The sequence below is a fragment of the Alosa pseudoharengus genome, unplaced genomic scaffold, assembly GCF_046254945.1.
Source record: "Alosa pseudoharengus isolate Yale_2024_CS ecotype anadromous, Long Island Sound unplaced genomic scaffold, YU_APseudo_1.1 YU_APseudo_1.1_scf_11, whole genome shotgun sequence".
Classification (NCBI taxonomy): domain Eukaryota; kingdom Metazoa; phylum Chordata; class Actinopteri; order Clupeiformes; family Clupeidae; genus Alosa; species Alosa pseudoharengus.
The window spans coordinates 27,628,135-27,770,957 of NW_027468576.1; the positions used below are offsets into that span (position 1 = coordinate 27,628,135).

General features: G+C 41.9%; 9 protein-coding genes and 2 non-coding genes across 15 annotated transcripts; 9 read left to right on the forward strand and 2 right to left on the reverse strand.

Annotated features, from left to right (window-relative positions):
- The first annotated feature begins 13,404 nt into the window (after window positions 1-13,404).
- On the forward strand, window positions 13,405-14,933 carry cfap144 (cilia and flagella associated protein 144). Its single transcript, XM_076277612.1, has 4 exons — window positions 13,405-13,540; window positions 13,653-13,712; window positions 13,879-13,982; window positions 14,708-14,933. The coding sequence occupies exons 1-4, from the start codon at window positions 13,405-13,407 to the stop codon at window positions 14,819-14,821; spliced, it is 414 nt and encodes a 137-aa protein (XP_076133727.1). The 3' UTR covers window positions 14,822-14,933.
- Window positions 14,934-16,727: 1,794 nt separating this feature from the next.
- Window positions 16,728-36,361, forward strand: LOC143113348 (cilia- and flagella-associated protein 57-like). Its single transcript, XM_076275418.1, has 22 exons — window positions 16,728-16,884; window positions 17,340-17,653; window positions 18,450-18,712; window positions 19,304-19,457; window positions 19,805-19,957; window positions 20,343-20,482; window positions 20,698-20,863; window positions 20,977-21,090; window positions 23,084-23,296; window positions 24,084-24,257; window positions 24,815-24,976; window positions 25,670-25,825; window positions 26,085-26,178; window positions 26,615-26,805; window positions 28,440-28,613; window positions 29,764-29,922; window positions 31,550-31,693; window positions 32,307-32,423; window positions 34,683-34,817; window positions 35,050-35,193; window positions 35,534-35,669; window positions 36,171-36,361. The coding sequence occupies exons 1-22, from the start codon at window positions 16,728-16,730 to the stop codon at window positions 36,359-36,361; spliced, it is 3,651 nt and encodes a 1,216-aa protein (XP_076131533.1).
- A 3,839-nt stretch (window positions 36,362-40,200) lies between these two features.
- On the forward strand, window positions 40,201-47,263 carry tmem125a (transmembrane protein 125a). Its single transcript, XM_076278649.1, has 2 exons — window positions 40,201-41,239; window positions 44,574-47,263. Exon 2 carries the CDS (start codon window positions 44,685-44,687, stop codon window positions 45,372-45,374), a length of 690 nt encoding a protein of 229 aa, XP_076134764.1. The 5' UTR covers window positions 40,201-41,239; window positions 44,574-44,684; the 3' UTR covers window positions 45,375-47,263.
- A 459-nt stretch (window positions 47,264-47,722) lies between these two features.
- Window positions 47,723-61,526, reverse strand: ap1m3 (adaptor related protein complex 1 subunit mu 3). Its single transcript, XM_076278648.1, has 12 exons — window positions 61,356-61,526; window positions 58,127-58,283; window positions 57,872-57,939; window positions 57,552-57,682; window positions 55,395-55,542; window positions 54,437-54,563; window positions 51,726-51,868; window positions 51,235-51,306; window positions 50,434-50,592; window positions 49,200-49,325; window positions 48,927-49,002; window positions 47,723-48,465 (listed from the first exon to the last, which is right to left on the reverse strand). The coding sequence occupies exons 1-12, from the start codon at window positions 61,395-61,397 to the stop codon at window positions 48,443-48,445; spliced, it is 1,272 nt and encodes a 423-aa protein (XP_076134763.1). The 5' UTR covers window positions 61,398-61,526; the 3' UTR covers window positions 47,723-48,442.
- A 1,485-nt stretch (window positions 61,527-63,011) lies between these two features.
- polr2h (RNA polymerase II, I and III subunit H) lies at window positions 63,012-64,565 on the forward strand. Its single transcript, XM_076277613.1, has 6 exons — window positions 63,012-63,183; window positions 63,496-63,588; window positions 63,696-63,779; window positions 63,866-63,959; window positions 64,042-64,125; window positions 64,245-64,565. The coding sequence occupies exons 2-6, from the start codon at window positions 63,516-63,518 to the stop codon at window positions 64,360-64,362; spliced, it is 453 nt and encodes a 150-aa protein (XP_076133728.1). The 5' UTR covers window positions 63,012-63,183; window positions 63,496-63,515; the 3' UTR covers window positions 64,363-64,565.
- Window positions 64,566-65,102: 537 nt separating this feature from the next.
- Window positions 65,103-100,621, forward strand: armc9 (armadillo repeat containing 9). 4 transcript variants are annotated; one of them, XM_076278653.1, is made up of 26 exons: window positions 65,103-65,266; window positions 65,921-66,004; window positions 66,213-66,338; window positions 66,445-66,615; window positions 67,774-67,929; window positions 68,012-68,104; window positions 68,987-69,011; window positions 69,730-69,887; window positions 70,069-70,167; window positions 70,760-70,795; window positions 72,833-72,867; window positions 73,561-73,672; window positions 75,240-75,347; window positions 77,228-77,318; window positions 77,550-77,673; window positions 78,184-78,323; window positions 78,714-78,790; window positions 79,211-79,285; window positions 79,841-79,931; window positions 80,594-80,652; window positions 81,369-81,467; window positions 82,001-82,110; window positions 84,474-84,601; window positions 87,338-87,446; window positions 93,513-93,682; window positions 99,189-100,621. In XM_076278653.1, exons 2-26 carry the CDS (start codon window positions 65,954-65,956, stop codon window positions 99,209-99,211), a joined length of 2,466 nt encoding a protein of 821 aa, XP_076134768.1. In that variant the 5' UTR covers window positions 65,103-65,266; window positions 65,921-65,953; the 3' UTR covers window positions 99,212-100,621. The 4 variants fall into 4 exon arrangements, with proteins under 4 accessions (XP_076134768.1, XP_076134766.1, XP_076134765.1 ...); XM_076278651.1 differs by lacking the exon at window positions 99,189-100,621 and adding an exon at window positions 94,902-94,983; XM_076278650.1 differs by lacking the exon at window positions 99,189-100,621 and having other exon boundaries at window positions 93,513-93,847.
- Window positions 100,622-106,748: 6,127 nt separating this feature from the next.
- b3gnt7 (UDP-GlcNAc:betaGal beta-1,3-N-acetylglucosaminyltransferase 7) lies at window positions 106,749-110,743 on the forward strand. The gene is made up of 2 exons (XM_076278655.1): window positions 106,749-106,963; window positions 108,052-110,743. Coding segments are annotated over exons 1-2 (1,245 nt in total). The 5' UTR covers window positions 106,749-106,961; the 3' UTR covers window positions 109,295-110,743.
- A 7,105-nt stretch (window positions 110,744-117,848) lies between these two features.
- ncl (nucleolin) lies at window positions 117,849-125,406 on the forward strand. 2 transcript variants are annotated; one of them, XM_076278656.1, is made up of 18 exons: window positions 117,849-117,990; window positions 119,177-119,272; window positions 119,402-119,501; window positions 119,824-119,931; window positions 120,268-120,384; window positions 120,550-120,642; window positions 120,730-120,846; window positions 121,334-121,483; window positions 121,576-121,656; window positions 121,841-121,964; window positions 122,075-122,211; window positions 122,304-122,430; window positions 122,530-122,669; window positions 122,856-122,988; window positions 123,101-123,246; window positions 123,427-123,553; window positions 124,024-124,295; window positions 124,788-125,406. In XM_076278656.1, the coding sequence occupies exons 1-18, from the start codon at window positions 117,973-117,975 to the stop codon at window positions 124,853-124,855; spliced, it is 2,154 nt and encodes a 717-aa protein (XP_076134771.1). In that variant the 5' UTR covers window positions 117,849-117,972; the 3' UTR covers window positions 124,856-125,406. The 2 variants fall into 2 exon arrangements, with proteins under 2 accessions (XP_076134771.1, XP_076134772.1); XM_076278657.1 differs by having other exon boundaries at window positions 120,268-120,369.
- Window positions 119,619-119,686, forward strand: LOC143117539 (small nucleolar RNA SNORD82). The gene has a single exon (XR_012985991.1). It is a non-coding gene; the product is annotated as a small nucleolar RNA SNORD82 (small nucleolar RNA).
- On the forward strand, window positions 123,608-123,741 carry LOC143117536 (small nucleolar RNA SNORA75). Its single transcript, XR_012985988.1, has one exon. It is a non-coding gene; the product is annotated as a small nucleolar RNA SNORA75 (small nucleolar RNA).
- Window positions 125,407-128,624: 3,218 nt separating the features above from the next.
- nppc (natriuretic peptide C) lies at window positions 128,625-131,485 on the reverse strand. Its single transcript, XM_076277614.1, has 3 exons — window positions 131,293-131,485; window positions 129,897-130,190; window positions 128,625-129,075 (listed from the first exon to the last, which is right to left on the reverse strand). The coding sequence occupies exons 1-2, from the start codon at window positions 131,383-131,385 to the stop codon at window positions 129,921-129,923; spliced, it is 363 nt and encodes a 120-aa protein (XP_076133729.1). The 5' UTR covers window positions 131,386-131,485; the 3' UTR covers window positions 128,625-129,075; window positions 129,897-129,920.
- Between the last annotated feature and the right edge of the window lie 11,338 nt (window positions 131,486-142,823).

The following is a 142,823-nucleotide window of genomic DNA, read 5'->3' on the forward strand; positions in this document are numbered from 1 at the left end:
CAAGGGTCAAGCGCAGGGATTCCTGCGAGGTTGGTGTGTTGGGGATAGTGCTGAGTATGAGTGAGGATATCTTGCACGGACTGGAACAGATGTTTGGAGATTCGGTTCACCTGAATAAGATTGTCAAGTCTTGTGTTTCATATCCTAATGCTTTACAGGGTAGTTAAAAAAATGCTTCATAAAATGATAATGTCATGTAAGAATACCACATTATGATTTCTAGTGGAAGTAAAATTGCTCATTTACATACAATTCTCATTAGATGCTTTTAATCCCGACTTCAAAGCGCTGAGTTGAACCTATTTAATAAGCCCGCTCAAATCATTTTGTTTCGGTTGTTTACCAAAGTGGCACAAATAGGGTTTGAGGACAAAAGGACACAAATCAGTGTCTTTGAAAGAGATATTTGTGTCTGCCGTACAGGGGAGGTGTACCCTGGAGCGGAAGCAGTGGAACATTTCCATATATGCTGGCCATGCAAGCGGCAGTGAGATCTGCAGGGGGCTTTTGTTGTAGTTTATTTTCGAAAGCTTCACACTCCGCTGTAGCCCCGCTGGCCGTTGAAATGGTGTCATTTAAGTTGAGCGGGCCTCCACCCGCCTCCCCCACCCTCTTCTCCCTTTCGTCCGCGAGGCCTGGTAATTATTTTGATTTCCTGAGGCGGCTCGTTTTGCATGTCTCTCCGGCACCTCAGTGTTTGCTTTGGGCCCAACTTTGAGCTCGGAGAACAGCTCGGCTTTATTTTTGGTTTCTTTTTACCACGGATCTGACCGGTTTGGGTCTCTGGAGTTGGATTATATCATCAGATGTGCAGCATAATTTTGACAGAGCCCTGAATGAAAGTAACTAAAAAAGTATCTTATAAAGGGTATCTTTTGGTCTTTGGGTTTTTTTTTTTTTTTGTCTTTTATGGTGAAAAACAAATCACTCTAAACCATTCAACTAAAACAATATCAAGTCATTCTGAAAAACAGATTCTGAGAATTCAGATTTGATCCTAAATGCCGCTTCAATGGCTTTAAGAAAAACCAATGAAGTGATGATATCCAGCAGAGCTAACAGCCCTAGTGTTCAACTACCTTGTGTCTGTAACACACATAAAAACAGACATGTGGATGCAGTGTTGCACACTGCCTTCTCTTCACAACATATAAGGAATGCACTGAAATGTGCACAAGAGATGCAAGGAAAACTATACCTCTCCTTCATGGCATCCCAAACAAACAAGTCTTGTCAACAGCCTAAGAGCCACTTCCTCTCAGGTGTTGAGGACTGAAGCTCTGTAATTTGGCTGTCATTACTTTATTTAACCACCGAGTTTTCACAAGAGCCAAAATCACAGCCACAGCTATTTGCAAATATGCAGGCAAATCACTTAAGCCCTCTCATTTAGCCCTTGCCTGTTCTATTTGGTAAGTATGTTTTCACTACCATTTAAAAATGCAAGTGTGACTTTCTCCGAAAATATTTTCCCCAAATGTATCCAATTAACACAATGGTCTTTGGAAGGTGGTTGGTATTTTGTCAGGCTCATTTTCATTCAGTGGAATATTCTACTCTACCGGGTAGGTGTAAGGTTAGAGTGAAACATGAACACTTTAAAGATGAATGTCCTGACCCTTCCATTTGTCTTTTTGGATTGTTGTGACTACATTCTGGTAGACATTGTTGGTTTTCTGTCAAAAGAATTGGATTTTATATAATCAAACCATCTTTTCTCTTGTACAGAGCGGTGCACTGGAGAACACTGGAGCCTCTGGAGTTGATCAAGGCTTGATTGTCAGCATGCGTGTCAGCAGAGACGCCTACTGTCACATCCCACAACACACAAACACACAGAGAGACATACACAAAGAGATACAGAGAAAGAGATGCACACAGTTAGAAACAAAGATATACACACAAACACCCTACAATATCTTGACCGCATCACTGCTCTGACGTGGCCCATGCCAATCTTTGTGTTTTGTTTGTATGTTCACAACTTTACCCTCCTTGATGTGTGCCACTGATGTTATCCCACTCCACTCCTCTTCACTGTACATACAAGTCTCACTGTCTCCACAGCAGAACCCAGATGTGCTACACTGGCTCATGTACATGGTGGGATGGTTCACTGATATGTTAGCAAGAGGTTGAACGTGTGAAAAGGTCCATGTGACCCTATCAAAATGTTTAAGATTCTCTTAACTGCTCAAAACTGAACAAAGCTGGCTCAGTAGCAATGTATATATCCTCTCAACGTTTAGACTTTTCATACTCAAATGTTTGTGATTTTACCAAGTGGATGTCATGTAAACTGTGGACTATTTTTCATTGAATATCACAGGGAGCGGATTGAGTGCCCTACAGACACAGCGTTTTCTCAGACTGGTACAGAAAGATGGATCGCTGCCCACCTTCCTGTCTAAAACTAAACAAGTGCTTCACTCCTGCAGTTTGCTTTTCACGCTCTTGCCAAAGCCAGTCAACACTTCCTGTTCTATAAAAGACATACATATGTCGACAGATCGCACAGGAATGCAAGCTTTCCCACGCTTTGGCAGTAAAGGCTATTTTCCATTTCAGCAAATCATGTTAAAATCATTACAGACTAATATACTAATCCAGCTGACAGTTTAATGTGCTGCTTATGTTAAGATGTACAGTCACATCTTTCAGTTTTGATTGTTTCATCAAAGCTAGGATCTTTGCTTCTATATCTATGTGTGTGTGTGTGTGCCTTTTTAGTCTTCAAAAAGTTCTTCAGAAAATGTCACTTAAATGAACATGTCCTTCAGTGCTAGAGAAAGCTCGAGACACCTTTGTTTCAACACGTATCCATTACTGTCGGAGTGACTGTCAGGCTGAATTAGCCCTCTCACCATGGGATCAAGCAATTAATGGGGAGCTAACGAGCTGCTGTTTGTCTTTGTGTTGAACCTGCAGCTGTTCAGGAGGGACCTGGCAGTGCCGCCGCAGACTGGCAGCTCAAGGAGGGGGCAAGGGGGCCCACCTCCGGAAGCCTGGCGAATTGGCCCCTGGACACCTCGGGTTTCACATCAAGGGCATTTCAATTTGCTCCCAGCTCTCGTTTAGAAAGAATAGGAGACAAGTAATGGAGGAGCTCGTGCCTAGAGCAGAGCAGAGCAAAGGGGAACTCCTGCTGCTGAAAGGTCTGTCAGAGACCAAGGGGATGTAAGAATGAGAGAGAGAGAGAGAGAGAGAGAGGAGGGAGAAGAGTGTGTATATAAGAAGCAAGTGAAGAGTGACTATGTGAACAGAGAAAGTGTGATGACTAAATGTGGGTGACAGATTGAAGGGGGGTGGGGGTGTGCAAAGAGAACGTGTGCGCAGCAGGGAAGAGAAAGAATGAGAGGGTGAAAGACGCAGAAGGACAAGAGTCGATCTGAATTGAGAACGCTGGGATAGTGCACTGATTACAAAAAAGCCCAAAGACTAATAAAAAGCCCAAGATTAGACAGCTCATGAAATCACAATGAGCCTAATGTGAAGTGTGATCAGTGCACAGGTTTCCCCTGGGGGTCTCTGGCGGTCAGCTAAATGAGACGCAGCGGGCCTCTAGCCGGTGATTTCCCATTACGCACTTCCCACTCACTCAGGGAAACTCATCAGCTGGAAACACCTGCATCACTCCGTAATTAGCGACCTTTGGAGCGCACGCTCGTCTGCACCACACGTCATTACCGAGGCACACTGTTCATCAACGGCCATCTTCAGGACTCGCTAATGCTTCACCTTGAGGTGAAGTACACGGCTGACTGTCTCAGGGGAGCATGTGTCAGTAAAGAACGCTGGGAAAAGGTTGTCTCATCATGGCGTGGATACCTAAGGAATGGACAGAGGGGAGCTTAACATTTGCAACATTTATGCATGGTATATTTTTGAAACTCCTAAAATAATACACAACAAAATCTAAAATGTTTATAAGAAAGGTTAGTGACACCTTATATTGCAGGGTTGCTGTTACCAGATTGAGTAAAAAGGAAAACGCGAGATGCTAACACTTACATGTGCACATGTTAAGATTGTTTGATTACAGATGTAATAACTGACAATTACTGTCCCGTTGCACAATGCCAATTAGTGTGTCACACTGTAACAAGGGTACCATGATGTGAATAAAACAGCACACTTGCACATTTTCTGAACAATATTAGACCCATTTACTTTTTATTATACTGCATATGGGGGCCTTTTAAAGACGGAATATAGCAATTAGATATCTCTGTAATACCATATCCCCAATGGATTGCATCATCTTTATGTCTGTATGCATTGTAAATTTGCATGGTAAATTTCACATTAAATTCAATCTCATGTTCTTTGCTCGGTTCCATGAGGAGCGTGCCCAGTCGGATGTGAAAGACACGCACTTGAGGTTTTAAGAGGCAAAGCCAGGCGGAGAACATGCCGGAGCACAAGAGGGCCACTTGAGCCGAGTGTTTCACAAAGCCGGGCCCCTGAGTCAGTGTAACCCGATCGGCCAGCGAGTCGGACGGGAATGACAGGGGATGCCGCAGACGCTCTTAAAGCCGGGGAATATGGCATGAGAAAAGGGGCGGCTCAGGCCTTTGTTGGTCTTATCTGTGGGTTGGCACTGTCGCCACCTCAGTTTGGGATCTGTCTAGCTGTCTCTCAGCTCTCAGTAAAAGTCCAGACACAGACACACGCATCATCCTGACGAATCCTGAAAGATAGAGATTCGGTGTTTCACAGGCCAAGGCATGCAAGTCAGCCATCAACGGGATCTGCCTTTGTGTGCGATTTAAAAATAACACACTACACCTAAAAAAGGTATTCCATTTTCATAAACTCTGACCATAGCAATTCAATGAGAAATACCAATGAAGAGGTCAAGCTGCTTCACGTCCAGTTAAATTGACAAAACTATCCATGAAAATCACCTCGGATTGATTTTAACATTTCAAGTACGTTTTAATCAATGGACCGGAAAGCGAAGCTTAAGCCGATTTACGTGCCAGGCGGCCGGGGTTTGCCTCTGTGCCCGCTGGCATTGTTCGGCACGACCACCGCACAGCACACATAAATCCAGCTCGACTTGCCGTCATGCCGCACGGCGAAATATCGCAGCTTACCCTGCACCGTGTTAACTGCCAGCTCGCAGGGCTGTTTTTACTAACACTTTAAACAGACAGTTTGTCAGAGGATGCTCTGCTAATGTTATTGCCAGGTGTGAAGTGTGATGATTGCGTGTTGGCAGCCGTCACAGGCGCCCTGGAACTGGCCTGTGACCAGAGATCTATGTCGGTGAGAAAGTGAGAGAGAGAGAGAGAGAGAGAGAGAGGCAGAAGAAGAAGGAGGGAGGAAGAGAGAGAGAGAGTGACGTGCTTTGATGAGAGTTAAGTGCATTAGCGTGGTGGTCTGGAAAATGGCGGTCAGCATTTCTCGCACTCGGCCGGCCAAAGCCCAGCAGCGGCACGGCCACAGGTCCTGGGAGAAGCATGCGAGGACTGCTCAGCTCTGCTGGTGAATGGCTGGCTTTCATTTTCAGACTTCTCTCCAAGTTGAACCCCCCCCCCTCCAAAAAAAAGACAAGAAATCACACCTTTCATCGACTCTTGTGCTTATGAAAATATAAAAATTGAGGTTCGAGTTGGGTTACAGCTTGAACTGTAAATGTAAATGTGACATACAATGACAGACTGGAGGTCATTCATCCCTAAACGATCCTCTTCTGCAGAGTAGCAGCTCATTGGCTTGCGTTCACCAGCTCTCATGCGTTGGACAGGGTGGCGATGAGAAAGTCAAAAGCATTGAGCTTGGGCCGGGACTCTGTAGCAGTACATCAGACATGCAAATATTGTCCATCTGTGCAATCTGGCAGAAACACTTGAATCTTCATGTAATCCAATCAGCAGCCACCTCAGCCTCTCAGTCTCCAGCTTTGACCCACACGCTGATCCATCACAAAAGAAGGCGGCGGTACTTTGCTGTGAGTTCATTTTTGGAATGCCTGCCAAATTAGCACTGATTACTCCCCCAATTCAACACAAGCTTTTTTTTTTTGTTCTTCTGTTCTGTCACAGATGAGAAACCAAAATGTGCTTTAAACTCTTCAGTGGCTGCAATCATCGAGAGAGGCAAAGCACAGCATGTCTCTCTGAATAGATTTACGCCCTGGAAGCTCAAAAGGGACACGAGATGACAAGAAAACTTGGGGGTCTGGCACTCGGGTTAAGCTGGGATCCCCATCAATCATGACATGACTGGTTTTGAAGGGCGCGCGTTAACAGATAAGCATCCCAAAAATGTGCGATCTTTTAGATAAAATATATAGACCAATAGTCTGTTAACCTCCTCAGACTTCAGAACAATCATGATGAAAAGAAACACACACGTATTGTATGATTTATTCAACAAACACGGCGGGCAGATTGGCTTTGGCAGGTTGCTTTTGGTCTCAGAGGTGAAGCTGCTCGTGCTCAGGATCTAATGAGCTATCTCGGAGTCTCTTTCATCTTAATGGGTACATCAGTCTCAATTTGAACAGCTCCATAAGAATCCAACAGCAGGTGACGCGGCCATCTTTCTTTAGATTAGAGGAGGTTTGACTTATTGGTACTTGAAAAGCATGGTCTTACAGCTTGTGATTCGTGCCATTTAGGCTACTTGTTGTTTGCAGTCCAGAGATGAGATAGGGAAACACATAGTAGGCTACGCTGCTTCAAAGTCAAGCATCAAGCAGGTCATTGAATGTGAAGATAGACATAAAAGTAACAGCTGGAGAGATTGAATGAAAAGCCATCAAAGTTTGATTTGGTTGGTCAGATTTTAAGATGGGATTTGCCGGGATTTTCCAACATTGTGGACAAAGGTCTTGTTGACTGTTATTTACCTGTTCTGTGAAACAATTCAATTTCTGTGTCCTTTCTCATCTCCTTCTCCATCTGTCCATCTCTCCCTCCCTCTCTCTCCCTCTCTCTCTCTCCTACTCTCCCCTTCACACACACACACACACACACACACACACACACACACACACACACACACACAAATACAGACATACCTGGAAGGAGGCCGAGTCACGGCCATGTCCTAACTAATACTCTGCAAACACAGGGCCCGGCTCTCGGAGGAAACCCGACCCCTGCTTTGTCGCTTGGCGTAAGTGGTAGCTGTAGACAGACTTGACATTTAGCTGGCCTGTCACTCAGAGAGAGAGGGCCCTGGAGTTCTGATTTCTCCCAGATTTTAAATAAATGAGGCTGTTTACTTAACACGGCCAGGTTTTAATCATATCCGATGGAGCTTTTAAAAGATTAAACACTTGGCTCTTTTGCACACCAAGTCCTGTCTACAAAACGGGACCCAGAGGTTCTTCGTGCTGGGGAGTGGAGGGGTTAATGACTTTATGCACGCAGCACCTGTTAAATCCTGGGTGATTCACATCACCTAAGCCGAGGTGATTCACCTCTGATTCGTCTGTGAATATTAAGCACTGAAAGCTGTGACTGCATTGCAAAACAAAGACATGCTTCTAAGTGTGTTGACTCCAAAGAGCAAAACTCAGAGTCCATCAAAGCCAGTGACAAATGTATATTATTGCACTGCATGTGTTCCCATGTCACATCACTTCACATTCAACTTGAGCTCACATTTCAGGCTAGCGTCTGTTCAGAGGGCATACATTTTTCTTCCATTTCACGCAGGATGGCGAGGTTTCAGACGTCATTTCTGAGTGAGTGACGACAACAAAGCTACGAGTAGCATTCATGTCTACCGCATTCCTCCGCCAGAGCATTTAAATAGCAGAGACAAAAGACACGGCGATGAGTTGTCCACAGTGAGTAAATGCTTGAAAACCCACCCAAGCGGAGGATGGCTCTTAGGCCGGGTGATTAAGTGCTCTTTAGACTTTCGGTGACTCATGGCCCTCAGGTCACTCTCACCTGTCAAGACACCCCTCACAGCACCCACTCCCCCCCCGCACACAGACCCACTCACCAGGGTATCTGCACATTTTCCAAGTGCAAATTTAAAGACTTTTAAGACCTTTTCAAGACATCTAAATGGAAAAATTAAGACTATACCACGGCAAAAAGATACATGCGACAACTTAAAACTGTTTTATGCAATAGTTTTTTTTCTACTAATTTTAACCCCCACCCCATTTTGAATGTCTACAGAAGTTACCAAATATATTTTGGCGAAAGAAAAATAATTCTGTGTGAATTACCTTCACAGCTATGAATGCCCAATTTTAGGGTCTGGGCTGCTTGCTTTTGAAGCCGGCTGTACATATTTGGTTGTGCTTACTGGCTGAGGCTGACTGTTCTTCACCTGTGTCTGTAGTAGCCTAGGCTACTTGCCTAAGACATGTGCACTGGACTGGATTCCCTTCAATATTTTTTTCAAAGTTAGACTAAGCTATTTAAATATTTTAATAGGCCTACTTTATATAATTTACTATCATCTATTGTCCCATATGCAGCACAGCAAATTAAAGTTAATCCACTGCTTTACATTTTGCATACCAGTTGTATCTAAACCAACCAAAGCTTGACTGAAACATTGTAAAACCATTGACTTGTTTTAAATTAATTAAGAGACAGATCCTCTTGAAAACTGCTGGTTTCATCTCAAGCACGCACATATTATGACATAAAAAAAAATGCGGTTATATTTCACAACTTTTGCGAAGTAGGCCTACTGGGAAACGCTGCCATCAAGCTGCTGGCAGATATTACAGGTATTATAACTTAGACAGATATTTTCTTCCCTAGGCTAGGCCAGCAACACACACTGGAAAGATGCAAACAGATCAAATTAACATGTACAGTATTTCCTCCTGATTGCGAAAACGTTTGATTTCTTTTTCTGTCAGTCCGTGGTTCCTTCATAAATTGCGCAGCAAATTATCAGACGAGTGACAGAAGCACTGCGCATAATTTTACCAGCAGTCTTCGTGTCCATAGTTTGTGAAACGATGCCGTGTCCAAGCAAAGATTCTAGATGCCCAGTGCAACTCTGCGCCGGACAGGACTTTTAAAATCCATGTCCGGCCAAAATTCGAACGTATGCCCACTCTATCGCTAACTTGCTTACCAACTCTTTCTCACGTAGGCTACCTGCGTATGTCTCAGGCCTCGGCTACACCACGAAAACGTCAGGCATATTTGTACATACTGTATTATTACCGTTTTCACACCTTTAACCACACCCGTGAAAAAACATCTTCACTCTGCAACCACTACACTTCCTCCCGCAGACTTATAGTCACTACAATACACAAAACCGATGGAAACATTTGACTCGCTCTCTTGCCCTCGCGCACCCGCTGGCGGTCCCATACGCAAATTTAATACCTCCCTTTTGAAAATTCAAAACATCCCAGCCAATTTAAGACTTTTTTAGGCCTTAAAAACCGAAAGTTGTATTTAAGACTTTTTAAGACTTTTTAAGGATCCGCGGGAACCCTGACTCACACCCCAACCCGTACATTACAGGGTGTGTCAGGGCGGAGAGCCTTCCCTTCCCCCAAACACAGGCCTCTCACAAGAACATGAGAGGAAGCGTCCATGACATGTTACCTCAGTATTACACATGACGATGCGGAGCCAACGTGACAGCCAAGCATGCACTAGCAATGTGTGGAGTGATGGGCTTATTCAGGGGCGATTATTTATTAACCTGTAATAATGCATTTTAACTGCAAATACATTAAATATGACTATGACTGAAAAACAGCCATCTCACAAATCCCTTCACTGCCACAGTAGTTCCGGTCTCAAGAAATATTGATGTCACAACTATGACAAAAGAATAAAAAAAAATTATTAAACTCTGGGATGAGTCCAAACATCAAGGGGAGAGTATACCAAATATTTCTTGCAAACAATAACAGATTATAATTGGAATGTTAATATTGATATAGACTATATTGTTCATTTAAATGCATTAAAGCTCAGTTGTCAGTAGCTTCGGCCCATCATGCGGCACCTTGCCTTTTGGCATGGAGAGCCAAACCCACGCCCAGACACAAGGGGAGACGGTTTTCCTTTAATGTCAGACAGGGGCTTTTCTGGATGCACAGGTAGACTAAAGGTGCTATGATCAGAATCAGGATAAAAGTGATACGAAACCATAAAAGTGAGATTGCCTCATGTTGCATCAACACACATTTGCATTCCGAAGAGACTTGAGAAATAAGAAACCACCAGCGCCGGCTAAAGGTAAGCCCCACCACATTTTTTTATATCTCGATAATGCCCCCAAACTATTAAAAAAGGGCCATTAAGAAAACGAAATAAATAAAAAGTTAGACAAAACTGGAAAATAACCAGTCAATGCGCTCTAGATGACTCCCGCTAACTAGGATGTCAGTGACAGAAAAGCTTTGTGCTGCTGACAACTTCACTAATCTCACATGAATTGCAAAAGGCAGGTGAAGTGGCACATTGTTATGAGAGCATGGAGCATCTACATCCTAGGTTTTAACAACCACTCACCCATGCCACTATCGCTGATACTCCCAGGGACGTGAACCAGGCCTGATGGGAAGCGCGGATGTCGGGGCTGTTGTAGCTGCTTTGTCTGTGTTAAGCGAATCGATGGGGTGTTCAGTAGCTGGGGCCAAGGGCCTGCAGACACTAAAACAGCTCCAGCTCACTGTCCTTCTGCCTGCGTGGATGCTGGACTAATCACATCAGTTAACACACCACCAAGCTCATCAGTCCAGCCGTGCCTGGGCAGTGAGGGAGAGAGAGAGAGAGAGAGAGAGAGAGAGAGAGAGAGAGAGAGAGTAATTAATGAAGATGAGCTATTGCAGTCAGGAAGGTATGTGAAAGGACAAATTAGATTATGATGCTGTCATGGTTAGGCAGTAGGTGGTCGAGCTCTAATACCTTCACTGCTCACTACTGCTCTCCAGTGGTGCAATTACAGAATTACAGACCTGAGACACTGATACTATTAGGTTCTCCACTCTTCTTTATGAATTAAATATTCATATGAGTGACTACTGTGTTATGACTGTTAATTGGAATATCATTATTATCTATTCTGTTATGTAAACAATATGGCATTAAAGAATATTAATGTAAACATTTACAATTAATTTATCTTCTTTTATCTCCAATATTACCCAGTGCTTGTTGGCATAGAAAACCAAAGCATCATTTCAACAACATTTGAAAAAAGACCAATGTGAACACCACATCTCAGTTTCGCCAAGCAAGACTAAACAGTGTGAGATTAGGAGAGGACATGCTAGCGGTGGAAACCCCAATCTGATCTCAGTTCCCATGACGTGTGGTGGCGTCTCGGCCAGGCGGCAGCGGCGGCGGTGCTAGCGCGTGGGAGTGGAGGAGGTTTATCAAAGATAACGATTTGGCAGTCTCCCCTTATTCACCTGTGTTTGGGGGAGAGGGCCACCTCCACCCGCACATTAGGAGACAGGTGGTGATAGCATGGGGCACTTATCACTACCCCACCTCGCCACAGGCAACACACACACACACATAGACACACGATTCTTGCCTTTCACCCCCTGACTGGTGGGCTGCCACATAAGTGATGTATATGAGATACACCATTATCTGGCTTTGTGTGGAGACAATGGGGCGGGCGACGGCATGTTTATATTTCTGACAAGATGGCTGTTCTGGATGACTGCTTGTCACAGACACAGAGGGGGGTAGATGTCACAGGAACAGGGAACTTTCTCACACTGTGCCGCCGGATAACACACAGAAACACAGCCATGTGCAGTTCTCCAACACGTATTTGGATTTCTAACAACAGAGCAGACATTGTGTTGAATTAAATACTTCTGTGAAAGACTGCAGAATAAAAAGAAGTATATTTGTTCATTGCACATCAATAAAATGGTTGAACGGTTGAACGGTTTTACTACTGTAAATAAACAAAAGACTTAGTGAAGAGGCAATTAAGTGTCTACATGGAAAGTTATACTTTCATCACATTCACATCACTACTCATACATTTTTACCTGCACCTGTTAGACTAATACATAATATTTGTCCTGTGATTACCCCAAAAGCTCCTCTATGATTATCCATGAGTGGGTGAGATGGCATATCAAAGTATCAGTGCCTGACTGTTTGTTCTGGGTGGGACTAATGAAAAGGAAAACAGCTGAATTAAACATGACACAATGTTTAATTAGCACGCTAGGCAAGGTGCTTTGCAATTATAATGTGACCTCGTTAGGAAAGGTTAAAAGATGTTGCCCTGGCATGGATTCTGCCTGTTTACACAGAGATAATAATCCATATTTTTTTCTTCGGGTTTGTTTGAGAGACAGTGATTCAGAGTGAGGTTATAGTGTGTAAAAAGAAACAAATGTAGAGGCAGAAATACAGAAATAAAGCCCATCTTCCCTCGGGGTGAAGAAGGGAATCTTCCCTCGTTTGTGCAGTGCACTGGAAAGCACCCCACAAATGCATTCCAGAAAAAGAAACAAAATAGAAAAGCAGGACTTCATCATGACAAAATGGCTTCTGTGATGTTAACTTGGTTGGACACTGTGACAGGACTCTGTGTAAACGAGGTAACTTGACATGATGTGAACCGCACACCCGCACAATTCGCCCCATAGAGCAAACAGCCCTGGGATGAAAAATAAGAGTGTCATAGTGTTCTTTCTTAAAGGGGGGGGGGGTGCAGTATCATTCATGTCCATGAAGGAGCAGACACTTTTCTCTGCAGTAAACCTGTCAACGGCATGCAATTGCATGCTATGACCAAACAATGCACTAACTGAAAAAAAAGAAGATTGAAATGAGTGACTAGGCCTAATGTTTCTAAGGAGAAAAGCTGTGACATGTGAATGCCTACATTTGCTGACTAATCCAAACCAGATCACTAATTATGGCAAAATGTAGCCCGGGATCCGGTTCGCCCTATCAGGACGTATTTTTCCCGATAACCCCCCCCCCCATGTTTGTGCTTTAGACTTCCACATTGATTTATTTAAAAATGGCAATGTGATGCATTTGCATCACAACATTTTCTTAATTTTGTTTAGGCCTAACCAAAGATCCTTAATATCAACCGTCTCTGGCCTAACTGTTAAATTGTCATTTGTTGCCTAGGCTAGAAGAAGAATTGGATTTTTATTCACTCCCCTCATGCTTCGTTGCGAATAGATTTCAAGGAAGGGTATTTCACCATTATAGGCTACATTTTGGACAGACATAAGAGAGCTATGCATGGAAGAAAACAAAGACACCAACACAAAACAGTCTCTAATTATAAATCAGAAGTGTTAGTGCGACCTCTTGTGGTAAAAGATAGCTTGGCCATTTAGAATCTGTTTACCGCTGCTTGGCAACAGGAATCGGAAATCAGATGAGGACAGCTGCTGTGTGATTTCAGCGATTCCGGACTGTTCTGGCGAAAGAGCAATCTTGATTTAACATGGCAGACAAAAAAGCGAAGGAAAAGGATCCCATTGACATCGTTCACCAGAATGCCATCCACGTCGAGACGATTTTGAAAGAAAAAAGATGTCAGAAGCTGTATACAAAGTTCAGCATCAACCCATACAAGAAACGTATGCAAATTACGAGGTTCTTCATTTCCTGAAATTTCTATCAAATGTTTAAATCATGTTAATATTACTTAAATGTAAACATTAACGTCAAATGCTCTGTCTTTTACTTTAGTTCACGTTTTGACGGATAAGCCCATGTCGACGAACACTGACGAGCAGATGGAGGCGGATCGTAAGTAGGCTAGCCTAGCCTAGGCCTTGTTAATGTGATATGAGGCTCAGGAGGCATTTTGCTGAATGAGCCACTCTGAGACTATTATTTGCCACAAACTTTACTTTAACTTTTGTATGATTGCACGACCACATATGTAACACTGACAACAGTTATCTGACTACAGCTACATTCCTAAGGATAATTCATGGAGCGCACCTAGAACCAACGAAGAAGTACACTTACCCAATGACGGAAAGCCAAGAGATTGGCTGGATATCTACTCCTCTGGTAACGTAGGGCTAAAATCAGCATGGTATTATTGTAACCGTATTTTCATGGAGATTAAGATTCTACCATTAGGACATGGTGAGAATGAGTTATTTTCCTGTAATGGTACAGGCCAAAATGTTTCAGCTGTGTACTTGGTTCACCAATAGGACTATGCGATCATGGTGCATCAAAGTATGGAAGGTGGGACATGTCTCAATTCATGTCACATCTTGTCAGTAGCCTTTATAGTGATTAGGTTTCATGAACATCCTTCAACCTGCTTGGGAGATGCCATAAAAAAAACGGTAGGAGTCTGCGTGACGCCTTACAACCTTGACCTTTGACCCCTATGGTCCTGAGTAGCCTACCAAATCAGTCCATCAAGTCCTTATAATGATTAATCAAGGCTCAAGGTATGTTATGTTTGATGAAAATCCTTTACCGGCTCAGGAGATATTGATGAGACATCATGATGTGAACCAATATTGAAGTTGTGGTTCATTGAAAGCTCAATTATTGTACATAATACAAGTATTATACAGTTGTAGGCTCCTGATATTGTTAATCTCCATAAAAATACTGTTCCAATGATACTAAATAGGCCTTTGCTATAACTTCCACCAACCATTTTTCAGACTAATTTGCTTAGACTTGTTGCACACGACACTGATACATTTATAGATTTTATTGAAATGCCTCACAACAAACTAGGTCTCATTTATGCTCTTTGTTCCTCCTCTCAGATCGTGTCTGACCGCAGTGACCGGAGACTCAACTTCCCCCGGCAGAACTCCGAAATCACCAAGTATATGGATGCTGCGTGGCGCCTCAAAGAACAGACCCAAAACCTGCGCTAAAAGTCACACTGCCGACACAAGGAACAGCTACTCTATAAATCAAAGACTGTTGACAGACAACCATGTATTCATGTTATTTCTATTTGCTTACCCTTTAGGTTGAATGTCTCATAATGATAGACAGCCCAAGATAACTTTTTTTTCTTGTTTATGCAAAATAAAATCACAAAGTATAAACCTCTGTCTCACCGAAAGATAACTGTCAGTAAATCGTCTAGTATTAGCAATATTGACTGATCAAAAGGCTACATAAATAATGATCCATATTTTAAAATGTCGTGCCATGACATATGATCAATCACAAGGACCTGAATTATGTGTATGAATTTGTGTCCCAAAATTCAATAACAATCTGCCATCCGCACGCTCAGTATTTATGCGTTTAGTCATGATTTTAGAAGGTTTTAGAGTCCAGTTCAAGGTACTTCTGATTGTTTTTAAAGCTCTTAATGGGCTGGTGCCTAGTTACATCACTGACCCCATACATCTGCACCAAGTCCCCAGATCTCTCAGATCTGCTGACAAAGCTCTTCCCCCGGTCAAGGCTCAAACAAAAAGGTGACAGAGCCTTTGCAGTTGCAGTGCCACGGCTGTGGAACCAACTGCCCCTGGACATTAATGCTCCCTCCATCTTTGTTTAGTCTAGTCTAAGTCTAGGCTCAAAACCCACCTTTTTACCTTATCCTTCCCAGCTTCCTAACCCTCTGTCTGTTGCCCTATCTGTAACTCTGTAGGTCTCCTGTTGTCATTGCTGTTGAGTCATTGTTGCTATTGATCTGTGTCTGTCTGCTGTTGCTGGTCTCATGCTGTAATTAATTGTTTACTTATTTTTACTTTTTTTTTTTGTTTTTTACATTTGTCTGTTTCATTATTTTATTTTGTACAGCACTTTGTGTTTAAATGTGCTATATAAATAAATACATTTTACTTACCTACTATGATACTGGAGGATTACTTTTACTTGTCTTAGTCCATCCATAAAGCCTGGACCACTAGAAAGAAAAGACAATTTCTTAAGATAATGTAATAAAACAGTCCAACCATTCATGTGCTAATCCAATCTCTGTAAATGGACATGTTGGTTACATACAATAGCAATGCCTTCTCATGGGGAAAAAATATTGTAGATATTTTTATATAAGATATTTTGAGTTAAAATAATTATATTTTGCACTCAAGAGGCAGGCAATATAGATTAAGACTAAAAAAATCTTCAACGGGTAAGGTATTCTTTTATTTGTTCTGGTTTGTGATTTTTTTTAGGAACAGAATAGCCTTATGTTGATATGCACTAATGTAACTAGGCTATACATGAAGACAAACCTTGGGCAGCCTACTGTCTAATACAACTCAATCCAGGTTAACCGCTGGAGCCACAATGGTTCCAGGCAGCATAGTTGGTTTGATATCAGTGATTGATTCACACCACTCTATGGATAAAGATTTCCAAAGTTGCCTCAATACATACAAAAGATTGTTTCAATAGTTAAAGTTAATGTTAACTTATTGCCACTGAGTGAGAAGGACATCATACATGAGTTTTATGCCTACTCCTACGTAGTCAGATTTTCCTTTATGTCATTGCATACTGTCATTTTCATTGTGATGAATATAATGATGTGTATTCCATGGCAACAAAACCAACAATGCTGATCCATTCTAATACAACTTCTGTGAACATTCTTGTTCCAGCATTTTCATTCACTTACATAAGGTGAGTTTCTATGTTGGTCCTCCAAAACTGTAAGTAAACCATCAGAAAGAAAATAATGTCTTACAAAATAATCAATACAGTCTTGGAGATATTAATCAGACTTAAAGGCTGACTAATGATCACAAGTCATTTTAAATTGGTTTTCTCCACTTGGCAGTGAAGTCACTAGCTTTGACGTGACAAAATTTAGCAATGGCTGCCTTGGTGGCCCAGTGTCACCACGTCTTTGGGCTGAGGACTGGAGTGGCCAACAACGTGTGCTGCGTTGATGAGCAAACGGTCATCTTCCCCTCTGGAAACAACTGTGTGCGCTACAACATTGACCAAAAATGTCAGAGATTCATACCAGGTAGCCTACATTAGGTTTAAAATGTGTGAATTTCAGTTTTGTTAATCATTCACCAGGGTCATATATTCCCCTCTTACTATTCTCATTGAAAATGTCTTAAAACAGTTAGAAACAGTTTAACAAACACATAATGGCATGCTAATATATTATGTAGTAGTCTAACTAAAGTACCTAATGCAAACCTCATGTGCTCTTCAGTAGGCCTGTGGCCTATTAAATATTGAACACAAAATCACTGGAATTGGAATTTAGTTCATTTAGTTTGAAAAAGTTAAGATAGACTTTATTTTAACCAACTCTGAATAGACCTAGCCTGCATTACACATAACAGACGGAGGCTTAGACCTACTGTTAAGACTCACTGAAACAACAGGTAATTGAACTACCTAGAATAAATCAAAGGAGCAAACCTTTTCTAGTGCCACATAAACGCCGTACCATGTCTCCCTTTGCAGGTCTGGAGAAAAGCCAAGGCATGTATGCACTGGCTATCAGCCCAAACAAGCGTTACCTGGCCGTGTCAGAGCGCGGGGAGAGGGCGATGATCACGGTCTACGACCTGCAGCATGAACAGTGCCGCAAGAGAAAAGTGCTTACGGGCGGCGACCTGGCTGTCTTTGAGTTTGTGTCCATGTGCTTCTCCCCGGACTCTAAATACTTCATCGCACAGTCAGGTGGCCCGGACTGGATGCTCTTGTACTGGATGTGGGAGAGGCAAAAGGTCATAGCCACAGTCAAGACCACTATCGTTACTAATCCCATCTCTCAGGTAGGCTGTTTAAGAGAAGGGTAGCTTGAGCTTCAAGTTCAAGAGATTGCAGAAGGCTTGGCCAGGCATGGAATTTGCATTCATCTTCTTCTCCAGAAACGTTTCTTAGCGCGACCTGCTATTGTGTATGAGGCTACGTACCACTATGTGATAGTTATATATCTATCTAGTTCCAACAGTTAGGCCTAGGCCTACCTGTCGTCTTGGTGCGCATTCTGCACAATAATGGCGCCTCAGTCTTTCCCGCTCAATGCGTAAACCTATTCTGCACAGATTTAAAATGTATTGATGAATGGCAAAATGGCTGATTTTAGCCTAATCCTCTTTATGGACGTTTTTCACAGTAGCAATTTTAACATTAAATATATGCCAGCCTCTGGTGCTACTAATGACATTAATTAAATGTTTTGATTCTTAAATGGAACATAGACTTCAGGTATTTAGTAACTCCATGCTTGCCCTACTCTTTTATGTCAAAATGACTGCTGTGAAAAAAGTCTATTCCTGTACCCTTAGTAGGCCTAGGCTAGGCTATAGTGGTGACCAAATTAAATGTTTCCTTCCCACTTGTTTAGTATATTCAAACACACCACCCCTGTGTTTACATGAGAAGAAGTTATTTATATTGGCAGGTTTATTCCAGGCTGTGAAAAGTGAGGTATTATTGAACTGCAATGATTTTATGAATGTAGGCTAGGGAAAACACATTCAAATTAGTTGTAGTGAATTGTTTAAACATCATATTGATTTGATACACTAAAGACATAAACTTTCAGCAAGCAACGTTTTCCTTCAGGTCAGCTTCAGCCCTTATGACAACACACAGATCTGTGTAACTGGCTATGGAGTCCTGAAGGTCTTCCGCTTCACAGAGGGCATCCTTAAACAGACCGCCTTTCAGAAACTGGAAACCCAGAATATTCTGTGCCATGCCTGGGTCTCAGAGGAGCGCATTATCGCAGGCACAGAGAAAGGCAGGCTGATGGTGTTTGAGTCGGGAGACCTGCACTGGGACATGAGTGTGGTCTCCAAAGCCTCCGAGGGGCCAACAGACAACAAGTCCGGCTGGAGCAGGTATGTCTCCTAATGATGTGCTACATATTTCTACTGTTACACCCCTACCATCTCGGGCATTTGCACTAGGCCTACATCATCTCTGGCAGTCCAAGCAGACATCACCTGTAAAAGATGTATTTCATCTGGTGTAGAGTCAAATTTACTAAGCCTCTTTGAGGTAATCAAGTTTTGATTATTAACATAAAATTAAGGGGGAGATTCTACGCCATTGGAGGGAACTATTGTGGGGAAATTTCCAGTAATTAGACAACACTGTAGCTGTTATGTCTCCTGGGGTGGTTGTTGTCCAATTGGCTACACTTTAAATAAATGTATACATTACAAGGATGATCTCAGTCATTTTGGTTTTCTCTTAGCTGTGTTCTCCAAGGTCAACCTCCCTTTGGAGTCTGGAGTGATTCTCTTGTCCATGACCTCTGAGGTCAACCACCTTAATACCATCTTTTCTTTTAATTAGCTTTCTTTATGATGATAGCTCTTTTCTTTTTTACTACGTAATCTATCAAGATAAAGTCATATAAATAATGGTAAGACTAGTGTGTTTTACCATTGTTCTTGATGTAGGTCTGCCAGTCTGAAAAAACAGGAGATCCAGACGGAGATGCCACGTGTTACAGTCATCACAGCATATTCCAAAGGGTTTGCCTGCGCTGCTGGTCCCGGGAAAGTCCTGATGTATGAGAAAACTGAAGAAAAGGACCACTACAGGAAAACCAGAGAAATCCGGGTAACACTTGTTTGTTGGTTGGATAGTTTGGCGCGTTCCTGTTTGTGTGGCTTTGTATGTAGGTTTGCTAGTTTTATTTTTGTGTGTTGCTGCATCAGTGTGATTGTGCAGAAGTTTATGGCACCCTTTGCTGGTATGTTTTCTTATGTCATGCATGTATGTTTCGTATGCACATGTCTGTTCCTGTTCAGTAGTGTGTGTGTGTGTGTGTGTGTGTGTGTGTGTGTGTGTGTGTCTGTGTGTCTGTGTGTGTGTGTGTACATGCATGGTGTCAGTGTGTCATTTTCTGTGTTTGTTTATCTTGTATGTGTGTGACACCACCATGTGTGTGTGTATTCCTCACTCAGATTCCCCAGGACCCCTGCAGGAGCGACCCAGGCCGTGCTGAGCAGCAGCAGATCATGTCTTTGGTCATCACCCCAACAGAGGAGACTGTGGTGACCAGCACAGACTTCAACCAGCTCTACAGCTTTACCCTGTCCACTGCGGAGATAAGCAAGGTCAGTGCAGGACTCTGTTTGATCCCTTTCAGCCATCATACATCCCTTCGGCTTAAGATCCACTTCTTAATGATGCTCTAGCATTTCGACCCATCTTCTACAGTGGCCTCAAATGCCCTTTGTTTTGAAGTTTCTGATCCAGTTCTGTTTGTGTGCTATAGGCCACTACCTGCTTACTGTTTTCTTGTGTTTGTCAACACACAGAACAAACTATTTGTGAAGTTTTGTTTCCCCCACTCACATTTTTACAGTTCACACAACCACATCAGAAATGCACATCTGTGTATGCAGAATTAGTTTTTAGTTAGAGCCGAGAGTATTTTAACTAATGAATCAATGATGCTTCAGAATATGTTAGTGCATGCTGGGTATGTCACCTTGACAGGGTGAGCTGGCCCACTTTGAGCACCTGCCCCACTCCTTCCACTCCGGAAGCATCACCGGCCTGTCTGTCTGCATACGCAAGCCCATCATCGCCACCTGCTCACTGGACCAGTCGGTGCGCATATGGAACTTTGAGACAAAGTACGGAGATTGTCACTCATGGTTGTTTGGCAGAGACATCTGTACTGGTTATTCGTATTATTTAATTTTCATTGCATCCCATCTGTATTTAGGGAAAACCTTGTCCAAAATGTTATTATGAAAATACACATAATGGACTGTAATTAGATTTAAGCCATTTTAGTTTCCAAACTGTAGAGTGTTTTCATGTTCAATTTTGTTATACTCACCCTTAGCACCCTTGAGCTTTACAAGGAGTTCCAGGAGGAAGCCTTCTGTATTGCTCTGCACCCCTCCGGCCTCTACGTGTTGGTGGGTTTCTCCAGTAAGCTATGCCTGATGAACCTGCTCATTGACGATATCAGGCTCTTCAAGGAGTTCACCGTGCGAGGCTGCAGAGAGGTTAGCAATGTTACATCCAGTTAGTGGTACAAATGGGTAGAAGTGTCCCATGTCATTTCTCTATAAAATTAGTTTTTTTGTCTCTTACACATTTTTTTCCCTTCTCACTGCAGTGTGCCTTTAGTAATGGTGGACACATGTTTGCTGCTGTCAATGGCAACATCATACACATTTTCTCCACTACCACCTTTGAGAACATCCTCAACCTGAAGGGGCATAATGCCAAGGTTAGACACGCGGTGTGGTAGATTGTTGTGCTTCACAATGCACTGATACTAGAAAGTTGTTGCAACAGATAGAATGTTTTTTTAATGCGGTTTTAATTCAAACCACTTTGTTAAGTTCTGTCATCTAGGCCTATTCTGTTGCTTTTAGTATAGTATAGAGTCTTTATTGTCCTATAAGGATATTCTTTTTCACACATATCATTCTTATTATATTCCATGCAGTGTATCCACAGCCTCATACATATAACATATAACATATAACATAACACACCCCATGACATATAACATATAACATATAACACACCCCATACCCCCCTCTCCCAAGTTTCCCTCCCTCCTCAACACCAAATAAGCAAAAAGGTGGACAATACAGACAACATAAAACACAAAAGAATAGGGGGGATGGATGATTGTCACAGGAGTTTGTGAAGTGCAGTGATTGCTGAGGGTACAAAACTTTTCTTAAAGTGCGCTTTTTTCCAGTCCAGGGCTCTGTATCTGCGGCCAGATGGGAGTAGGGTGAAGAAACGGTTCAGGGGATGGTCAGGGCTGCTTGCTATGGTGTGTGCAAGGCGTGTGGTGGCTGCGTCATTTGCATCAGTGAGGCTGGGGGTGGGTAGCTGTATTATCTTGGATGCTAAGTGTGAGATTTTAATGAGTTTGTTCTTGCTGGTGACATTTAGTATGGTGAAGAAACAGGGGGAGCAATAGAGTAGAAGCGGTTGGATGATGCTTTTGTAGAGTAGCAGAAGGTGATGGGGGGCAACATACAATGATCTTAGTTTGCGTAAGGCGTTTATAGTGATGTTTAATGTTTTGCCATGGTATCGTTTCAGTATTGGTATTAAGATGCTTAGGTATGGTATCATATCGAAGTCATCATTTTGGTATCAGGACATCACTAGTGAATGGATACATACTTTAGTGGATGTGGACTGATGTGGATTTGTCATATCATAAGTAGGGGAAAAAAACAGAAATGCTCCCACTATTGTTTGTGTGAGCTCTGAGTAGGTTTCAGACAGGGCTGTCTGGCTGGCTAGCCTCAGGTTTCCATCCCATCGGGAGCACACTTGATTGAACTCAATCAACAGTTTTCAGACCTCAAAGAAGCATGGACTGATTGGAGATGAAAACAGCTGAAGATGAAACCTGACAGCTGTGTCAACAACACACTTGTTTATGCGGAGTGAAAAACCCTGGTTTAAAGCAAAAAAAAAAGACTATTTAAAAGTTTGTTTGGTGGCTGGGGGGATTAATGTTTGTAAAGTGCTTGCAAAGAAATATCTGTCCTAAGCTTTCCTGGCTTTAGACACCCTTGTTGGGAAATAGAAAAAACATTGACAATACAATTGATTTGGTCTCTGAAGCCCAAAGAAGAATGTGCTTTTGGATTAGTCTCACAAGCTAACTAAATTGCTTGATTGATTTGCTCTGTAAAACTAGATTTTCCCCCCATGGCTGACACAACCCCATAATGAATGCACACTTAGTTTTAACTACATCGCAGCTTTTGACATTTTTATGCTCTCAGAAGCACCGAATGGTAAAAAGAGAGAGAAGAATGTCTTTGTGATTGGTCAGATAATACAAAATACCCCAAAGGTGTTCCTTGAAACTGAAAAGAAACAGACAATCATAATAAAGTAGAACAAGAGATGGATAGAGAAGAGGTACAGTATATTAAAAGACTGACTGTGCTACAAAAGAATTACCTCCTCTCCTCTATCTGCCCTTACAATAGTGAGAATAAAGCATGTTAAGATTATTATAGGTTATGTATTTGAAGATAAAAAAAATATGTCTAATCGAGTATCTTCTGTTGAACTCTCAGAACTTGATGCACAAGATATGCCAAGATAATTGTGTGATTTCTATGAATTTATTGGCACTGATTATATAAATAGAAACCGCAATACCAGCGAGTCCACTAAAATGACACAGGTGATGAGGGTCTCATGACCTCCGCTACCTCTCCTATCCACGTCCGCAGGTGCTCTCCATCATCTGGAGTGGCGACGACAGCCGTCTGGTGTCCTGTGGCATGGACGGAGCTGTGTACGAGTGGAACACGCTGACAGGCAAGCGTGAGACCGAGAGCGTCCTCAAGTCCTGCAGCTACACAGGGATCAGCCTGTCACCCGACAACAAGTCCATATTCGTCGTGGGCACCGACTACACCCTCAAAGAAATCCAGGACTGCCAGGTGAGATACACCTGTCATAGGTAGCCTAATTACTCTCTTGCACCTCATTCTTTGGTTTGTGTGAAATGTAAAATAATTGCAAAAGACTGCTGTCATGGCATGGTCAAAAAGTCACAAACAAAATATTTCTGTTTTCTATCATTTTCCGATGTGTACCAAGGTGAAGTTAAATAAATATATCAGAGTGATATATCAAAATATGAGGCAAGTTACCTCATAAATCAGTGTGTGCTCAGGCACGCATATATATCTATCATCCTCACTCAAGTCAGACAGCCCATAAAAATGTTCGTGGAGCTATCAGTGCTGGGTCTTGTCAATCTGACAGTTCTTAAAAAGTAACGCTGCTCTCGGTCTCCCAGGACGTGTTTTCAATAAGTTTGCCTGACAGGGCTTGACGGAACCCTCCAAATTGTCTCTGTCTGGGCATTCGTGGAATATAAAATATTAGACATCTATGAAACTTTGTGGCAAAGACCTTTGTTAGATATATATATATAAAGTTTGGAGAGGCTCATAATATGACTGAAGATATTTTTTTTGGTACATACTTAAGTCGATAGATTTAGTGGATACTTTAGCAGATAGATTTTTATGAGGCAAGCGCCCTCCAGGTGTTTGAGCTGTTATGATACTGTGGTACTTTGTAACACTGCCATCAGTATTCTGCCTGCATATGGTCCAGAGTGTTCAAAAGCCCTGTGCAGTGGCTGGCAGATGGGGTGTGTGAACAAGGGCCACACACATCACATCCTAGCATTGCTGTGCCATGTGTGTGTCCTGACAGATCTTGCGGGAGGTGAGCTCCGAGGACGTGACATACACCAGCGTTGTCATGTCCCGTTCCGGCCGAACTCTCTTCACCGGCACGTCCATTGGGACGGTCCGAGTCATTAGATACCCGCTGTCTCTCCAGAGGGAGTGGATCGAGTACCAGGCGCATGCTTCCGCTGTCACCAAGGTTTGTCACTAAAAAAACAATGGTATGGAGGGAACGTAATGGGCCAGTGTCCCGGACATGGATTAAGCCTAGTCCTAAACTAGAAGCTCACTGAAGGGGATCATTGAAGTTGTCTTTTATTCTCATTTTAGATCAGGCTTAATCCATGTCTGGGAAACTGGCCCAATATGTTTAATTAAACTACATCTGTTTATGGAATTGTGCTTAAGATAACCACTTGTTACAAATATAGAACAATAGTAATTACACCTGATTTTAAAGACATTATATTTTGTACATACATATCTGATTATGGCTTCCGGTTTTTTGATCATGGTAAGAGTATTTATGATAGTTCCATAAGTGGCCATACCACATTACTGAAAATTACAAATGTATTGCAGGGTAAAGCTAAAAAACAGTACATTGCTTGCAGTCAGGCTGCATGGTTTCTTCAAGGGAAGCCTTAGCAAGTCACAAGTTGTTCCTTATAGCATCGCACAAATTCTGCTGTTACAATGTAATTTAAAAAAGTATATAACTGTTAAACCTATTTCTATCCATGGTGGTCTGCACAGATGGTGATAACGTTTGATGACCAGTACCTGTTGAGCGTGTCCAAGGACGGCTGTCTGATCATCTGGAAGCTGATTGATAAGGAGGGCCGGGGCCTGAAGAGAGATAAGGAGCTCTGCTACGCCGAGGAGATCCTCATCACCAAGACTGACCTGGAGGAGAAGGTAAGGACTGCATCATCACTCAAAGACAGAAGTCAGACAGAATTACAGCCCAGAGGAGCGGGGTGTTATTGTAGCTGTGCTCTTATCGGGTCTGTTTAGAGATTCAGACAGTGCAGTAGCTGTCTAACAGGTATAGGTCCTTGTAAGCTATTTTGCACCAGATCCTACAGTGTTTGTATTTGCTGTCTTTTTAAGACCCATTAAAATATACAGCGAGTAGGAACGAGTAAACAACAAGCGTCCATGTAACGTAAATCTGTTTGGGCGATGTCGAGGCGACAACAAGTGATATGACAGCAAGTGATGCAAAGTGGGCAGGTACCGAGTTAAAATAACTCTAACTCTAAGCAATTACCAATGGGAATGATGCATACGCTGACTGACAGATAATGACAATAGCTAGTCCCCCAGAGGTTTCGCTGGCTATCTGAAAGCCACTTTATTCACATTCGTTTTTTTTTTTTTTCTTGGACAATGCAACATGAGTCCAAATTTCATGACTTTCAATTCAAGAGTGTTGGAGTTCTTTTGTATGGAATTGAAATTAGTGTCTGTTTACTGACAATAGTTGTGTTAGTTTGAAGTATGTGGTGAACAAAAAAAAAAAATGACACTGTGCATTTGAATTCATCAACAAGAGCCAGCATCGCCATTCATCATCATCACGCCTATTGGTCTGAAATGTCATTCCAGAACCAGATCATACTGGAGCTGAGGATGCGGATGGAGGAGCTGAAGATGGAGAACGACTACCAGCTCCGTCTGAAAGACATGAACTACAATGACAAGATGAAAGACCTGACAGAGAACTTCAATCACCAGATGGAGTCCCTGAACACCAAAATCCAGGTGACACTTCCTGATTAAAATCAAAGCAGATACACTGCCATGTATTGATGAAGATGTATGGTCTTTTTGACCCCTACCGTCCATCGACTTCAAGGACCATCAAGCATTAATGAAAGACAACACACGACAGAAATGTGCACGAACACCCCATCAGACATATTCTGATGTCATACATGTTATTTGGATGTTTATGATGATATGAAAGTCTTTGAGTACAGCAGTGAGTTCTTTAGGATTTTGATAGCTGATTGTTGTGTAGATCCTGAAAACAGAGAAGGGGCAGCTGGAAGCCAAACATCAGGAAGTGATGACTGATTCTCAGAAAAAGCACAGTAAAGAGGTGCAGGATTTAGGTGAGTCTTCTCTCTTCTTCTTTATCTTCTCTTCTCTTCTCTTATCATTCATTCAGTCTTTCTTTTTTCTCACTATTTCTGTCTGTCTTCCACACAGCCATTACCACCACACACACACACACACACACACACACACACACACACACACACACACACACACTTCTGTTGCCAGAGCACTGTAAATGATTAATGTCACATTAATGATATCTGATTAATTCCTCAAAAGTGCAGTAATTAGCCCGTGGCACTATCAGACAGATGTGATTGTAAGGGGAACAGTGTGATTACACCTGTAATATTTCACCACTGGGCCCGAGCTCCATCCTGCTCACCGTCTGCATGGACTGTCTGAGACGGAGGCCCACCCAGACTGGTCATCCTCTCCTCTTTAAGCACCTCTTGTGCCCCCCCCCCCCCCCCTCGATGGTCTCCTCAGAGTCCACCAGCAGCAAGAAGCTCCTTCTGGAGTATGAGAAGTACAAGGAGCTGCAGGTGAAGTCGCAGATCATGCAGGCCAACTACGAGCTCCAACTGCAGACCATGGTGCAAGAGAAGGAGGCGGCGCTGCAGGGCCTCACGCTCTACTACGAGGGCACCATGAAGGAGAAGGAGCTGCTGCTGGAGCAGGTGGGTGGAGGGAGGGGGGTAAGGTAGGTGGGTGGAGAAGTGTGGAGTGGAGTAGAGTACTGTGAAGTCATGCAGTGTCCTCTCCTGTAAACGTTTTTGTCGCCAGAACTTTATGGCAACTGTCAGGATGTATCCGCTTTTAAGCAATTATGGAAGCAGAAGGCAAAGCGAGATCTGCTGGCGGGGTGCCGGGGTGTAGCAAAAACAAGTCTGGAAAATCACTCCTCAGACCTGATGGTTGTCATGGTGGAACAGTGTGAAATTACCCCAGTCGAGACTTAAGCCCTTGGCACGTTGTTTCAGAATAGCATTGTCGATGAGGAATATTAGCCCCCTCAGCTGATATGCCGATGTCTGAGTGAGGTGATATGAGTCGTTTTATAGTACTACTACACTGTTTATCCCCGCTACATTAAACTCTCCATATCATCATTTGTGTATATCCTTTACATTATTCAGAGCTGAATGATGCTGATGACAGAGATCAGTTTACGGTTTTATAAGGGTTGTTCATTTTATTAACATGAAACATGCACGTTCCATCTGTCATGATTATAGACTTCTTGTGCATGTCCCTTTGAATAGATTGATAGAGCTTTTCCTTATGCTGTGAGTCCCTATTTCACTGCGCTGTTCTATGCATAAATTGCATTTTGATTTGAGATATCTCAGTATGTTTTAGATAAGTAGGTGTTTGAGGTGTTTGTTCATATTTGTGTCAAGCAGCCTGAATTTCTTTGATTGTGCATTCATGACTGGTGGCTTGTCTCTGACTGTTAAGCTGAATATGAGTATTTGTGTGTGTATTCTTATATGTGCATAATGTCTGTGCACTTATCGGCCCATGAATGTTTGTGTGTGTGTGTGTCTTGTGCACATATTTTTGCGTGGGCCTATGTCCCGTGTGTATGTATTCCGTTCACACACACACACACACACACACACACACACACACACACACACACACACACACACACACACACACATACACACACACACACTCTCTCACACACACACACACTCTCTCACAGACACACACCTCCCACTGTGACACTGATTGGAATTGAGAAGACAAATGAACGGGTGTGAGGGGTGCGTTCCGCCGGGGCCATCCACGGAATCTTAAAGGAAACGCCGCGTCAAGTGCCATCAATCCTCAGCTGGCACGGAGCAGCGGGAGAATGGCCGAGCCGGGGGCCCGGCATAATCACCATATTATGTTCCTCCAAAAGGAATGTTAAGTGAGTCGTATTAGGTCACACCGATGATAGTGTGGCTCCGCGTACTGACAGGCACTGAGAAGAGTGTGTGTGTATGTGGGGTGGGGGTGGGGGGGGTGGTAGCATGGAAGAAGAGTGAGAGGAGGGGTGTTTAATTGTTTAATTCACCTGTTTAAATGGATGGGATGGACTGACCCACCTCACGTATTTCATACAGTATACTGTCTTGAGAACTCATTGGCAAATCCCTCCTACGGTTTCAAAATGTTTTTTATAGACATGTTTACATGTTTCTGATTTACTTATACTGTATACTTACTTACACACACACACACACAGAGACAGACAGACAGACATCTCTGACACCTCTGCCTGCCCCCCCCCCACACACACACCCCCATCTACCCCCTGCAGTGCCAGGAGGAGGCGCGCATGCAGCTCCGAGAGTTTGAGGAGTCCAAGAGGCAGATGGAGGAGGACAGCGACCATGAGATCCAGGACTTGCGTCTCCGCTACGAGCGCTTGCTCACCGAGGAGAGGGAGACCAGCCTCAAGATGAAGGGAGACACGGGCATCATTAAGAAAAAGGTATAGGGAGAAAAAGATGATGAAGCCCTATTAGCTACACTGACAATTACTTACAATCTCGCTTATTACTGTTCCACTGGCTTTATTGAGTTAAACATTGCACATGCCTAGGGGGACTTTCCGACAGCTTTAAGCAAAGTCCAACACAACTCGATATTGGGAAGTACCACGAGTCCTCCACACACAAAGCCACAGACACTCGGGGGAATTTTACAATTCATCGAAAGGGAAAGTGCTTCAACTATCACTCTGACCGGTCATCCCTTGACACCACATATCCTACATCAAATGCTTCACATAATGTTAAACTTATATTTGTGTTCATCGCCTGTAATTTGAGTCATCAGTATAGACAAGCTATAATTTTTGTACTATAGGTCTATGCCATGAAAAAGCAATGCATCATAGGATTTTAATATTATGAGATTCAGAACTTGTTTCGTTCTTGACTCCTACTAGAATTGTATAGTCAGCATTTGGTCACATGTGACATTGTTGTGTTTGGCCCCTCTCACTGCGGCCCCCTATCAGTGCCTGTGCTCCTGTGCTTGCTTAGAATAAATCTCTGTTCCGGTGCGGGCCACTTACACCAACACCAATTTAACCAACTAGCTGTCACTCAGCCGACACCACTCCCTTACTCCCTCCCCACCTTCCCTCTCCTCCACCTCCACCCCCTTCCCCTCCTCCCTCCGCCACCGAGGTAGGTTATAATTATGACCAATAACGGTGCCATACGGCCCACTCGCTGCGCGCACGCATGTCCATCTGTCCACATTTGCGCGCAGCGCGCCATCAGCCACAGTCAGTAATGTGGAACAAATCCCCCCGTAATAGTAAAGGATGATGTTGACTTGGATCGCACAGGCTGCCGTGTGTTTTCAGCGGGCAAATATTTGTTGAATAAGCACAAGCACTGTCAAGTAAGCCGTGCAGGCTATTGGTTTACTGTAACAGCCAGGGAAGACACACAAGCTTGCCAGTGTTTAATAGGCTTCACAAATAATAAAACTTTTAATTGTAACTTATTTGTTCAAGGCCTCTTCTTCCCTATCCGTATTTGAGTGTTAGTCAGTGTTAGTGACCCATCGATGTTCTGTGTGTGTGTGTGTGTATGTGTGTGTGCGCGCATGTGTGTTGTGCGGTGCAGTTCAGCAGCCTCCAGAAAGAGATCGATGATAAGAACATGCAATTCGAACGGATGAAGGGGGAGCAGAACAGGCTGCAGGCGGTGATCAAGTCCATGGAGAAAGACACGCAGACCCTGAAGAAGGAGATCCTTGAGAGAGATGAAACCATCCAGGACAAGGTGTGTGGGTTGTGTTGATTTGTGTGTGTGTGTCTGTAATGTTTACATTTCTTTGTTTATTTGGCAACTGTGTGTGTTAGTGTGTGCATGTATGCCATGTGTGTGTGTGTGTGTGTGTGTGTGTGTGTGTGTGTGTAGTCAATAAATTTTTTTTTTATTTTCTATTTCCCCTTTAGTTTTTAAATAAGTATGATAGGAAGTATGAAGTAAGATGACTATAGGGAATTATTTACAGAACCTTTGTTTACCAAACAAAATGTTTGCCCACAAGTCTTGAAGTGATTTCAATGCAGTTTTTCTCTGGCTGGGTGCAAGGCCATTGAGAAAGCTCAGTCAAGGTGACTGGGGAAGTTGGCCAGTCTGTAAGTGAGAAATAATCAGGGACCAACAGCATGTGGGCACCAGTTCAGATAGATGTTTCATATCACACACACACACACACACACACACACACACACAATCGTTCATAAGTACCCCACCCCTCATACACATATATACCTACACTCACACACATACATATATACACATACAGTCTACACACACATACATTTCACATGTTCACAAACCAAATTTGCTTAAAGAGCAGGAAGCAAAGCCTGTTGACAGGATCTTTAACCAGGGTCCTGAAGTGCTTTACAGGGATCATGCAGGAATAGTATCTCTGCATCACCCCATTGTATTCTTAGCCAAAAGTGACTGGAGGCATAGGGGGTCATGGTGTCGCTGCTTGAGCTGGTACACTGGGAATAAATTACCTGACAGGGTGACACTGGAGGCATGGCAAATTTCATCACACTCCTCCTAAACTTTTGCTCAGAACAACCTAATTCTAACATCCATTCTCTTACTTAAGTCTCCAACATCAGAAGCATAATCGCTACACACACACAAAATGGAAAGTCAGCTGTTGTAATGCCATGGATCGGTGAGGCTGTTTTGGCATTTCATCTCGCGTTTGAAAGAGCATATTTTATCATTAATATGGGTCCATAACAGGTGATGGACTCCTCCATGTTTTCCTGCTCTCCCCCAGTGAGATGGAGGGAGTTTAATTGATAACTCGGCTCAGTCTTTTAAATGTCACAGATGCTGTCTATGAGGCAGATTAGGTCCTGCACTGCATGGCTTCTGCAGCCTAAATTGGATTTGAGATAAATGATACAAAATGTTTGGGACTAGCGAGTTCAAACACAGATCTGTGCCGTAATGAATATTAATGGTACTCCTGCTTTGTGTGTGTTTTTTCTGGAGTTTTCTTTCGCTTTGGGGGGGGGGGGGGGGCGGGGTGTGTTGGTGGAGCTCAACATAGAGACATAGAGAGAAGTTGAATGTGGCTTTAGTCTCTGTTATTGCTTCTTTGTGTTGTTGAACTACTTTTGAGTGTGTTAATAGGGTTTCATGTCATAAATGGGATGAAAATATTATAATGAACAGAATAGAGTCCACCCAATTAAATGGTGCTAATTTTAAAAAGCCCAACGAATAGAGGGGATTACCCTCTGAATTTCTACTGGTCCGAAAAACACAGCATGTAATCTTTTTAATCTGTGAAATGGTTTTCATTCGGTGTGAAATTCCACTTAAAAATGACTTGCCATTCCTATCTGACTATCTATCCATCTATCAGGAGAGGAGAATGTATGACCTAAAAAAGAAAAACCAGGAGCTGGAAAAGTTCAAGTTTGTGCTGGACTACAAGATCAAAGAGCTGAGGAAGCAGATTGAGCCGCGTGAAGATGACATAAAAGAGATGCGGGATCAGATCCAGGAGGTGAGTCACACAGGAACAAAAATAGAGAACAGGTAAACTAAGCAGTGACCTTCTGGATGGAGGGTTCCTCAGTGGCCTGTAGGCTAAACAATGGTTCAAAACAAATGCGGCATAGTGCTTCATCCAACAACTGAATTAAGCAACGATTGAAAGTCAGACTTTTAGTGTTTTTGCAAGCCCATAAAGAAACTTAATGTTGCCACTGGGATACTGCATTCACAATATGTGGAATGCATTCTAATTAGACTGTCCAGGATTTACTTCATCTGCACCTTAAAGCATCTCAACAGGCCATAGATTAGTTTAGTAATTTTGTTAGAGCCAACATCCCTGCAGTTATTTCCCAACTTTCCCGTCACCATCTGGGGGGATTTGTTTCAGCGGCGTCTCTGCCACACACTGATTGGGAACAGAGGGTTTCATAGAAAGCATCTACTTGCCACGTGTTCTGCGCCACATTAGGGCCCTTAATTTGAAAACAAATGAGGCTGGGAGGCCAGATGATTGGGGGTTAGGTCAGCACTAATGGGGGAGAAAGCAGAGAGGAAGGCCAGGCGGATCAATAGGCTGTGCTGTGATGTGCTTTGGTACCCCCCCCCCCCCCCCCCCGCAGATGGAGAAGGAGCTGGACTCCTTCCACACACAGAACATCAAGCAGCAGCTGAACATCAGCAAGCTCAGCGTCAAGCTCGCCGCCACTGAGAATGAGCTGCACAAGGAGATTCAGAGGGTGGGCTATCTGTGTGTGTGTTTGTGTGTGTATTTGTGTGGTGTGTGTCTGTGTCTGTGTGTGTGTTTGTGTGTGTGTGTGTGTGTGTGTGTGTGTGTGTGTGTGGTTGTGTGTATGTGTAGAAAAATTAAATGAGAAATAGAAATGAGAATATAAAGACAGTTCAATTGCACTAATGGAAATCATAGAAAATTACAATTATACTGAATAGATGGCCTTGATGGTTTTAATACTGGATAGAAGGCCTTGATGGTTTTATTTTCCATAAAACTTTTATTTCTCCATTTTATATTCTAGCACTGAACTGTCTTCATTGTCTTGTTTTGACTCTGATCTCTCTCTTATAGTCATATCTTAGGCCTGACCCTTCCATTTACATCATGGGTCAGATTCACTAAGCAGTCAACCCAACTTATGTCACCTTATGTCCATGTAAAACTGTCTTTCAATGTATAGATGATAGATATTTATTGATCCTTTCGGAAATTCATCTTGCACCATACAGCTTGTCAGATAAACAGACAACAGACAACAACAGGACCACTAAACCCTCCCATAAACCCACACAAAAACAATACACGATGCCAAGTACACTACCGGTCAAAAGTTTGAGGTCACTTAGAAATTTCCATTCAGGCAGCAGTTTTCAGATTACATTACTGTATGTGCTTACATACCGGTAATTGCAAAAGGGTTCTCCAATGTTTTCTCAGTTAGCCTTTCATCTATCAGATTAGTAAACAGAATGTGCCTTTGGAACATTGGATGAATAGTTGCTGATAATGGCCAATGTAGATATTGCATTAAAGATCAGCCATTTCTTTCTACAACAGTTGAGAACCCTTTTGCAATTATGTAAGCATATAATGTGATCTGAAAACTTCTGCCCTGATTAAAAAAAACAGTGCAACTGATCTCAGCTGGAATTCTTTCTATAATGGAGTACAAGGCACACATTCTAAGAATTTTGTTCTTTTTTATATGAATGTAAATATAAATTAAGATGCAACAATAAAGAAATCTGAATCTGAATCGAAATTTCTAAGTGACCTCAAACTATTGACCGGTAGTGTATTTCTACATTTTAAAACAGTAAAGTGCAGTACCATTAGAGCCAGTGTCAGTAGTAAAGTGCAATATCATCAGTGCCATTTTAATATAATACCAGAGTGCGGTATTATCACACAGAGGATCAAATTGTTTTCTCTTCTTAACTTATTCAACAGTGTAACACTGGTAGGGGTAAATGACCTGCGAGCCAGGTTGGTTTGGAAGGACAGCAGTTAACCACAGTATGTTAACTGGCTTTGTTACAATGGACACTTGACATGCCATGTGACTGCCAAGTGACTGCTAGTTTGTCATAAACTGTTTCCCTTCACTGGACTGTCACATGCACACATACACACACATTAGTCCGGCAGCCATAGGGTCAAACCTGGTTTTGTCGGTTAAAGATTCTTTTTTTTTGCAGAATCTTGTAGACCAGGGGTATCTCTTTAAGATTTAGGAGGGTGCCCAGTGATATCCCTTGGGCAATTTAAAATAAACCCTTTCTTGTTCAATGTATTGAATACAAGGTGAGACACTACAGGTGAATAGGGTAAAAAAATTTACACCTCTCTACAGTAATTTGAAAGTGATTGCAGTACCAGTTTTGGCCACAATCTTACATATGGTTCCTTTAAAAATGAATATTCTCTTTTTGAATGACGAGTTTAGGCTCTGAGCATAGACTACTACTGCAATAAAGAATAAAAATAAATGAAGGCTATATTTTATACATATTAGAACAGTAGAACAGACACCCTGTAGAAATCAGCTAAAAGAGGGCAGTTTAGGCTAACAGTAGTCATTTACATAGCTGTGCAGTAAGTAAACCCAAAGTCCTTTTAGGCAAGTCCTTCCACTCAGCAGCCATGCAGTGGTTCATCACAATATAGTCAGTTAAAGATATCTTCAATATGATGCATAGAACAAGTGCAGCCACATTATAGAACATTCAATTAAACATTATCAATTATTTATTTCCTTACTCTCATGATTATTTAATTTAATTTCACTCTTTTTCTCTCTTTCTCTCTCTCTCTCCCTCTCTCTCAATGTGCCTTTCTTCGACTCCATCCCAGTCGCTTCTTCCTGAACCTGCTTAACCTCAACTTCAATTCTTGTTCCACACTCGTGTTTTGCACGTTTTCTTCGCTCTTTCACATTCTATTTCACCCATCCAATCTCATAATTCTCTCTCTCTATCCGCAGGTGTTGGATGGCCAGGCTTTGATGAAGAGGTTTAAGACAGACCTCCATAACTGTGTGGCTTTCATCCAGGAGCCTCAGAGATTAAAGCTCGCCATCAAGGACTTACACGACCGCTACATACATAAATCTGATATGGTGAGATAGAGCCGGAGGCACAAAGTCACAATGAGTTAGAAAAAGAATGAATTGCAAATGGAAAAATTGAAAACGGGGAAAAAAGAGCAGAACATCACACCAGTAAAAGCAAATGTTGTTCTAGAGATAAATGGCATATTATGGCTGTTTGTAAATCTCTCTCTCTCTCTCTCGTTCGCTCACTCTTTCTGTGTGCACATCGATGTATTTCTATGTGCGTTTCCACATGAAGATGGACATAGCAGGGCTTGACAATGCCATTCAGATGGAGTATGCCCGACACCAGGAACATCTAGAGAGAAGCCTGGCCTCAATGAAGAAGAAACTAGCCAGAACCAGCATGGACCACAGCAAAGAAAATGTGAAAATCATGCAGGTATTCTGCACCTTAAGAGTTTGAGTAAGCATATGAAATATATGATAATCTGTGACGTGTGCAAAAGCATATGATATCTTGCTGATCATTTTACACAGAACAATCTTACTCATTTCTTTTTATTTTGTAACACATACAATCTCATCTAAAATGAATAATACTGTAGCAGTTACTGTGTTCAGTGTTCCATTACCATGTTTGAAGTAATGAAACAACAACACTGCAACGAAAACCCCTTGCGTTGCCAGAAAAACACACAGTAGCGTATTGCGACATGTGCAGCAGACTGTTCTCCATTGATTTCTCTGGGGGCTTTGTCTGTGGCTTGTTGGACACGCAGGAGAACGTGAACCTAATCAAAGAAATTAACAACCTGCGAGGAGAGCTGCGGCTTCTGCGGTCGCAGGTCCACAACTACGAGACTCAGCTGGGGCTGAACAACAAGGGCCAGAAACAGCAAGCCGCCGAGGCCAAAGGTGAGGGGATGGAGATCGAACGGCGTCCGGTCGAGGGTCTAAAGATGGGTCTGTCTAAAGGTTGCAGGGTAAAGAATGCTTTTGGCCTGCGAATTACCACCTCAGCAGTTGTTTGGATGGGTTTATTGAGTTTGCGACGCAGTACAAAGATTGAACAGGGGATGGTGAGGTAATTTTCTGTTTCTTGTCAGACATGTCCCATTCCACTGAGTAGTACCACTCTCCACTAAACTAGCAGTGCTCTTTGTAATGCTGTGTGAGACATTTTGAATGCAGCAGCAGCAGCATCCATACAACAACATCTGTATAAATGGATGGTTATCAAACCAACTTATATCTTAACAATTCAAAAGGCATTTGTCATTTCCTTTCCAAAGTATCAGTTTTTAAGTAAAATAATGAATTTCCCTGTTTGGGAAAAAAATGCTCAACACCTGTGTATAGGTCGGAGGTTAGATTGTCGTGAATGCTCTCCTTAATGTTTACCTTCCTGCCCACCAGATAACCTAGCACCCAGGTCCAGCATACATGATGTAGTTCACCGTCTGAACCTCCATGATGAGAAAGAGATGGTCATTCAGCTCCAAAAGGTTGAAATCAGACAGCTGAGACAGGAGATTCGGGACATGTCAGTAAAACACCCACACAGGCCACCATCCAGCCCCAAGCTACCTTCCCTCGCCCAGTTGTAGTTCATGTTTCCACATAGGCCTATCCATATTGCTTTATGGGACCACAGAGATGCAAAATTATTAAAGTATGTCATGTGAAAATATCAACTTTGTTTTATTTAGTGTTTAGCCTAATGCTTTTTAGCTGTCACATTAAGATATTGTCCGAACTACATTGGTTTGCCTGCTAGTGTGGGGATATTATATTTAGCTATGGACTCTTAGATCAGAACGGAAAAGAGCTGAGGCAAACAGAATAAAGGGCTGAGACGTTTTTAGGTAAACAGGATGGGACCTTGTGTTTTTTGTCATATCGTCTTGGCTACATACGGACTTCGCAGTGTTGTTTGTTCTCACCACCGGAGTCCCCGCGGAGAACAGGCGAGAGGTTACAGAGGAACTGAGTCCTGTATACAGTGCAGCTTCTGAACCACACCTCCTACGGGGCAAAAGTCCATGCGAAATTGCCTGTAGCCTACACCTGACACGCTGTAAACAAGAGAGAGTAGTTTTGTTAACATTATTTTCAGAGATAATCTGTCTTCAAAATCCTATTACGGCGTTGAGTTACAGAGCACCCGTAAGCAGGGACCAGAGAGAGAGAAAGCACATGCCTTCGAGAAATGATAAGAGCGAACGGTAGCTGAGTGCTCAGTTACAAGCGCATTTCGTTGCACAGGTAAGAATTCACATTCAATGTCTTTACTACTTATGCAGTTAATGTAAATTATTGTGTCTACACGGTCGGTCACCTGGATATCACGCCAAGCCTTCAAATAACGATAAGTTTGCCTTTACTTCTCGGCTCGTTATGTTTCTATATGGCGAAGCGATGTATGTTTGAAGCGATGTATGTTTGATGGTAAGTCTGTGTTGAGAAATGTCACTTAACAGTCGGGGTTTCCATCGACTTAGATTCTGATCTTTGTTCATAATGCAGAAAATAGGAAATGTGGATCATATTATTATTGTTCTAGTGATGATGCAAGCCGCGCATAGACTTTTACCAAGACACATTTATCCATAAACTTGTTTGTAATTGCTTATTCTGAACCAGGAACTTCCAAGTTGTCAATGCCAGGCATGCCCACAGTCTTAACCTTTGCACCATGGGATTGACTTTTAGCTTGTAAAAATAGACAAAATATTGTAGAAGCGATGGATGTGTAATGCCATGCAAAATCTCTCCACATTTCTCATTCTAATTTCACACCAACCTCATCATAGCCTACATTTTCTCTCATCTTCACAGTAGCCTATTTTGGTATTTGTTACTATCGTGCATGTTTTAGTATATTCAGCTATGTCCTGTATAAGCATCAACACAGTTGTGTTTCAGGACAGTGTAGTGTGTATGGGCTTATCGTCCTGTTTTGTCCCCCTGCCCTCCACCTCTCAGCGTCTCTTGCTCCCTTTTGTTTCTTGTTGTCCTCCTCCCTCCCTCTTCTTGCTCCCTTCTTTCCTCTGCTGCTTTCTCCACCTCTTGTTTCCGATACCATTCTCCTGGGCTGTCCTCTAGGAAATGCAACAACCTTTTGAACCATGTACTGCTGTGGTCTAGGTTTCCTTTTAACTCAAAGGGGAAAAATGTCCTTGCCATTATACATTTGGCCTGGGACTTTTACTAAAGGCATGGCAAATGCTTCATTATTTCAGGAAATACTTGGTCCTTCAGGGGAAGTAAATTTCCAGAAACTGTATAAAGCAGTATATATGATTTCATTTTCTGAAAGAAAATGACCTAGAATATTACAATAGTTTCTTTTAAATCTAGCTTATTTTAGGAGTGTGTAAGTGTGGGTGGGGGGTTGGTAAGCAAAGGTAACTTTCTAGAAGTTTCTTTTTGGAGTCTACCTAAAAAAATGATTTTGACAAATGTCTGTGCCTCAGTCTCAGAACAGGAACAGGGGCTGCCGTACAGTAACTGAAAGATTAGGGCCAGGTGTGTAGCTCTGGTGGTAGCGGCAGCCATGACGACACAGAATGAGGTCAGAGTGAAGGGCTGCGCAGCCGGTAGCTGGAAGCCTGCCCTATCAGGTTATGTGTCCGTCAGCCTCAGATGGCCGGCTCATGCTGCTGAGAATGATGAAGATCGGCATGCATGGCCGTGTGTGTGTGCGTGCACGTGTGTATGTGTAGGTGTTCATTTGGGTGGAGGGGGTGGGTGGAGGAGAGAGAGAGAGAGAAGGTGAGCGAGTTTTCTTCCGTCAGCAGCGCAGAGCTGGAGGGACATGCATGCTAATTGGTGATTTAATTAGCAGTTATAAATTGCAGCTGTTCCTTCCTAGCGCCCCACCAGGGCAGGACAGCAATGTGGAGCCAGTGAATTTGTTGTGAAGGCTTCTTCGCTTCACTAGGTGGAAGAATTGTGCTAAAGGACACGGCCCAAAATATAAGAATCCAGTAGAGCGACACATGCATAGTTTTGTAAGCATGCATAATATGAAAGGCATCTGAACAAATATGCATCAGTTAAAACACAGACACACACACACACATACACATGTCTGGATATGAGTAGGTTGTAGTGATGTATGTACTTGTGCCCTGTCTCCTGTTTCAGGGTGCTTGGCACGTAGAGACGAGTTGTTGGAATGATCCGGTGCTCAGGATGGGCGTGAATGTAAGGGGAGAGGGGCGGAGAAGTCACCCACCACTCGACCGTGTGGTGGCTGGGGTGGTGTGTGGGTGAGGGGGTGAGCACCAGTATGTCCAGGTAGTTGAAGTGGGGAGGGTCCCTCGGCCAGCATGTGTGTGTGGAGAGCCAGTAGAGAGAGGGAGGGACCGTGCAGTGCACTGCTGAGGCAGGTTATCACGCTTGGCCCCCGTAAGATTAGTGGCACTGCAGAGAGGATGAGTGTGAAAGAAACAAGCCCGAGAGAGAGAGAGAGACTGAGGAAGAGGTGAACATCACACAGAGAGAGTGAGGGACAGGGAGAAAGACTCGTTACCAGGGAGAGAAATAGAGGTGCTGTGCCGTAGGGGGGCAGTTTACGCCTGCTCTGCTCCTGAGGTTATGCCTGCCAGTAACCTGAGACGGGTGCTGCCACTGATAAAGGAGGATCACACACAGGGAAGGTAAAGGGAAGAGGGAGAGTGCTTTGCGGGCATGACAAAAAAAAAACTGTTTTTTTCCAACCATTACATTGTGCAGTGCAGTCTTATCACGGTGAGGCAAAGGCTGAGTGAATTTGGTTTGGTGAGATGTATATTAATGTGACATAATGGCTACTCAGTGATGGATGGTGGTTCTCAGATCTGTGAAGTGGATACTAATAATTTGGTTTTGCGTATGTGTTTTTTCAAAGAGAACTAAGTCCATTCAAAGCATACATTCATAGCAGCTATATAAGTGGAGCTGGGTGGGTTGAAATCAATTGGTGTCATTTGCATTAATGTCATTTGGATGATTTGGAAGAGTTTTTGTTGTTCATGATTTTTTTTTTTACATTTGGGAAAATAGTTATAACGTAATCTATAACAAAGTTGAGGTAAAATATGTTTTTTTTTTTAAAGAAATTACTTTAGAGGAAGAACTTTTTAAAATTTTATTGAAGTATTTAAGACATTTAGTTTTTTCATTGAATGTAGCTCATGTCTTTTCATGGCTCATGGCTTTGCTCCTGATTTTGGGAACACGATGCACCCACTGACACATTCTATTGTCCTTTAGCCTCTGCTCAGGTTTTGTGAAACGCGGAGGAGGGAGGTGAAGGGCAGCCGCTGCCGTTGTGTGTGGTGACGGTGTCCGGATGGCTCTCTGAATGATCCTCATTCACCCGCCCCCCCCCCCCCCCCTCTCTCCAGCCGCTCCTCGTGCAGACACACACACCAGTGGACTCGTGCCACCCCATCTGTCCCTCTGCCTGACCGTCCCCACGGCGGCACCCAATGCTTGGTTCCGGTGCCCGTTTGAAGCAGTGGCAGCAGGGTCGGCAGTGGTGCCGGATCAGGCGCCTCTCGTCTTCAGTGGGGAGGCTGTTGCACTGAAGTGGGAGGAGGGAGAGCTGGAGCGTATGTCTCCGTGAGCATCCACATCAGAGCAGTGGAGTGGCCAGACCAAAAGGCCGAAGCCTCCTGGAGACGCCTCGACACGCTGGACTCTCGGCTTTCATCTGCTTCTCACATACCAGCCTGTGAGGTGTCTACTGTACCAGATGGACGGAGCATGGGGTGCTGCTCAATGCACTAAAAGGCAGTGGACACTACACTAGACCTGTCCACCATTTACTATTATTTTCTTTCACGTTTTTTTTTGTGGCCTTACAGGTCATCATGAATTATTGAATGGGAATGGGAGCTGTTTGCTGATGGGGACGCTAAGCGTTTGGTTTGAAATTCAGATGGAAGCCATTCTGCTGTGGGGGATTAGGAACGGCTAGACAGACACACTCTCCACTATCACGTCTGTCGCCAGCTTGACAATACCACACTCTGGGCCAGATTTTCTTTTTTTGGAGCGGAGAGTTAAAGAACAAAAGAAAAGGCCGCAGAAGAAAATAAAGCCAAATCTGCAATCCCTCACCACCACTACGCCACCTTCTTTAAAACTCAACCTGCAAAATATTTACACTGAATCATGAAACACACTTCAAAGGAGGTGACTCTAAAGGACTCTTTTAAAAGTGCAACTGCCAGTGTAAAAGAGAAAAGCTGAGTGGGATCTTTTTCCTGCTTTCAGAGTGACCTTGTACAAAAAACCCAAGCTAAGGAGATCCAATTGATTAGCCACTTTTATGATTATCTCCGAAGTGTTTTTTGTCAGAAGTGAACACATCTACTGCAGATGAAGAAGAGTCCTCTCTCTGGTCTACTGTAACACACCTGTGATCTACGGCTGAAGAGCTTGTTTGGATTAGACTCTCCCTGAAGGAAGGCAGAAGCTGGCACAAAGCTAAGGTAATTATGGTCTATAGAATGACCAGAGGTTTGTTTGGATATGAGGCGTGTGTGCATGTTTATCTGTGTGTGTGTGTGTGTGTGTGTGTGTTTGTGTTTGTTTGCTGTCTAAGACAGAAAGAATATAGAGAGTTATATTATCAGAGAAAGTACCTAAAAAGATGGAAAGAGAGAAAAAAAATAAAAAAAATAGAGAGAGCAGAGACGCAGTGGTGAACTGGCTCTCTGTGGTGCGTGAGGCTTCAGCTCCTGTGTTCAGTGGCTGTGGATTGTTTGCTTTTTACTCTTGACTTCATATGTCCCCTCAATTACTGACTCCTATTTCAGGGAGCAGGCCATCACTGTCAAATCTGTGGGGACCTAATTATAAAACTGAGACAAAGACAGACTCTCACAAGCACATTTAGCCACACATGGTGGCATACTGACACGTATATACACCCTACACCCGCACGCACAAACACACACACACAAACACAGTCTAAATTCAGACCCTGAATACAGATAGAATCATTGCAGGGTAAATAGGTAAAATCCGAAGTTGCTGGAGGGGCATTAAATTGAGCACATTGTCGCTCCCTTCTCATGTGTCCCAGTCTAATGAATGCAGCGCGGGTTTGTTTGTGTGCGCGGCTAGAATTCCTTGCCAGCCAGCGCTCTGCTGACTGCTGGAGTAAAGGCGCTGACAGCATTGTAAAGACAAGCTGTCGGAGCAGCAACCTTGAGGGTCGACTGGACCACTGGGATGGACCATTGATAAAAGGATTAATACCTGAGCGGGTGATGAGATTTATAGCATCAGTGACACACACATGCATGCACACACACACATGCATACAGGTACTCACACAGGTACTCATATATATTCAGTCTTCATCTCCACAGCACACACACACACATCTCTCCCTCTCCCTCCCTTTCTCTCTCTTTCTCTCACACACACATACACATGCACTAATACATTCAGCTCAGACTACACTTCCGTGCATTGGCGTTTGATTAGGTGCTCAATGTATTTGTGTGTGTGTGTGTGTGTGTGTGTCACCAGTAGGTGGATGTGGCTGAGGCACAGCCGTGCGGAGGAGGACACAAGCACAGTGTTTGACTACTGTGTGGATTTGCATAAAAGTTTACCCTGTGAAATGTTCTCCAACTTCCTCCTGAAACTGTTTGACATTAGTTTAGTGAAACTCTGTTAATCTTTACTGTGGAGGAAGTGATAGGCTCCATTGTACATCTAGCTTGTCATCCATTGTACATCTTGCTGTCACATTTCTGATTACCAATGCCTGATTTAGACCTCTGTGTCAGTTTGCCTAATTATTGACTGTAGACTAAAGCATTGAAGCAGAGAGTTGCTAATAAGGAGACACCGCACTCAAAGAATCCTCCATGGAAATGTATGGGGTTAAGTTCGTAAGGCCAAGTAACCAACCGCATTTGTCATTTTTAGCCTTAGTTTTAGCCTGACGAGCCAGACCCACATTAAAATGTAGGGTCTGGGCACTCACCGTTCGCAGTGCTCAGTCCGAGGGGCGGGATAATCAGTTGTCTTTCAAATTCCCTCTGCACGCAATAGGACAGCGGCAGCGCTATGAGTCCCATGCGTTTCCCACCAGCGGAGCTAGTTGGCTAGTTCAAACGTTTGCCAACTTAATAAAAGCTTAACTCGTGTCACACTGTTCGCCAACAGCAACATCCATCTTATTTGTTTTCAAGTAGCAGGGAATTCAAGCCAAACCGTTGCAACTCTGCCATCATTATGTTAAGCCCACCTAACGACTCTATACACGATTTCATTGGCCTGATTGAGTTTCGATTTCTGGAGCTCACAAGCCAACGGAGAGTTGCTAGACTAGCCCTGGCAGCAAATTAATTTGCTGCCGCTAGGGGCGCGTCTAGATTTCTAGGCTACCTTAGTTTAGCAATTTGGGCAAAGATAGTTATCGTTCAATTCAGATGCTCTAAGCGATGTTACGCGGTTTCTAAGCAAAAAATGTTTTGTCACATACAGCAAACATCACCTCACCATCCGCTAGCTGCCTGTGCCCTGAATACACTGTACAAAAACGTGGTCTCTGTGGACAGCCCAGACTCCAAAAACAGCAACAAAAACAACCTGGTCCAGCCTGGACCATACAAACATGACAAACTGTTCCAGCCAATCACCGACTCGTTTAGGAGAGTTTCAGTTGCACGGGAGGGGGAGGGAGTAGCGAAATAGCTCTGTTTTGTTTGAACGTCAACAGAAGTGACGTTACCCAACATCGCTAAGAGCACCTTTAAACACAGATTTGCCTGATGTTCTTTTTATGTCAATATTACCTCCCTTACATATACCTCCCCATTTATTTAAATAGGAAAATAGCCCAAAGTAACTGCCCTAAACGCACCAGCAAGATGGCCGCCGAGTGGGGGGACTTGCTTATAAGGACTTTGATCAAAGTGCATTGAATAGTGCATTGTGGGTAGCCGTAGCATCTGAGAGACCCTCTGCATAGGTCTCTGATCTGAGGATGTGCAGAGATGTGTGTTGTTTTTAGTTACATGACCATGACTGTGCTAGCCTGACGAGCCAGACCCACATTAAAATGTAGGGTCTGGGCACTCACGGTTCGCAGTGCTCAGTCCGAGGGGCGGGATAATCAGTTGTCTTTCAAATTCCCTCTGCACGCAATAGGACAGCGGCAGCGCTATGAGTCCCATGCGTTTCCCACCAGCGGAGCTAGTTGGCTAGTTCAAACGTTTGCCAACTTAATAAAAGCTTAACTCGTGTCACACTGTTCGCCAACAGCAACATCCATCTTATTTGTTTTCAAGTAGCAGGGAATTCAAGCCAAACCGTTGCAACTCTGCCATCAATCATTATGTTAAGCCCACCTAACGACTCTATACATTTAGGCTATGACCGCTGTTTTTGGTTAGAAAACAGAAGCTGTTTACTGTGCACTGTCCCAGACTGTTTGAATGGCATTGTGTATCTCTCTTCTCTTCTCTTTACTTTGCAATGTTTTACTTTTCGTTTCGTTCATGATCATTCCCTTATTTGCACTCACCACTCAGATTATTTTATAGTCCATAGTTCACATCAGTTCACATCTTTACGTACACTAACCAGCCTGTATTTAACATTCACTTAGTATCCCTAAAGGCACTCTTAAGTGAGAACTCTTAAGTTCCTCATAGAAAACCCTCAAATGGTCCCTGAAACTGATTGTTTCTTTGCACTTTCTTAGTAGAGCTTTTAGCTTTTTACAGGACCCATGGCAACTTTTAATGTATGAAGCAGTATTTTGTGAATTTCGTGAAGTGACTGCTCATCTTGACTCTACAGGTTGATATTCCAGTGGAGCCAGCTGTGCCTTCACCCCTTACCCTTAGTCACCTCCCGGCCTGGTCTCAGAGCGAGCTTCCCCCCAGTGACGGTGGCTGCCTGGGGGGCACCATGTCGGAGCTGGAGGACTTTCCCCCGCCTCGGGGCATCCAGCCAGCCGCCACCACCCCTGCCGCCGACCCGGCCCGCATCCAGCAGAACCTCCTGGAGGAGCAGGTGGAGCTGTGGTGGTTCCGGGAGCCGCGCAAGTCGCTGCTGTGCTACTGCGTGGCGGTGCTGCTGATCCTGGGCTGTGGCTTGGGCGGCGTGGGCCTGCTGTCCACCACCACCAGCGTGTCCAGCGAGTGGCGCCTGGGCGTGGGCACGGCGCTCTGCCTGCTGGCGCTCGCCGTGCTCCTCAAGCAGCTGCTCAGCTCGGCCGTGCAGGACATGAACTGCGTGCGCAGTCGCCGCCGCATCAACGTGCTCAAGAGCGGCGGCCTGGCCGACCTGCTGGTGGTGCTGCTGACCGGCGTGGCGCTGCTGGTGTGCGGCGCCGTGCTCCTGGACCTGGCGCTGGCCATGCACATGCCCAAGCCGGGCCGGGCGCTCAACGACATGTTCATCTCGGGCGTGGTGCTGCTGGCTGGGGGCGGTGCCGCCACGTTGGCGGTGGTCGTGTACGCGTTGGTGATCTTCCTCGTCGAGCAGACGGGCCCCGGGCAAAGGCTGAGGGAGCGGGCGGTTGGGGTGTTCACCATATCGGGACGGATGCGGGAGGCCAGGAGAGAGACGACCTCCAGCTTAGCCCAGCTTATCTGAACGTGGTCAGCAGCTCAAGCTGGTGCAGACAGCGTAAGGGTGTTACCCTCAACACGCAGTGGGTTTGGCGCCTCCACTGGAGCCTGCAGTGAGCTCCTCACGGTCATTAATGGAACAAGTGAGGACCTGATCCATCTCCCTTCACTGGCACTGTCGCGATGTTTTATGATAAACTGGACGCGACGCGCCAGGAGGGAAAATAAGGAGCCCGGGGGAGATTTATCACCATCCTTATTTATGCACCGCGAAATCATCAAGGTAGAATCAGGCCAAACGACCAATTTCCAAGAATGATTAGCCATGCGATTGCCTTGTCCACGCAAATGGATCTGTCGGGATGAGCGGCTCCATAAGAGTCCATAGGAAAATTGATCCGGATGAAATGGACCTTGGACCTGTAATAGGGCATGGCGTGCTTTCAATTCTCGCCTCGGTCCTTTTTTTTCCCTCCACCTTGGACTCGCAATTAATTTTGACACGTCTGTCCTTCACACTTCTATTTCAGTGGCTCGGGGAGAGCATGCCAACAGGAGACGTCCATCTGGAGGTGTCGCGGCTGCGTTGCGGGAGACGGCGGCGCGGGTGGCCGGATAGGACTGGATGACACTCTCACACGATCACACGGATTTGCATGGCTGTGAATTCATACCTCTTTGCCTCGCTCTTATTTTCTTTCTTTGCACAAAAGAACAAATGGAAAAAAAAAACACATCATCATCATCACAAAAAACTGAGAAACTGTCGAGCTTCTCTGATCCAGCTGCATATTCCAACTGTGCCACGTGTGTGTGTGTGTGTGTGTGTGTGTGTGTGTGTGTCATCAGGCTATGGCATCAAAATAAGCAGTGCTTTTAGTATTAATGCTCTCCAGTAGAGGTGATCTTTTTGACCTTTGAAGAATTCTTGTCTGCCTTTTGCACTTTTGCTGTCAGACTGTTCACATGCACAGTCCTAAATAAAGAATGTAAAGACAGAATCATATGCATTTTGAGTGTCTCAGAGAGAGAGAGAGAGGCCAGTGCTTTTGCAGTTGGGCATTATTCTACACGACAGCTGTACAGTTCTAAGCCATGTGCGGGTGTGTTTGTGCTAGCTCCTCTTCTGTCTGCCTGACAGTGCCTTCATTCTTTCTGATCGCTTTTTTCTGCCTGTCTGTGTGTTTGTGTGTGTGTCAGTTTAAATGCCATATGCTATCTGTGCCAATTATACTGGTATATTTTATAACATACGTGTGTGTGTGTGTTTATGGGGAAGTAGTGTAGGCTATGTGTCAGGTAAGCTGTCAGGCAAGAGCCTGAGATCAAGAGCCTAAGATGAGCTGAGTCACATTACCAGATATGGTGCATGATGCAGTGCATCAGGGGGAAGAGCTGGTCAGGGCGAGCCGGTGCTGGGCAATGCCAGTTCCCACAGACCACAACCAGGCTATTGTGGCACGGCCAGCGGCCACTGTTGCTTCACAATGGCCTGCTCTATGACCCACTGTCACCCAGGCACAGACTGGGCGCATGCAGGGCGAGATAAGACGGTCTGCGTCTGGTACTCTCTTTAAGACACACACCCCCACCCCTACCCAAGTTGCACATGATCTAGCGCTTTGTTTCATTGAGACTTCTTACCAAGTGTGCATGGATGGATATTCACACATTGGTTTGATGTGGTTTGGGAACAAAAACGACCCAAAAGGCTTGCTCTTTTTTCATGGAAACAATGAGATGAATGAGGTCCATGTATTCTGTTCAATAGTAACTGGTTGCGTGCAATCAAGTATACACTGATCCATGGAACCACACAAGCTCTAAATAAGAAGAGCATACACAATTATGTGGAATGATGTTATTTAATAATACTGTCCTTAATACAAAAATAAAGTAATGATTTCAAACTTATGCTGATAAAATGTGTTTATTTGTTTTTCTTAAAATTACCTTTTTATTGCCCAATGAATGCATAACATCTTTATTAAATACACAAATAAAAAGCACATCTAATATGTGCAACAGTGTAGAATAAATATTAGGAGGTTATCACACTGTAATGTGTGCAGCATAAGTGAACCAAAAAAGTTCAGTCTTCATATACCAACAACGAATAATGAATTCTGCTGGCTTTGCAGTAAAGCCAAACTACATTCCAGCAGGCGGGGACCATCACTGATAACGCCAGGAGTGTGATGCATACTGAGCAGGGCGGACAGAGAGCATATTCCCTGTGGCAGTACCTGCAAGGATGGTCTCAAAAGACTGAATGTGAGGGCAGTGTCAGAACTTTGGAAGCACAGCATTAATATCCCTGCAAGACATTCTCAGTTCTGCCAGTTTTCTGTAAAAGGAGAATGTTCACTGGGGTCATCAAATGTGCCAGTCATTTCTGGCCACACATTTAATCCATTTAAGTTTTCACATATTGTCTTTAAGTTTAAGTCAGGATATAGTTTTTGTCTGCCATGTGCCATGCTCTAATAGCAACTGGCATGAGAAAGTAAGGGAAATGACTGCATTATTCAGATCTCTGGCCTCCTGCTCCTGCCGATAGTCTAGTTTGGGTATAGTGTTACAACATTGCTTTAGTGAAGCTGAGGCTTATAAATCATTGATCTCGTGCTCTTGGTGTTCATTTCATGGGCCGGGATATTATGCTTACAACCCTCACAGTAATAAAACCATACAGGGTAACTTCAGATCAGATGCACTCCGTCAACCAAAGATATCCGATAGGCTCAATAATCCTCAATCTTCCCCCAGATATTACACCACTTCCACTAAAACACACAGTGACTGTGATGGACAATAAAGTCCAACCGTAAAAAATTTAAAAAGTGTAAATTTTAAGAGTCCTCACTGCTGAGTCCAGTCTCTGCTTAGATAAAAAAAAAGAGTGTCTGCAGGTGAAAAGACCACCCACAGGCACAACGCTCTGGAAGCATAATAAAAGCTGGTGTGTTGCTTATTCAAGTTACTCGACTGGCTTCTTCCAGCCTCTGATCCTCTCCTGTCGACATGCGGGAATGTCCAGAGGAAAAAGAGATCCGAGGCAGAGAGGATTCACTGGGGCTGTTTGGCTGCTTCCTAATTTGTCCGCAACTGGTAATCTGTCAGAGGCAATGATGTAGAGTGAGTAGAACGTTCACATGGCCAGCCAGAGACTATCAGGCTCAATGCCACATTAGGCTGTAACAAATGCTCGTGTCATGATGTGAGCAGACAGTCGATTCAGGCAGTACTTAAGGTAAGCAACACAATTTCTTAACAACAGGAGTGTGTGGTTCAAAGTGTGATTGATCAGGGAACATATTCCTGTTTTGTGAGTTTGAAGGTATGTGTGTGTAGATGGGGAGTCATAAATGTAACTAAAGGGTTTTGCATCCATTCAACTTAAATGTGCCTGTAGAGCCATGAGAATCTGTTTAGAATTCCATATGAATAAGTAAACATGGCTAGTCTGGATTTCCAGTATCGCCTTTCGTAGCTTCCTTTATAGCTACATGATCATCCATGCAAATGAACCGGTCAGTAGGTGAGTTGAGTGTGTGAAGTTAAGTTTCTTACTTACCTCCACTTTGTGTGATGTAACGAACCCATGGCAGAGCCTGGTAACCACTCTTCTCAATAATCTTCAGATAGCGCACCTATGTTTCAAACACAGGTTCAATATAAATTCAATTTGCTTACAGTATATCATATACAGAATATGACCCAAACAAATGTATACATAGATGCATGTCTATTGCATAAATTATGTTAATTTCATTCTCTATTCAGGATTCACTGTCTGGTCAGGTGAAGTGCAGAGCAGAGTCAACAACAACAACAAAAAAATGCTCACTTGGATTCCAGAGACGGTGAAATAAGGGATCTCAAACTTGACTGTGATTGGTCGCTTTCCCTCCAATTCATCACTCTCCACACTCGGCAGTCCAAAATGAGCTCTCATCATGTACTCCTTTCCCCCCTTTACAGTACAAACACACAGACAAACACACAGACAAACACACACACACACACACACCAGTATGAACACACACATTCCTTTTTTACTGCAAACTGTTGAAACGTAGCACATTAGAGAATGTAGCACATCAGAGAGCACACCTTATTTCTATAAATGTTCTCTGCCAATAAGGACATAATCCTCAGTGCTATGATAACATGTGACAAGTGCTTTGATAGATACCATACAACCATCACAAACCTTAAAAACATTAATTAAAAGAGGAAACAGTAAGAAAGTGCTGAATAGGTAGAACTGTGCTCACGTAACCTTTGCAAATCACTCTGTTCTGCAGAGTGCCTTCTTCCTACCTCTGCAGTGCAGCCAAAGTAGCCACAGCACACACACACACAAACACACACACACACACACTCTTCTGTTATTCTAATACTGCCTTACAGTTCCTCGTTCTGCCCATGTGCCACAGCCTCTTCCAAAAGATAGGAAGGCAGGGGGATGGATGTGCTAATGCTTCACTGGCAGCTTGAGAGTGACATCTTGAATGATTTTTTATTTTATTTATTTTTTGCCAAGAGGGTGGCAGAGTTACCCCTCACTGCCCCAATCAAACACAGACATCAGGCCATTCTCATTTCCTCATGGTTTTATCAGCTCAGCTCCGACACTCTGTGTGTTTATCTGTGGCTCTGTAAAACTCTGATATCAACACAAACGCCGCTTTTCCCTCGGGGGGAAGTGACCTCAACAGCACCCTCTGCGGATTGTTCAGGCATTCATCGGGGACAGATAGGCACGCAGGAATGGACTTGTGTTCTGGAACACTAAATGCAGAGACTCAATGCATTCAAACAAGCAAAATACAAGTAAAAAAGAAGTAACACCTGCATTTTGCAGGAGGGTAGCGTCGAAGAATTAAGTGTACATTAAAGCTGACCGATGATCATGTCAGCATTTGTGCTTGCCACAAGTAGGATTTTGCTGTATAAAATAGCACCCAATCCAAAGAAATAGTCCCTCTACACTGACAGCCACTATGACATCAGTAAGATGGTCTGGAAGGTTCTTAGTTGCTTTGTTGAGTGAAGATGAGTGATGGTGTGAGACTCACAGGGAAGGATTTGATGGTCCACTCCAGGGCATTCTTCTCCGGGACCCACTTGGCGTTGCCCGTGCTGGTTTTGAACTTGGGCGAGTCGGCATCACTGGGCACCGGCACCAGGATGACCACGTTGTTGGCCGTGGAGCGGCTCTTGAACTGACTGCGAGCCTGAGAGTGACCAGCGAGAACAAAGAAAAGACCGGTAGACAGGTGGACAGATTGTGAAAGAGAGAAAGAGAGAAGAGAATGAGTCTGACACAACAGACATGACAGTGTTGAAGTGTCCAGTCCAACGCTTCACCCTCCCATTACCACGGACACAGACACACATTAACCACCCATTTGTCACCGTCACTGCAATTATCAGACATGCCTTATCAGTAGTGAAGAGCCTATGACGGTGGTATATGAGAAAAAGGAAACTGTCTAATTACATCTCTTTCATATCCTCCATGACAGGATCACAGTCAATTAATCAAACTTACAATCCTGTGTGAATATGTGAGCATATCTGTCTCCATTTACTGGATGTATTTCTAGGACCTATGTACAACAGGGTATGTGAATGATGATTTGAATTATATTTTTATTATAGTATTACTATGCAACAACTTCATATACAGTAATACTCCCCATCTCCCCCCTCCCCCATCCGTACTGCTGACTGAAGTATACACTCTTGTACGCTCCTGGTAGTGCCCCCGTGTCAAAATGTCTGTGGCAGCAGCAGCCTGCCGGAGCTCTCCAAGATTGAGACGTAACCCTGGGTTGCCGTTGCAGCACGCATGGCCAGTCAAGCGTGTCCCATACCTTCACCTTGATCTCCACTCGGCTGTGCGAGAACTTCTCGATCACACTCTCAATCCAAAAGAGAGGCTTCATCTGTCAGGAGCAAGGCACACAGTAATGAATCACGGGCTCCGGCGTGGCAGGCCCCGTCAGGCTCGATTGTTTCTGCAGCTCAGCCACCCTGCCTTCAAAGGCCCAAGCGTCTCACACAGAGAATATAGGTTTATGTACAGGTTTAAGTACAGGTACCAATGCTGTACACAATAGAAAGACTCATATGAAGGTCCATATATCAGTAATGATGAAAACCTTATGAAAACTAATTTGGTTATTTTTATATATGTTCTGTTAGTTTCAGAACAGAAACAAAAGGTGTCTTGGCTATGTGACCAACAATGACCTAGTATAATACTGTACATATCAAACTTTGGATGTGATTGTGTGAGTGTGAGTAAGTGAGAGTGAGGGAGGGGGAGAGAGAAAGAGAAAGAACAGCAGCAGGAGACACTGACCGCGGTGTTCAGGCGGTAGGACATCAGCTCTGATTCCCCATCGGGTGGGATGAAAGAAATGGTGCGGTCATTCTCGAAGCGCGAGAGCCGGACACACTGGTGGAACTTCACATCCTCCAGCTCCACTGCCTTGCTCTTCTCCCCTGATGCAAACAACAACATCCCGATTTATATTCAACATACAATGCATTCACCCTGGCAGACTGATTTGCAATTTTATTATTAATTCAAAAAGCAAAGCCAATGAAGCCTAGAAGTCAGTCAGTGTTAATAGGCAGTGTGTGTGTGTGTGTGTGTGTGTGTGTGTGTATGTGTGTGTGTGTGTGTGTGTGTGTGTGTGTGTTTTCAAATAAGCAGCTGTTTTCTATGACTCCGAATTGAGAACCCTTACTACAAAAGGTACAGTTGAAGTACAGTTGAAAAGGTACAGTTGAAGTTTAATTACCAAGTGTATTTCATGTTGTAAGTTTATTAGTATAAAAATCATTAGATCATTAGAATCATTAGAATCATTAGAATGGTTATATTACTTTTTTCGGGTTGAATGGTGGCCGTCTCGTTTCCCCTAGCGCCTATGAGCGAAAAAACCACCCTTGCAACTTTGGGGCGGCGGGCCGACGGCCTCAGTGTCAGGAGTGTAACAAATTGCTTTACTGCATTTACACACATACACACCAGGCACTGGCTAGAACACGGTAGCGCAGGCCCCAGCCGTGGCGCAACTGCCTGGGGCACCTGCACCGTACGCCGGCGACCCGGGTTTCGACTCCCGCCCCGTGGTCCTTTCCGGATCCCACCCCGACTCTCTATCCCTGTCACTCTTCACTATCCTGTTGCATAAAAGGCCAAAAAAATATACTTTTAAAAAAAAAGAACAAGGTAGCGTAAGGTAGCATACGTATAGCTTACACAAAAAGTAAGCTATACATATGCTTATTTCAAAAAAAAAAAGACCAACAGTACACTTCCATAAACTTCTTTTTGCTAAGGGAATGAAGAAGTAGAAACTAGTACACTTTTTAATGACCAGGGATCTTTTGTCTTCGCCTCAGTAATGCTGACAGTCAAACAGCAGCCAATCTCAGTTTGGAATGTACACCAACCAAATGGGTGAGGATGAGTGGGTGAAGTGTGTGCATGGGCCTGCTGAGATAAAAGCACTGAATGTGCAGCTTGCACTCTGAGAGACAGGAGTGACGAAGTGAAGCAGAAACAAAGAAGAAAATGTGTGTGCATGTGTGATAAAAAGACAGTGTGTAAGATGACAGACAGACAAAGGAAGAGCAGGAGCAGTGTGTGTGTGTGTGTGTGTGTGTGTGTGTGTGTGTGTGTGTGTGTGTGTGTGTGTGTGTGTGTGTGTGCGCGTGTGTGTGTGTGCATTTGTGAGTGTCACATTCTACTGAAAAATACATTGCGTTCTCAGAAGGGTCCAGAACACAGGAGCCAGATCAGAGAGCCATGCGAGCCAGTGAAGGCTTTCACCGGTGGATGCAGCCTTTGGCTCGCTCCCTTTAGCAGCAGGAAGAGGACGCCACATAAGGACATCAGTGCCACAAGCAAAAGGTCACACAGGAAGTGCCCCCCTCCAGCTCTCTGATTGGCTCCCTAGGGACCTCTCGCACTGAGAGGGGGGGGGGGGGGTGCAGAGAGGAGGGGGTGTAATTGGGGGATGACAGGCGAGCTCTGGTGCTAAGCCAGCTTGTATCAGACAGGATTCACTCAAAGGAAGTGCTGATTGGGCGATGAACAGTGCCCCACACCTGCCCCCGGCCTCATTTTCTTCTCTCGGTGTCACTGCTGGGTTGCTATTCTCTCCTTCATCCTTTCACGTCCATAAACAGGATTTCTGCCCTGATCCACTCACAAAAAAACTGAGACACAGATGGATCACGTACTCTTTCCTCACTAGTCCCTTTATCAGGGACAGAAAACATTTACACATCCTATCCATAGGAGGGCGCTGTTTCTCCTATATCATAGGAGACACCTAAATCAATGTATTTTATGAGTAAATCTGTTATGCATATCTTTTGTCTAAGGACAAGCTTTTATTTACAACTAATTTGGTCAATGCAAAGGTAACCAGCACACATACAAGAAATATTCTTCCTCTTCTCTGTGGGATAATAGAGAAGCATCCTCACATTGAGTGCTATTGTACCGCCGTTTACTAAATTCACCCTAATTCTATTCAAGAGAATTCCCACACATAGTATATTAACCATTATACTTTAAGCTCTTCCTAACATAGAACTGCAGATCATGCGCACAACCTATTGCTGCTTCTGTGTATGACCTAGCCAGCTGTGATAATAATACCCTATATGATGGGCTGGTTGTTTACTAAGTTCAGCAACATTCTATTCTTTATTAAGGTAATTCCCACATATAGCACATTTACCACTAAAAGCTCTTCATAGAGATGTGTCCTCTCACTACCCCTGTCTGTAAGCTAGCCAGCTGTGACCCAGGGGGATACACAGTGCAGTAGGATGAGAGCCGGTGAGCGGGGTAGTTCCCACCTGCCCCTACTGCCTGGGGTGGGGATTAGGACACAGACGTTCACCCAGGGTGCGTAATCCGTCGCTCCGCACCAAACGAGTGCAAATGAGAGAGGGATGCAGATGAGAATATGGGGGGAGAGAGGGAGGGGGATGGCTGGACAGATGGGCGATAAAGACAGAGAGGTGGAGATTGTGTACGTTACTCACTGCCCGTGTTCTCGAAGAGCACTTTGTCGTTGAGGCCCAGGCGAAGCTCGGGCATGCCAGACAGGACGACTTTGAGCTTGATGCAGCCCATGATCTCGCTGCGAAGGACACTGCCTGAGGCGCTAACCTGTGCCAGGATAGAAACAAGAGACATATATGAAACCAGTCGGGGAAAGGCACACACACACACACACACACACACGCACACACACACACACACACACACACACACACACACACACACACACACACACACACACACACACACACATACACACACACACACACACACAGTCAAAGTTGAATGACTACACAGATAAACTACACAGTTTGCAAAAATGTCAACCTCACATAATAAAATGCTAACAAAAAACAAAGAAGACAAAGGGACAAAAAGTGATGTAAATTAGAGCAAAGCAGAGAAGAACTGACAAAAAAAAATACACAGCCGTCCTGAATCATTCGGCAGACAGAATGAGGCTGAGAAAGTGTCCAGTCACAGAGAAGCCCATTTGGAGGCTGCACGGGTGAATGGTAATGCCCCATTAGAAGGCAATAAGGCATTAGCTTCCCCTTAATCAGGCTGTGAAGAAGGGAGTCGCGTTCAGTCCATGGAAACGTCACCACACCATTACTAAAGCAGAAAATGGCGGTTGGGGTAGGTTGAGGTCACAGCTGAGGCTAGAGGCTGATGTATTAAAGGAAATCAGGGATTGTTTGTCTCAGTGTGAATTCAAGGAAGTTGAGGAATGGTTGTTTCCTGATATGTGAGCCTGGCCTATGTTGAATTGGCTAGTATTCCTGCTGAGTAAAAAGGGTAGTGAGTGCAGATATAAAACTAGACAATAAGCCGACCCTGTTCAAAGACAATCTGTTATATTTAAACCATGAAGAAACTTGGCCCACCTTTTTTAAAATTCATTTGAATGCTTTTGCAGAGGTGCTAAAATCCCCTCACCAGTAAGTTGACAGATTCAATGACGTCCATGAAGACTTCATTCTTCCGGTACTTGATGCCCTCGGACCTCCAGGATACGGCGTTGGTGACTGTGGCGGGGGGTCGAGGAGCCCCCACCTCCAGCTTGTGTCCCTGCTGGGTGATGTACCTACCAGGACCGAGATGAGCGAGATTAGAGGCATTCCAAATAATAATATATGAAAACAAATGGACCTTTGGGACTACAACAACCAGTCAGGATGTTTCAATTATCTGTAACAATAGTTGCACAATGTTTGCTGTATTCAAAATAATGAGAGCTAAGTTCTGTTAATGAATGAGCTATAACCAATGTGACATGTGTTGTATATGTTGAAAGTATTATTAGTGGTCAAATTTGAGCTGATATGTTTCTAAAAAAGTGTTGTTCATGTGGGTTTTGCTGTAAACGGATCTATGGGGGGACATGGCCTGACCTTGGAATTTGATGGAGACCAGACGGCAAAGACTGGAGCCTCTAGATACTGTTCTCACCACCTGCATCCCAGTTCTGTTTACCACACACTGACAATAGAGCATCTCTCTCTCTCTCTCTCTCTCTCTCTCTCTCTCTCTCTTTCAGCTTTCTTCCTCCCACTGTTCATCTCCCACTCCCACAGCTGTGTTTGCCACTGAGGAATGGCTGCATTGATCTTATATCCTAACACTTTTAGCTGCTGAGGGATCAATACTGCTCCTTTGCCCTAACTCTGACCTAATTCCCTACCAAGAAACAAGTTTTCTCAAAGCCATGACCTATAGCCCTCCAGGGACCAAGTTGTTTTGCTTACAATTACAATAATGGCCTGAAGGCAAGTAAACAACCTGAGAAAATGAAAAATTGGAATGAAATTTGATATTGATTGATATGGGGTCATTTAGTATCTTTAAAATATGTTGTGTATAATTATATCATTAACAAACAGGGCATCTTAGTGCAACAATTGTCCAACGACTGATGACAGAGAGACCAAATGTGTGTTTGATTTGTCTTGCACGCCTTTTGTACATTCAAACGAGGGCATCTGCCCATGTCTCAGAAACAAACAAAAAAAGAGAAAATACAAGAATTAGCATCAAAATGGACACTACCCACATAAAAAGCCCAGACCTGCATCTGCTCTGCCTCTCTTGGCTACCATGGCACTCTGCCTGTAGCCAGAGCATGCGTGCTGGGGGAGAGAGTCAGTCGGATGGGTGGGCGTGTGGAGCATATGTGAGCGGATAGGTTTGATGGCGTATAGATCACCCAGATTGCAGGCATATTGTGTCTAATGGTCAATTAGATATGCCGTAATTACTGATTCTTTTCTGGGTTTTGTAGAAAACTGCAAAAATTGTGCAAAACAAAAACAAAAGCTTGGAGAAGACAGTGAAAACAACAAAACCATACAGTTCCCACAAGGCTGTAGTCTTAAAGCTCCTAAGAACTCACCCACTTGGCCCTCTACACATCAACATCAGACTGAAAAATTATAAATAATAAAGAAACAGTTACTAAGCGGTGTTATGTGAGAAGTCACGCAAAGGGTCATTGTGTCAAGATGGTTTGACTGTGGTCATCAATAAATTATATGATATATAAATGCTAAGACTAATCCTGTGTCATAAGGTTCTATTTTATACAACAACTCTCTGGTACTCACTGGCAGCACCAGTCATGAGGAAGTTTTGCAATAAGGGAAGCATGAGATGGCATAAAGATAACTATATGACAATAGGTGGGTTTACATGGACAGTTTTTTTGCCATTCGATTAAACTATTTCCTTTTTAAAAATTCGTGCCATCTGTTTACATGGGGTATGTTCTATTCCGATCAGATGCTCTCAAGTGCTTTAGAATCTTTGATCGGAATAGCCGCTGTTGCCTACTTTTCCTTAAGAGGATACAGCAGGCAATCTGATTGACCCTATGCTGTTCAATCGGAATAGGAACAGAATGCACCACCTCTTCTATTCAGATTATAATTCTGATCGTATCGGCAGTTTTATTCAGATCAAGGTGTTTGTGTAATTTCTATTCCGATTGAGCCGTCATTCCGATTGTAACCTATTGCATTTTCTTTGTCTGAGTGACAATTACAAATGCACACACAATGTCTCAGGTGATGTGTTGCACTGACAGAGGACTGCACTCACTCCTGTAAGACTTTACTTTCTGTGGTCTGGGGGAAGCCAAAGTCCATGATCTCATCCATGAGTTCATATACAGTCACAAAGTTGTCCCGGATGCTCTCCTCCTCCAGTGACTTGAAATACTCTGTGAAAACCTGAAGAATGCAGGAAAAACATAAGCCACATGCCGTTCAGGCAACTGCTAGTAACAGTAGCAAGTTATTGTTGGCAGAAACTCACAACGACCACACAGACATTAATAATCCAGTGTTGTTTGAGAGACCCATTTGAACACTTGAGACAAAAACACACTGTTAAGGACACAGCTGGACACTTGCACTGACCTCAACTATTTTGTACAGAAATGAATACACAAGGGCTGCATTGGAGTTCTTCTTAGTCATTGCAACCACTGAATGGTGACTGTGTTAAGGTCAAAATCATGTTTTCTGAAGGAGAAAGAAAGTTCATTTGCAGAATCTCACAGTAGCTTTGAGTTAAATAACAGTGTGCCTTGCTCAAAAATGTAAGTACATCAAAGATTAGTAGTCTTAAAAAAAATCAAAAAACAGATAAAGGGGAAATAAATTGAAGGATACGGTAGAGGTTGCTGTGCTTGATCCAAAGGAAATGAGTCGATCCGTGGCTCAGGACAGGGGAGAGTTCGGAATCCTCCTCAGTCTTCATCATAATGGGCATGAAGTGATCGATCTCACCCATATCCATATTCCCCATGTAATTCCGACATATCAACACCTACAGTGGGAGGCAGTAAAGATGTATCCATAGAAAGCTTCACAGCAGTTTCATCTATCATCGTACTGGCAACACAGAATGTTTAAATAAAATATAGCCATATTATATCACAGGGTCTCTTTAACCGCATGTCAATGGTATTTAAAAGTACATTTAAAGTTATTGTATTTCTTTGTGCATCTTGAATCATATCATAATCATAAGTTATATTTTTCTTCCTTGACTTTACTCTTAACATAACTTCTGGCCTCAAGCCCCCAGCCACTCCTAAAATATATGTATTCATGGACCATGTGTTTACACACTTTCTGGGTGTTGCACTATAACACCACGCCTGTCAGAATACTCCAGCCTGAGCCCTTGGATTATCACTGTCTGTTTAGTACCCTCAGAAACAAAGAAAATTGGCAGGGAGAGGGAGAGCTGTTTGGAATGCTGCATCTACACAAGACTTGTGCGGTGCTAAAAAGCACCTCTGCTTAACGCTTAACTTAACTGTTTAGTATTTTGATCCTCTGAAGGCAGTCTTTTCACTGTAAATATTTCTGTATATTTACATACTTTTTACATTCATGTATTTGCACTAAAACAATCCCAAATTAATATCTACTTCCTCTCATACACTGTAAGCAACACTTCAGGCAACTCTCAGTCATTGTGAAATGCCAATTAACTGACAACAACCAGTTCCCATGGCAGGCACGTAAGGCCCAATAGAATGATGAAACACAGCACTTTTTTTCCAATACAGACATACAGAGCCACTCCACTCATACTTCTGAAGGATGCAAGGGGAAAATATCTTAAACTCCTTTCTGTTCATAAATAAGTCATATTTCTTTTTCAATATCAGTCTGTGTTACAAAGGTCAGTGGGGTTCAGAGGAATACTATAAAATGAAGAAATAGGAAACTAGGAAATAGGAAACTACTCAAAAGCAGTAAACCAGTACAGGAGAAGTCAAGGTGACCTCACCCCCATGAAATGGTGTGCAATGCAACAATGCATTGTGCTTGATGTGTAACTTAAAATCAACAAGGACTTTTGTGTGCATGGCATGCAACTTACAGTGCTGTCAATGCATGAAATACATTGTTTAGTGAGACCTGCCAAAAAAGACTTGACTGCTGTTTCTCATATACTGTAAGTCTATTTAAACTTAACTATATTATGAAGTCATGCTCATAAAGTATATTATTATTTCTTTGCATCATATAAAGAAGAGCCTGCACACCTTGATAGACACTGCAGAGGGCAGCCATTTCACACAAAAAAAAACAACTTAAAAGAAGGAGGAAAGAAAAGTGCATCACTGCTTGCTTTAAGCAAAGCACACTGCTTGCTTTAAGCAGTTCCTCCTTCTCTTAAATTACATTTCAGCATAAATGGGGGACAGATCGTGCTGCTGTTTCACAGACTGAAAGTCCAAGAAAACATTTACACTTTGGAAAGTATATATATCTAGCAAACCTCTTACTCGGACTTGTGACAGAAGGGGTGGCCGGTTCGATCCCTGACTGGTAGGTAAAATGTGGGTGGAGGAGTGATTGAACAGCGCTCTCCCACATCCACATCCACAGATGAGGTGCCCTTGAGCATGGTACCTAACCCCCAGCTGCTGCCCGGGCGCCGGATCAAGGGCTGCCCACTGCTCCGGGTGTGTATATGTGCTAGTGTGGGTGTGCTCTTATTGAGCTCACTGCTCTGAGTGTGTGTGTATGAATGTGTGTACACTACCCCCGAATGGATAAAATGCAGAGAACACATTTCCAGTAGGAACTTACAGTATAACTAAACTTAACTTATATCTTAAATTGACACCACAGGGTGATACACACAGATACTATTGTTATTCAGAAATATTTCCTATAAAGCACCGGCTTAGACATTCTGAACAGGGAAATTTAGCAGTGTTAGCAGTGAATCAATACTGTAGGCAGAATGCTACAGCTGACACTACCTCATTAAAGGAAACCTTTAACTTTCACTAAAGCATAACAAAAGATTCTGTTGACCTTCATTAAAATGACCAGTGACCACACCAGCTTTCACTGTGAGAGTAGACAAAATATAAGTCCTTGATTATGTACAACTAACAGTATTGACACATTGTGGCCTTGGCAGGAGACAGATGCATACTGACTAGAAACCCACTTGGATACAAAAATGTTGTGACTGAGGAACCATTGCCTGGATGGAGAAATAGCTTGATAATATCATGCATTAAAAAGCTTTCATCAGCACTGCCTGGGGTCCAGGCCACATCTGGGTGAAATCCATTTAATGAATACCCCCAGGCTGGCTTTTCTGTTTTCCCTCAGGAATACATTATTCTACTGGCTTTATCCTTCTCGCAGGAATACCATATTTTCAGTGGCAATTTATTGACTTTGTGACATGCATGGAATACCACACAGTCTTGAGTTTAGTGAAAGAATGAATCAAGTAAATGTTAATATCCTAGCTTGACATTTGAAATGTTTCTAAACCATGTCTGTGCATATTGGAGAATACTCTCCTCTCTGTTGAAAATGTGTGAAATGTAATTAAAGCATGTAGGACCATTCAAAGCCCCTATCATAGCCTACTCAGTAGAACGAGTTTTGCAAGTTTGATACACCTGTTCTACCGGGCTCCGCCTATCCTGCCGGCTCTGGGGGCAGAAAACCAACGAAAATTGCCCATTTAAGCGCTAGGGGAAAGTTTTCATCGTTCCATATATTATCAATTCAATTAAAACATCTAGCCTACTCATTGATGTGTAAACAACATGATTAATAGATTACTCATATAGACAATACAGACAATATAGAGAAGTAATTTCCGTCACGATCGCGTAGCCTATTTCCAAATGATTCAGACAACATGCAAATTCTGGAGCCTCGGTCGGAAAGTACACCTTTTTCATTTAATACCTCTTCCATAGCCACAGAGATGTCATTCCGTCCCCCAACCTGTTGCCTGAAACTGTCTGTCATAAACATTTACGCGTAGGATGTCTCGTACACTGACCGTGGCAAAAACGCACAAACTTCTTGTCACTATACTGTAGGCTACACTATTTTGTCTTACCTTGCCTTTCAGGTCCAGAATAAAAATAGCTGATGCAGACATCTTGGAAGACGTGGCAAATTCAGTTTCTAATTTGAACTACAAACAAATTAAATGTGTGGAGCAGAGGCTCTCTCCATCCTCTCTGTGTTTCCGGGGTTTAAGCGTAACCAGAAGAACAGCTTTCGAAAGAGGTTTCAGATGTGGGGGAGGAATAAGCGAGCAACTGTCCCCCACTGGCTAATACCGAGAGAAAGTCTACAGGCTTCATTTAAAATGGGTGTGCGATGTTATTTAAATAGGCTACATATTCAGTGATGGTGTTTTCATACAACATTTAGGCCTATCAGCCTAAAAGTGATAAACGTTTGTTAGAATGTATCATATTTTATGTCGGATTCGATCACATGCACTGCACATTGCATTTTCTATAATTCTACAATGGCAATGAAGAAGTTTTTTTTTAAATACCTGTTGTTAAGGGCCTAAAGGTGCATGAGGGCTTAGCTATTTCACACCGAAAATTAACTGTTTGCCTGATTGTGGTACAAATAGGCTATGATGAACAAACATATAGCCTCCTGTCTGAGAAGAAGTGGGCATAGATCACTACAGAAGACACTGCCTCCAGCTGATCTGTCAAATCAGGGTCTCCCATCATGCCGCTGACTTTTGTTTCAGTCTCTTGTCCAGTCAAACTATCCTTTGGTGTCTGGCTTGTAAACACTGCATTTATCTTCTCTGGGATCGTGAAGTTCTGCCTTTTTTTGCAAATGTTCTCATATTGGGAAAAAAAGGTATTTGGTTGTGCCCTTAGTGTCCAGCTTGGGGCAATGATCTCTTTAAAGGAGGAAGCTGTCCTCAAGCTGTCCTCAAAGAAATTTTGATAATAACCTAACCTAAAACAATACATGAAATATCACAACATACAAGCATGTTTTGTGTTATCATCAATGTTGCAGTGCCCTGCATCAACACAAAATCAACAAGCCAGGTGATTTTCTTGCAAGTTCTGGGTCCAATGATTTATTTAATTATAATCTCACCTTGTTATCTCAGACCAATCAAAATAATTGTTTCTAATAAAGGACATTTGTAGTTACCATATAATTACGTGATTATTGATTGGCTTCTAATAGGCTAGGCTATTTACTGTAAAGACAAAGTAAAGGCTGGTAAAGAGACCAAGATGTAAATCCCAATTTACCTGACTTCACCCTATCACTGTAATGTTAGCATTCTCTGAATAAATAGATGAATAAATGTTGGCTGTACATGTAGGTTATACATTTTCTGCACAAGAGAGTTAAACTAGACAAGAGAAATTGTCCTGCTTGTTGGGAAGCGGTTTTCCTACCCGATAAAAACGTCAGGTAACCACAAACCAATAAGTCTGCAGTACTGGTCAAAAATCAGCAGATGGCGCTCGCTTTATTTATGTTTCAGTCCATTTTTTTTTTTTTTTTTAAACTGTTGCTGAACAAATGCAGCTGTGTATAAAGATATACATTTAATTATCAATTATATAATTATAGCATTTTTGCTTATAACTGTTTCTAAGGTAGTTGTAGTTGAAAATCATTGCAAGCTCTCTATGCCAATAGAAAACGTTTCTCTGTTTTTTTTTTTTTTTTTTTACGTTTCTCTGGTTTGCCACGGAAGTGAATGTTGAGAAGGGTCAACGAGTTCCACATTGTGAGCGCGGCACAATTCATTTCTGTTGATGAGAGAAATCTGATTATCATTATTTTTAGTTTCTTCCTGAGAGCTTTCGTTGGAGTCTTTCATACTCCCCCATCTTTGAAGATTAATACGACAACAGATTTTGGTCGTAGGTATCCTAGAAAAAGTAAGTGAAGAGAAATTCGTTTACTAGCTAGCTGGCTAGGCTAGCTTCACATGAGTGCCTGTGCGAATGGAATCACAGATTACCTTGTTTTGTATAATGTTTTCAATTCACCCGGTGGCCAACTCTACACCCACAGTCAAAATTCTTGCTTCTGCTTTCTCTTGGAATATCAGTAAATTGTCCCAACTTGAAAGTAATTTTAGCTAAGTAAATTATGTCAAATGTTGAGTCAATCGGCTGTAAGGTAAGGTTCCATTTATCTGTCCATACTGTCAAAACGTCTATTTAACAAAATCTTCCCATTTTCATCAGATTGATAGACTAGAACCAACATGGCTGGAATCCTGTTTGAAGATATTTTTGATGTGAAAGACATTGACCCAGATGGGATGAAGTTTGACAGAGGTAATGTATGCTGTTTTGGTGCTGTGTGTTGTTAGACAACCAATGGGCTTTGGTTCAAAGATTAAATACATAAGCATTGTACAAACTATTCAAACTTTTTATTTCAGTGTCTCGACTTCACTGTGAAAGTGAATCTTTCAAGATGGACCTCATACTTGACGTGAACATTCAGATCTACCCTGTGGACCTTGGTAAGATGAATGGTGACATAATAAGCCATAGCTTTCAAGTGCAATACAGTAACATTAATAAAGTATGACTTTACTATATTCTTCAGGGGACAAGTTCAGGTTGGTGATAGCAAGTACACTTTATGAAGATGGAACTCCAGATGATGGGGAATACAATCCAACAGATGACCGCCCTTCAAGGTAAGGTGTGTCTGTCTGTCTGTCTGTCTGTCTGTCTGTCTAATAGGACTTGCAATGAGGTATCTATGTTGTTTTTCCTCAGGGCAGATCAATTTGATTATGTGATGTACGGAAAGGTGTATAGAATTGAAGGAGATGAGACGTCTACAGAAGCGGCCACTCGTCTGTGAGTTTTGTCTTGCGGCCTAATAATTAAAAATGATCAACCATTATTTTTCTTTAATTCTCCAGATGTTTGTGTGCTAATTTAAATTAACCATTTATTTGTTGTTGTTTTCTATGTAGTTCTGCCTACGTTTCTTATGGTGGGTTGTTGATGAGACTACAGGGTGATGCCAACAACTTGCATGGATTTGAAGTGGACTCACGGGTCTACCTTTTAATGAAGAAGCTTGCTTTCTAAACATGGCTTACAGTTTTTCTGTGTGGACTCAAAATACATTGCATTTGAATATCCGGAAAGACAATATCTCTTGAGGATCATGGACTTGCATCTTTGTGGATGTTTTGTAGAAATACCTGGGATTTTTCTCTCTCTTTTTTCGTAATGTAATTACAAATTACAAATCAATACTGTTTGTGGTAAACCCTGTATAATAATAATAATAAAAAAGTTTTATATATTTGGTTGTCTTTATGTTTTGAGACCCATGCAGCACATAGAACCAATTGACCAACCAAAAATTACTTTAATGGAGAATTTGTATGTAATGTAAGACTCAAATGTTGCGTCTGGCAGGACTGGTGAACTGGTTAGTAACAACATACTTTTCTAACTAGTTTGTTTTTCCATAAGAGTGGTGTTTGTGTATCATATTAGTCTCCTTAGAATTATAAGGTTCTATCTGCATTCTGTGTAGTTCTGAGATATTGAGCTTCAAAGTTTTAGAACTCAGAGTTATATTGATAAGTGGAACACGTATCTTTAGATATAGTGTCCAAAAATGCATACAACTTCAAGAATCACCTCACCTTAGGTTGTTACAGAATAAGAATGTCAATATCTTAATTTGGACAAAAATGTCAGATAGAACCAAAGATTCTAACCGTCTCTGATAGAACCTTATAATTCAATGGCATTGCTCCATGTGCACAAAACTACAGTATTTGCAGCAAAACACGCCACTTTTCGGCTCCAGGCTGTTTGGTTGCTAGGTGTATTTACGAGCGTCTTCCCCTTAGTTACTGGGTAGCGGTTCAGCATTGTATTCTACCATGAAGGTTCGGCTAACATCAGTCTAGCGTTGTTACTGTAAAATTCAATGTTAATGGTATGGACAATTTCATAATATCAAAATGAGATATTGGTGAGTTGAATTTCCTCGCCTAAATGAAAACGTAACATATGCTACTAACCAAGTAGGTTTACGTTTAATTGGCTAACGATAGCATAGTTAGCGATAGCATGTTTGGCTATAACGTTAGATGTGCATGTGTTGTAATCCATCTCTAAAAAACTGTCCGCTAACGTAAGCTAGCCTCAAGCAAATCTTACCACGCATGAATACTGTCAGCTGAATTTACTGATAGAGTTGCATGAATTGCCTGAGATGGGCTGTATATGCAAATTAGCACAATAAATCTCGATAACTGATTACTGATATTAGTAGCTAACATTACGTTAGCTAACTTTGTTGTCGCTACTAATGTTAGCGAGTTACATGTACGTTTGGCGGTGGTGGTTCCATTTACGTGAGTTAATTATTGTCAATACCTACATAAACTGTCCTTGATTATTTGTAATCCACGTTGTCAAGTTACTAATATCCTGTTACAGTTTATTAATCCTTGAGAAACAAAGTTGTTCGCCCTCAAGACGTAGGACAATATTGGAGAGTACTATCTTAGCTAACGTTTTGCTATTGACACTGATAGCCTAGTTGTATTGAACAAGCTATATTTCATCTGCATTGTTTGTAGGTATCCCTTTAAAGACCATGTATTGCATCTATTTGTTTCAGCATTCACGTGTAAAGGACTCCTAAATTCTTGAGATGGGTGACATGTTTGGAAATGAAGCAGATATTCTTGGGATGATCAAGGAGGTATAGACATAGGCTACATGCATGTATTAACGCAATACACACACACACACACACACACACATATATATATTGTGTTAACTAAAGGAATGATGGATTAATCATTTGTGTTAGTTTTACTGCCCATTTTAGTTATTTTATTTTAGGTAGCCTATGTGTTAGGCAGATATCAATTTGTTGGATTTGTCACCCATCATGTTTGTGTTTACAGTATCTCAACTTTGCTGAATTTGAAGAAACAGCAAAACAGTTTGAGAAGGAATGTAAAATCAAGGGGAAACCGATCCCCAAATCTCAAGGCAATGCTGTTCAAGATTCTAAAGCCCTCATCATTCAGGTAAACCTGTTTTAGGATTACAGATGTGATCTATCAATTGTCATTTTATTAATATGTACCCTTATATGCCTTGAAACATAAGTATGATATCCAAATTAATTTACAGAAAGATCTTATGAGCTCATTTGAAGATGGCGACTACAAGGTATTCTTTGAGCTCTGGAACGAACACATTCCTGTAGAGGACCGTGACAGTCATCCCACAGCTCAAAAGCTTGAGTTTTATCTGCACATCCATTTCACCATCTATCCTCTGAAGCACTGCCTTGGAAGACCAGTAAGTTGCTAAGGCCATGTCAGGGACTGTGAAGACCGTTGTTTGTTTTTTTAAAAGTGCTGATATCTCCTAATGGGGAAGAATGCCAGTTAGTATGCTCAGGCATCAGGGTATTGCCAAACCTGAGTTGTTACAGTTATTGCTGAACTATTAAGTCTAACACTATATGGTATGGGTTTGCTGGAGTTTTTGTTTGTTTGTTTTTAGTTACTGCTGGAATGACTTATATTTGGTTACCAATTGCATCCAGTTGGTACTTAAAGTATGTGACAGCCTTAAAACTAAAATTTGTCCCATAAATCTTATACACTTGTATACTTGCTTTATTACACACATATACACATGCTTTATTATGCCCAGTTTACAATTTATAGCCAATCTGAAAGAACCTTTCCTAGAGCTTCACTCCAGTTGTTACACAAACATGCCACCATGCATATCACTCAAATATCAAGGTGTCCCATTATTCATGGGTTTCATCAGGTCCCTTTCCACAGGTGTATTAATCAAGCACCATGCAGCCTGCATTGATAATCAAGATGCTTGATTTTATACACCTGTGGAAAGGGACCTGATGAAACCCATGAATATGTGTTTTGCCATTCTAGACCTGTTCCTCTGTTTCAAGACCTAGTTCAAACTTCTAAGCAATGTAATGTTTTCAGTAGGCGTTGGAATGAAGCATATTCCATGCTTGACCTCCTATGCAGCAGCCACTTATCATACAAACCATACAAAGAATTGCTGCTAGGAGAGTGACAAACTGAATTTCGTTGTGAACCACATTGACAATAAAAATATAGAATCCTTGAAGATATTGTTATACTATCTCCTCCAGCACACAATGACAGAATGTATTGTGCAAGCATGTACTCATAGAATGCATTGGAAAACAAAGACACCTGGCATTTCATTTTGCCTCAGGAATTCCAAGACCACCACTCGTTAGAATACAACCTGTACGTAATACATTACATTTCTGCCCTTTTTGGCCAGTAGGTGGCCCCATTTCTCTCACTATTCCGCAGCGATGAAGTATAGTGAAGAAAGTCCATGATACAGTATGATGTACATGAAGGGTTTATGTCAGGAATTATGTATCAGTATCAGAAATAAGTATCAGTGGTGGTGAGCTGTGTTTGATATCTGCTGGAGCAGGACCAAGGGGATTTCGATGAGAGGATTACACACTTCAAACACTTTCTGGAGACCAGAGGCTCAGCGCTGAGTCAGACCACTGAGTTCCTGCCGTTCTACGCTCTACCTTTCGTACCAAATCCTGTGGCGCATCCGTCCTTCAAGAACCTTTTCCAGGTAGGCTCAACATCTTCCTCCCCTCACCCTCAGTCACTCTCAGAAGTTGAGCTGATGTCTGAGCTGATTTTGTTTTTTGCAGGATTCCTGGATGCCAGAGATGAAGGAGAAGCTTGAGAAATTTCTCTCTACGACACTAAAAGCTTCCAACACTCCAAGATTGGTGACCATATATGTATCCTTAATGTTACTAAAACTGGACACAACTGGAGTTCATACTATAGCTTTTCACCATAGTCCTAAAACTGTATCATCAGGTCCTCTCACTCCTGGTGTTCTGACTATATCACTCTTCTTACCTAATGAAAGAAGTGAACCAGAGAGATAAACAATGAGATTAAAATGAATAGGAATACAATAGCCTAAGATTGAAAGCAGATGAAAAACATGTAATCTCCTCTCCTTTTACTTGTGAGAAACACATTTAAGTCCTTCATAAAAGCCTTTCCCACAAGGAACCAAAGGGAGCATTAATATGCAGACAGTGCCCCTTCCATTTATATGCAGTCTTTCAGAAACAAAAGCAAAGACAAATCCACTTTTCCCCCCTTCATCAGTGTGTGTGGTTCAGGGCAAAACCTGATATGACTCTCACCCTGAGTTGACCCTGATGGTCTATAGCCACCTAAGGGCATCTTAGATTGGTCTGACATCAAAACAATTACAGCTTTATAAGAAGTCTGCTATATAGGCTTTCCTTCCCATGCTATTAAATAACTGGATTAAGATTATGTTATATTCTTCAGTCGGGTTCAAATCCCAAAAGACAATCATTGTTGCTTTTCAATTGGTTTTACGAATAATACCAGAAAGTACTGCCAAAGTACTTGTTGGAACTGCGCCCATGTGAGGTGATACTAAGTATGATATTAAATTATGTCTGCATATCCAAAGATGTGTCACAATAATCATACGAGACTACAGTGGAAAATCTTAAATGATATGATTTGATGCAGCATTCTTGATCAATTTTTTTTTTACTGATAGTTATCCCTCTTTTTGTTTAAATGATCACTGCTATTATGTTCTAGTTATTTCTTTAACACTGGTGTCAAAGAGGGAAGGTTTCCCTAGCAACAAAGGTAAGCAGCTCATGTTTAGAGAATAACTCGATGTACAGTTTATGTCTGCTGTGTACTGTGTTGTGCACACATTGACAGTGACTGTGGGAAGGAGTGTCATTGTAATTGCATTTGGCAACTTTTCAGTCTGATGTGACGCATTTAAGCATTCTTGGCTTGAGTTTGAATAATTTTGTGTGCTTGTTAAACCACAAACCACTAATGTTGAGGCCGTGCCCAAATGTCATGCATCCTCTTATTTCTACTGTCAATCAAATATCCCAATGTTGTCTGTTGAGGAGTTGTCTGTTTAATCTGAATCTGAGTTTAGTTCCAAAACGCTATATCCTCCATTTTAATGAATTTTTATAAATCATTTTTTTTTATTTTGTTTTCCAAGTAATTTCAGTGGAATTATAATAGGGTTATTGTTATTTGATTAATCTTTACTCAGTCAAAACAACACAACTGCAATTGATATTACCTGAAATACACAATTAAATAACATGACTTTTTGTTACTTTTTTACTTTTGTGACTTTTTCTTGTTTTTAACATGACTTAATTCAAAAAAAAATTTCAAAAATGGAGAACTAACGTTTTGGAACCAAACTCTTCATCTGTTATTGCAAAATTTTGGCATGAACATTTGTTCAGTGATACTTGCTACATGTGAATAGCTTTTTTTTTATCTATTCCCTGCCAACTTGAATGAGACGTGTGTATTTGTGTGTATGAAGATACAGTACAACAACTGCACTTGCAGTTGGCAGAAGCTGAGAGGAAGGCTTCGTCCTACGTGAAAAAGTTCCAGAAGATGCAGGCCGACTACCATAAACTCATCGGTGTCACAGCTGAACTGGTGGATTCACTTGAAGCCACTGTCAGTGGAAAAATGGTACATTCAGCCCCCTACCATTACCCAGATCACACACAGAAACACACGCTCGCCACACACGAGCCCTATATGAATGTTATATCTATCCACACCTAAAACTGAAACACCCTCACCCTCAGTGCAAGTGTATGCTCAATAACACTTCCCAGATCGCTCATGGGAATGCTGCTGTTTGTTGCAGATTTCCCCAGAGTATCTTCAGGGTGTATGTGTGCGCCTCTTCAGCAACCAGATGAGACAAAGTGTGGCCCAGAGCATTGACTTCACCCGGCCTGGAACTGTGAGTGAGAAACACCCTTTCCCACATGTGGCCGTGTTAACACCCAGCCAGCCAGCCAACTGATGCTGATGCATATAATGATGCTCTTATTTGCCAAGTCCAAAAACCTATAGCATTATTATTTCCCTGGTTGTCTTTTGTTTAGCTAAAATGTGTTGTGGGGTCTTTAGATTGCTGTGTTGCCATGTTGTTTTGTTACATTTTTTCTTCATTGCCCCTCATGGAAGTCTGGTTAGATATTAGGTGTTTATGGTGTGTGCCTAATATTTAGTTTACAACCCTCCTGCAGCTGCTTGTGTAATGAAAATACACCCCCAACATAGTCATTCTTTCTGTTATGAGCTGTTCTTAATACCTTTTTCCTTTACTGCATAGGAAGGAAGGGTTATTTGAAAGGACTCTTAGATGATTGAGATGTCTGCTATATACAGTACTCACCACCATCAGTGGCTTGTGGGCAAATCTAGTTGTGTGCTTCTGTTTTTGTTGTGTGTCTGTATACCTTCATTCAATAACTTCCTATTGTGTGTATTTGTGTGTCTGTGTGTGTGTGTGTGTGTGTGTGTGTGTGTGTGTGTGTGTGCTGTTAAAGGGATATTACTCTATGAGCCCTTATGATGATGGATATGTAAGTCTCTGATGTTTCATTCTTCTCCCTCTTGTCTTGCTCCCCCACTACATTGCCTTGCCGACCGTGCTTCTGCCCTCCCCTCCCCCTCTCTTCCTCTCATCCTTACTGCTCATCCATTCCCTCCCTTTTATATTCCTCCTGAAACCCACGGCTGGCTCCAGTTCCCTTTATATCGACTCCATCTAAAGGGCCTCCGTTGCTATGAGAATGCTGCTCTTTGCCTGACAGGGAAAGGGTGTTGTGTTGAATCCCTAGTGGTGTCACTGTGACTGCAGTTTGTATTCTTCTTTACCCTGCATAGCCCGCCATGTGCTGTTTGTCTTTGTTAGTCGCCATAATAATGATTTGCTTGAGCCTGGTTCCTAAAGTCCCCACAGACTTGGTTCACAAGCGTCCTCAGAGCTAGAGTTTGGTCAGCACCAGACTAGTTTCACACTTTTACTCATTTGTTCATGGAAAGTATCACAGGACTATTACAGTGGTTACCATGGGGCCGGCCCTTTTTGTACGTGGGCGATGAATTTCCAGGATGTACCTGGACTTTCTTAATCCTCTTGAAGTAAAGCGATATGGGATATAGAACCTCGCCCAAAGGCTCCTAATCTAGCCAACACACGTTATAAGTACTCCATATACTTCCCCTCTTGCGTAGTTGCACAAATTATTTGTCAATTGTGAGGCTCTCAAAGTTTGACCAAGACTGAGCTCCTGCTATACATTTGTTGAAGTTCACACACCCTCCTCTGTCTTGGCCAGATCCTAAAGTTCCTCTATTGGTCTTCGGTCCACTCATTCTTCATACTTGAGATGCCTGGACAGATCTGTGTGTTGCGCCTCTGTGTTTCACAAAGGACAGGCCCGGTTCAACAGGATATGGATAGGCTGACATGGATAATTTCCCAGCCCTTTTACGCTCGAAATCGACATTTGAGGTCTCCCGCCTCCCACCGAGGTTAAACATTGAAATGACCTCTTTGAGATCTCAGCACTTCACCTTCATTAGCGGTTGTTTGGAGAAACCGGACCTAAAGGCCAGGTGCAATGTGATAGTGATGGCGGGTCATTTCCTTACTCACTAACCCCTTCTCATACTCCCTGTACCCTTATAAGGGTTCCTCATGCCCTTGCCACTCACTGCATGCAAAAACCAACAAACAAACAAAAAGTAAAGTAAAGCAAATGTGTTTATTGAATGCGCGCCTGAAGGTATTGCATGTGACCAGAATTATTTTACAGCATGTACAACTGTATATAGCTCCTCTAGCTTTGGTACACCCTGGCTTGTTACTTGGGCTGAAAGTGTCTCGGTAAACATCCTAGTGATCTCAGCGAGAGGTGAGCTCAATGGCCGTATTAAAGCATTTCAGAGAAGGTGCTGCTCATTCTGACCCAAGATCAGGATTGCCTCCCTTATCACTTTTAAGTATCTATCTATCTAAAAAAAAAAAAAATGTTCCTATCTATCTAAAAAAAAATGTCCCTCAGGATGAAAAAAAGTAATAATGGATGAATAATGGATGAATTACTTTAATGAAGAATAACAAAGTAGTCAAGCAAATAGCTTAGTTGAAAGAAAGATCGCACTGATATCTTTTTCATGACTGAGTTTAGAGATTCAGATTCGCACCTCCTCTGAAATGACTTGTGAATGTGGTCCGAGCTCTCTGGTTCGTTTTTTAGCATTAAACAGGTGAATCTTAGTTGGTTTTCCTGTAAATGTTTTTTTAATCTGCATTCCTTATCCGGCTGTCAGTTTAATCTGAAAGAATTGGCGCTCTGTAGCCACTGTGAATTGTGCTCCCAGTATCCCCTGACCAGTTTGATGTTCGTGAGTTCTGGTTCCTGGTTTTAATCATGACATTTTTAATTTTAACAAATACAAAAGCCATGTCCGTCTGCATTGGTCTCCTGTGCCAGCACCATTACTCATTTTCCTTGAAAAGTAGTGACCAACTCCATAGAAAAACAGTGTTGACAAAATGACTAAAGACGGTGAAAGTTTCATAGTTGTGTCTCTCTATCCCTCTCTCCCAGGCCTCCTCAATGCTGCGTGCCTCTGTCGCACCCCCGTAAGTTCTCCATGAGTCCCCGTCCACAGCCACATGTATGGAAATCAGAAAACAGGGCCCTGTAGCACTAGAAAACAGACCCTGATAGAACAAGCAGTTCTACCTGCCCAACTCTCTACTGAGCGCTGAAAGCATGTAGAGTCGTGGCAAGTCTGAGATTTATGACTGGTAACTAAACTGTCATATATGATGAGTGAATGATACATGTTAGCAAAGTCTATTGCTATCTTGTTAAAATAAGCAAATGCATTTGCTTTTGCAAATGCAAAAAAGCAAATGCATTTATGTGAATTGACAGAATTGTTGCGCCAGGTAAAAAAAATTCCACTCCTCTCTTGGTCTTTGGCACACTGCCATGATTTTTTTTCTCCTCCCTTCAGGCAATTTCACCTTCTTAGGATGCCTTAGCTTTCTTTCAAGGTGCTTTTACGACCAAGCCAGGGCTTCCTTTTCATGTAGATTCTTGTCTTAGTTAGCATTGTCCTCTTGCATTGATATTGCTAAGTGTACTTAGTCCTGTACATCAACGATAGCATTACATTCCCACTGAACTGATAGAAAGCTGGCAGGAATGTTGGTGCATGCGGTGGTGAATGAAGTGTCTAATTTTAGTGTGTGTGCATCACCCCCCCCCCCCCCCCCCCCCCCCCCCCCACCCCACCCCACCCCCACACACACACGTTTTCTTCTTAGGAGGCCCAAAGACGTGCCGCTGCTGCCATCGTTGGACTACGAGAAGCTGAAGAGGGATCTGGCCAATGGGTCGGATCGGCTCAAGGCGCTCCTGCTGCAGGCACTGCGCTGGGTTAGTCTGGAGTCAGCCTCAAACACTCCCAGGCCCGAAGCCCGAAGGAATCAAATCGCTTTAGTAACCCTGAGAGACACCAGTGCTCTGATTGTGGTGCCAGGCCCACCCAGGATGAGTCATTGTAACCATGATTGGTCATTGATTTACTCATTAGTGTAGTTCAGACCACACTTAGAAGCAGGCCCGGGGTGGGTAATCGGGAGAATCGGGAGAATTCCTGGTGGGCCGCTTCACTTTTGAGCTGGTCGAGGGAAAAAATATTGACATTTGTCACGTTAGTCTATCTTCTCTTAAAGTAGCCTATACATGACACCACTCCGCATTCTGTGCATGACACCGTTGCAAAAGAGTTGGTTGGGTCCATATAGCCCGTCTTTTCCAAAAAGTTTTCTCAGATACGGATAGCCGGACCGGCCCTACTGTAGCCATAAGCGTCAGGAAGGATGGATGGTAGAAAGAGGCCAGGAGGTACTGAAACGGCCAGGTAAAATGCTGTCAAATGTGCCAAGCTTCCATATTTTTTTTTTAAGAGGACAGACAAAAGTGGCAACTGGTAAAGAGAAATAGCCTATAGTCAATGATTATTAGCAATGTAATTGGGCTAATAATGGACGTTGTAGCATTGTCAAGCTATTCGCAAGCACATTAAATTACTTAAAATAGTAGCCTTTTGTATCCGATTCATAGACTTTGCAGTATGCAAATATTGATAACAAAACTGAAGCTTGATCTGTGTAGGCCTATCCGGTAAAAAGTGTAGCCTCTGAGGAGCAGATCAACCAGTCGACCACTGAAAATGAGTGATGAGGAGGCCATTACTATAGGGACAAGTAGAGAGGATAAATTAAAGTTGTTTAATGTAAGAAAGAGCAATTATGCTACATGATAAACCTATATGCCTTGTTTGCTCAGAAGTGGGTGTAGTAAAGGAGTAGGCTAAAGCACCAAACAACAATATAGCCTACCCATGCAAAAAACATGTAGCCTAAACATTAGTTCAATATGCCTCTTTGTGGAAGCGTGGGATAGGCTACATGTCAAAGGCTTTCTTTCTTTCTTTCTTTCTTTCTTTCTGTTTTTTTTTTAACTTGTGGAATAGTGGAATATTTTTTGTTAACTTCTCAGTTGAAGTGAATTATTATATAACCTTTACACATTTGTTGAACCATGGTGCTAATAAAAACTACAGGATAGTAAGAGCTGAAATATTGCTTCATTTATCCAATTTCCACCACCATGGAAAACATGGGCCGGTTTTGGACCTGAAACTCCTGGCCTGAAAAGTGGCCCCACTCTGGCCCTGCTTAGAAGTCTGCTGTTATTGATCAGATTGTCTCATTACCTATGCTATGAATCGCTATGGTATTTTTTCACTTCAGTTTCTGAAATATTCAGTTGTCAAGTATTTATGATGTAGAGAGAGACTTTGTGCTAATTTCTTTTCCTCGTATCACTAATTGTGCTGTCTGTCTTTGGGACTGTGTGTGTGTGTGTGTGTGTGTGTGTGTGTGTGTGTGTGTGTGTGTGTGTGTGTGTGTGTCTGGGGCTTGTTTGGATTTTTCAGAGGCTGACTCGGTCTGTCCACGGCGAGCAGCGTGACACCGTCCTTCAGGCCTTTATCAGTAATGACCTCCTGGAGCGCGTCAGCCGAAGCAGCAGCAGCTCCAGAAAGGTACACAGCTCCCTATGACCTTGCTCTTGCTCCTCCTCCAGGCCATATCCGCCAGCCAGGTACACGACACGGTGACTGAGCAGACACCCCCGCTCACCTATTCCCTATTCGATTCAAGTATCGCCAGAAATGCATGTAGATCAAGAACTCTTTTCTGAGACAACCCAAAAGAGCAGCATGCAGCCCTTGCCCGTGAGTTCCTTCTCTCGTCACTTAGATCATTGGGTGATCATCTTGAGTCTGGTGCAGAGGGCACATGGCTGTGCTGCAGTTCAGTTTTTCACAGGGACATGGAAGTGAAGTAGTTTGGACATAGATGTTTCAACTGAGTTCCACTCAATGTATTGAGATCAGGGTTCCCACGGATCATGGAATTTCTGGAATATCATGGAATTTTATTTATTTATTTATCAGTCTATTCCAGACATGAAAACTCAGGGAATTTTATAAGTTTTGGGGCATAGTTATGGAATATCAGGGAATTTTGTTGTAGCATTTTAAAATTTACTTGCCAAAATACATTAATACAAATATATTTCCTCACAGAATTGGTGTATATCTGGTTATTAGCTTTACTGCTTGCTTGAATAGCCCAACTTTGTTGTTTATTAAATACCTATTTATTCATCTCCTGCTCTAAAAAAGTAAAAGATTCTTGAACGCAGGTACTCTGAAATCATTTATCGGTATATTGTACTATTCATTATACAGTCAAGTCATGGAAATTCAGGTTTTTTGTCAGGGAAAGTCAGGGAAAAGTCATGGAATTTTACATTTGACTCACAGGGAACCCTGTGAGATCTCTACAATATTTTTTATCTGAGGGCTTTCATATGTATTTTACACTGCGTCCCGTGAAATAAAAAGCTGGGTGAAACTGGCTTTACCACCGGGGGACTAGTCATCCCAAGACCACATAAATGTAAGCCCTGACAAACAACAAAATCACACTTCACCATCTGAGGTCAGATAGGGTCACTTGTCTTCAGTAACTACAGATTTTTGGAAGGAAAACTGAAAGAACCATCTCTGGTTATATGATTCACCAGCTCAGAGGATTCTGACATCTTCTTTGTGTTGGTGTTTATTTCCCTTTGTATGTATGCCTCTTCACGTTAAGTAATCTGCACATGACCTGAAGCAGCGATGTCAGAAGGGGCGTTTTGTAAGATAAATGTCTCAGCCTATTGTCACTGTTCTCTCTGCCACACAGCAGGTAATCCATATGGGACACTTTAGCAGTCTAACGTTTACATAGCTTTCAATACCATACAATAGACAGGGGTATAAGCACAGTAATTGGATGTAGTCTTTACTTAGCCACTCTCCTTTTGGACTATGAGATAAGATAAGTGTCCTTAAATATTATTTTAAATGCAATGAAAATGACTGTCTTGAAAAATGACAGATCCCAAATGCATTTCTTTACACTTTCTTACAGTGCAACGCTGGAAGTAGTTGAGGTCAGGTTAAGCGCTGTGGCAAATCGTGGCTTTTCTCTTCTGAGGCCCTGAGGCCCATTACCTCAGTTGACTTGGGATAAGCTCCTTGGGTAGTCAATGAGACTGCACCGCTGCCACTATTCCAATGTGTTACATAAGTCTGTGAAACGTAAAGAACATCAAACAATGCAAACTATTTCTACACATCTTGTACCACAAGGTTGTCTTATATTACCAGTAGTGTCTGTGACACGTCATGTGACATTTAGAACACTTGAAAAATGTTTCAAATTTAAACATCCATCTGTCAAACTGACGCTTCACATACATGTTAAGCACTGTAATGAGCAAACAACAGGCTTGTTGAAAATGCATTTAATGGTGTTTAAACTTGTAAGTTGGTGTTTGTTATACCTTCAATTCTGACTGTTTTTGCAGAAGACCGTGCTTCACCTGATGAAATCAAAAAATGAGATTGTCCGTCAGTACATGGCCCGACTCATCAATGCTTTCGCCTCACTGTCAGATGGTAAGTCAATAACTGTGGATCAGGCAGCTCCTGAGCTGAGCTAGTCTCTATTCATTATTCATTTTGTAATATCCCTTTGATGTGGTTGTAAGTGCTTAATAGGTTATCCAACCTGGGCTTGTTACGGGTATGATAAAATTTTCCCTTATAAAAATGGAAAGCTCTGTTGTAGTAGGTAGGTTTGTGATATTTACTGTTGATTTCATCAAATATGTCTCTTCCGCTCTCTAGGCCGAATGTACCTGTCTCAGATCCCCTCTCTGCTGAAGATTCTTCTGGACTCCATGAAGACGGAGGAGAAGGACTCGCTGACCAGGGAAAACCTCCTGGGAGCCTTACAGAAACTCAGCCTCAGGTCCCTAGCTCACATTCCCTCCACCAGCCGGGACCAAAGAGACATTTACATTTATTGCATGTTGATTTAGCCATTAAATCCATGGCGTGACTAAAGCTAGCAACATCACTTTGCTCAGTCAGCATACCCTCTATGCTTTACTACTTCTCCTAGTGAGTCCTCCAATTCTGTCCATCTGGACTGAATAACGTCTTGATAAAGCTTTTTTTGTGATCTTCTGAGTGATCTGAGTGATCTATCTATCTATCTCTCTACTGTTCGAGAGATAGATAGATAGATACTTTATTAATCCCCAGGGGAAATTCAAGGTCTCAGTATTTCCCCTGGGGATCAATAAAGTATTTATCTATCTATCTATCTATCTATCTCTCTCTCTCTAACAGTACATGTCGAGTATCTCAGAATCAAGAAGGTTGAAGAATGAAGATCACTCAGAAGATCACAAAAAAAAAAAAAAAAAAAAAAAATTTTATATATATATAGTTCCTCTGTCTGATTGGTTCCTCACAGGCGAGCCCAGCAGACAGCCATGATCAGGGCTGGTCTGATTGGCTGGCTGGTGGACGAGCTCCATGACTCGGACTGCCTGACGGACTACACGCTGGAGTACGCCGTGGCCCTGCTCATGAACCTGTGCCTGCGCACACAAGGTAGACGTGCTCTCTTTTTTACTGGCAGAGAAGTCACTAAGAGTTCACTGAGAACGGGTGTCATGATAATAAAGTGTGTTATAAACTTATTTATTTGAATATGCAGTGCAGACATGTCTTTTCAGGAGATGTTTGTGTCATCCAGAACAGAGCTGTAATATACTGCCACTAAGTTTGCATATTATTGCATCCTGTTTACACTAAGAGAGTCCGCATCATTGCCCATGGACAATCAGCTGGTTAAATTGTGCTGTGAGCACCTTGGGTCAATTACATTGCGTTTAAGTGTGCTATATAAATAAATGTGACTTGACTTGACTTGACTTAAATTCAACCCATGAGCTCACTGAACAAATTCAAATCCCTTACCAGCGATGTTTGTGCCCGCAGGCAAAAGGAAGTGTGCTGAAAATGCCAAACATGTGCTGAAAGTTCTGACTGACCTCCTGGGACATGAGAACCACGAGGTGAATGCTGTGGTTTTATCCCTTAGGATGACCATGAAGGGGCACACCTGGTTGCATTGTGTCCATTGTGTCCACAGTGCTGTGGCCATATTTGTGTGTTTGTGTCTATCTGTCTGTGTGCATGAATCAGCATTTGCCAATATTTGAGAATCCACTGCGCCTTGAAAGAATCCACGTCTAATGTCAATTTGCCTTGTTCACATCAAAGGTGACCAATGGTGCATGCAGTCTATGTGTGTACAGTATGTGCTTTTATTTAAGAAAGAATAGGTAAACATTGTGGCGTGGGCTCACCCAAACCATGATCCAAACCAAGATAGCATAAAGAAGTTATTCCTTGGCTGTAATCAGTATTTACACAGAGGTTAATGAACACTTAAGATATTATTATAAAGCAGTTGTGTCATTTTTTTGTTGCAGATCCGGCCTTATGTGAACGGAGCCTTGTATAGCATACTGGGAATCTCTGCTGTTCGCGAGGCAGCCAGAGAAATGGTGAGTGTGTGTGTGTGTGTGTGTGTGTTTAAAGGGGAACTATGCAGTGTGTTTAGCTTAATTTACCTGAACACAGCTTTTTAGTCATTTGAATGCTTTTCTGGGGTGATTGGTGGCCGTCTCGCTTTCCCCTGGCGTCTGTGATCAGAAAAACCAGCATTGCAACTTTGGGCCAGCAGCCCGCCGGACTCAGACACAGAAAGTCTCGCAGCCTCGCGATGTAAACAGCTTTACAGCACTACACATACATACCAGGCAGGGGCTAGTACAAGGCAGCGATGGAGTTTCTCAGACATTCGCCATGGCAGAGCCAGCGAAAAGAAGCAGAAAGCGAGGAAAACGTTGTCGGAGGAACAGGGAAAGAGGAAACGGCAGAATAACCGATTGAGGAGTATTGTAAAATGTATACGTTGAAGCTGTAAGGGGAGCTCTGCAAAGAAACCTGCGAGTGAAAAACTTTAAAGTAATAAGTACAGACACCCACACATTAATATGCATGTTAACAGCAGGTATTGAAAGTTGTTGTGTATGTTTCCTCCTTTGTTGCATTTACAGAGCATGGAAGAGATCCTTTGTTGCTATAGCAAAGAAGAGAACCCAGAGCTCAACAGACAGATTGAGTTTATCATTAAACAGCTCAATTCAGGTAGGTCTCACCCAGTCACCATAACCACGACTACATACACAGACTAAGCAAAAATGTATTCCATCATCAAATGGATTCCCAATTATACTATCTAATCAGCAGCCCTCGAAGGCAAACTACAGAACGTGTATCTTAGGTTTCACACCTTAAGTCTCTATTATTGTGTGAATAATGCACATTAGAGATAAGGCCTAAGGGTTTGTATCAAAGATATCATTGACTCTGTGCTTTTAAGCTTATCCCCTCTTGAGATTTACCTTTATATTTTATAGTTTATATGAGGCCACTAATGTAGTGGTCACTCATGATAGGTCAGTGTTTGTATATTTAGTCTTTACCAGTGAACTATATAAATATAGTAGCCATTACAGATAGCACTGCTGCTCCAATTATATTTAAACAGTGTTGTGTGTGATATGTAGCCAGTAGCCAAATTGTTTCACACATTTTTGTGTTAAGCACAGTGCAGCTCTTTTGTACTTTTTTGCTAATTGTATTTTATTTATTTATTGTGTTCAATCATAAACTTAGTATGGTGTATGGACATTGTGGATTGAGTATCATCATTTTGCCCCTGCTGGGGGTGAGTTTTACAACTGGTTTATCTTTGTGTTACTGATGCTGTGGTATCTCACGCTGACCTCGCGTGCTCGTGTCCTCAGGGGACGTAACGGAAGATGGGGCCGAGTCGGACGATGAAGAGGAGGAAGACGATGACGAGGTGAGGAAGGTGTCCGTGCCGTAGCACTCGAATGACAAAAGCCTCCACTTTATGGGCACGTTCTGTACCCTCCGCATGACTCACATCACTGGCCCCCTCAGACATAAGAGGGGGAAGGTGAAGGAGGGATAAAGAGAGAGAGAGTGAGAGAGAGATAAACAGACCTTTTTCACTGTGACACCTCTGCCAAATGGGTTGATGGCAATCTCTCTACGGCACAGCTATTGGATGTCACCCACCTGGAAGTTGGGTTTTGAGATTTGAGGAGGTACAAAACAAATAATAACAACACAACTACTACAACAATGGCCTATCACTCAAAACCATGTGTATCTGTGTAGGTGCACACACTTGTGTGTACATTTGTGGTGTTTACTATTCAGAAATAGTACCGTTCAATACCATTATGTGCACCATTAATTTAACAAAATATTGACTAAGGACAAAGACAGAGTTTACTTAAAGACTGGAAAATAACCCCTGGGACTGCATGGCATCTTTACAGTATTGAAACAGAAGTTATAGGATTGCATGAAATGTTATTGTCCAACTTACTTCTTATATAAGTGTTGTTCATTCTTACTAAATCAATTGAGTCGGACTTATCTGACTTCTGTTATTTTGCTATTATTTAACTTTGGCCAGACCCTCTCCATTGTTGCTGCTCGGTGAGACATACCAGGCTCTTAATTCCTTTCAAATCTCTGTTTGTACAGGAGGATGCAATGGAGGCAGATCTGGACAAGGAGGAAGTGCTCCAGCCACAGCCAAAAGAACTTTCCGGAGAGTCCTTGCTCACAACAGAGTACCTGGGGGTAGGACAGCTGGTTGTAAAAATTATATTTACGCTCACAACACTCATGCATAGGAAAATGTATTTTCACTGTTGCACAAAAGTAGAAAAAGTAAATGTGAATCATTTTAAATCAGCCAAGGAGATGCTTAAACTATATTTAAACTCCTTATCTAATTCTTAAAATCTTGTCAAAAATTCTTATCTACCAGGATGTAGTCAGTGTTTGTGGCAAATGACCTGTTAAACTATGTAGGCCCAATGCCAGCTTTACACTGACCGCAACCTGTGGGGTAAAGTAAGAGGAAATTGAATTAAATAAGTCACACATTAATAGGCTGAAGTAGATATTTACCATCATAAAGCAAGCATGACAGCCTAGGGATGAAACACAGAGACAGGGAGTGATGTTAAATTTCTGTTTTCTCTGATTGATTACCTTAATATCCTATTATAGAATGTTCTGTGAAATATTTACCTAACAGTCTGACTCCTCAGGCTTCTCAGTGGATCTAACATGAGGAGATATGTGACCAAGAATTTGGAATTTTCTAGATCATGACCAACATGGTGAAGGCAAAGAGGAGGTCCGGTCCGCCTGCAGGCCACAGCGTGGACGAACCCTTACAACGGCCAGTGACACCAAGTTCTCATCGAAACACAATGTAAAAGCACACACACACACACACACACACACACACACACACACACACACACACACACACACACACACACATTAGGGGTGTAAAGGTGCACATATTTGTACCAAAGTTACAGGATGTAAGGTTCAATACAGTTGTGAAACAAATGTGCTGAATGCAGTAATCAATAAACAGGCTTTTTTGTGTGCAGACTTTTATGTTTCAAATTTGAGTTTTCACACAAACATACAAGGTGGCAGACCATATGTCTGTTTACTTAATTAACACCAAAAAACATTTAACACCTTTTCAAAATACTATTCCAGTTCAATTGTCAGCATATTAGCTTACAGGCTTACTGTATCGACAATTAACTGAACCGTGACTTCAACACAGGGGTACGCACCAAATTGGGATTTTTGTGTACCGTTACACCCTTAACTCACACAGATACGCACACTGAGTGACACACCCTTTGACAGTGACATCAGTGTACATACACAGATGAACAATGTTCTTTCACTGGTGCACTTAAATGTCAAACGTATTGTCATACTCAAACACCTGGGAAAGTCATCCTGCAATACAATTACCTTACAAGACCACAAGCACACAGACCAGCATAGTATGGGTGTGTTCAAAACGCACCTGGCGCACTGTAATGCGCCCTCTTAACATATATTATTAAAAGGCTTGTGTCAGTAACAAGCATCTGCATTTCATCCATTGCTTCTAAATTACTGTAAGAACCAAACTGAAAGAGCTCTGTTTTATTATACAATATGTAACTGAATGGTCATATTATATCTTGTCTGGCCAAGGACAGTTGAGATTGGCAGGAAACCCTCCCTTTTTAGCCACTGTTTTCCGATCAGTGCATTTTAGTCACGAGATATTGTGTGGATTGATGTTGGGAAAGTGGAGGTGTGGCACTCCACCTCCATCAGTTCACACCTTGGGCCTCAATTAAGATAACAGGTGTTCCAGTCTGATTTCCCCGCATCAGGCTTGTTCCTGCTGTGACTGGCCAAGAGCGGCTCTCTTAAGTTACTGTAGATAATAACTGACCACTCTCTGTGTGGACAAAAGGTGTTGAAATAAGACCCTTTGACTATCCTCAGACTATTTTGCGAATCATGACATTGTCACTGGTAGCATAATTCAGATGTGTCCTATTCCCAGTGACACTGTGATTCCCATCCTCTATGAGTGCCACACTGCAGCTCAAAAACACACAGACACACACATACTGCATAAGTTATCCTTTAAATGGCCAGCGGAAACAGCAGTGACCCATATAAAACAGCACAGGAATATGTGATCTGGCTGAATGGCACTGATCTATTTTTAGTCGCGCTCTTAGGGTAGTTCTGCCTTTCTGAGTCTTGTGAAAGAAGCCCAGCTGCCGAAGCAACGGTGAACCATTACAGTTGGCATGGAAATGAATTCCCACCTATTGTAATGGGTCATTTGATCTTATCGCTCCACTATGTCTCACCTCAACAAAAGGCAGATAAAGGACCTGGTCTGGCATACTTTGCCTCTGCTGGAATATCGGGAATGCACCTCACATTTTGGAGACACAAAGCATATACTGTTAACACACCTTAAGGAAGCAAATATCGGAAGGTATCGACACTGGAATGGTGTCCACTCTTGTGCGGTATCTGAGGCATGTTTAGGTGTCCCTTTTTAGGGTCCTTGTTATGAGCACTTTGTCATAAATCTGTCAGGTAAGAGCATGTGGTGCCATATCCAAAATGTGGTGTCAAATCCAAACAATGAGAACCTCGGTCCTCTGTCTCGGATTCCCCTGGTCATTGTCAGCCACTGGTTTCATTGAGTCAATGGGAGGAACAATAACTGAGTTTATGAGCCCTTTGTGGAGCGCCAGGGATTGTTATGATGCCTAAGTGCCTGTATTTTTCGCCCATGAAAAGGCTGTAGAGGGTCACAGGTGCCCTGGGACCGCACAGAGACAGAGGCAGCAGTTTGAGCTGGACAGACTCCATGCTCAGAAAGAGTTCAGGATCTGATGCTCAGGCAGCATGAGCTCATAATTGCCAAGATAGAGGTTGAGAATTAGTCTGCCGGTGTCCTATGTTGAACCACTTTTTCCCCAAACAGAAGGCCAGTGATGCATGCAAAGTGAGTGGAGATGTTTCCATAGAACTCTAGTGGTGATACTACCTGAAATGGAAACCCACATTTCTGATGTGTGTGTATAGTCAAGCTAGCTGCCTTGACTTTTTTGTAGGAATCCTTTACAACAAAATTTGGTACATTTACATTCGCTCACACATCAAAACCGTTTTTATCAACTGAATGGGTCTCCAAACATGTTGGAACTGTACTGGAAAACAGACTATCTCTCTCTCTCTCTCCAGAGATTCCCGGCGAGAAGGAGACTATCCTCTCAGCCGAGAGAGCCTCCCCCTGTCCAGGTACGACTCCCGTCCCCCTACGAGAAGTGGCAGCCGACCTAGCACCTCCGATTCGCTGCATCGCACCCTGGGTACGTCAGCACTCCTGTAACACATCACACTCTATACCTATACCTCTAGACACACACCTGTCCTCCCACAACATACTTTTCCTCCACACATCTTGGTGCAATACAACATAGCTTCACACACCCCTCACCAAACACTTCATGCCCACCTCAACACACCACACCTCCACCAGACATCTCACCCCAAAGCATCTCCCAACACTCCTCCAGACTCCCTACGACACTTCACTCTCACCATTCACACCCCACATCACCCTCAGTACCTCACATCTCACATCTCACACCTCACCATTCCAACACAGAGCACTCCTCTCCCAATAGAGCTGTGTATCTGTGGACTTGACACTGAACAAGAGCATGTTCATTTTGTTTGCAGCACAAATATGAGCATGTGTTTTCTTATACATTTGGGGAAGAAGTCAGCTGTCTGTTTTTTCAGATTACAGTCCCAAACACATCCTGTTCATTCATGGCAGGCCTATTAATGCATGCAAGGTGGTCATTTTAGAAGATTTTAGTCTAGACTCAGAGAAAGCAAACGGTCAGTCAGTAACTGTTGTAGACGTGATATTCTGCAGGTTCTACCTACCTCTAATTAATGTTGTATTGTTTTTCAGTATGGTGGTAGTGTAACCTCACCAGTTCCTTTTCACTTTTTTCTGTAGCAGGACTTTAATATCCGTCTGTTAGAGTTGGAACTTGCCGGAATAAGCCTTTCTTCATAGTTTGCATTTCAGGATGGGATTCTTTTGATGTCCAGAGCCCCTAGGTTAGGCAGTTCCTGAAACTGGACTTCAGAAAGAATTTGTTTTGCCCACTCCCTCTGCCCACTTCCTTGCATGGCACTGAATAAGCAGTTTCCCCTTGCAAAACGCAGCTGACCGTTTCAGTGGACAGAGGTCGTAAAAACACCTCACCACTGCAGTGTTTCCCACAAATTGTATTCTATTTGTGGTGGTAGGTTTGCAGAATTAACTTGAATGCAACCGTTTTTAACAAATTAGCGCAGCGCGGTTATGATGCTAACCAGATTTAAGCACAATGTAGCACAACCTGGAAGATCATTGTGTGGTGGTCAGTGTTGATATTGTGGTGGGCCGCCACAAATAAGTCAATGTATGGAAAACACTGCACTGTAGGGATCGCCTCACTCCTCTATATGCTCTCTGCTCCTCTATTCCTCTGCTCCTCTTGCATCTGTCTGTGGGCTTTTATCTAAAGTGCATGTGAGGTGTAGGGCAAACAGCTGATGACGGCCAGGAAGCTGATGAAGGAAGTTTAGGGAAAGTGCCAAATAGACACGTGCCACAGCTCCACCACATTCAAGAAGAGACAGGAAGCGGTGAAAGAAAGTGCTAGAAAGAGAAAAAGAGTAGATTGTAAATTGGAATTCAATCAGTTTCATCTTAGATAAAGTTAAAGTTGACTGGCATTTAGCAGACGCTTCTATCCAAAACGACACAGACTTGCAACGGCGGGTTTGAGAACTGAACCCAGGCTAAGGCTTGTCAGTCGTCGACGTTATCGCTCCACCACAACCATATAGAAGCTGAATATGTCCGATGTGTTTACTGAATTAACGCACTGTTTTATTATGTAGCCTATATGAAGCACTTGTCCTTGATTTTGGATAGTGCCCCTTCGGTTGCTTTGCCGACTCATGTTAATGCTCGATCTCATTTAAATGGCGGCTTCTTCTCTGTCTTTATAATTGGTGCTACATTCTGTTCCCGCTTGCCTTTGAGCTTATGACATTGACGTAGCTGTAGTCCTCGAGGGCACTTGACACTCTTGCATGAAGATGAACCGGGCTCAGGCTTCTAGCAGTGCTGTGTGTGTGTTAATGGTGTCAGGGGGGTGAGGAGTGTGTCTGTGTGTTTGCCTGCTGTGCCTGTGAGAAGTGTTCGACTCAGTGTAGAGTGGCATGTTTTTCTACCTAGTGTCACTTTATCTGAACAAGGTCCGGCCAATCAGATCATTTTCCATGTCTGTGCAAATAAAGTTGAAAACCAACAGTAACATCATGCGAGCATGTTTGGCACTTCAGGGAAACCACCTGGATATGCCTGGTCAGACCTGGTCAGGCTCACGCAAATTTGGCAGCTGTTTCTATCATAAAGCCACACAGTGTCTTTATTTGTCACAATTACAGTCATCCGCTGGATTGATAACATTCTCCTGCTCGAAGACATCAGTTCAGGCTGAATCGCAGCCTCTTCCTGAGTCTCTGCCTCTGAGGTCATGGTCTTTGTAACTTTGTCTGGATCCACAAGCACACACACACACACACACACACACACCAACACACACACACACACACACACACCTTCTTTTCTGTGTTACTCAGAGAGGATATAGTGGAGTAGGTGTTTGCTCGGTGTGTCTGTCTCTTGGGAAGGATGGAGAGGCAGCCTCTCGTTGGTCTTTTCCCGGTCATGTGGCTCCACGAAGTAGGAAAGACAAGACCACACACCAACACACACACACACACACACACACACACACATACCTTCTTTTCTGTGTTACTTAGAGAGGATATAGTGGAGCAGGTGTTTGCTCGGTGTGTCTGTCTCTTGGGATGGATGGAGAGGCAGCCTCTAGCTATGTCAGCTAGCCCCCTGGATACATCCAAGGGTGCCTGTGTGTGTGTTTGTGTGTCTGTGTGTGCCTCTGTGTCTATGTGTATGTTGTCAGCATGTGTGACGTGTGATTGTGTGTTTCTTGTCTCCCTGCATGCAGTGTCTGAGTCGGAGTGCTGGCGCTCCTCCCAGGAGTCAGGGTTGGAGGGCTCAGTGGTGGGCCAACCTCCCCCACCGGCCACCAGCGAGAGCAACGGCCACGTCACCAGGTAAGACCAGCAGCACTATACACACACACAAACACACACATATATACACACACTTACGCATACGCATACACATACACATACACATACACATACACATACACATACACATACACATACACACACATGCCCCAGACCATTGGCACCGGCAGCAGTAATCCTGTACGCACTGTGCGAATAAACAATAAAAAATAGCTTGTGTAATGTCTTGATAGAGACATGCTTTGCGCACAAATGATAGCCTATGTTTGGGGCAAAGAGAGCAGACTTTCCCTGATTCTCAGCATAAGGGATAGAGAAAGCTGTCTGATGATTGTTGTAAACTTTGTCATGACGTGATAAACAGTTCTGGTGCTTAAAAACACAACCATTCATTCATATAAATCATTTAAGCGTAGTGCTCGTCATGAAAAGAAAACAGCAGCTTGATATTTTTCAGGCATTTTTATATTTTTAAAAGGCACACTGTTCTTAGCAGTGATGCTCAGTAGCGCCTGCAAGTGTACGGCCGTAGCCTATGCACTGTGCGTATCAGGCTAGTCAGCTACGAGAAGAGAGAGAATTTCCCCTTTGCGTATATTCACTCCAAGTTGGCCTATCATTACTTCCAATGGCGGAGTGGTAGGCTAATCGGGAGAGATGGGAGAATTCCCAGTGGTCAGGTGGCGTTTTGATGGCTGATTTCAGGCTGACTACTGTGAGCTTGAAAAGCGCATGATTTGCTGTATGAATATGTTATTTGCAGCCTGCACTGTCAGACTGCAGCCCTGCCCTTTCATTCCCCACAGCCCTGGAAATGTAGCCTGACGAGCCAGACCCACATTTAAATGTAGGGTCTGGGCACTCACCGTTCGCAGTGCTCAGTCGGAGGGGCGGGATAATCGGTTGTCTTTAAAATTCCCTCTGCACGCAATAGGACAGCGCTGAGTCCCATGCGTTTTCTCACCAGCGGAGCTAGTTGGCTAGTTCAAACTTGTGCCATCATAAAACAAGCTTAACTCGTGTCACACTGTTGGCCAACAGCAACATCCATCTTCTTTGTTTTCAAGTAGCAGGGAATTCAAGCCAATCCGTTGCAACTCTGCCATCAATCATTATGTTAAGCCCGCCTAACGACTCTATAAACGATTTGATTGGCCTGATAGAAGTTTAATTTTTCGAGCTCACAAGCCAACAGAGAGTTGCTAGACTAGCCCTGGCAGCAAATTTAATTTGCTGCCGCTAGGGTGCATCTAGATTCCTAGGCTACTGGAAATGACATGATGACCCGACATGTAGGCTACACAGCTGGATTATCCTATACGCGCACATGTTTTTATTGTTGATGTTTAGATGGAGCATGACTATCTGGGCATGAGAAAAGAAAAAAAAGAGTGTAATTGCTGAATAGCAGCTGGGTAAACTTGGGTGTTCCTCCTCATGTTTGATGTCAACAAATAGCAATGTTAAGCTAATCAGTGACATGAGTAGCCCGAAATGTCACACAACTGAACCTAGGCTTATTGGCAAACATTTAGCCTACAGTTCAGTGTTCAAATAAACAACAGTGTGTTAAAAAAAAAAGTGAATAAAGTGCAAAATCATTTTAAAGTTTTTATTTCCATATTCCAAATGTAAGTCCGCATTATTATTTACAGGAAGCAAAGAAAAGGAATTTAGTCTGTTAAAAAAAATAACAGTGTTGACATTTTTCTCTTCAACCACAAACAGTTGACATAATCTGCATTTTTTCCATATTTAATCTCACTTTATATCACTGAACTAATATTTAGTTGCAGAACCATTGTTTTTGATAAGTGCTGCACATCTGCATCGCATAGTCAACCAACTTTCTGGCACGTATGAACAGGTATTTCTGCCCAGAATGAACAAACTACATTCTAACTCTGAATCTAAGATGACACCTAGGCTTGTTACTTTTTGTATTTGACTTGGTGTGCCAGGTTCCCAAGATTACTAAGAATGGTGTCTTGCTTTATTTTGGTCCAACCAAAAGTATCTCTGTTTTATCGTCATTTAGCAAAAAAATTTTGCTCATCCACTGATTAATGGAGGCAAAGCATGCGAGAAGGGAACAAAGGCCATCTGGGTTTGTTGGCTCCACAGAAATATACAATTGGGTATCGTCTGCATAGCTGTGGAAGTTTACATTATGCTGACATAGCATATATAGGGGGAAAAGCAGAGGACCAAGACAGCTCCCTTGGGCCACACCGAAGGGCAATTCATGTTTTACAGACACATGATCCCCCTAGACTGACATAAAAATCTCTGCCAGAAATGATAAGGGATGTCTAGGCATGACTAGGCTGACGTCAGTAAGAAGGGCTTTCTGTTCCTGTTTATGTAAAGGTTTTACATATTGAAAGCATTTTGAATCAGCATTTTACCTGTACATGTACTTGTGTATTTCTTGTGTCTTTTGTGATTTTTGTACCCATGTGTATCTCTTGTGTCTTTGGTCTGTATGCAGAGTATCCTTTGTTTATCCTTGAATGGTAAGAATTTGATGGGAGCCTGTCTAGACCTTTTGTTTATCCCCCGGTGTGATTCTCTATTGTATACACTAGGTGGGCAAGGATGGGGGGCTTTCACACCTCCCATTGTCACGTATGGCTGCTAGCATTTGGCCATGTGCAAGTTGGGGTGCTCCTACTTAACGACCGCTTTGGAGGATGAGCCCTCGAGTTAGAACAACAGACCCCCCCACCCCCCCTTTGTTTGTAACATACTTAAAAGTTTAGGATTTTTCATGTATAAGCTAGAGATACTGGTGAATAGTGCTGCCGCGATTAGTCGACTTAATCGACCTAATCGACCATGAAAATTAGTCGACGGCAATTTTTTTAGTCGAAGAGTCGTTTTACTATTGACCGCCTATTTATTTTTGGTCTCACACGGCTGTAATGTTATATTAACTCCATGTTATTACCTCTTGAAAAGTACAATGACTGTCTTTGGATGTTAAACAGGCTACTAAGACTTTGGCATGTTTTAAACCCCCACTATGCACGCAAGTGTTAACTTCAGCGCAATTAATTATTAGCCAGAGCTAAGTGGGGGGAGCTACGCTAGTAGGTTACGCTAGTCCAGACTCTGACTAATATAGTAGCCTATTGTGGAAATTGAAATAAATGAAGTGAAGTGTCTCACGTTGACAACGCAACGGCGTGTCATTACTGTAATTCATTCATACAAAAAAACGTTAAACCCAACATGCCGCCGACCGTGATATCAACAATCAAGGTGCGTGTCATTTCCCATGGTCAATAAGTCACGACGCATATTTTTTTAGCGTTCAAGCCAACTGATAAAGTGAAGTAACCTATGTGGTAAGACGCGCAAAGTGCTGTAGCCTACTTGTTTTGAACATGCTGATGTTAGGCTCATTTGCAAAGTCCTCAACTCCTGTCGCCTTTCAAAGTCCAGCGTTTCTCAAACTATGGGCCGCGCGGACCAGCACCGGCCGTAACGTGGACATTGCTGGTCCGGAGCCGCGGAGTGAAATTATTCCCGGGGCTTCGTCTGATAATTTGCTGCGCAATTGATCAAGGAACCGCGGACCGACAGAAAAAGAAAACAAACTTTTCTGCAATCAGAATGAATTACTTGCTAATTTGGTGTCATCAAACATAGAGGCATACAATTAAATGGTGGTATGAGCGTTCATTCAATGCGCGAGAGAAACTGAAACCACTTGATAACGTTGGTAGCAAATCTCCAATTCAACCTATTGGAAAGCTATTTAATTATGAAACTACATTTAATAGAACAATGTGGATTTATGCAACTTCCATAAAAACAGAGCACAGACTATAATACACTATCTAGAGTACTGTATAGTCAAATTTGAATAACGTGGCCAAAAGCTTGTGGCATAATTAAATATGTAAATATTCTTTCCATTTGCCTACCGGTATATGATGCTGGCATGAGGGAAACATCCCAAAACGATGACACACATATAATTGCTGTTGTTTTGAGAAGTATTTATCATGCAACCATGCAAAAGCAATGGAACTATTCTAATTATATTTTACATTAGTAAAGCAGTCCTCTGATGTGCATGTTTTCAAACTTTTTGTGAACAATGTTAGCACTTTAAACACTGGCTGCTTTGTAGTCCATGTATAACAATATAGCATAACAATAATAATTGTGATGTGATATAATGATAATATGATGGGGGGTGGGTTCATGTAGGTGGGCCCTATGACCCCAAAGTATGCCATGACCGGGCCTCAGGTCAAAGAAGTTGTCTATGTCGGTGGCAACACTGGCATACAAATAAAGTCTATCAAAGGTCTGACATTACTGTAGATCTGAAGGTAGCATTTTAAATGGGTGTTTTTTTTTTAATACATAATGTTTTTGAACAGTTTACTTTCAACAGTTTACTCTAACAAAAGTAGGGTGATATATATTTTACGTTTTCCCTTTAGTTGAGTTCAAAATAAAACATACACAACAAAATAACAAACACTTGATTTAATAAAAAAAATAGTCATTTAGATTAGTCGACTAATCGAAAGATTAGTCGTTAGAAAATTAGTCGTTAGTGGCAGCACTACTGGTGAATCCTTTGGGTGAAGCTTGTCTCTCTCCCTTGATGCGCAAAGAATACAGACTGTTTCCCGATTGACCTTCATCCTGACTGAGTTTCAAGATAACTTTGGTACTAGGAAAATGACCAATAATAGGCTCAATAAGGATACACTGCATGTTAGGCTAGCCTACATTAACTAAGTGTTTACAAAACGTATGGGTCTGGTATCATTTTGTCGAATTAATATTCGTGGTTTGAGTTGCGGTCGGGTTGATTTAAATGGGGGGGGGGGGGGGGGGGGCGCTATTAAGGCTGTGCATAGTGCGCACTATGGAATACAACACTAGCGGCGCCCCTGCCCCAGACACACACACACACGTTCCTGTCTTGGATGTACACACACACACACAGTTGCAGACTTATAACCATTGATGCAACCTTTCTAAATACCCACACAACCCAGGCTGGCTGCCTGTCGCTATGGTGTCAGACAAGTGAGCTGCCACGTGATGCGGTGTGATATTCCTCACCGAGGGTGACATACCCACCACAGAATGTACAGGGCTCTGTGAGAGCTGGAGCCTCTACTGTCTCTTTCTCTTTCACTGTCTTTGTATCTCCACTGTATGTATGTCTGTCTGTCTCTCTCTCTCTCTCTCTCTCTCTTTATATCTCACTCCCCATCTCTCCCTCTTGCCCTTTGTCTGTTCTGTCTCTGCCTTTCTTCCTGCCTGTCTGCTATCTGCATCTCGGCCTCTGTCTCTGTGTCTCCGCTGTCACTTTTACTCTCTATCGATCTAATTGTGTCCTCTCTCTCTCGTTCTCTCTTTCATTCTGCATGTCTCTCTCTCCTTCTCTCTTTCTCTTTCTCTCTCCTTCACTCTCCTCAAGAGAGACATTCATCTTAAAGCCTTGCAGGAGTGGTTCTACATATGGGAGGGGCCCTGTGTGTGTGTGTGTGTGTGTGTGTGTGTGTGTGTGTGTGTGTGTGTGTGTGTGCGTGTGTGCGTGTGTGCGTGCGCAGTTCTGACTCAACACCATCACTGGCCTGCCTGTGACATGCTCTCAAACCAGCCACGCAACAAAGGGCTCGATTCAGGGCACGCTATACCCCCTCACCCTCCACCCACACACACACACACACACACATAACCTCCACCCTCCTGGCAGAACCTGACTCCAGGAGCCCTGCTGCAGTAATGAGGCCCGGAGACAGGGCTTTAATTAAATGTGGGCCAGCACAGGAACGCGGGGCTTCTTTAAAGAATGTATACCGCTCCATGATCTCCATTGGCCCCTTCCCTCTTCTCCCCAGCATCATGAGCTTCTTCTTCAAAGCGCCACATCTGTGTCTGTCTTGAAGTGACATTTTTATTAGTCTTCAAAAACATCTCCTGGCTGCAAGTAGAAAAAGATGGATGACTTCCTCTACTTTTCTCCAGCCAGGTTATCAGTGAAGGTAATTGTGCTGAGCCACTGATCTCTCTTATCTTTCTCTCTCTGTCTTTCTCTTTTTTTCCCAGTGACTCCATCCCTGCATTTGCAAGCCGGCCCAAGATTCCACGCACGCCTGACACTGACGCGGGCCTCAAGCGACACTCCCCCCTCCTGGTCCCCCAGTTCTCCCAGAGTGAGCCCCAGCAGAGCAGCCGGCCCAGCTCATCAGGCTCCGCTGCACGGAGCCACCGACTCAGTGAGTCTCACACACACACACACACTCACGCACACGCACACACGCATGTGGGGATGCACAAATGCACATATAAATAAGCCTGCACATTCATATACACATCCATTCAGTCAGTTCATAAAGTATTGGCCCGTTTGCACACACATATGAGATTCACACAAAATGCTTACCACTCATATAGGGTTGGTAAAGGATATACCCACAGTTGTGGTTTGGCTGTAGACACGAGACCGGAGGCCGAGTGCCAAGGGTAACCATAGTCGTGGGAATATCCTTTACCAACACCACAATATTGCCAATATACAACAGTTCCGCTTACAATTAATCAAGTTTAAAGACATCAAATTGTGTTCTCTGTCGTTCATTTAGATTTTGTTCTTCCTGCGCCCCAAAAAATCCAATCAATAGTCTTAGTATCTACTGTTGCCAAGCAACAGTAAATGTCACTCTGCAGCCAAGTCGAGTGAGAGATGGGAACAATCATTTGTATACCTGCTTTTCCTTATGTTGCATGTTAATCTGAACATTCAACCTACTTAATTTCTCACTGACATTTCAACTGTCAAATGTGACGTTATAAAATTGCTGCTTTCTGGCTTTGAATGAATGGAACATTCATTTCAGACAATTCAATGCAAAATGCGGAACTTTTAGCTGTAAAGAGTCTCAGTGGGGATGTCCTGAGATTATTGCCACTCATGGTGACTCATGGAATGCCTAAATTAGGATTAACAGGTTATTAGCAACTATGCTTTTGGGTTAGCAGGTTAGCAACTATGCTTTTGGGAAACGCACCCCAGGTTTAGGTATTTTTGGCGACTGTAGAGCTCCCTCTAGAGTCGCGATATATTTAGATTTTACTCTGCTGTTGTAAATAGCAAACTTCTCGTGATTTATCTCCCCTGTACACAATGAAAATGCTTTTGTTGTGGAGGTGAAGGATTAACAACAGGCAAAAATTATCTCCAATCTACTGACAAGGTAATGTTTCATGATTCTTGTAGATTTGTCGTCTATGCTGTATGCTAGGTGAACGATTCGCCTATTACAAGTTCGTTTACCATCAAATTGGCTTTGTAAAGGTTAGGTGAAAATCATGCATAGTGTACCTTTAATACATAGCAAACTGTAACAAACAAACAAACATCACAAACAAGCAACTTACTGTGTGACCGACTACAGTGGAATCTACATCCTACATCCTGATATCTCTTTCTGACAGGTCTTTTGTGTGTGCACTTTGAAGACTTTTTGTGTGTACGTTGAAGGCTGGGATGGACTTACTATGCAAAACCTTGGCATCACTTGGAGCATCTTAATTCTACAACACAAAAATATGTTATACCGTCATGTGTAATAAAGCAGCTATCCAATGAATTCTTTCCCTGATTAGATTTGTGAATTGTCAGATCCAAAAGTACTCTATGATTATGCAACACTGCGGGGTAAGATTATTCATTGATGTGTTAATGTTTCACATTACCCCTTATGGGACCTGTCTTGCTGTTGCCAGAGAGGAAAGCATGTTCCTTTTTACAGTCAGTGCTCCTGTGTCCCTTGACAAAGCATAAGCTGGTCATGCTCAGCCTGGCCTGAAGAAGAGGAAGAGAACAAGTTCTAGTGGGCAAAAGGAATAAGGAAGGCATGCTGACCGTAACTTGCATTGTTAAATACCAACCAGCAATGTATTCCCAGAGTATCCGATTCCAAAGGCAAGAGTTGGGTTACATGTGGACGTTTACACTCAAAGCCGTGATTTTGTGTTGCATATCTTTTATCCTCAATTGTGACGTAGCTGATCCCTATGGTATCGGTTGATATCTAATATTGTCTGAGCAGTCGAAACCCCGGGTTAAGTGGATGTCAGTAATGCTCTCTGTTTTCCTGATCATGTGACGATCAAGCAGCATGTCCAGCAATCTTGAATTCTATTGACGTCACGATGGGTTAACACAGCGTTTCTCAAACTGTGGGTCGCGGAGACATGTCAGGTGGGGCGCGAACTGACGTGAAATACAGTTTTTATTTATTTATAAGAGTTTTTATTTATTTTATTTTTTATTTGTAGCCTAGGCCCAGGTAGCACCCGATGCGCAATGGACGCACTGTGTTATTCATAGGGAAGCGCTCGTGTCAAGGCAGCTTAGTTAGTCCCGACCTACATGAGATTTTTAACGTTGTTGTGAGAGTGATGAATTTCATCAAAACCCGGCCCTTAAAAGCGCGTCTATTCTCCGCACTTTGCGAAGAGATGGTAGCTGACCAAAAGGCTGTACTGTTTCACAGCGAGGCAAGGTGTCTTTCCCGAGGTAAAGTGCTGTCGCGCGTGTTTGAGCTCCGAGTCGCCTCTTCTTGGAGGAAGAGCACATGTTTGAATCTGCAAGCACGTTCACTAATGAACATTTCTTGACGAAGCTGGCCTATCTTAGTGATATATTTGATATATCTTAGCGATACATTTGAGTTAAATGTCCAGTTACATGGCAAAGATAAGCACCTACCTCACTTAGCAAATAAGATTACTGCATTCACCAAAAAAACTTGAGGTATGGGACAGGCGCCTCGATCGCGACAGTATTATGCCTTTGAGATTTCTGAGCGAAATCGCTGAAACAACTGATTCGGGAGCCACTCTTGTGATCCCATGTGTTAAACAGTAGGCCTACATCACATCCCTGCAAAGTTTATTTCAAAAATATTTCCCAACCAGCAGTGCTCAGTATGACTGGATTATGGATCCATTTAATGCAGCATGTTGGTATTTCATTGAATATATTGTACAATGCTGTAAAATGGCCTATGCTTCCTAATATGTTGCTGGAAAACAGAAATATGTGTGTTATTATGTATTTATTATTATATCTGCAGCACCAGCTGATTTTAACTCTGTTGAAGAGGATATATTTAGAACTTGTCATTATTTCAATAAATTTGACAATTTTAAGCTTGACCTACCACTTTCTTAGAGCGATGAGGGACAGGTGGGGCTCGAGAACGCCCCCTTGATCAAAGTGGGGAATGAAAGAAAACGTTTGAGAACCACTGCTCTAAGGAGTGACTCAGAAAGTCACGCAGACAACTGTCTCACTCTCAAGACACTAACTTATAGCTGTCTCACTCCCAGTGTAGTAAGCTACACAATAACATAATGGGAATTTGTTGTCTAGCTCATTGGTTCCTTATACCTTATATAGCTTAGGAAAGCTAACAGCTTTCTATAAGGATCTAGTTTGTTAACTACCACAGTCACGAGTTGGGTCGCGATAGTCTGTCATTTTTAAAAAGTGGGTCCCCAGAGAAAAAGTTTGAGAAACACTGGGTTAACACACTGTTGTATAACTTGCCTTCAAAGGTGACTATTTTTTAATAATACCACTCAAAATAATGCATGACATACTGTCAGAGACCAAACCTTGTGTATACACACCCATCCTATTGATCCCCATAGTAATGTCCTGTAGTTGTTAGCTTTCTCCCTGATTACCCTAGCCAACTATTTACATTAGAAAAACGTCATCTGAGCTCAGGAAAAAAGAAAGCCCCAAGAGATTCTTCTCTTTCATCGTACTGTGTAGCTCACACAGTGGTCTGGTCCCCACAGAAGTGGTGATAACATCGCTTTCCCTCTCCACCGACTTTATTGCATTTGAGAATGATTACCTCTGGTCCAGGCCTAAGAAGCCTGACCGGAAAGCCCATTACATTAGGCTAATGTACAGACAGATGGTGCCCCCACAATATGTTTAAGAATCATTACGCTGAGTAAACTTGTGTAGCCTGGCTCTTTATCTCTCCAGTAAGGTCTAGGCTGAGTCCAGTGAGAACACTCTCCAAGGGGGCCTTGTTGAGATAAAACCTGTATTTGCTTTAAGGTTAAAAAACATTTTTGACAAATGAAGGGACATGAAGCAAGATAGTAGTGAGTATTGATTTTTCTTAAAAAATAAACTTTAAATACAAAAGAACAATATTTACAGTTATTTTTATAACTGAATTTATGAACATTCCAGGAATCATTCCAGACACAATGATGACCTCATAAGAGGGAGTCCAGCAAAGTTGGTCAATTAAAACACATGGGATAAGGGATCATAAAGTAGGTTTTTTTACACTGATGAGGCCAAAAACATGACTTCATTCCAGTATGTCATGCTAGAGTCTACTACCTGCCTGACATAAAAATATCCTGATACCTTTTTTCTTTACTGGCAACCATTATTGATCTTAAAATGTGATGAAGAGGATATTGGTAAGTAGCAATGCTTGAAAATGCCAGTTGTGTCACTTGCCATCACATATAGGCCATTATGTAGCCTAAACTACGTAGAATCAGTAAGCAACTCATTAGTCTGTGTTCAGCCAACAATGGGCATATATGCTTTTCTTTAGAGACCTGACTATAAAACCATCAGTGTATATGTGCTACCACACATTTGCTCTTTATATATATACATCTGCTTATCAACTAATGTTAGCTATAGACAGACTAATAATTTGCTTACTGATTCTACTTAACTTGTTGTATATGAAAGCCTATGTTATGGAAAATGACACAACTGCCATTTTGAAGCCATGATACATACTAATAGTGATCCGATCCTACTCACACCCCTAATCAATTTCTCACTGATGATTTGATGGCCATGATTTACCTAAATTTTGTAGCCTATTCGTCTTTACTTTGTCCCTGCCAGTCAGGCTCATGCTTATGAACCACTGGTATGTCATAGAGAACATTTTTGGCCTTATCAGTGTAAAAGAAAATGCAGTTAAAACCCATTCTCTCCTATGCTCAACTTTGCTGGACTCCCTCTTATGAGGTCATCACTGTGTCTGGAATGTTCATAAATTCAGTTATAAAAATAACTGTAAATATTGTTCTATTGCATTTAAAGTTGTTTTTTCAAGAAAAATCACTACTCACTACTATCTTGCTTCATGTCCCTTCATTTGTTAATTTTTTTTTTTTAACCTGACATACGCACAGTGGAGTCAGACGCCTTGAGACACTGTAAAATTGAAGAGTAATCAAACGTGGGGGCCACGTGGCTGTGAAGTATTAGAGGAGCACTCTGAACTCTTCAGGTGGAGGTTTGCCTATAGAGTTAGCGAACCATACATTTGCGGTTGGAAAGTGCTGCATTTGCTATCTAAATAATGCTTGCCTGTCTATTCGCATTATCAATGACACTTACTGGTGATGATATGATTGCTTTGTGTCAACTTTTTAGCTTTGTAGATACCTTATCGCCCTGGGTGGCCTGTACAATTGTAAATGTTACAATTGTAAATTGTAAAACACTTTGAATTCACTTGTTCTGATTGACATCCCACTCCATAACAAGGCCCCATAACATCTTATGCTGGATTCAGGCCCAGGGTCAATTTATGATATATGGTATATCGTACCGCACCGCCCCGTCCCTACCCCCCAAAACACACACACACACACACACACACACACACACACTCACTCCTCTTTTCCCCTCTCTGTTCCTCTTCTCTCCAGGCAGCCTGTCGAATAGGAAGTGAAAAGATCTCTTTCACCAGGGGGAGGCCTATCTCCAGAGGAGCATCCAGCTTCCTGTAACAGCATCCGCACCTCTTATCACGGTCAGCCCAACCGAGAATCCTCCAGAGCCAGCGAGGGAGCGGGAGCGGGAGCACGGTGAGAACAATGACCAGGATTGTGGCCCCCCTCGCTGCTTTCAACCCCGCCACAGAAGGACTCCTGTAACACAACACGCTCCAGCAATAATCACAACATACACTTTTTCTCCTCCTCCCCTCTCTCTCTCTCTCTCTCTCTCTCTCTATTTATCTCTTTCTCTCTTTCTCTATCTCCCTCACTTCCACAACCTGCCTCTTCATCAGTGAGCCCTGTCTGGGCGACCAACACCTTTCTTCCCCCGTTCTCCTGAGACATGGTTTACATAGAGTGTTAATCCCTTACTGACATACGTGACCTTCCTCCAGATTGAATTTGAAGTCCCCTTATTTGCTCAGCTGATGATTTTTAACGATATTAATTATTGCCATATTGAGTGCAGTGATTTGTAGTGTTTTGTTTACGTAGTGGTGTTTTTGGACCATCCAAGTCCATCCATTTGTGTTGGCTGAAGCTGGTACTTTTTGCTCACTCATGGATTTTTAAATACTCTCAGGTGTCAACAAAGCTTTTGTCTTTATATCAGCCGTTTTGAGCCAGGCTGCATTTTCTGTACAATATATTTTTCTCTGTCTGTTTCTCCTTCTTTAATGGCTCCCTCTTCAAGCCTGTGATTTCCCACAACAGGTGCAGCAGAGTGTAGCATTTGATTGCTCTGAAGTGAAAGAGATTGGCAGAGTGTAGCATTTGATTGCTCTGAAGTGGAAGAGGTTGGCTCCTTCTTTGATGTGCTCATGTTCCTTTAGCTGCCTCACTCGCTTAATTGCTGTATGACCAAATAGCTGGAGACATGAAGGACTCCTGTAGGCTTGATAGGTTTCATTAAGAATCTCCACTGTAATGGTAATATACACTCCATCATCATTAGCTTGAAACACAGGCATACATTTCATTTGAGAGCAAATTAGACATTTTTGTTTTCCATTGAGTTTGACTAAAGTTTCCATTATTACTTATGTGACCTGTGCTTTTTGATCAATGTGGTGAATGGACTGAAAGGATTTGGTCAACTCTTTCATGTCCAAGATTGCACTACTGGTGTAGTAGTGGTCACTGCATTTACAAAAGGAGACACTCTCTCTCATACTGTATGATTGTTACAGTATCAATTTTGTTTACAGTGCAAAATATTAATCCCACCATGGGTTTGTAGATGCACAGTGTAGCTAGCTGCAATGACTGTACAGGCATATCAATGCACTTTTAATAGACTTTAGAGGTACTGCTTAACATGTGACCATGTATTTTACCAGCCACAATGTCTGCTATTTTTGTACAGGTACAATAAAGATTTTAATAAACACATGATATTGTTTGCCATTTTGATTCACATTATATTGAGTGTTTCCATGCTAGTGGCAACTCTGAAGAGGAAGCCAAGTGTCTTTAGTGGGTATATTTTTAGCCAACTAGTAAAAATATATCCAAAAGATGCCAATATTGCCACACATCAGTTCCAGCATTCACACTGACTCTACATGCTTGGCTCACAAGTTATAAAATGTTGATGATGCGGTGGGTTCAGAAATGACAGGGCTAACCCTCCCTTTCATTGCAATAGCATGTAGCCACTGTGTTCAAATAGCCTTTCCATATGATACTGTTCTTCCTTCCTTTCCTCCCTCTCTCTCTCTGCTCTTTCTCGTGATTGAGAAAGTACAGGGACTGAGGTGGCTCGCAGTCGTGCGTGCCGTTTTTCCACACTGTCGCCTTTGTGTGTGTCGCCACATAAAGCTGTCAAACCCCCCCCCATCTGGGGAAGAAAGCTCACGTCCTGTTGTGTGTCATGGCTCCTTCGCCGACTTGCCCAACAGCTGCACATCTCCACACGGACAAAAACAACCTCTTTTGGTGGAACGGTGTGTGGAGCAATTGGGAGTTGCACTATACTTGCCATTGTGTTTGTAGGCTGCTATGTATGTCCAGACTCGAAAATTAAGTCTTTCCTGAAAGGTGTGTGTTAGTGTATGCACATCTGTGTGACTGGCATTGCATGGCACGCCGACACTCGAGAGCAAGCCTTTTCCTGGTCACTTTCCTGAGCAGGTGTTTGATTATTGAATGCTATTTTTTCCTTCTTTCTGCACTCTCTCCCCCTCCCTCCCTCATTCTCTCTCTGAACTCTCCAGAATATTCTGCCTGTAGGCTGGAGTGTGTGTGAGTGGGTTGTCAATGCCCTGACCGCAGGCACGTCCGGTCACTCTGTGCCGCTGCCATCTCTCTGAGGAGTGCAGTCAGCTGCAGAGTGGAGAGAGGCTAGTTGCACTGGGTGAGGCAGGAGCAGGGCCAACCACTACTTAATGCACAGGCAAACAACTCAATCGCTAATAGCACTAACTTTGAAAGACTATTAGCTTTTAGTCTAGTCCGTATTCCCACTGAGTCCTTATTGCAAATCATATTGTTTTCGACCTTTGTCACTGTTTTGTACAACACATTTGCCAACACTTGAATCATAACACTGTTAAAGTTCCTGTTTTGATAGTCTTGTCTGAAATACAAGTTTGTCAGTTTGTTTTAATTAGAAAAAGCAGGACTTAGTGTTTTACACATGAAGTATTCACTGTGGTGTACATCCATAACACCAGGTAACTTGAATGAGTCAGCGAAGAGACAGGATTGCATTGCAGCCCCACAACAGAGCATCAGCACAATCAGAGGAAACAGGCTGTGTGTGTCATCATCATGCGCTCCGTCCAGGTGGTCTCTGCTCCTCATAAGCCCATAACACTGCTATCACACCGGTCGCCACAGCGACAGGGAGGAAGAGAGGGACTCACTATCAAAACAAACATGGGCAGGGGTGACAGGACAGTGGTGGAGAGGGGGAAACGGGGAGAGAGGTAGTGGGCCGCAGTGCTCAAAGTGGAATAACTCCCATAAAATCAAGATTGAGGGACAAAATAATCTATTTTGTGAGCTCTCTATTTCTCACTGATATCTTTCTTAATGCTCTCCATGATTGGGACTGAAAACAAACTAGTGGTACCCCCAAACAACGAAGTTACTTGTTTTAGTTTCATTGTTACTCGTTTTGTGTTTGCATTCATATATAGGCCAAATATTTCTTTCTGCACCAGTGTACATCATTAGATGGGACATCAACAGCCTGGCTTTATTTAGCATAAATAGTATAGTCGCATAGTCATGCCTGATTATTTAAGTGTGCCTAGTGTGAGTGGAGGCAGACAGAAAACACTGTCAGGAGGGTGACTCACTCTCTCCTGAGAGGACATCCAGCGTAGCTGGAGCTGTTGTTGTCAGCGGGATCGCTCACACTCCGTCAGCTGTGTTTATCTGGAGACGGCGCTGAGCAGTGCCTGATAAAAGACGCCGCCGAGTGGGGGCCACTTTTTGTCTGTTCTCAGATATCTCTCCACACACACACACACACACACACACCTGCCCTCTACCCTGCCCTGTAAACAGCCTACAGAGTGCACTTAATATGACGTTGCCGTTTACATAAGCTGCTTTTGACAATGCATGTAAACTACTGTCATTTTAAGTGAATTCTGGTTGTATTTGCACTGTTAACTAGATCAACAAATCCAATCCAATGTCTCTTACCGGACATTCAAATTCTGCCAAGCCTTAAGCAATGAAGCAATGTAATTAGAAAGCTGTTGGCACAGGGAGTTGACTGTACACCTGTGACGTTCCAGCCATCCTTAGCCAACTAAATATACATTAGTGCTTCGTCAGTGCAAGTTACGTACGGAATCCTTTGCTTGATTTGAGGTTTAAGTCATGTTTGCAGTTGGTGTGGAGTGAGCATATTAGGCTTAGGAAGGACATGGAAGTTCATCTGGCATATGTCACACTGTTTGGATGAATTGAGATGTGTGCGCAGCCTTCCTCTGGCCTTTCCTGACTAACCTCCAGGTGACGTAAGTGCTGCAATGACACACAAGCACTCCAACACACATGCCCGGTGTTGGCATATCAATTCATAAAAGACCTGATTTGTCTCCTGTCACGCTTTTGAGTAATTTTATTTACAGTCTAGTTGGTGTGACAAAGCCTATAAATTCTTTACAATTTTATCAAATTATAAATGGCAAACAAAATAACATGAGGAAGAATGTGACAATTTATCCATGGCCATATGACGATTTATCCATGGCTATATTATATTTTTGTTGAGAGCTGTGTTGGAGGATGATTATATAATATCAGGCGGCAGAAATCAAAGCTCTCTCTGCCCACATCCAGCTACAGTATGTCAGCTGTGTCGGAAGATGACCACCACGAGCTGCCAAATGGGTGAGGGAGCTGCAGGTGTTTACTTTTGCGGCACAGCTGAGCAGAGATGCGTCGAAGGGACTACTCAGATGTCTCTCGTTCAAACACAAAACAACCCAGCTTGACATGTGGAAAAAAGCAAGAAAAAGAGCACAGCCCCCAGGGGCTATCTGAATTCCTGTAGAGAGGGAGAGAGAGGGAGAGATGGGGGGGGGGGCATGGTGTTCCATAAGCAAGCCCCCTTCACTCATCAATGAGCCACAGTTTCCTCTGCACATCTCTGTCACACTCAAAAGGAAGACTTCCAGCCTCTTGTTAATCTTTTATCAGCCTTCTGATGTTGCAGTCAGGCAAGTTAAGACACATGAACCAGAGAACCAACCAACCCTGTTCACCACCAGTGGTCTTGAACTTCCTTGTGCTTCAGAGGAAGAGTGGGAAAGAGCAAATTACTTTTATTGGACTGTTGAGGCTGACCCTGACAGGGGTTAAACAGACAGTTCATGCAGGGGTATAATTGTATGGAGGGAATGATTTGCTAGCCATCGTCTATAGTAAGGTGTTATAGAATAGGAATGTTGGTACCGTGTAAGGGGTGTATTCCCCCACCTTGTACACTACTTTAGTGTACAAAAAAAAAATGTTGACATCTCATTGCCTTGTGAATCTCAGAACAGAGGAACAGCTCAGCCCTTTCTCATAACATTCGAATCTTTACCAGTGCATACCATTTAGATACCTTTCAGTTGAGCACACTGGAGTTTAAGAGGGACAACGGAAAAAATCACCCCCTGCAAACAGGACAGGATGCACATGGGAAAAACAGACACGGATGAGGCAGCTCAGGATATAGGGAGAGGGAGAAAAGGAAGGAGGGTTTTTTTGGGACAGCTGAGATCAGACTGAATTGTTCCTGTGAATCAATCTTTTGTTTCATGTCCAAGGCCATTTGTATTATTTTTAAAGCCTTGCAGTTTTACTGGTACCATCTTTACCAGTTCTAGTCTTACAGTTATAATGAAACAGCCTTCCTGCTACATATAAACTCATAAAATGTATGGACAGCATAGGTGTCAGCACATTCACTGTCACATACACATCCATCATATAGCAATAGCAAAGTCCTTTTAGGCAAGTCCCTCCACTTGGCGGCCATATTTTAATGCTTTTTGGTCACTTATCAGGTATCTATTTCAGCAGAAATGTGCGTGCGCAAGGCTCCACAACACCAACCTTGCTTCAGTAGTGAGATCACAACACATGATTGGCACAATGTATTGACAACACACCACATGATTGGCACAATGTCGACTTTTTTGCCGCAGATTCCGAAGGGGCGGCATATGTGTAGACAACTTGCCATATGTTACAAACTAACCCATGCATTTTCAAGGAGGATTTGTTGAGTGCTGTCTCCTCATTAGAAAGTCTCTGGCAATAGACCTTAAGTGCAAAGTGCTGATGTGGATGATGATCTGAGTCATCAACGATGATATTCCGCTGCATTCTGCAGTCTGCATGAACCCGGTATGGCTGACCCATTGCCTATGGTCCTGAGAAAGGGTTCCATAATGTATCTCCAAAGTGCTACTCAAGTCAATCAATCCTCACTCATGGTTGGCCTTAAGTGTGTGGAGTCAGTAGAAGTCGAAGTAGTTGAAAATATTGTGGTAAGGGTCATTTTCTGTGAATAAGGTGCTCTCACAGCAAACAAGGAGCTGCAGGGAAAAAAATAAAATCATAGGGCTAGGGCAGGACATTGTCACCTTGGACAAATTTAACCTTTTGGTAGAAAAGCTGAAGCAATATCGGACTTTTAAGAACAGGAACTGTGCATTGCAATAGGCTGCTTATCTGAAATTTCTTCTATGAAACTGTCCCCTTATCATGATATATCTGCCTGTGTTATTCTCTACCCTTCCCCACAGTTTAAGAATCCCTCCCGCCCACCATAATTTTTCATCAGGTTCAACCCATGTTAAACTCATTCAGCAATGTTGTCCACTGTGCCAACAGGACACTGAATTGACTTTTTTAAATCACAAAAAGTTTTGTTCAGTAGGTTTGTGTAGGTTTGCTAAAAGCATGTAACCATGAATGTGCAAAGGATGACCAGATGCCATTCAGTGTGAAGGAAAGGGCCCAGGTACATCTACATCATTACAGTAGCCTACCACACAAACCTTAATTTAAACAAGTTTTAATGCAACAGCCAAAAGCATAACTACAAACCCAATAAACGTATTTCTTCAGTTCCTCCAGTATTCAATAATTAGCCCAGATTATAGGCTACATTGAGGAAACAAGGTAATTCAGTAATAAAGAGAAATAAAGTCAATCGTGCATTCCTTTCGCTCCTAAATCAACCTATTTCTCCCTGAGGGTGAAAAGCCACTGTCAGTCACCCAGTCAGAGTGTGCCTACTCAGAATGTGTAGCCTATGTGGAACGTCACTAAAAATTTCAAACATCCTCCATACCACATGTTCCAACAGGTTTCAGACCTGAACCTCATATGTCCACAATTTATTTTACAGCAATCACCAGGTTCAGTTCTTTCACTTGTTGAAATATAACCATTCTTCTTTAATGTACAATTATATATCCTGTTTCAAGACGTTTTGCTGCTGTGACTGCAAAATGTTTTTCCCCCCTGAGATGGCTTTATGACAAGTGGTCTGACACTGAATGAAAGTCTACACAGATAACAATGCCATACAAAACCTCCTTACCATTTGACTTTTTGCCATCATCAAAGACTAGGGCGTGGTAGCCTGCAAATACCAACGTCTACATTAAATATAGTTTCATGATGGATTATTTTGAAAGTTTAAACGAAAAAGATTTAGCCTATGGTTAACTAAATTTTCATTTTAGTCAAAGCCCCCTTTTTAACACCGGTAGACAATTGCTCTTGTAGTACTAAGATGAAGTTGAAGAAATTACATAAATAATTCAAAAACCGACTACATTGTTCACTGCGCTGATTAGTTTAGATGTGTTCATGAAGTAACTTAGTGGTTTAACTCACTAATCTTGCTCAGGTGCGTGATTGCCCACACACTGCGATCTCTCGTCCGTGAAGGGGTGGAGTAAGTGATTGCTCAAGTTTGCATTTTCATCTACGTAACTTCACTTACGTCTTGAAAAGCTCGAGCGCACTGACCAGACCTCTGTCACTGTTTCTACTGTCCAGCGCTGAGTGTGAGTCCGTGGGGGGATATTTGGTAGGCTATCAGTATTCGATATTTCAGCAGTTGCCGACCACCCATAGCCTACCCCTGTCAGCTATAACAGCGGATTTGTTTCTTCAGTGAACCATTCCCCACCATCTCTCCGGCGGCAGGCTTTTTGCTATATTTTGTGGAAAATGTGAGTATGTCTGAGAATTGTTATCCTAATTCAAGATTGAGTTCACGCTTAATTTGTCAGTAGCCTAGCCTATATAAGAAATTATTTACTGGGTTTTTGGATTCGACCGGACGTATGCGTGCTGGCGCGTGAAAGAAAATGTTCTATTCTTAACTACTGTGGGTAAATTAACTCTGCCTTGGAGTGCATTTCCAATTCATTAAGTTACCCTATTCATTCAGTCTAGACTTATTATAAAATATTACGAGTTGTGTTTACTTTTGTTGTCTACTCCTATTTTTAATCTTGGAGATGTTAAGAACTTGACGTCAAAATGAATTCCAAAGAGTAAAGAACTTCAGTTTCAAGAATCGATAGGCATACAGTCTAGTTCAGAGCCTGTCCACTTACTTGGCTAGGCCTAATTAGGCTACTAACCATCTGACTAATCATGACTGAGAGTATCAACTGCGTTTAAATGTAATGGGATTATACATCTTGTTCTAGCACCTTTTGACAGGTGGCTGGACGTTTCTTTTAGGCCTCCACCTCTGTGGATTACTGCCCAGGCAGAGGGAGTTAGAGGAATATGAAGATAAATGTAACCTAGCCTATAACAATCAAATCTAATTACAAACAACCAAACTGTTATCATTTTCCCAAAATATCATCACCAGACTACACTACTATTGTGTTTTTCAGTTTAAATGACCTGACCAATGGAAAACGTTTTTTTTCCTTTTTTTTTTTTTTCTTGAAAGTTGTTTATGGTTTAATGAATAGATTGATTCATAAATAGGGTAGGCCTACAACATGAGAAAATATCACTAGTTAATTCCTTTTAATGAACACATTTGATTTGACTAACATGTTTGTGGTAGGCTTATGAAAAATAACCCACATACCCAGAAGTCCATTGACTCATGAACAGTCAATCAGCATGAGCTCTCCGTTATGTTCTTCTGCATCTGCAGCGACCTTGTTATTGAAAGTCTAAAGCACTCAAGCACAATAAATGGATCAGAATACTCATCATTTCTTGCTACTACGAACAAAGTTTACTCCCACTGCTTCCCAAACACTAATTGTCCTCTTTCTTTTCTTCGTAGGATGACTTCTAGGGACCGATGGAGAGTTTGCAAAAGAGTGTGTCTGATGTTCTTCCTGGCTGGGGTCACCCTGACGATTGTTCAGAGGGGCAACATCAGTACAGGTCCACAGTTTCAGCTGGATAGAAAGACCCGGAAGGAGCCTTCTGAGGAGACCGACGTGCAAAAGAGGGGCCCCTACACCCTAGCCAGTCGCTTCTGGAAGCCCATGAAGGCAAAGAAGCCCAAGCAGGAGACCTCCACCGTGGAGGAGCATCACCACGTCACCCAGGAGCTCATCACCAAGAGCTGGGACATCACCAGTGCCAACTGCAGTGCCAACCTCAATTTCACCAGCACCGAGTGGTTTGCGGGGCTGGAGCCCACTTTTAAGCAGTTCCTGCTTTACCGCCACTGCCGTTTCTTTCCCATGACCATAAATCACCCGGAGAAGTGCTCTGGGGACATCTACCTACTGATGGTGGTGAAGTCCATCATCACACAACACGACCGCAGGGAGGTTATACGCAAAACGTGGGGCAAGGAGCAGGTGATCGATGGAAGGAAGATCAAGACCCTCTTCCTGCTTGGAGCTTCATCCAATGAGGCGGAGAAGGCCAACCACCAGAAGCTGCTAGAGTATGAGGACTACATCTATGGAGATATCCTGCAGTGGGATTTCATGGATAGCTTCTTCAACCTCACCCTCAAGGAGACACACTTCCTCAAGTGGTTCTCCACCTACTGTCCAGGTGTGCGCTACATCTTCAAGGGTGATGATGACGTGTTTGTCAGTGTGCCAAACATAATTGAGTATCTGGAGATTAGTTCCGATGTTAAAAATCTATTTGCTGGTGATGTCATCTTCAAGGCAAAGCCCATCCGTAAGAAGGATAACAAATATTATATTCCACAAGCCCTGTACAACAAGACTAATTATCCACCTTATGCTGGTGGTGGTGGATTTTTAATGGATGGCCCTCTTGCCCGAAAGCTGTATTCGGCCTCTGAGACTTTGGAGTTGTATCCTATTGATGATGTATTCCTAGGCATGTGTTTAGAAGTTCTCCAAGTCACACCAATCAGACACAATGCGTTCAAGACATTTGGACTTATGAGAAACAAGAAGAGCAAACTGAATAGAGAACCATGTTTTTTCAGAGGCATGATCGTAGTACACAAACTGCTTCCCCCAGAGCTCATGGCTATGTGGAAACTCGTCAACAGCAACCTTGTGTGCTCACAGAAAGTACAACTCTTATAGCCTTGCCATTTCTTTATTCTTCGGGATGCATGTAATTGGAGACAGATGTCAATTTTGAGTTTGCTCAAGTTGAAGTACTCTGTTTTTGGAGGTGTAACATGCATAATAATAATAATAATAATTTATGTACTGTGTCATAAGAGAAATGTCAGTGGCTGAGTAAATTATAAGATTTTATAATGTGAATGTATTTATATGCACACGAAATCTTACTGAACTATTTTGGTGACATTTATTCAGAGGGATTTTGATGGCAGTTTGAGCTACAGATTATTAAAGGACAACTTGCTACAAAACTGTTTGTGGTGTGAAGAACCACAAAGAAAGGAAGATCCTAGAAAGATTTCTACCTCACCAACATTTTCTGAAACTCTGTTTTGTTGGTCATTTGTATAAAGCACACACCTGCTTTCTTTATCAGTATGCTGCCCTACAAAGCCAGTGCAGTATCTTTTTTGCACCAATATAAAACGCCATATCCGCCAATCAATCTATTAAAATCTCATTGATCTACTGCAACATTTCCTAGAGATATAGGGGTTTTCATTTTACAGTATCTGCTAAAATGCACTGTGACAAAAAAAAGCTGGTTTTCTCAGTTTGGAAATTTGAAGGTACTGCATTTTGGCTTTGTAGGGCAGTATAGCTCACAATGGTTATGTTGATTTCCGAAACACTCCAAATGAGATCACACTCGTAATGCCATTCTGATGCCATTCATAAGGCCATGATGCCATTTCTGTCAGACCTTTTGAAGGGTTTACACAGTTTCATATAATCATGATTCTAACATACTGTTTCTTCAACAATAGAAATGTGCACATAAATGCTGATATACTTGAGATGAATTGGACTGAGGGTATGATTTAAACTGTGAACAAAGAAAATCGACTGCTGGTACTGGTGATCTGTTATTTTTAAAGTCCTTATTGTAAATTAGGGGGTTTGGGGTTGGTTGTAATGTTTAGATATGACATAAAATGTCACCTCTATAAATACAAATGATGTATATAACTGAGATTTTCATTCTGAAATATCTGTAAAGGTATGTACATACAACAGAATGATGTTTGTAAATAAATGTCACGAACTGTCCATGTTTCTGTTCTTATTTCTTAATTTAAGAAATGTATCTGAAACATCAAATGATTGATCGGTTGATTTAATAAAAGCAAAGTTTAATTTTACAATGTGTATTTTCCTGTGATTTGGGGTTGTTAAAATAATCAGTATGATGTTGCCAGTTTGCAGCATTGCTTTGAGTGAGTGTGATTGTCAATCTGATCACTTATGGCTTTTCTGATAGACTTCATATTGATAACCACACTGTTGATATTGCCAGTGTTTGAGGTAATGACAATGATGTTAGAAAAAACAAAAAAAAACAAAAAATGCTTGTAGTATGGTCATCATGATTTTTCTACATCCTGACATGGTGAGGAAGATGGGAATGAAGAAACAGGCATATTTAAACAATAAAAAACATACACAACAAAAATGCTATGCTTACAGAGCATCTTCCTTTATATTGTTTGACCCTTTTCATGATTTAGAGTTTTAGGTTTTAATACTTTCATTGTATATCATTACTCATTGTTTATTTAGTCTGGTTCACTATTTTGGACCTCCTGAACATCTTACTGAGGATGGGGGAAATGCATTCTCCTGTTTAAGTTAAAGAGACCATGGGGAATGTTAAAACCCAACAGTTACATTATTGTTAATAAGTTCTGAGGACATGCAGATAGCCATCTGAGTAGAAACTGGATAGGAAGTGTACAGTTTTAGTCACATAAAGGCCATTATTTGGCTAAAATAGCTTTACAGCCAATGAATTTTGTCTATGGAAACAAATACTTTGATCAAGCAAAGAGATACACAGGGTCATAAAGACAAAGGCATCAAACTTTTTTACAAATAATATTCTTACAATTGAAAATGTTTGAAAGTGTTTGCTTGTGTTTGTTTGTTGTTATTTGTATACTGGATGGCAATGTCAGATCTACTGATGCACTGCACCTTTCAAGATAACTGTTCTGCAAGACAAAGACTGTAGATGTATATAGATCAAAGTCACGCAGATATGGGTCTCAATTTGCAACTAAGGACATGCACATTCAAGCAGGAGTTCCATATTCTCCTGAGATATGTATGGAGAACAATTTTGGTTGCATAAGAGACCCCAGGATCCTGTGGTATGGATGGTCTCACATACCATATTACAAGGCCTATTTCAAAACTATTTCATGAACCAACTTCGGAAATAGGCTTACACAAGTCCCTAAAGACTGAATATGTCTTACTGGTAATAAGTTTTGAAAAGCCGGTTGTCTAAATCTGCTTTGGGAGGGTTATGGAGGCCAAATTAATCTTATCTACATTTCCAAATCAATTTCTTTCAAATACCTCTCCTGGTATTGCATAGGCTAATATATATTTCAGGAAATAATTTCTGTGATATCCTCACCATTGACAATATAGTCATACACAAATTATTCTATGAATATAGCATACTGTTTAGTATGAAGGATATCAAATATTACATTCTGCAAGCCCTGTACAACAAGACTCATTGCACCTATCAGTGGTGGTTGATTTGTAATGGATGACCCTCTTGCCCGAAAGCTATTCGATCTCTGAGACTTTGGAGTTGTATCCTATTGACAATGTATTGGGCATGCATTTAGAAGTTCTCCAAGGCACACCAATCAGACACAATACATTCAAAACATTTGGACTTATATAGAATAGAATAGAATAGAATAGAATAGAATAGAGATGTATTGTCATTGCACAGTAATACAACAACATTCAGTGCACTTACGTACTGGACTCATTAAAAAAGGTATAATAAATAGTCAGTAAAATAATACAATCTCATCATCTCATTCATTCAGTACATTCATGTCGTCATACACTATACCATCAACTCAGTGCCATTGTATGCATTTGCCATTAAATGCATGCATTTAAATAAGTAGTGCAAATTATACGAAGTTCAGAGCTTTGCATGAGGTATTGATGTCATTGATTAATGCTGACAGATTTGTTTTCAGGTCAGAGTTGAGTATGGAATCTTGTGGTGCGTGTTCTGATGTACCGTTTCTCTGAGGGCAGCAGTTCAAACAGATAATCAGCAGGATAGAATGAGTCTTTCAGAATGTTGTGTGTCTTCTACAAGCATCAGGAGTTGAAGATGGTGTCCATGGTTGGTAGCTTTTTATTGATGATGTTTTGGGCGTTTTTTATAGTCCTCTGCTGTGACTTCCTCTGCAGCAGAACTGCTACATACCACGACAGGTCTGAACTGAAAAGAGAACCATGTTTTTTTCAGAAGCGTGATCGTAGTACACAAACAGCTTCCCCCAGAACTCATGGATATGTGGGAACTAGTCAACAGCAACCCTGTGTGCTCACAGCCTTGCCATTTCTTAAATAAATGTTATTCTTCGAGACGCATGTAATTGGAGACAATGAACACAATTTATCAATATGTGAAACAATCCAATTGTATCTGTTTTCTGCCTTATATTTCTGCTCAGACAATGTTGACAGTTTTGACAGAGGACTCATTTATTTAGCCTCATCATCTGCAGACTTATGAATTGGCAAGCCTATGATGGCTCTTCACAGCAAACCTCTAACTAGTTGAAAGCTTCAATATCTATCCTAGGAATAAATGAAAGTATGCTGAAGATATTAACAACAGTAGACATTGATTATGACTATCCCTTTAAAAATACAACATGACTATCCCTTTAAAAACTACTAAGGTATGTCCACATCAGCAACCCAAGTTATGTAAATCTATAGAATCATTAAGAATGGGATGTCCGGGTGGGTAGGCTTATTTAAACATGACTGAAGACAAAGAGACAAAAGGAACACAAATTAAATGGACAAAACAAACTGGTCTGACAAGTTGGGGAAATCTCCTCTCCCCATAGTATCTGACATACCTGGATTGCCCATCTAATGGAGAAGGGATGGGAGCCAGGGTAAAGGATTTATTCTGTTAATGTCCACTTGGATGATGAAAGGAAAGGTAGGTAGGTTCAGGAAATCAAACACACTTAATTGTCTCTGATTACAGCAGAATGCCTTGAAAATGGGAGACAATGAGTGCTTTTACCATGCTATGATTACACTGGCATGCGGTCAACTCAACACCTATCAATTATTCAGCTAACAAGTAAAGGTGAGCAAGTTTACCTGTGCAAGTTCACATAAGGACACTGACAAAGGCAACCATGTCCCATTGTCTCCATGCCAATCTTTAACAGAAAAATGTCAGATATCTCAACCACAATGACATCAACAGATGGTAAGGTGTTGAGTGTGTTTGCATTACCTTCCTTGTAGCATCCTTTTCTGCATTCCACAATTGGCCAGTAAGTTACTGTGAATAGGTTTTACAGTAAAGGCACTGTACTTCCATTTACAGTAAATACATAAAATACTGTAAATAGAAGTACAGTACCTTCACTGTAAAACGTATTCACAGTAACTTACTGGCCAATTGTTGCCAGTAAGTTACTGTGAATTTTACGGTACATTTTTTAGGCAAGGGTCCTATAGTCATCCTGGCAATACTGCAGTTCTTTGTAGCTTAAATAGCCTACTAAAGCCTTCATACTGACTTGATACTGACTGGGTGATAATTTCCAAATGTAGCCTATAATAATCTGCACAGAATCCTGTGCAGATTATTATAGGCTACATTTGCAAATGCAGCAATCTTATTTAAGTTTGCCATTAAACCATAGATCAAATCACAGCACTGGCTACCAACATAAATGTTAATGTTATCGTTAATGTGGGCAATTATCATACCTCCCTCGTCCTCCTCATCTCTCCTCACTGTTCCTCTCCCTCTGCCTCTGTTCAGGAAGAATTTTCTAATGTCCATCTCTGAATAGTTTATCAGAAGGCTATGTTTAGTTTTACAGTAGGACAGCTTCACAAACAGTATAAGCTACTTTTACAGGACTCTCTCTACAGTATACGTAAATCATTATTAATTCTCCGCATGCGTGCATGCAGCCTACGCATGGTGTGAATGTGTGTGTGAGGGAGAGAGCACAAGCTGGTAAACTGTTGCTAAATTTAGGCTACAATGACGCTAAGCATTGAAAAACAGATGCTAATTATGTGGGCAACACATCTGATTGGCTATTATGGCCCCTGACAGGCTTGAGTCATGACTAAAGCAGGCACGGAGATGCGCTCATGAATGCAGTTTACAGCGAGAGCAGCGCTAGAATTTTACTGGGGCACTGGAGACTTTTACTAAGGCACGTGCCCCAGTGAATAAGGTCTAGTGACGCCCCTGGTACTACAGTGGCTATCTTGTGATTTTTTACAGTAATGCTTTGACTACTGTGATTTCTACGGTTTTGTCATGTGGACACGGGTTTACTGTAAATTTTACAACAGTCTACTGTAAAAATCATATACAGTAATGGTACTGTGAAATCCACAGTAAATAACTGTAGATTTCACAGCCATTTTTTACAGTGTACAAGTCAGCTGTGAGTCTTTACTGCAGTGATGTGATTAACATTGCATCACTGTGAGAAAGTTCTTGGTTATTGCAAGGGCTGACTTTGCACCTATAGCCCTATAGAGGGAAGTTGTTACTAAAAGCAATACTCTGCTGTCCTCTACAGTCTAGCACATTTCCTTTCATGTTGGCTAATTACTCTTGTCATTCATTTAGTCAAACTATGTCATACACACACATAGACAGAGGGAGAGGGAGAAATTATTAATATGCACAAAGAAATGTCTTACTCGTGAAACAAATCAGCTCAAAATAAGCTACACAGTCATTTTACCCTATATAAAAAATATGAAAAGAGGAGTGTCCATACAGTGGTGCACATTTGAATGCACACACATACAACTCACATACTACAACCACCCACACACTCACTCAAACATCCACACAGACATACACATACACATGACATATTTTATGCAGCCGCATGTGTTGTGCTTATAATATGTCTCAAGTTCTACTGTCCCTACTTTGGCAAACGTGTGATTTGTTTTCCCTACAGCATATTTAAAATTGGAGTGAGAGAGAGAATGACCAATAAACAAGAAGTTAAAAGAACAGTGAAAGAAAAGAAATTGCCCTAAAACCTGAACTGAAATCAACAAATGATAAAACCTCTTTGTTGGAGTGGTCCAACCTATACAAGGTCATATTTGTCGTGAGAACAGATGAAATTAGATGCTTGTGCAGCCAACAGATTTTGACAGACTCTCTGACAACCCTTCATTGTTCACTCAAGATGAAAATGTCATATACACAACAAGTGGGCAAGAGAATGGACCTACAATGTGGGAATGAGCACCACAAGCTCACTTTTATGACCCTTATATGCTATATGGAACACCATGTTTCACAACAAAGAGTCATTGTAATCCAACTCTGACAAACAGTAAACTCCCGCTGAAAAAAGCCCTGTTAGTGTAATGGATGCTGGACTCAAATAAGTCATAGTAGGTTTCAGAACCAGAGGATGGTGGACTGTCTTTTTTAAACCAGTGATTGAATGCCATATAGCAGCTCACTCAAGGGAAGTTAGATGCAGGAAGAAAACAGGGGCAGTCTAAGAGTATTATCACCGTTCCGTTTAAATGGCCAAGTCATTTTGGACACGTCACTGACCGCTGACACAGACAGAGGTGCTGTACATCCACAAGATGTCTTCAGAGGCATGACTGCAGTTGTGCATGTCTGTCAAATATGAATTCCTGTCCACCTCTGCCTGGCCACCAACCACCCCTCCCCACCCAGCAGCTTTCACCACACAAGCCTCCCACATAATGCTGGCTGTTTATACCCTGCTCCAGATCACAGAGCAGCCGTGCTTGTCTTGACATGATGTCAACATAAGCCCATAGCTGAAGTTACAACTACAACTCAGACCCTCATGCTGTGATGACCTATCAGCAAAAGCCACCTCATTTTTTCGCTGAAAATGTGCTCAAATTAAAAGCTATATGTGCAGCATTAATCTAAGTGCAAGAAGTATAACAAGCAATACTTCCTTAATGCATTTTGTGGGACCATAAAAATGGGTTGACTTCTCAGCAGCTTTGTGATCACACACACAACACCAGGCTTTATATACATGTTTTATATACATGTTTATTGCCATATGCTGACAGGTAAAAGCACATACATGTAGACTGCTATGAAAAAATGATAGATGAGTTGGATGCAAAGATGGTGGCAAGTGTTGCAAAGAGTTGTAATGCACTTGAAATCCGTCAGCTGTGTCAAAAAGGGCAAAACTGCAAGACAAGTTAAACTGAGAATTTCCTATTGGCTAGTGTGGCATGTGTTCCATTGCCATAGCCTACCTTCAAAATAGGCCTAAGTAACTTTGCAGAGTACACCACCTTCTGGGTAAAGGTGCAAACAGCAATGGCAAGAAATAGAGGACGGTGCACATTTTCATCTGCCATAGTTTTAGTTGTAAAATTCATTCAAAAATGTTTCTATTGGAATTGTTCAGGTTATTTTCATGTAACCTACAATACACTGAAAAAATAATAATATTTCTAAATTAGACTCAAATCAACCAGACTTAAATTACGAAGAAATACCATCTTGCCACATGGCGTAAAACTAGTCTAGGCTATTGCATACAAGTTTCTCCCTAAATCAGATTGTCAGAACAAGTTTGTCTGGAAACTAACAAACATGTGCTTGGAATTTGTATCCACATCAACTGAGAAAGGATATAGTAACTTTATAGGCTTAGTGTTAGGCTACAATGTTACACTACCCTATGTTGACAATGTAGAATGAAAAAGAGGAACATCGGAACACTAAACTCCTTCAAAGAATGTACGAGATAGGTCTTCCAAATTTAACAGATTTAGCTTTATTGTAAGACTGTGATCTAGGTTAGAAGAACACACACAAGCATCTACCCTAATTTCAGCATGTTAACAGAAGCCTCATGTAGATTAACTCATGAGGCAGACCACGTGGAACTCCAAAAACAGCTGGTGGGTTGGCTAAGCCCAGGTAAACCATTATAATAGCCTACGAGTCATAACAGCTCATTCGATTAATTTTCACGTGTAATGTTAATAATGTTTAATCAGACTGTTATGTTTCAATTGTTGTGTTTAACAACTGATAGCCCAAATCATTTCCGCAAAGTTACCCATTTCCACACGAAGAGGTTTTTTGGGGAAAACGGTTGTTTAAATTATCCACGTGCTTTTTGTCTCTTTCAATACGATTTCCTGCAAGGTTTCGTTAAAGCACAATGTTAAAGGGTCTTTAAATTAGGCTACATGGCCTAACCTACTTTTTCAGAACATATAGTTGTTACTCTCATTTTACCATTTTAACAACCCCATTTCCATGTCCTGCGACAGAAGCTGCTATGCAAATGATTGGCGTTTGATTGGATGAGAGGGAGTTTGAAGAGGCGGGAAGTGTTTACATAGTAGATAGATGGCTTGTGATAGGATGAAACCGGTTAGCAGGGGGATGGCAAGTAAAGTCCAGAGAAGAAAACCAACCCATGCCGTTTCTGTACTTCTGTCTTTCTTAATGTTCTCGGTTTGTAGGCACGACCACGTGTAGAGTAGGACATTTTAATTAATTGCAGTGACCGTTTGAGATTCTCAGAAACACCATAATTATGGTGAAACTAGTAAAGGTAAGCATCATTTTTGCTCTCAAGTTTAAATTGGGATTATTGGTTGTTATTAGTACAGTTTAGAATGGAACGAAGTTCATGCGTAGGTAGCTAACCTAGCTATGTTGCTAATTCTGCTAGCTTTCTAACGATAATACTCGGTTGTTTAAGATAAGTATGCAATTTAAGGACTATGCCTTGTGCATGGGCTAAGACGAATTCCACGCATTATTTGGAAAATGTACATCTTAGCAATTGTCATTGATGTATTCATGAGATTTTAGCAGTGCAGCCTGTGGCCTTTAGTCCAACGAGGCTTGATCAGCCATGTTTTTTTCCATTGCACTCTGCTAGGCCTACAACGTGCCGTCGGAGCATAGCGACGCATGGTTGCACAGTTCGTCACAAAATGGCCATGTTTGTTCTTCCCTATTGCATTTTACATGCACGATTTGATTGTGAAATAGTATGGTCCTTAAATGAAAACCATATTAGTCATGTCGAATGAATGATTTTATACAACTATGTCGTCACGTCAGTAAAAGAACGATAGCGATAAGCAAAATGACAAATTCGTCGTTGGATTTCGTAGCGTTCGAGCTAGCTCGCTAGATAGCATAGGACCTAGACTTATAAAATGATCTCCGTAGGGAGCAGATCACGTTCGGTGGTAGTTCAGTAGAAGATGTTTAGACAAGTAACGGAATATTTTGTAACTAATATTGTCTTTTTAAGTTACTGACACAATTAAGTTGGTAATTTCATTTCGGAATTAAATAGAAGTACTATTCGTTAAGTCTATTCTTTTTTTTCTCCGCACGTTGGTCACTAGGTTAATAAAACAATGTAGCTGCTAAATTAGTTATCGCTAGTTGGCTAGCAATCCTTCTAGCTAGCTACCTTGATATGTCTACCACGTGGGGTGTCGCATGGAGTTAGCTGGTTAACGTTAGCTATCTCCTTTACCTATGTGGAAGTATGCTAGGCGTTCCGTAGCATTTGTTAGCTTGACATTATATGCTAGAATTTAATATATGATTTGTATGTAAATGTTTTTATTATTCATTTCACCATTCAGATAAACAAATGGTTATGGTGGCCATACCACATGAGTGTTCTTCTTTTGTAGCGCTGGAACGTTAATGTTGCTTTATGTCGCCTTCAACGCCTACAAATTTTGACCATCTTATTTTTTCTTACCATTTAGGCAGCTAAAAAGCAGGCAGCCCCGCCGAAGAAGAAGGCTCCCCCACCTCCCAAAGAAGTTGAGGAGTCTAGTGATGAAGACAGTGATGAAGAAGAGGTGAGTTGTTTATTATGTTAACATGGATATGTTTATGAAAAGTATGTCAGCTGTAACGTTACTTGTATTATATCGACGACATGATCCATCATGTCATAATGTGTATTGTATCCATAATGTGCCCCCCAGGTACCACCACCTAAAGTAGCAAAAAAGACTGCTCCAGTGAAGGCAGTAAAAAATGGCAAGGCTGCTAAGGAGGAAAGTAGCAGCGATGAAGATGATTCAGGTAAAAGTCCCATCAAGGTCAATTTTGTTCAAATGTGTGTCAACATAGCAGACTTATCCAATGTTATAGATTGAATAATAGTACAGTATTGCATTACCTATGTACTGTAGCCTCTCTATCAACATGATGAACACTAAGGGACTTAATACTGAAATATGTGATGTCACTTTTAAATGTTCTGATGAGGTTTGCTATGATTATTTTTACAGCATCATTAATAATATTGTTACTCCACTCAAAATTTGGCCAAAGTTATTGTCTATCAGTGTAGTACACTTGGCTAATGATATTACTTACATGTGAAAAAACCTTTCATATTCAGAAGAGGAGGAGCCTCCTAAGAAAGTAGCCACACCAGCTAAAAAAACAGCACCTCCAGCTAAGGCGGCGGAGTCTGATGACGACGACGAAGACGATGATGACGATTCTGGTATGAGCAAAACTTGTCAAACCTCTTAAGAACCTTTAAGAATTGACTACTGCTAATTCTTCAACATCAAAACACACTCGACCAAATGGGATGGCATTGTCTATCTGATTCCCTATGAGGGTTTCATAAGATAGTCAAGTGCTCATTTGGTCCTGTTATGTAGGTTAATGACTCATTCCACACATTAGATTGATAGAAGTGAAAGTAATTTGTCTGAAGAGCGGTATATGTTTAATATGTACTGGAGGCAGTGTTTATTTTGTATTTTTTTTTTATCAAAATGATTCGAAACAAATTTTTAAGTTTGTTTAAAAAAAAAAAAAAAAAATCCTACAGATGAAGAAGCCCCGCCACCAAAAAAGACCCCTGCTAAAGCACCTGCCAAACCAGCAGCTAAAGCAGAGGAATCAGACGACGACGAGGACGACGACGATTCAGGTATCCATCAAAGAGGTAGTTCAAATTGTAGAAGAACTGCAAGAATGTTTTATCCATAATTCAGAATCTTGGCTTCCTAGGTCCAAAGAAATAATTGAGAATAAATTGATAGTTCATGTCCTGGAGTAGATAAATGTTAGTGAGTATTCACTAATTATTTGCACACAATGATGTCAACAGATGATGAAGAAGAAGAAGCACCACCCCCCAAGAAAACTCCAGTGAAGCCAGCGGCTAAAAAGCCAGAGGAGTCCTCCTCCGACGATGATGATGGTACAGTATTCCATATTTACAGCAGTTTTGTGTTAATGGCCTTAATTATGAAACTGTAGAGTGACTTATTTTTTTCAACAATTCCAGATGAGTCTGAGGAGGAAGCCCCACCAGCCAAAAAGGCAACTCCAGCCAAGCCTGCTGCCAAGGCAGCTCCAGCAAAGGCAGCCCCTGCAAAAGAAGAGTCTGATGATGACGACGATGGTATGTAGTAATTTGTTTTTAGGTTATGTAGAGTTTCATTGTGTTAAATAAATATCATAATTTGAAAGGATTACACCTTGACTGTGTTTGTGCACGTTGGTTATGAAACCATTTGGTTATGCAAGCTGCACTACTCCAAAAGAAATGAAACCGGTTCACTGTTCCATGTACACACCTTATCGAGGTTTCCTGTGTGAACGTGGGTGACTGTGCTAAGTTGGTAACTGGGATACTAGTATTCATGCATACAGGGATATTAATAACCAGCTCTCTGTGTTCATGCAAACACCATATCATCAATATGATCAAAATCAGGATAAGCATCATAACCAGGATATTGAAGTGCATGTAAATGCAGTCTGATTCTGTGCATTATATCCAGAAAAGATTGATTATAAAGGTAGTAGTGCATGGGACTGCATTGGCATAATTTAGTCTGTGTAGTTACTGCATGTCGTTCCAAGAGCCTAAAATTGTACTTTTACAGATTCGGATGAGGAGGAAGAAATGGACACAACCCCTGCAGCACCAGCAAAGAAAGCTGGTATGGTGAAGGCTAAGGAGGAATCTGAGGAGGACGATGATGACGACGACGATGATGATGATGATGATGACGAGGAAGACGAAGATGATGATGGTATGTTGAACTCTGTGTAGTAGTTGTTGGCGATTTTCATGTATTTAAATAATTGCTTAAAATGAGTTTGCAAACCTGTGTTTTTTTACCAGCTCCAGTCACACCTGGCAAGAGGAAAGCCGATGCCAAGAAGGATACCCCACCAGCTAAAAAGGCCAAATCAGATGGGGAAGGTAGGAATTCCACTGTATAGCATTACCTATGTGATGTGTTCTTACCATCAGTATGATGAACACTAAGGGACTTAATACTGAAATATGTGATGTCACCTTAGAACTTTCTGATTAGGTTTGCGATTATAATTCTTATGTAGCATCCTCAGTAACATTACTAACATGGTGTCAAATTGTTTTTCAGCTTTTAAACTGTTCGTTGGCAATTTGAACTCCAATAAAGACTTTGATGAACTCAAGGATGCCATGGCGAAGTTCTTCTCTAAAGCAGGTCTTGAGATTCAGGATGTGCGACTTGGTGGATCAAGGTGAGTTAAATGGACTGTAGACCAGTTAAGCAGTGTCAGATAATGTTGTTTCAAGGCTTCATATGGGCAGTGTTCTGAATTTAGGCTAATTAATGTTCTTTGATCTCCAGGAAATTTGGCTATGTTGATTTTGCTTCTGAAGAAGACCTGCAGAAAGCCATGGAGCTCAATGGCAAAAAACTCCTGGGCCTGGAAGTGAAGCTGGACCGGGCTAAAAGCAAGGAGAACTCCCAGGGTGACAAGAAAGGTTGGTGCTCTTTGGTCCACCATTTTATCCCTCTGTGCCAGACATCGGGTGGCTTTAAACTCTGCCTAAACAACTCTTCTTTGTCTTGACAGAGAGAGATTCGAGAACACTGTTTGTAAAGAACCTTTCATATCATATCACACAAGATGACTTGAAGGAGGTTTTTGATCAGGCAGTTGATATTAGGATACCACAAGGCCAGAATGGACAAAACAGAGGGTAAGGCACAATAAACCACAAACTCAATTATTTTCCATGCTCTTTTATTAAATGAATATGTATTCTTACAATTGATGTCTGACCTTTTCCACTCAATAGCATTGCTTTCATCGAGTTCAAGTCGGAGGATATTGCTGAAAAGATGATGGAGGAAGCCCAAGGTTCAGAAATCCAAGGCCGTTCCATTATGCTCGATTTCATTGGCGACAAGAGTAGGCAAGGTGGCAAATCACAACAAGGTACATACTCCGTACAACTCTTAACCTGTTCTTTCCCAGACATGGGCCAAATATGATGATCACCTCACTTCCTATGTACAGTGCAGGATTTCCTCAGATAGTCAAGTCCTGATTTGGTCCGTTTGCCATCTGTCTGTATTTTAAACAATATCTGCAGTTTCTGAGTGCTTGTTTTGTTTTTGTTAGGTGGTTCTGCATCTTCAAGCAAAACTCTTGTTGTAAATAACTTGGCCTACAGTGCAACAGAAGATACTCTGCAGAGTGTATTTGAAAAGGCCGTTTCTATAAGGGTACCACAGAACAATGGAAGAGCTAAAGGGTAGGTGATGATAGAAATGACTCCAAATTGTAATTGTTTGAACCTGTTTAAACAACTAGGAACAGTTGGGTAATGTGGCACTGTTACTTAATCATGCTGTTTTGCTCAACAGATTTGCTTTTGTGGAATTTGAGACTGTAGATGAAGCAAAAGAGGCAATGGACTCACTGAACAACACAGAAGTAGAAGGAAGGAACATTAGATTAGAATTCAGTCAGCAGAGCAGACAAAAACCAGATTTTGGCAAAGGAGGCTCTGGTAAGTGTTTCTAATGCATGTGTTTTTTCAATTACAAGTTATTAGAGTGAATGTTAAAACGTTCATTGGACTGCGGCTATCATCTGATTTGGCAAGTATTTCAGGTTGATCTATTTTGCGGTCCCTTGGCTTGCCCGTGAGCGCATGAATGGCAGTTTTAATGCTCTCTCTGTCATGCAGGTCCCACAAAAACCCTTATTGTGAAAGGCTTGTCGGAGGACACGACGGAAGAGTCGTTGAGGGAGTCCTTTGAGGGAGCAGTCACAGCCAGAGTTGTCACAGACCGCGACACGGGAGCATCAAAGGGGTAAGACTTGCACTCCATTCTAATTTGTGCAGTGGCGTAAAACATTGCGCCATGTTCTTCTCATGAGCTCCTCTCTGTCTAGTCAATGACGGTGTATGGATTCGCACGAGAAGTAGAAAGAACTCACAGATGAACGGGTCCCCCCATGCTAAAAGAGGGAGTTGCCTAAGTCTAGATGTGAAACACATAGATTGTTACTGTATTGATTTTGAAAAGTCTTGGGATTTGAGGCTACATACAAACCTAAACGCCCTGCCTTAAAAACCAAAAGACAACAATTTTATCAAAATTCTATAGCTGATGTTTTTAGTAAGATCCCACCTTTGAAGGTATTTTAGAATATGTTACTAGCATAGATTTAAAAAAAAAAAAACATTTAAGTTTCTATAACACAATGCTCTGGCCATTAAATAGCCTTCGTTGCGAAAATTAAACAAACAAAAACCTAAACCCCTTTTTCTCTTTTATAGCTTTGGCTTTGTGGATTTTGAATCTGAAGATGATTGCAAAGCTGCCAAGGATGCCATGGACCATGGTGAAATCGATGGCACCAAGGTGACTCTGGACTACGCCAGGCCCAAGGGCGAGGGAGGCTTTGGTGGCCGTGGAGGTGGTCGAGGAGGTTTCGGTGGGCGGGGCGGCGGCAGAGGAGGATTTGGTGGCCGTGGGGGTGGTTTTGGTGGCCGTGGCGGTTTTGGAGGAAGAGGAGGCAACCGAGGAGGCGGACGAGGAGGCAGAGGAGGTGGGTTCTCTATGCCCTTAAATGTGGTGGTCTGTATTGGTGTTATGTAGATCTGTCCCGTCAGTCAAAGTATTTCAGTCGAGTTGGGCTGGCAACACGGTTACAAATTTATTGTAACCAATGGCGATCTTGGGTTAATTTTGGGCATGAAGCCCAAATACCTTATCCTGGGCTGCAGACTCCTTTTACAGATCAGCATGTTCAGGCTAAATGTACATTTTGGGAGAACCTTGGATGTACAGTCTTGTATAACTACTGTCACTGGGTATGGGTCTATAGTCAGTATATCCAATATGGCTAATAAAGTGCATACACCACCAACTGTTGCTTAGCCAGGCTCCACTGTGAATGTGTGATCAAGTGAATGAGGGGCTCACTCATCCTTTGCTGCTAGCAACCCTCAGACAATCATCAGTTTGTTTTTTAATGCACCACAGTATTAACCACACAAACATCAGTGTATTAAGTTCTGTTTTTTTTTTGTTTGTTTAGGTGGAGGAAGAGGCGGCGGTGGAGGATTCGGAAAGCCACAGGGAAAGAAGATTAAATTTGATGATTAAGCATCAAAGTCCTTTTTTTATGTTTGTCAATTTTGAATGGACTCTGTTTTCATCACCATGTTTATGCTGACGGAGCCTTTTGGACATTCCAAGAAGTGTCATCATTTGAACTGTAATGGGCCTGTTTGCTGCAATGGCCTAATATCCACCTAGACACCCATCCCTCCCGCTACCCTTTCTGAGCAGAGAATGAATTCAGAAAAAACCCTCCACCATGTGCGTTGTCTTGCTGTACAATATCTTCTGTTTTTCCCCTCTTTGTTTAAAGTTCATTTTTTTATTTTGTTTTTCCCTTTAGTTATTGTTTTACTTGTAAATGTGAAAAACATATTGAAAATTAAATTAGCCCTGTTTGTTCTGGGCATTTAGAATCTGGAACTATGTGTAATGTCATGTTTTGTGTTAAAGTAATTATGAGGTGGTACAGTTGTTTCCTCCAAAGCATTTGTGGGAAGATATTTTGATAGTAGTTTGTGTAGCCTATGGGCTAATCTTTAAACTAAAAGCTTTTCAAAAATGTAAAACTTAAATAAAACTAAAGTTATGATTTTTATCTAGTCCTGTCTCGGTTTCTCTTCAAACGTTATCCTGTGTCAACACATGTGTCACTCATCTTTGACGTTTGTAGTTTGTGAATGGGTGATGGTGCGAGACCTGGTGAAAAGAATTGGTGTCTCGTTGATTTTCCTACCTAGTCTGTGTGAAGGAATTTAATGTTTTACAATTCTGTGGGCTGCCCCAGACTCTCAATGATTGGAGAAAGATGAAATGGGTCCTACACAGATAGGCTGCTTGACACTCATTTAAATCTACTTGTTGGTGTTGGAAGTGATCTAGGTTGTGACTCCGTAGTTACAACCTTGTATGACGGGGCCATTGTAATCAGTGGATGAAGGGGACATAGATGTGTCCTTACTTTTATGGAGCCTGGGGACATTTACCTTACTGACTGACTATTTCAAACATGGCTGCAACTTAAAACAGTACTGCTCTTGGACTTAAGTTTGGAGTCCTGGCTCATTTACTTGATAAAGATTAAAGCCTTTATGGCATCAGTAGCTGATAGAAATGACTATTTGTCCATGTCGGTGAAGACTTGCTCTACTGCGTACCACTTTGGATAAAAGTGTTTGCCAAATGAATAAATGTTACTGATGCTGAACTCCACTTAAAGTTTGATGGGGAAATTGTGGTGTACAACAAACTGATTCATTTTATGATATGCAGCTTTTGTCTAGACTCCTTTCCAGGGTCATCAGCTTATCTTTTCCTGAGACTTTTGGGGGATGGGAGAGAATTGAGCAGTGCTCATTCAAGTCCAATTTTGAAATGACCATTTAGCAAGCAATAGACATTCATTTAGGTGATGGCCAAGCTTACATTCAAGTTCACCTGCAATATGCAATATCATAGTGGTATTGTGTGATAATGTAGTACCAGATAGAAGAAATCTAATCTGCACGTTTACTGACTCACTTCAAATTTGAACTATAGATATTATGTAGCAGTTATGCCGTTTCAAAACATTTTTTAAAATCCTCCACCCTTTAGGTTGCTGTGGATAATCTGTGACCACACCATTTAAGAGAATAGGGGGAGGAAACGAAAGCCCAAGACCAAACCAGTAAAGACAAGAGAGTCATCTTCAAACCAAGGCATGCATTGGATAGAGTTCTCTGCAGTGCATGAATTGGAAAGGATTCTTGAATTGAGGGGATAAGTTAAGATGTTAAATTTCTGAAAAAAGTAGCTTCCTTTGATTATTGTTTCCTTAACCCTGTTGCAGTAAATATTGTAGCCATATGGAGGCAGTATTGGAACACGAAATAAGCCAGCATAAAGGAGACGCCTGTGCATTCATCTTTGGCAGCAGTATGTAAGTCACATTTATCAATTTTAACTGATGACAGTGTTTTTCAGATTCTTGGTTTAGTTGTTAAATTTGAATGGAATTTGACTTTGGGAAGTGGGAATTTCAGACAGAATTCCACCTCATATTAATTGTCCAGGTGCAATGTGCTATGCATATCCTTATGATGAACGTTTAATTTACCGAAGTGTTTTTAAAGTGGAGTCAGTCTTCATACTGCAGATTCATTCACCTTCAAAGTATTTTGAAGATGCTTATTTAGAGTTCTCTAAATTTCTCTGGGCTGGCAAATGTCCCAGGACGAGTCTACCCACCCACCCTACATCATAAATTCTTCGGTGTAGAGAGGAACTGGCTAATTCCAATTTAAAATGTTTTATAATGTTTTAGGCATTCGAGAATGATTCAATCCAAGTTTTGGTCGAGCAAGATGACATGAAATCACTATGTATAGATTACGGCCTGGTGTGGATTTGACCATATTATTTTCCATGACAGTGAAAAGCTTGTATAGTCATTGCCCATAGATCAAATACTCAGATGGACCATTTGTTTAAATTCAGGTAGTGTGAAATAATTTAGTCTGGTTAATGGCCTTTTGCTTTGTCAGCATAAGCATCTTTATGGCAGAAAATATCTATGAATGTCTGCATGGCTTAGCAAAGATTTCAGGCTTATGGGTACCCAGGAATGTGCTTTATCGCTCCATTTCCAGTTGTTATGATGCATAAATGGAGTAGTTTCTAAATGCCACGACAATTTGCCACTTTGATAAAGAAACCAATGGTAGTCACATTAATGGTAGAGACATAAAACACTGATAAACTATCCCTACATAAAACTATTTTCCAGCCTCATACATAAGCACCACAAGATGAAAATCAACTAAATCCCAATGTTTCGTCATGCCACAGGTGCATTTCTCCTCGGGAACTACCCCTAATGTGGAATTCCTGACCTATGTTGTTTGATAAAGTTGGCAAGTTGTTTAAGTTTGCTTGAAGGTCATTTTAGTCCTCGCTCTTTTACACATTTTTCAGTATTGTGTCACTCTGCTTTTTCAGGGTACAAAAAAGGACTGCAAATAGATCAAGTGCATCAAAATATTAGAATTTCACACAAAAACAAAGATACAGTCATTGTATTGTCACTGGTATTTTACATAATTATTGTAAAAGGAAACATTCTTTTGTTTCATTTAACTACACATAAGGCAGTGAACCATGCTCGCTATGTGAAATGAGAGGCTGCCGAAGTCCTGTATCAGCTGTCTTTAATCAGCAGTACACTTGCTTACATAATTGTACATCAGAGATTGCAGCTGAAAAGGCTGACATCTGGTGGCTATGTCAGTAAAGCAGAACTCTATGGTGCTTGAATTGGATGGACTAGGATAAGATTCCGTGAAAGTAAGGTCTACATTAAAGGTATGATTGGGCTTTTTTTTCCATATTCCTTCCCACTTCCTGAAAAAACTGGTAGTGAGAAGAATCTTTCTGTGTTTTGTGGTTTGTAACTCTGAATATATTATACTCAAAGTGTCCTCGACATGCAACAAACCACACTTCAGTTAGGAATTCACCTTGAGTATTCACTATTTATTATAGCAACTGAGCTTAAGAGCTTACCCTGTGCCCAAAAACCTGGTACTGAAGGGAAGGGTGCAAGTTACTTCAAGGTTATGGAAAGAAGTAAAATGGTCAGAGGTGGTTTTAATGTCTCTTACTGTTGGAATAAGCTATCAGTGGTTTAATTGCATGTAGTTACTCTGTTTTCTTTGTTCATTTTACATGACACTGCCTAAAATCATATAAAACTACAAGAGCTCTTTCACGATTAGTATTACACGCGTCATACATCCTGTTAGATAAAACGTACAAACCAAGTTTAACAAAGAAGTACTGCATGTGGAACGTTTTTTTTAATCATTTTTAAAACATTTACAACTATTTAAAACAAAAGTTACAAACAGAATTGACCTGCAGTTGCATTTCCAAAATGTTACATAAATAAAACTCATATTTATAAATATTCTCTTTTTATAAACATATAAATAGTTTTTAAAACATAAATACATTTATGCAGGAATAAAGTACATGAATTTACAGCAGCAGCGACAATATACAGCTTTGCGGGTTTTAGTTTTTACACCAATGTCCGCTGTTTTGTAGTGTTTGATGTCTTTTTTTATGTTATACATAGGTTGGTTGTTTTTATCATGTTGGTCATAGTCCTCATTTGTGCTGGTCAAGGTGTCTTTCGTACCAAAAACAATGCTTCTTTTAAGGTTCTGCCTCAGGTGAGGTCCAACCGTCACAAAGTTGTCCAGACCTATCGTCTTCTGAGGATTCTGTAAGGATGAGACACAAAACAGACATTAGACATTATCCTTCATGTTTGATGACAAACTTGTCTCCCTTGTGTAAACTGAAGGCGAGTAGGCTACTGATGTGGTGGCAGGGAGTTAACACACACCAGTCCACAGTGGTGTGTTACAGTGTTGGGAGGGAAAGTTGAGGGCTCCCATCTAAATAGTACGGGGACTTAGTCACATGTACTTGATGAATCACACCACACACACACCACTGCCAAAACAGTCTTAACTCTGATCTCATTGTGTGCACTGCTAAGAGCGTATTACCACAAGCGAGACTGCAACCTGGTTCCATTTCCGTTTCTTTGGAGTGTTTATTGGGGATTGCCTGGTACACCACCCCCTCCCCTTTTGACTGGCGGGCTGACAGTTCTAGAATGTCCACCAGGGGAAGCAGTAGAGCCCCTTCTATTAGGCCTACACCACTATAAATGAGACACCTGCTGCAGTGGCGCTTGTTCCAGTCTAACATAGATTCAATGGTTGGGCTAAAGTTTTGCATTTTCACCAAGGAAGTCCTCTGTTTTGCTGGATTTCAATCTCACTTGCTTTTAACTTAAATTGCATGTGGTAAACGTTGCCCCACAGATAGCCTATAACATTTAATCAGAATTCTAATTGAAATTGGGGTGGGGTGGGGTGGGATTGGTTACTCCTAGTAGAATGTTGTTCAATGTAATTCAACCCACAGAAAATGCTTTAATCAGAATACTGTTAGACTTGTCTGATTCCTCCAGTTACACATACACAAACTTTGTATTTCCTGTCTTTTATAATAAAACAAGATATATTCTTACCAATAGATTCCCATTCTGATTCTTCTAACAGCCCATGCCACTCATGGTTCCTATTCTGTCCATCTTGTGTCCAAAGCAACCGCTTTTTGATGTGGATCCTGCTTTCTTACTGGTTACTGGTTTGTGCTTTCGTGCGCTGGGTTGGTCGTTCATGATGCGCATGTTTTTGGCACGGGTGTCCAGACGGAGGTCTCGCAGTAGCCGGATTCTGGCGCGTATGTTCTCCAATCTGCGCTCCTTCTCGCCAGACGCAAGGAACTCCGACAGCTCTTCTCCCAGCAAAGAACGGAGAGACTGCAATAAGACACATTAAAAACAAGGTTAAATTCTAATGCAGTCGAAACTCTGAGTTAGTTCTGTCTCTTTAGCATTTACTGTGTGGCTCGCGTTTTATCCTTTATTCTTGGTCTGTACCACCACAATAAATATTATATTTATTTACTTATTTTCCTGCTAAACAAAGTTGTGATCAGCAACATTCCGAAATGTAGACAAAACATCATAGAAAAGATTGAAAATTCTTAAAAGATGTTTTGACAATCGAAAACTGACGAACTGACAGATGTGCTGGGGATGTAGCCTACAGGTGCTGCTGGAACCGGCTAGAAATATTTATTCCAATAAAAGTAATTAACCAACTTATCATTATGAACATAAAAAAACACAATCATAATGAAGGCAATAACATAACCCATTCGTGGGACGAGGAAATGGTTATGTTAAACAAACATGGCATGCCAATCGCATGTATTCGTATTGAGTTTAGAGGGGCAATAATACACTGGTCAGCGGAGAGCATTAATGTCTTAAGAGAATTGCTTTCGGTTGAGACTTTTTGTTGTCGAGAATTTTGTATAGAGCGTCATCCCGCTTTAATGTGCATCCGTACCTATTTGGGCATTGCGCCCTCTCCATACCTTGCCTCGCGAATGCTGCCCTCGTTCACCTTCGCAAACACTGCACGGTTACAAGTGTGTTCAGCTCTCAATCACGCCCAAATTCGTGGTGTATGTTTTGAATAAATGTTAATTAGCCAGAGGCAACCGTTTATCTTTATAAAGCCTGTATATTTAGTGAATTACAATGACGCGCAAATTCTGTACATTCATTCTATTTTTGCCTGCACTTTCTGACAGCAGTTTGGGCACAGTTACAAGCACAATAGCCTATGCGTTCCACGCAGATTGAGCATGTGGATATGCCCAATTAGGTATCACCAACAACCATGCAATCCAAGAAATGCTCCACTGACATTTAGAAAACTCAAATGCAAATCTGATACTCAAGAGAGAGCATCAGTGGAGCCCCTCTGATTGGCACGGAACCCTTTTCACTGAACGCTCAGAGTATCCTGGGCAAGTACCGCGTCGCATTAAGCAACAGTAAGTTGTCTCACCTTCTGTTGTGCCGGCGTTAAAGGTTTGGCCTCTGTGGTGATTGAAAGCAGAGTCATCAATAGTCCACAAGCAAAAAGATGCGAGATGTTCATTCTGATAGTTTGTAAGATGGTCCCGTTGTAAAGAAGGTGCGCAAGCAACTGGGTTTTGGCTTCTTCTGTCAGTGCCTTTACTCCCAAGATTCTCAAGTGCTTCTCTAACTCTAAACGATAGAGCTCAGAGTTTTTATAGTCACGTCCTGTGATGTCACACCTCCTCCTCCCTTCCGAAGCTTGCCAATTTTTTCAAAGTACCTGCGTACAAGGCCAGTCGCGTCATCCCTTATGATTTCTATTTATTGAAATCAATGACACCAACCATTATATCTTTATTCCCATTGTAATAAGAACAAGTGAGGAGCGACCCTTGGTTTTTTTAGTGTTTACATGTTGACCCCTTGTCTCAGAAACAGCTTGATATGTGTAGACTATGCAATGTAAACATTAATAGAAGCCCACTTTAATATCGAAGAATGTTGCGTTTTTAGTCCAGTAACATTTGTCCTAATATAATCCTTCTCATTGACATTACAAAATAAACAGAAGCAACAGCTATCATACTTGTTCATTAATAATGACAAAATATATATTTATTACCACAGAAGCGCATTTTAGAGAGAGTAGCCCACAAAAAGCCCCTGTTATTGAAATTGACGAATTAACTAACTTTATTCTTTCTCTGAGGTAATTGCTTAATTAGTATGGATAAAAGTAGGGAATTTAAATTGTAAATGGTAGCCTAATGCGTCTTTCACTGTGTTGATGCATTGATAGTGTTTCTACATAGGCTATAGGCTATGTAGTTTTCCATGTGCACCTGACCATAAGCAACTCGGCTACTCAATTTGATGGGAGTTAAACAAAACACACTTGACTGACAACACTGACGGACGTGCAGTCAAACATGTCTGACATCGTTTGTTGACTTTTTGTTGATGGCAGTTGTTAATAGAGTAGCCTAGTATGACATAGTTGGTTAGCGGTGATTAATACGCAGGTTTGTCAATCGGTAAGCCTATATAGATTTGTTTTCATGCTAGCGATTGCAAAATAAAAATTCAACATAGGATATGACTTCAGCTGCCATTAACTTCAATCTGTTCATTTTTTGAAGAGAACATTTCAAGTGTGACAACCTAGCACGTCTTAATTGTCTGCCACTGCAATGATCGCAGGTGACTGTTTCTGTGCCATTACTCAAAATCAAACGCTTCTCTACTTTATTACCAGTGCGCCACATACTGTCATAGTGGATATCATGAGTCTGGATTGCATTACAGTGCCAGTAGTTCCTATTGGTAAATTCTGCCCCCAAAAGTAAATGCAGACGCCTGTGTAAGAAGCACCTTCTGTTTTGAGACACAGAGTGGCAGTGTAAGCTATGCTGAAACGCTAAGGACCCGTTGAACTTTAGTAGGTAACACAATGGTCAAAATCTAATTTGACTTTGACTTTCCCTTGTTTGATAAGTTTGAACGTCAATGAAATGTAATTGATCAACATATCGGTAATTGATTTCCTTAGTTTACTTCCAGATGTGTTATCTAGGCAGTCTCTAGTAGCCACCATGACTAAAATCAACCTAACTCCTTGTATATTATTGATCAAGGTGGTTTGTTGAATTCATATAAAAAATAATCAGTATATGTGTCACATCCATAGGTTATGTTCTTTGTACTTTTGACTAATTCCTTTAAGGTGATGCTACATTCCTGACCTTATCCTGCTGTGAATTTAGCATTGATGGAGTACATCTGACATCTTATACCCCGACACTGCAAGAGTAAAAGCTGCTGCCAATTACAAAAAAAACTGACCCAAACAATATGTGGCTGTTTGGATGGAAACCAATCTATGCCATTCAGAGTGTGGATGTTGATAGTTTCCGACAGTGCTGCAGGCCCCCTCTTAAGTAGGCACATGGTGGTGATGGAGATGGTGGAGGGTGCCTCTTGGCAATGAGCTCTGATGCCAGAATGCCCATAATGCTGACAGATAATAACTTAGAGGGGAGAAACTGGTAGTGTTCACAACATGGCACAATAAATCTGGATGTGTGGTGGATTTCATGGTCTGCTTTGTCTGTACTGTTGTCCAGAGGCCAGAGCTTGGGCTAATGTGGTTGATGTTGTCCAACAAAAGAGAACGGACATATTACATGTGGTGTTCATCGGAGAACACCAGGTACTCTCAATGAACCTGTAATGGTGGTGGTGGTGTTTTTGATCATGGCAAAATTTACATTTGAAGTCAAAGGTCTGTCAAATGAAGTGTTCCTGAGGCAACATTGTTGATTGGCTGGAAGTGTATTGCTCATGTGAGACACTGTTCATTTCCTGGGACTGTCGAAACACCTGAGTTGTTTTCGACTGCACACAGAGAACAGACAGGTAGAAGAGAAATTAACTAAATTTCACAAAAAGTGTATTAGACTATCAGGGATTGCCCCTTCTTACGGTCTGAATGTATGTGTTTTTAAAGAGCTCTTTATAAACCATGCCGGGAAAAAATGCATAATGAATACTTGTCGGGACAACTCGTCAGACAATAGGGGCTGTTCTGAAATAGAATGATTATTATTTTCCTGAGAGAGGTGTGTCTTTAACAGAACTGTTCATAAATTAAAATGTGTGTGAATTTATTTGCCACAGTCTTAATAATTGTTGTTTCATAGAACCGCATTGCACTCTATGCCAAACATGCCGAATATGAGTTTCTAAAAATCACTTTTTATAAATTCACTGACCACAGAGGGTTTAACGGTTCACAGCAAAAGGGAAATAGTAAATTGCTAGGCAGGGAATGTTCTTAAATGAAAAAAAAAACTACTGTTTGCTCACAACTGTGTAAGTATGTCTTATGGAATGTTTGACCTTTGAATAAAGCCACTGATCTCATCACAGTGATGTTTTTTTCCCAGGAAATGCAAAAGACACTTTCCAAAGGGGTTTGTGGCAACTAGATGTCTTTAATGTAATTAAATCTCATAAAAAATCAAGCAATGCTCTTCCATCTCAGCCTAGGGTGTTTTGGTCATGTTATTTATCTGATTTCTTGTTTAACGTGTGGTGCTCCACGTTTTTGCTATTTTTTGTGCCAGCATTGCACTTGACTGGTGTGTCTGTTTCAATCCAACTTTTTAGTTTGTTAATTTTGACCATTTGAATAGGACATTTTGAGTGGAAACATTGACATTTGCATAAAATCTAATCTAAAGTCAAAAATTAGACAGATGACAAGATAGAGGGGAGTTGATTAACAAGGAGTATAATGTGACTAACGTTGGAACAGGTCTATTCCCAATCATTCTCATTTGTTTCAGTTTTATTAGTTGTTTACCTTTGCCCTGAAAACCTTACATTTTGATCCCACAGCTGTTGACAACTCCTCCCTAGATTAGTAGTGTCCATTCTTGTTGCACAACATGGTGTATGAAAACGTGCACAGACTCGCATTGTCTTTTGCTGAATTTTCATGAATACCATGAAAGTATGCAAATGAAGGTAAGACTTTATTTTACGGGGTCCTTGTTCCAGTGTATAAACATAATGAAGTACAGTGTAACAACCTATGTAACAATATGTAATATCACATACTTATGTTGTCCATACATAATGTATTTTTGTATACCTACAGATCATTAGTACACGTGTAATACGAAGTGAAGGTTACAATACTTTGCCAAAGAGGCCTGTAGGTTAGGGTTAACCCTAATACATTATGTATGGACAACATAACTACCTGATATTACATATACATAGGTTGTTACACTGTACTTCATCATGAAGATACACTGGTACAAGGACCCTGTAACAAAGTGTTACCCAAATGAGCTGGATGGAAACCTTCTTAGTTGTGGACACAGTGATGCAGCTGAGAGAGATGCTTGAGCACTAAATTTAACGTAAGAAATACAACAAACCTTAACACCCTTTAAACCCACCTCATACTCATGATGTCATTCATACCTCTTATATTTTGCAAAATAACTGAAAAATCATTGTAAGGTATACACATGCTGTTCACAAAAAAGTTTCACATGAATCAGTGTGAGGAAAGTTTGGCTAGAATAGAGAAGGCAGTGGTATTGTTACCACAAACAAATTATATTTTGTAACATGTTTTTAAAAAACGAATTAAGGAATGCATCCATGTTGCAGTCCAAGTATTACACTGAACAATTCTGAATGATGATATTACCAGTTCTAACAGTATTACACAGTGACACTCAAATGCTTTCATATATCTAGCAGTACAGTTACATCTAATAATGAAAGTACTTTCATTGCTACGTGGTACAGGACGCTATCCATAAGATCGTAAATTATCTTTTTGCTTGAGACATTTATTTACTGACTACATCTTTAGTCATGTAGTTTGTCACCACTAGATTGCATTTTGTAAGGAATCACTTCAACCACTGCTGCTACCTAGTTCCTGTGTCCTGAGATGGAAATTTCCTCTCACCCTTGCAGCACAATGTGAGAGCGGGGTAGGGACACTGGTTCTCAGGAAAGAGACCACTCTGTCAGTTTCCTTTGGACTGACTCAGTGGTAGATATAGCTTTCTGAGCTTGTTCAACACACCTCACGTCATACTTTTCAGTATAAGAATTTTTTTCCCCTTAATTTTTTCATTTTAATTTTTAACAAGCAGGGGACACTTTTTGCATTGCCACAAGTGTGGTGTTACATTTTTTTTTCCTGGTCTTGTCGTACGTTTAACGATGTTACCAATTTTTTCCCAATGACTTCATGACGAATATTTAAAGCATTTTTTAAGCCCTGGCCACAAAATGTTATATGCCTAATTTTTAATACGTTTTTCAGCTTTCATGTGGCGGAAAAAAATATAGAAACCTACTGGTTAACATTAGGGAAGTTGTGCGAATGTGGCCAGTGGTGGAGCTCCATGCCTGCACAGTGTAATGCACTTCCCCCTTGGTGCGAGTCTCAGCCAGGATTGAGTGTCTCTGTTTCTCCACTGGGGTTAGCTCAAGACAAACTACAAGCCTGTTACAGTCCTATAAATAACAGTTTTATTATGTTGGGTTTGTTTTAATGCATTTTGCAAAGTGCAGCACTGAAGGCTTTCACATGTGGGGACTGGTGAGGGTGCCATGGGCCCTGGGTCTTGTGGGATGAGGAGGGGATATTGATGTAAGAGGTCATCAGACTTCCTCCAGCGTGACGCTGGCTAGGGTGTGGAGATCCTGCTCTCTGGCCTAATAAACACTGCCGTCTCATCAAGGCCCATCCTCTCACCCACTCCTCGTTAGACGTGATATTGGGAGGCAATGTTTTCACCCTATTGCCTCTGCTAGAAGGGATCATGAAGTCACCCTGCCCACCATACAGTACTGTACATGGTCTTTTAGGACAGCTACATTATAAAAACCCAACAAAATATGGAAGATGGAAAAGCCAGATCTGGAACATTTCTAAACATAGTTCTGTGCCTGGAGATGCACAGATGAGAAAGAGCTCGTCCTTTTTCAAAAACATGCAGTTCTGCGTGTCTTATTGTGTTTCCATAACCATATAACCCCGTGGTATTTGTTAAGTTTCTAATGGAAGGAATGAGAGCTTGTGAACTGGCAAACATGTTGTGCTGCTTGTGTTCTACACTTGCTTAAGTGTTGTACTATCTGTGATCTTGACAATGACGGGTAAGATGCCTGAATAACTCAACCAAACCAAAGAGCATGTTGCAATGTTACATAGCTACCTTGTCTCACTGATCCCATTTTTGTGCTTAATTATAAAATTCTCAAACGTTGACATACAAATATTTATGTACCGGTATACATACATATACATATATACAGTATGTGCAGTTTTTAACCATTGTAAGTTATTATATTATGACTTGAGATGTAAGTTATACGTTTTTTAACGAGGTATTGGTCTGACTGTCTGAAACACACCACATTACACCAGAGGTATAACTATTCAAGTTTCAATTCCCCTTTAGAGTTAGAGGTCAAGTTACTATTCCGACTAAAATATTAATTTACTTTTCTGAACTGGAAATGGGGAAAGTCTGTTTTTAATTTTGAGGTTTATTCTAAATTATGTCATAGTAGCAGCCTACAAGAATAGTTGATTATTGCATGTCTCTGCAACATTTGGCAGTGAGACCTTTGTATAATCATCTCTTAGTTATTCGATTTCTTCTAATATTCTCAATTAAATCTTCCAAACGGTGTGTTGTATAACAGACTGATTATCTTCACACTCACTCTTGCACATGCTTTCATTCACACTGTCAATGGACCAATAAAAATGTTTGCTGCAATGCCTAAGCTCAGGCTACTTTTAAAGAGTGACATAAGAAGCCAGCAGTTCCTCGAAAACAGCAGCTAGCAGCCAGACGTTCTTGAGAAGCAGGGTCCTGTTCTTTTCCCACAGCAACATGCACGACAAGTACAGAACAAAGACACACATCTGAAATCCCAAAAGAATAGGAAGCCTGAAAAAAATATATCTGTATAGTGTGTCTGGTTTTGAAAATAAAAATTTGCAATGGCCTTGTCTTCTTTTGTTAGGAACTACAGGCCACACTGTTATCTTGTGACTGTGGCAAGGGGGGAGGCATTATTTCTTGCATTGTTTCATCTTGCCCTCTGAATGCTGACAGTGAGGCACAGTATGCAGCTCTAAGGGAAATAGGTCTCCATCAGCTTCCTCCTTCATGTGGAGTGGCACATCGTGGTTGCATCAAAGCGAGACACACATGCCATACTTTTTTAGCAAATACTCAAAGCAACTGAGCGGCTCTGTTTGACATATTGTTTGACACCCCAAAAAGGTTGTGATAGAAAGAGTTCTGTTTCAGTCACTGGATGAAGGTATAGTGCTGATACATTACTTGCTGCGCGACAAAAGGACTTTGATGTCTGTGCACAAGCCTCCATTAGATGAGTCTAGATTAATCTGATTGAGCTCTGTCAACGCCTCTGCATAGGCATTTCAGGTCAATGTCATTAGTGCAGTGGCAGCTGTTGTAAAATGAACAGGACTCCTCTAGTTTGATCTAATCAGTGAATATGAGTTAGGCCATAGTAATCAATTAGCCATCGCCGGGTCATATTCATCAACTGACAGTCTATTTTGTATATACTATGGTTCTTATACAGGAAATGGCTTGTCTTGCTTTCATGATATCACAAATCATAGTATGAACACAGTTCCTGTGACCCGTTTAGAGGCTGCTAGGTTCTCTAGTCACTCAGTCTTGTCAGGGATGACTTCAGACACAGCTGTGGTGTTAGCACTGACACATACACACCTTTGACATCACACGGTCCCATTCTCTGGTCCCTTGGTCTTGACAGGGATGACTTCAGAGGCAGATGTGAAGTTAGCAATGGCACATACACACCTTCCACATCACACAGTCCCAGGATGAGAACGTGGTATCCAGTTCTCAACAAATGGAGACCAGACGGATCATAGTGTAATTTTAGGAGCAGCCTTGCATCCTTCCAACAGGTCGTTACATGCGTCACCATGATTTTATTTAGCAGCTGAAACTGTTAAAAAGGATATCATTTATCAGTGCAGTGATTATTTCTCCTGTGACTTAAACAAACATCTTTATTGCTATGGAACATGGTCTGTTTGTGTTGTCAGGATAAAATGACACATTGGCTGCCAGACCACAGCTCATGGTGTCAGCTGTTTGTGTAAAGCCAGTAATTTACCCCTTGAATTTACTTGGTGGGCCTAGTAATTTTAGTAAATTATTTCGGTGGCATCTGATTTTGATTTGCATGACATAAGATGTTCTCTTTTCTACGACATTGGTGTGATCCTGGGAAAGGGATTATGGAAGTCGAGTGAGAGAAAGAAGTTTCTATAAACTTGTAGGTCACGTATGTTGCGCCAAGGGGAAGTCTTTTGACTGAAGTGATGATAAAAAAAATTGTTGTTCGTGTCCGTGTTCTGTTGTGAATAGAATGGAGTAGCGTTTAATAGAGCAATTAAGAAATGTGCTGAAACACGCCAGTAGAACTCTCCTTTAAGCAATTAAAATATGTTCTGATATTCCTCAGAATTCCAATAGCGCACGTGCTGTAATGCACATCCCTTATTCAACAAGCACACTGACTGACCCATAGTCTTCATTCAGGAGATAAATGTACCTGCTATATGTAATTTTGAGCATTTTACGATCAGCATCATTTGGAGAGTTGTTCAGTAGAATGAATGAGGTAATTCCTATTACTTAAAATAAGAAATAAGAGCAATAAGAATTAAGAAATCTGTAAGTTTCTAACAGCAACAAAAACGAAATATTTTTATTCTTATGTTATTATTTTATTATACAGTTTGGAATGGTGATACATTGTTGAAACAAAACACCTCTTGTGGCATTTCCAGAGGCATGACCACAGAAATATGTACCTCTGCAATTTTCTGTAATGACACTGTCCATCTGTGTAACCTCAGCTTTGCTTGTCCAGCAAAAATTAAACATGCATGAATAAGGTAGAAGAAATAGACCCAAGAGCCATTTTATGTTTGATCCGAAAAGCGATAGATTACATCAGTGACACAGTTTAGTCTGAAACCGCACTACAGAAGAAGCTTGCACGCAACAGCAGGTCTCAGTCCAGTCATGAGATCTGAGAAGTGGCATAGGGAGCAGGTTGGGGTTTACTCTCAGACTGGCAGCTCTGTTCAGCTTTCAAAGAAAACTCTCATTTTTATGACATATGCCTGATATCAACAGCAAGTCTTTTACGTCAAGTGGAGAAGAATTGCGTTTTGCTGTTGACATGTTCAGCAGTGGCCCACACAAGGCTTGAATGACATTAGAGCGCAAGAAACACGCAGCTGTTGTGTTTGTACAAATATTTAGCAAATATTCAGTTTTGCAATTTGAGAATCTGGAGCCAGTGACTTTGGTGCCAGTGGAGTGTGGAGTGTGGTCTGCTTCTGGTTTCTTAACCAGAGTATACAAAAAACCTCAAAGAAGTCAACAGCACATGCAAGGCCATTTACTGTGGCATTACCATTGCAGGTGTCATCCTTTTGTAAAAGGAATATAATGAACAAAAATGTTCCACCATGTAACTAGTAGGTACAACTAATGTAATATATGTGTGTTATAGCTGCTTTCAGACTGTCTAGAATATTTTATGTATCTTGATATTCCACATGTTGTTTGATGCATGACCCTTCAAGATGAGCCTTGAATGTTCATGGCCTATTCTATTTTAATCTGCAGCACATTGCTCAATCCTCCGACTTCATTACAGTAACATTCCTTGACGTTGCTAATTAGAGGGCTTTGCTTGATTGTTAAAATGACAAAATAATTCCACACAGCGCTGTTGCTGTGCACCACCAAATTTTTTTCCAGAGGTTTCAAAAGGAGTTATATTGTGGTTATGTTTAGTCCACTGGTCAGGGTTTCTTTGCTTTGTGCTGAGTGAGCACAGGTTAGACTATGCATTTCATAGGACATGCAGTTTGTACTTTATTTCAGAGTCTGAATGAGTGAAGCAGTGTCGAGGCTTTGCTGCTTTAACCCAAATTTTACAGTAGGAAGGACTGAAGCATCTGAAGGCTAACCACTGTGCTGGGATCACCCATTTAATGTTGGTTGGTCCGGGCGGCGGTTCAAAACCGGCATCTCTTGGCTCATGCGCCGTTGCTGGACTATCGGAGCGTTCCCATGGAAAAGCAGTTAAAGTCACCATGGCGACTCATGATGAGGAACAAGTTTCCATCAGGTCTTGTCCTCCTCAACGCGTCTGTGGCCTTCAGATCATTCTACCATTGTGAGTCAGGGGTTTCGTTTTTGGACGTGAACGTGACCTTTGCCTCCTGACAGTGACAGTGGACGGTCACTTGTGCAGGTGTTGTTGCCGTTTCGATGATTTCCCCAGGTTCTTTCAGCTCAACTGTAGACTTGGTGGCAGCGGCACTTGTTGTTGTTACGCCCCAGACCTGCAGTTGCCATGTAAACTAAGTTTTCCACTTTGAGAGCTTTGCCAGTTGTCCTCCAAGACGTATTCAAGCTGATTGTTCCGGATTGTGCAGGGGAATCAAATTAATGTCTTGTAATGCCTATAAAGTCTGTGTTTGAAGCATTATGCACAAGGGCGTGGGCCTGTTTGATTTTTTCCACTGTTATTTCCGCCTATCCCATCTCAAGCATTTTCAGCTTTTAGTAATTAACAATTGATCTAGGGATTAGAGAGTAAAATAGCGACTTTAGAGAAAATCAGCAAAGAAGTCATATATATCCAATCAAATGCATATTCATTACTTGTCCTTACAAATGTCAGTGTATAAACAAGCAATGTGGTTAAACATGGGCCACGCTAATGCTTTATTTAGTCAAAACCCTCAACAAGAAGACGCTTTTTGTGGGTAAAAGACATTTAGGTGTTGAAATGTAAAGTGTATGGGCATGATGATTTACCACATCAAAGTCTTCTCATCTGACATTTAAAACAATTTTCATCACACTCACTTTTTTCCCGCTTAATGACTGTGGTTGCTACCACTTATTTCATGTTCCTTATCAGTGTCTCTGTGTCTTGCATGAGTGAAAATGTAAACAGAAACTATCAAAGGGATTTTTCTCCTTACTTGTCTAAAATCTACAGACATTTCCTCATTTACACTTTTGGGATCATTTGAACATAAAATTAGTATTTTATAAACTCTCTTGAAAAACCTACCAGACCGGTGAAAAGCCAGTCTTAAGAGAAGACCTCAAGGCACTGTGGCTTCTTCTGGCAAAGCAAAAAGAGATAGTCATCTTCCCTCCTTTAGATACATCAAAATCTCAGTTGGGATTTTTGAAGAGATTATCTTTTTAATTTATCATTGCTCAATAATGACTGAGAACAGGTTGTCGGTGCCAACATAAATTGATTTAGTAGCTTCTTTGTGTAAATGCTTCAAAGAACCAGTAATGTAGATGATCGAGGAATTTCATTTGAAAGGGCTGATTTCAGCATCTAACAACTTCACCAAAATGCTTGATGATTCATTCCTGACAGGGCATGAATGTTTTTAAAGGAGACCGTTAAGCGGGTTCACAGACAGGCATTGCAAATATAAACTTACTTCAATATTCATCTTATCACAATTCATCAAAATTCTCACAATTTCCAATATATGACTTTCCATTGATGGGATATAATTAATCTGAGATGACTCAAAGTAGCCTAGTCTGTTTTTTGGGGTCATTATTATTTTCATATATTCCATGATTCACCACTAGTGTGTCCTGAGAATGCTGGTCCGCTCAGGGTCTAACTGCCACATTTTGGAGAAAAGAAAAAGAAGGGTTTAGTTTGCCAAAAAAAAACTACTCATAGAGCGGAAGGGAAACCTTTCAATGACCGGGCAAGCGGGTAGCAATAAACTTTGGAGCTCTTCGTTTTACAAGACAAGGGGGCTGCCATTATTTTAGGGAGGGGCTTTCCCAAATTATGGCCATCATTTGTCATCACATTGGTGTACGG

Excerpts from the sequence above, each read along its gene's own strand:
- cfap144 (XM_076277612.1), top strand. The coding sequence starts at position 13,405 with ATGGCAGACAAAAAAGCGAAGGAAAAGGATCCCATTGACATCGTTCAC. Across the intron at positions 13,541-13,652 it reads CATCAACCCATACAAGAAAC|TTCACGTTTTGACGGATAAG; the intron begins GTATGCAAATTA and ends CTTTTACTTTAG. Across the intron at positions 13,983-14,707 it reads GCTGGATATCTACTCCTCTG|ATCGTGTCTGACCGCAGTGA; the intron begins GTAACGTAGGGC and ends TCCTCCTCTCAG.
- LOC143113348 (XM_076275418.1), top strand. The coding sequence starts at position 16,728 with ATGGCTGCCTTGGTGGCCCAGTGTCACCACGTCTTTGGGCTGAGGACT. Across the intron at positions 18,713-19,303 it reads GAGGGGCCAACAGACAACAA|TCTGAAAAAACAGGAGATCC; the intron begins GTCCGGCTGGAG and ends TAGGTCTGCCAG. Across the intron at positions 29,923-31,549 it reads ATGAAACCATCCAGGACAAG|GAGAGGAGAATGTATGACCT; the intron begins GTGTGTGGGTTG and ends TCCATCTATCAG.
- tmem125a (XM_076278649.1), top strand. The coding sequence starts at position 44,685 with ATGTCGGAGCTGGAGGACTTTCCCCCGCCTCGGGGCATCCAGCCAGCC.
- ap1m3 (XM_076278648.1), bottom strand. The coding sequence starts at position 61,397 with ATGTCTGCATCAGCTATTTTTATTCTGGACCTGAAAGGCAAG. Across the intron at positions 51,307-51,725 it reads CCTACCGCCTGAACACCGCG|ATGAAGCCTCTCTTTTGGAT; the intron begins GTCAGTGTCTCC and ends TGCTCCTGACAG. Across the intron at positions 50,593-51,234 it reads GAGTGGAGATCAAGGTGAAG|GCTCGCAGTCAGTTCAAGAG; the intron begins GTATGGGACACG and ends GGTCACTCTCAG.
- polr2h (XM_076277613.1), top strand. The coding sequence starts at position 63,516 with ATGGCTGGAATCCTGTTTGAAGATATTTTTGATGTGAAAGACATTGAC. Across the intron at positions 63,589-63,695 it reads TGGGATGAAGTTTGACAGAG|TGTCTCGACTTCACTGTGAA; the intron begins GTAATGTATGCT and ends TTTTTATTTCAG. Across the intron at positions 63,960-64,041 it reads ACAGATGACCGCCCTTCAAG|GGCAGATCAATTTGATTATG; the intron begins GTAAGGTGTGTC and ends GTTTTTCCTCAG.
- armc9 (XM_076278650.1), top strand. The coding sequence starts at position 65,954 with ATGGGTGACATGTTTGGAAATGAAGCAGATATTCTTGGGATGATCAAG. Across the intron at positions 78,324-78,713 it reads CCTGTGCCTGCGCACACAAG|GCAAAAGGAAGTGTGCTGAA; the intron begins GTAGACGTGCTC and ends TTGTGCCCGCAG. Across the intron at positions 87,447-93,512 it reads AGCAACGGCCACGTCACCAG|TGACTCCATCCCTGCATTTG; the intron begins GTAAGACCAGCA and ends TTTTTTTCCCAG.
- ncl (XM_076278656.1), top strand. Across the intron at positions 119,273-119,401 it reads AAGACAGTGATGAAGAAGAG|GTACCACCACCTAAAGTAGC; the intron begins GTGAGTTGTTTA and ends TGTGCCCCCCAG. Across the intron at positions 120,385-120,549 it reads TTCAGGTATCCATCAAAGAG|ATGATGAAGAAGAAGAAGCA; the intron begins GTAGTTCAAATT and ends TGATGTCAACAG.
- nppc (XM_076277614.1), bottom strand. The coding sequence starts at position 131,385 with ATGAACATCTCGCATCTTTTTGCTTGTGGACTATTGATGACTCTGCTT. Across the intron at positions 130,191-131,292 it reads TAACGCCGGCACAACAGAAG|TCTCTCCGTTCTTTGCTGGG; the intron begins GTGAGACAACTT and ends GTCTTATTGCAG.